A 144179-nucleotide genomic window follows, 5' to 3' on the forward strand; every position below is an offset into this window, starting at 1 on the left:
TATAGTGTCCAGGCTTATATTTAGGCCTTTAATCCATATTAAGTTTATGTTTTTGTATGGTGTTAGGGAGTATTCTAATTTCATTCTTTTACATGTAGCTGTCCAGTTTTCCCAGAACCACTTATTGAAGAGACTGTATTTTCAACATTGTATATCCTTGCCTCCTTTTTCATAGATTAGTTGACTATAGGTGTGAGGGTTTATCTCTGGGCTTTCTACACTGTTCTATTGATCTACATTTCTGTTTTTGTGCCAGTACCATATCGTCTTGATAACTGGAGCTTTGTAGGATAGTCTGAAGTCAGGGAGTCTGATTCCTAGAGCTGTGTTCTTTCCCTCTAAATTGCTTTGGCTATTCGGGGTCTTTTCTGTGTCCATACAAATTTTAAGATTTTTGTACTAGTTCTATAAAAATTGCCATTGGTAATTTGATAGGGATTGCATTGAATCTGTAGATTGCTCTGGGTAATATAGTAATTTTCGCAATATTGATTCTTCCAATCCAAGAACATGGTATACCTCTCCATCTGTTTGTGTCATCTTTGATTTCTTTCATCAGTGTCTTATACTGATTACAGGCCTTTTACCTCCATAGGTAGGTTTATTCCTAGGTATTTTACTCTTCTTTTTGCAGTGGTGAATGGGATTGTTCTCTTAATTTCTCTTTCTGATCTTTCATTGTTAGTGTACAGGAATGCAAGAGATTTCTGTACATTGAATTTGTATCCTGCAACTTTACCAAATTCATTGATTAGCTCTAGTAGTTTTCTGGTGGCATTTTTAGGATTTTGTATGTATAATATCATGTCATCTGCAAACAGTGACAGTTTTACTTCTTCTTTTCCAATTTGTATTCTTTTTATTTCTTTTTCTTCTCTGATTGCCATAGCTAAGACTTCCAAAACTATGTTGAATAATAGTGGTAAGAGTGGACATCCTTGTCTCATTCCTGATCTTAGAGGAAATGCTTTCAGTTTTTCACCATTGAGAATGATGTTTGCTGTGGGTTTGTCATATACAGCCTTCATTATGTTGAGGTAGGTTCCCTCTATGCACACTTTCTGGAGAGTTTTTACCATAAATGGGAGTTGAATTTTGTCAAAAGCTTTTTCTGCATCTATTAAGTTGATCATATGGCTTTATTTTTCAGTTTGTTAATATGGTGTATCACACTGATTGATTTGCATATATTGAAGAATCCTTGCATCCCTGTGATAAATCCCACTTGATCATGGTGTATAAACTTTTTATTGTGTTGTTGAATTCTGTTTGCTAGTATTTTATTGAGGATATTTGAATCTATATTCATCAGTGATATTGGTCTGTCATTTTCTTTTTTCATAATATCTTTGTCTGGTTTTGGTATCAGGGTGTAGGTGGTCTGATAGAATGAGTTTGGAAGTGTTCCTTCCTCTGCAAATTTTTGGAAGATTTTGAGAAGGGTGGGTGTTAGCTCTTCTCCAAATATTTGATAGAATTCACCTGTAAAACCATCTGGTCCTGGACTTTTGTTTGTTGGAAGATATTTAATCACAGTTTCAATTTCATTACCTGTGATTGGTCTGTTCATATTTTCTCTTTCTTCCTGGTTCAGTCTTGGAAGGTAATACCTTTCTAATAATTTGTCCATTTCTTTCAGGTTGTCCATTTTATTGTCCTAGAGTTGTTTGTAGTAGTCTCTTAGGATGCTTTGTATTTCTGCAGTGTCTTTTGTAACTTCTCCTTTTTTATTTCTAATTTTATTGATTTGAGTCCGCTCCCTCTTTTTCTTGATAACTCTCACTAATGGTTTATCTATTTTGTTTATCTTCTCAAAGAAACAGCTTTTAGTTTTATTGATCTTTGCTATTGTTTTTTTGTTTCTATTTCATTTATTTCTGCTCTGATCTTTATGATTTCTTTCCTTCTGCTAACTTTGCCTCTTGTTTGTTCTTTCTCTAGTTCCTTCAGGTGTAAGGTTAGATTGTTTATTTGAGATGTTTATTGTTTCTTGAGTTAGGTTTGTATAGCTATAAACTTCCCTCTTAGAACTGCTTTTGGGGCTTCCCTGGTGGCGCAGTGGTTGAGAGTCCGCCTGCCGATGCAGGGGACATGGGTTCGTGCCCCGGTCTGGGGCACATCCCACATGCCGCGGAGCGGTTGGGCCCGTGAGCCATGGCCGTTGAGCCTGCGCGTCCGGAGCCTGTGCTCCGCAATGGGAGAGGCCACAACAGTGAGAGGCCCACGTACAGCAAAAAAAAAAACAAAAAAAAAAACAAAAAACAAAACAAAAAAAAAAAAACTGCTTTTGCTGTATCCCATAGGTTTTTGATTGTCTTGTTTTAATTGTCGTTTGTCTCTAGGTATTTTTTTTATTACTCTTTGATTTATTCAGTGATCTCTTGGTTATTTAATAACGTATTGTTTAGGCTCCATATGTTTGCATTTTTTACATTTTTTCCCCTGTAATTCATTTCTAATCTCATAGTGTTGTGGTCAGAAAAGATGCTTGATATGAATCCAGTTTTCTTAAATTTACTGAGACTTGATTTGTGACCTAAGATGTGATCTATCCTGGAGAGTGTCCCATGCACAGTTGAGAAGAAAGTGTAATCTGCAGTTTTTGGATGGAATGTCTTATAAATATCAATTAAATCTATCTTTTCTATTGTGTCATTTAAAGCTTCTCTTTCCTTATTTATTTTCTTTTTGGATGATCTGCCCATTGGTGTAAGTGAGGTGTTAAAGTCACCCACTATTATTGTGTTACTGTCAATTTCCTCTTTTATAGCTGTTAGTAGTTGCCTTATGTATTGAGGTGCTCTTGTGTTGGGTGCATATATATTTATAATTGTTGTATCTTCTTTTTGGATTGATTCCTTGATCATTAGGTAGTATCCTTCCTTGTCTCTTGTAACATTCTTTATTTTAAAGTCTATTTTATCTAATATGAGTATAGCTACCCCAGCTTTCTTTTGATTTCCATTTGCATAGAATATCATTTTCCATCCCCTCACTTTCAGTCTGTATGTGTCCCTAGGTCTGAAGTGGGTCTCTTGTAGACAGCATATATATGGGCCTTGTTTTTGTATCCGTTTAGCAAGCCTGTGTCTTTTGTTTGGAGTCTTTAATCCATTCACATTTTAGGTAATTTTCAATCTGTATGTTCCTATGACCATTTTCTTAATCGTTTTGTGTTTGTTTTTGTAGGTCCTTTTCTTCTCTTGTGTTTCCCACTTAGAGAAGTTCCTTTATCATTTGTTGTAGAGCTGGTTTGCTGCTGCTGAATTTTCTTAGCTTTTGCTTGTCTGTAAATCTTTTGATTTCTCCTTCGAACCTGAATGAGATCCTTGCTGGGTAGAATAATCTTGGTTGTAGGTTCTTCCCTTTCATTACTTTAAGTATATCATGCCACTCCCTTCTGGCTTGTAGAGTTTCTGCTGAGAAATCTGCTGTTAACCTTATGCAAGTTCCCGTGTGTGCTATTGTTCATTTTTCCCTTGCTGCTTTCAATAATTTTTCTATGTCTTTAATTTTTTCCAATTTGATTACTATGTGTCTCAGCATGTTTCTCCTTGGGTTTATCCTGTATGGGACTCCCTGCACTTCCTGGACTTGGGTGGCTATTTCCTTTCCCATGTTAGGGCAGTTTTCAACTATAATCTCTTCAAATATTTTCTCTTGTCCTTTCTCTCACTCTTCTCCTTTGGGGACCCTTATAATGCAGATGTTGTCGTGTTTAATGTCCCAGATGTCTCTTAGGATGTCTTCATTTCTTTTCATTGGTTTTTCTTTATTCTGTTCTTCAGCAGTGAGTTCCACCATTCTCTCTTCCAGGTCACTTATCCATTCTTCTGCCTCAGTTATTCTGCTATTGATTACTTCTAGTGTAGTTTTCGTTTCAGTTATTGTATTGTTCATGTCTGTTTGTTTGTTCTTTAATTCTTCTGTGTCTTTGTTAAACATTTTTTTCATCTTCTTGATCTTTGCTTCCATTCTTTTTCCAAGGTCCTGGATCATGTTCACTATCATTATTCTGAATTCTTTTTCTGGAAGATTGCCTATCTCCACTTCATTTAGTTGTTTTTCTGGGGTTTTATCTTGTTCCTTCATCTGGTACATAGCCCTCTGCCTTTTAATTTTGTCTGTCTTTCTGTGAATGTGTTTTTTGTTCCACAGGCTGCAGCTTGTAGTTCTTCTTCCCTCTGCTGCCTGCCCTCTGGTTGATAAGGCTATCTGAGAGACTTGATGAGAGGGACTTGTGGTGGGTAGAGCTGACTGTTGCTCTGGTGGGCAGAGCTCAGTAAAACTTTAATCCACTTGACTGTTGATGGGTGGTGCTGGGTTCCCTCCCTGTTCATTGTTTGGCCTGAGGCAACCCAACACTGGAGCCTACCTGGGCTGTGGCTAATGACAGACTCTGGGAGGGCTCACACCAAGGAGTACTTCCTACAACTTCTGCTGCCAGTGTCCTTGTCTGCATGGTGAGCCACAGCTCCCCCTCCAACCTTTGCAGGAGACCCTCCAACACTAGCAGTTTGGTCTGGTTCAGTCTCCCCTGGGGTCACTGCTCCTTCCCCTGGGTCCTGATGTGCACAATACTTTGTGTGTGCCCTCAAATAGTGGGGTCTCTGTTTCCCCCAGTCCTGTTGAATTCCTGCCATCGATTCCCACTAGACTTCAATGTCTGATTCTCTAGGAATTCCTCCTCCCATTGCCGGACCCCTAGGTTGGGAAGGCTGATGTGCAGCTCAGAACCTGCACTCCAGTGTGTGGACTTTTGTTGTATAAATGTTCTCCAGTCTGTGAGTCACCCACCCAGCAGTCATGGGGTTTGATTTTCCTGTGATTACACCCCTACTACCGTCTCATTGTGGCTTCTCCTTTGTCTTTGGATGTGGGGTATCTTTTTCGATGAGTTCCAGTGTCTTCCTGTCGATGATTTTCCAGCAGCTAGTTGTGATTCTTGTGTTCTTGCAAGAGGGATTGAGAGCATGTCCTTCTACTCTGCCATTTTGGTTCCTCCCTCCCTTATCTCATTTTGATATCAAGGTAATGTTGGCTTTGTAGAATGAGTTTGGAAGTCTTACCTCCTCCTCAATATTTTGGAAGAGTTTGAAGAGGGTTGTGTTTTTTAAATTAAATTTAATTAATTTATTTATTTTATACAGCTGGTTCTTATTAGTTATGTATTTTATACATATTAGCATATGTATGTCAGTCCCCAAAGAGGGTTGTGTTAATTTTCCTTTAAATATTTGGTAGAATTATCCAGGGAAGCCATCTGGTTCTGGAGTTCTCTGCTTTGGGACTTTTTTTTTTATTACAGATTCAATTTCTTTACTCCTTGTACTGTTAAGATTTTCTATTTCCTCTTGATTCAGGCTTGGTAGATGGCTATTTCGAGAAATGTGTTCATTTCTACAAAGTTATGTACTTTGCCATATAATTGTTCATAATAGTCTGTTGTGATTCTATGTATTCCTGTCATGTCATTCCTGTTGAAATGTCTCCTCTTTCTTTCATAATTTTATTTTTTGAATTTTCTCTCTTTTTTTCATAGTCTAGCTAAAGATTTTCCAAGTTTGTTTATCTTTTTGAAGAACTATCTCTTAGTTTCATTAATTCTTTCTATTATTTTTCTGGTCTATATTTCATTTATCTCTGCTTTGATCTTTATTATTTCCTTCCTTTTGTGAATTCAGCTTAATTTGTTCTTTTTCTAATTCCTTGAGGAGTAAATTTATGTCATTTATTTGAAATCTTTCTAATTTACTAATGTATCCATTTACTGCTATAAACTTTTCTCTCAGAACTGCTTTTGCTCTATCCCACAAGATTTGATACTTTCTATCTTCATTTTTATTTGTTTCTAGATAACATTTTATTTCCCTTTTGATTTCTCTGTTACCCAATTTTTGTTCACAAAGGTATTGCTTAATTTCCACATATTTTCAGGTCCTCCCTCTCACTTTCTCTTGTTGATTTCTTTTTTCATACCATTGTGGTCAGAAAAGATAGAGGGTATGATTAAATGTTCTTGAATTTGCTAAGATTTGTTTTATGGCCTGTCATATGATCTATGTATGAGAGTTAGTCCTGTGCCTTTGAGAGGAATATGTATTCTTCTGCTGTTGGATGGAATGTCTGTACATGCATAACTAGTTTTATTGTGCTTCAATTTATCATGATTTGCAGATATGGAAGTTTTTACAAATTGAATGTTTGTGGCAACCCTGTGTTGAGCATCTCTTGGCACCATTTTTCCAATAACATTTGCTTACTTTGTGTCTTTGTGTCACATTTTGATAATTCTCCCCATATTTCAAACCCTTCACCATCAAAAATACTATGACTTGCTAAAGGCTCAGATGATGGTTAGCATTTTTGATCAATTAAACTATTTTTTAATTAAGGTATGCACATTATTTTTTTAGACATAATTCTATTGCACACTTAATAGACTGCAGTATTGTATAAACGTAACTTCTATATGCACTGAGAAACAAAAAATTGTGTGACTTGCATTATTATGATATTTACTTTATTGTGGAGATATCTGGAGCCAAACCAACAATATTTCTGAGGTATGGCTGTATATCTCTGTTAAGTCCATTTGTTCTAAAGTATGTTTCAATATCAATGTTACAAGTGTGTTGATGTGCCCTACTATTATTGCAATTTTGTCTGTTTCTCACTTAAGATCTGTTAGTATTTGCTTAAAATATTTTGTTGCTGGCAGGTTGGGAGTATATATATAGCTGTTATATTTTCTTGGTGTAGTGACACTTTTATTATTATATAATGACCTTCTTTGTCTCTTGTTAACTTTTTCTGGCCTGACATCTATTTTGTCTGATATAAGTATGACTATGCTCACCGTCTTTTTGTTTCTGTTTTCTTGAAATGTCACCTTTCACTGTTTTAATTTTAGCCTATATGTGTTTTTAGAGCTGAAATGAGTCTCCTGTAGGCAACATATTGTTGTTGTTGTTGTTTTAATCCGTTTAGCCACTCAAAGCTTTTGGATTGGTGAGTTTAATCCATTTACATTAAAGGTCAGTATTTATGTGTATAGATTTACTACTGTCATTTTATCATTTACCTTCTGGTTATTCTGTCTCTCCATTGCTTCGTTTTCCTCTCTTTCTGTCCATTTCTGTAATTTTGTGATTTCTCCTGGTGATTTGCTCGATTCACCCTCCCCCTTTTTGTTTAATGTTTCTGTCCAAGATTTTTGCTTGTGGTTACCATACAGTTTACAGAAAACAACTCATAGATAAAATAGTCACTTTTGCTGATAGCAGTTTGTCTTTATTTACCTGTAAACTTTTCATCCTATTCCTCTTCCCATTTTAATTTTATTTTTGATATCACAAACTATCTTTTCATGATGTGATTTTATTACCAAACTGTAATAGCTATAGCTATTTTTAATGCTCCATTCCTTTAACATTTATGCTATTATTAAATGTGAAACATATTATTCTGAAAAAGAGTTACTATTTTCTAATTCTGTCTGTTTATCACCTCAGTCAGATTTTTGTGTACTTTTTAAAATTCAATTTGAAGAGCTTATTTCAGCATTTCTTATAAGATAGTTCTAGTGTTGATGAGCTCTATCAGTTTTTGTCTGGGAAAACCTTTATTTATCATTCATATCTGAAGGAAACCTTTTCTGGATAGAGTATTCCTGGCTGGCAATTTTTATCTTTCAGTATTTTGAATATGACATTCCACTCTTTGCTTGGCTGCAGAGTTTCTGCTGAAGAGTCTGATGATAGACTAACAAGAGTTCCTCTGTAGATTAGTATTTTTCCCCTGGCTGCATTTAAGTTCTTTTTTTATCATTGGATTTTGTCAGTTTTATATAATGTGTCTTTGAGAAGATCTTTTACATTGGGATAAGGTGTTCTGTTAGTTTTGTGGACTTGTATATCCAGTTCTTTCTCCAGGGTGTGGATGTTCTCAGCTATTAATTTCTTAAATAAGTTCTCTGGTCCCTTGTCTCCCTTTATCTATTGATATTATGTTGGTTCTTCTGAAGAAGTCTAAGAGTTCTCTTAGGGTTTATTCACTTAAAAAAAATAATTCTCTCTCCTCTTCCACCTGAATCATTTCTAAATTCCTAAACTTGAGATTGCTTATTCTACATTCTATAAGATCTGCTCTATTTCCAACAATTTCTAATTCATTCTTCACTTCATTTATTGAGTTATTGAGCTCTAGAATTTCTCTTTGGCTTTTTTTTTTTTTAGAATTTCAATCTTTTTGGTAACATACATTTTCTGTTCATTAATTTTATATCTGACATCATTGTGTTGCATTTCTGAGTATTCTTTTAGCTCACTGAATTTCTTCATTACAGGTTTGTTGAACCTTTATCAGACTGACTGCAACATCCCATGTCTTTTGATTGGTTTGTGGAAATTTTAAATTTTATTTTTGTGATACTATATTACTGTGATTTTTTTATAATGGTAATGAAAAGTGTCTCTGCTGCTGCATTTAAAGTGGTGAACACATTTCTTACTTAGTTAAGGCTTTGTTTATGTGGATTCTAACAATTTAATATGTTGGTAATTAGGAGCCTTCCTTTTGTTTTCCAGAAGGTAGCACTATAGCACAAGTTTTCCTTTTTGTACCAGAGCTGACTGGCCACTAATTTTGGGAGTTATCTGCATTAACAAAAAAGCTGGCAAAGAAACAAAACAAAACAGAAAAGGGTGGTGGCATAATGGAGGGAGGTGTGTGCTTAACATTTGGCGTCTTAGTGGTGCACATGGCCCAGTAGGTGGATCCTTGATTAGGGGGTGTACCAGAGATCTGTGGGTGGATCTCTTGCCTAAGTCCTGAGACAGAGAGCAAAAAACACATTCCTTTCACTTTCCTTGTCTACCTTATTAACCTTCCTTTTCTTCTCCACAGTAAGTGCAGTCCCTTCTTAAAGGGAGCAAAGAATCCTTCCCACTACAGTACACATGTTTGGACAGACCTCTAACTCCACCTTCACATTTTACCTCCTGTGCCAGAAAGGTTATGCTGGCACAGACCCACTTCAGGTTTTGCCAACACTCCCCTGCTTCTGCAGCCTCCTCCAAGGTCCATTCCACCCACTTTCAGATAGACAGATTGATGGGTCTCTCAGGTGTACTGTTGTGCTGTGCAGAGGCACTTTTGTTTGGTTATGTATGTCCAACTAGTTGTAATTAAAGGGGAGAAAATAAATAAGTGAATCACATCATCATGATGCTGATGTCACTCCCTCTTATTAATTTATTTTTGAATGTTGAAGTAGCCCTGAATAACTGGAATAAATCACACTTGGTTGTAGTGTGTAATTCTTTATATACACTTTAAAATTAATTTGGTCTTACTTTTAGGAGGATTTTTTCATCTGTGGTCATGAGAGATATTGGTATGTATTACCTTTTCTTGAAAAGTCTTTGTCTAATTTTGGTATTAGAAAAATGCTGCCCTCAGAGAATGATTTCAGAAATGCTCCCTCTGCTTCTGTATCCTTGAACAGATTGTAGAAAATTAATATAATTTATACTTTAAATGATTAATAGAATTTTCCACTGAACACATCTAGGATTGGAGTTTTCTGTTTTGGAATGTTATTATTTATTCAATTTATTTTATAGATACAAGATTATTCAGATTATCTTTTTCTTCTTGTAAGAATTTTGGCAGATCAAGTTTTTAAGGAATTTATTCAGTTTGCCTAGGCTATCAAAACTGTGGGCACAGAGTTGTTCAAAATATTTCTTTATTCTTTTAATGTCCATGAGATTTGTAATAATGTCCCCTCTTTTATCTCTGATATTAGTAATTTGTTTTCTCTATTATATTCTTAGTTATCCTGGGTAGAAGTTTATCAATTTTACTGTTTTCTTAAAAGAACCAGATTTTGGTATTTTTAATTTTCTCTATTGATTTCCAGTTTTTAGTTTAGGTGATTTCTGCTTTCATTTTTATTTTATTTTATTTTGTCCAGCTTTATTGAGATATAATTGACATAAATGTTGTATAAGTTTAAGGAGTACAATGTGATAATTTGATACACATATGTTTTGTGAAAATGATATCTGTTGTGAAAATGAATACTCTGGAATTAAGTACCTTTACTTTTCCTGTTTTTGAAGTGGAAGCTTAGATTATTGTTTTTAGACCTTTCTTCTTTTCTAATATATGCATTCAAAGCTATAAATTTTCCTCTAAGCAATGCTATGTCATCATATTACAAATTTTGATAATTTGTATTTTCCATTTTTCTAAGTTTAAAATACATTTTTAATTTATCTTAAGATATCTTCTGTATCCAAATTTAGAAATGTGTTTTGGTTTTTGAAATATAGTTGATTTTCAATATTATAATAGATTCAGATCTGTAGCATAGTGATTCAGTATTTTTACAGATTATGCTCCATTAAAAGTTATTACAAGAAAAAGTCTATATTTCCCTCTGCTATACAATATATATTTGTTGCTTATCTACTTTATACATAGTAGATTGTACTTCTTAATCCCATACCCCTATCTTGACTCTTCCCCCTCCACTCTCCATACTGGTCTCCACTAGTATGTTTTCTATATTTCTGAGACTTTTTCTGTTTTGTTTTATACATTCTTTTTATTTTTAGATTGCAAATATGAGTGATAACATACAACATTTGTCTTTCTCTGTCTGACTTATTTCACTCAGCATAATACCTTCTAGGTCCAAACATCGTTGCAAATGGCAGAATTTAATTCTTTTTTTATGGATGAGTAATATTTCATTGTAAGTATATACCACAATTTCTTTATCAATTCAGTTGTTGATGGACACTTAGGTTGCTTCCATATTATGGCCATTTTAATAATGCAGCTATGAACATTTGTATGCATGTAACTTTTCAAATTAGTGTTTTTGTTTTCTTCAGATATATACCCAGTAGTAGAATTGCTTAATCATATGCTACTCTATTTTTAGGTTTTCTTTTTTTTTTTTACAAACCTTCATACTGTTTTCTGTAGTGGCTGCACCAACGTACATCCTCAACAGAGAACACACCAATGTACATTCCTAACAACAATGTACAAGAGTTCACTTTTCTCCACATATTCACCAACATTTGTTACTTGTAGAATTTTTTGATGATAGCCATCTGACAAGTATGAGGTGATATTGTGGTTTTGATTTTCATTTCTCTGATGATTAGCAATGTTGAGAATCTTTCATGTGCCTGTTAGCCAAAAGTATGTCTTCTTTGGACAAAATGTCTACTCAGGTTTTCTGCCCATTTTTTAATCAAGTTGCTTTTCAATATTGAGCTGTAGGAACTGGTGATACATTTTGGATATTAATCTCTTATCAGTTATATAATTTGCAGTTATTTTTTCCCATTCTGTAGGTTGTCTTTTCATTTTTTCTATGGTTTACTTTGCTGTGCAAATTATTTTAAGTTTAATTACATCCCAATTATTTTATTTTATTTTATTTTATTTTATTTTATTTCTTTTGCCTTAGGGAAAAAACAAAAGTATATGGTTATGACTTATGTCAAAGAGTGTTCTGCCTATGTTCTCTTCTAGAAGTTTTACACTTTCAGGACTTACATTTAGGTCTTTAAGCCATTTTGAGTTTATTTTCGTATACACTGTGAATAAATCTTGTAGTCTCATTCTTTTGCATGTAGCTATCAAGTTTTCCCAGCACCAGTTATTAAATATATTGTCTTTTCTTCATTCTATATTCTTGCTACTTTGTTGTAGAATAATGGGCCATAGGTTGGTGGGTTTATTTCCTACCTCTCAATTCTGTTCCATTGCTCTGTTCTTGTCTGTTTTTATGCCAGTACTGTGCTGTTTTGTTTACTGTAGCTTTGTAGTATAGTATGAAGTCAGGGAGAATGATAACTCCGGCTGTGTTCTTTTTTCTCAAGATTGCTTTGGCAATTTGGATTCTTTGGAGTTTCATATAACTTTTAGGAATAATTGCTCTAGTTCTGTGAAAAATATCATGCATATTTTGATACAGATTGCATTAAATCTGTAGATTGCTTTGGTATGGACATTTTAATACATTTTAATAATATTTATTCTTCCAATGATAGAACATGGGACATCTTTCCTTTTCTGTGTATCAACTTTAATTTCCTTCATATTTTATAATTTTCAGAGTATAGGTCTTTCAGCTCCTTGGTGAAGTTTATTCCTAGGTATATTATTGTTTTATCCAATAGTAAATGGGAATATTTTCTTACTTTGATTTTCTGATAGTTCATTATTAGAGTATAGAAAAGTAACAGATTTCTGTATATTAATCTTGTATTCTGCAAATTTACTGAATTCATTTATTAGTTCTAATAGCTTTTGGGTAGAGACTTTTGGGTTTTCTACATATAGTATCATGTCATTTGCAAATAGGTATAGTTTCACTTATTCACTTCTGATTTGGATACTCTCAATATTTCTTTCTTTTCTTCTGGTCTAATTGATATGGCTAGGGCTTCTAATATTGTGTGAAATAAAAATTGTGAGACTAGGCATCCTTGTCCTGTCCCTGATTTTAGAGTAAAAGCTTTCAGCATTTTACCAATAAGTATGATGCTAGCTGTGGGTTTATAATAAATGGCCATAATTATGTTGAGATATTTTCCCTCTATACCAACTTTGATGAGGGATTTCCTCATGAGTAAATGTTGAATTTTCTCAAAAGCTTTTTCTGCATATCCTGAGATGATCATGTGATTTTCTCTTTCATTTGTTAATGTGTTGTATCATGTTGATTGATTTGTGAATGCTGAACCATCCTTGCATCCCTGTAAAAGAATCCCCTTAGATCATGATGTATGATTCTTGTTATATTCTGTAGGATTCAGGTATTTTTTTTTGGGGGGGGGGTTGGTGGTATGCGGGCCTCTCACTGTTGTGGCCTCTCCCACTGTGGAGCACAGGCTCTGGATGCGCAGGCTCAGTGGCCATGGCTCACGGGCCTAGCTGCTCTGCTGCATGTGGGATCTTCCCAGACCAGGGCACAAACCCATGTCCCCTGCATCGGCAGGCAGGCTCTCAACCACTGCACCACCAGGGAAGCCCTGTAGAATTCAGTTTGATGAAATTTTGTTAAGGATTTTTACATCTATATTTATCAGAGTTATTGGCCTGTAATTTCCTTTTTTTTTTTTGGTAATGTCTGTGTCTGATTTTGATATCAGGGTAATGGTGGCCTCCTAGAATGAATTTGGAAGTGTTAATGCCCTTAAATGTTTTAGAATACTTTGGGAAGGATAAGTGTTTGCTCTTCTTTATATGCTTGGTAGAATTCTACTTTGAAGTTGTCGATTTCTGGTTTGTTTGCTGGGAGATTTTTTATTAATCAGTTTTCAGTACTAATTACCTGCCTGTTCAAATTGTTTGTTTCCATTTTTAATTGAAGAACAGTTGATTTACAATATTGTGTTAGTTTCAGGTGTTCAGCAAAGTGACTTGGTTATGTATATATGTATATATATATATATATGTGTGTGTGTGTGTATGTGTGTGTGTGTGTGTGTGCATGTATACTATATATATACTATTTAAAAATTCCTTTCCATTATAGTTTATTACAAGATATTGAATACAGTTCCCTGTGCTATACAGTAAATCCTTTTTGTTTATCTATTTTATATATGGTACTGTGTATCTGTTAATCCCATATTCATAAATTATCCTCCCCCCCTTCCCCTTTGGTAGCTATAAGTTTTTCTATGTGAATCTGATTCTGTTTTGTAAATAAGTACATTTGTACTATTTTTTGTATTCCACGTATAAGTGATATTATATAATATTTGTCTTTTCACTTAATATGATAATGTCTAGGTCCATTGATGCTGCTATAAATAATATTCATACATAATTTTTTATGGCTGAGTGATATTTCATACCACATCTTCTTTATCCATTCATCAGTCGATGGACATTTAGGTTGGTTCCATGTTTTGGTTATTGTAAATAGTGCCTTTATGAATACTGGGGTACATGTATTTTTCAAATTAGAGCTTTTATCCTTTCCAGATACATGGCCAGGATTGGGATTACTGGATCATAAGTTGACTCTAATTTTAGTTTTTTTTAAGGAACCTCTAGACTGATCTCCATAGTGGCTGCATCAATTTACATTCCTTCCAACAATGTAGGAGTGTTCTCCTTTCTCCACACCCTCTCCAGCATTTGTTATTTGCAGACTTTTTGATGATGGCCATTCTGACCAGAGTGAGATGATACCTCACTGTAGTTTTATTTGCATTTCTCTAATAATTAGTGATATTGAGCATATTTTCTTATGCTTATTGTCCATCAGTATATCCTCACTGGAGAAATGTGTATTTGGATCTTCAGCCCATTATTTGATAGTTTTTTTTTATTGAATTTTATGAGCTGTTTGTATATTTTGGAAATTAAGCCCTTGTCCGTTCTATCATTTACAAATATTTTCTCCCAGTCTACAGGTTGCCTTTTCATTTTGTTTATAGTTTCCTTTGCTGTGCAAAAGCTTATAAATTTTATTAGGTCCCATTTGTTTATTTTTGCTTTTATTTCTATTGCCTTCAGAGACAAACCTAAGGAAACATTGCTATGGTTTATGTCAGATAATGTTTTGCCTGTGTTCTTTTCTAGGAGTTTTATGGTGTCCTGTGTTTTATATTTAAGTCTTTACGCCATTTTGATTTTATTTTTGTGTATGGTGTGAGGGAGTGTTCTAACTTCATTGATTTACATGTTGCAGTCCAGCTTTCCCAACACCACTTGCCAATTGACAATGATTAATTGATCTTAGATATGTGGGTTTATTTCTTAGCTATCTATTGTATTCCATTGATCTGTATATCTGTTTTTGTGCCAATACCACATTATTTTGATTACTGTAGCTTTGTAGTGTTGTCTGAAGTCTAGGAGGGTTATGACTACAGCTTTTTTTTTCCCCTCAGGATTTCTTTGGTAATTCTGGGTTTTTTTGTTGTTCCATATAAATTTTAGAATTGTTTGTTCTAGTTCTGTGAAAAATGTCATGGGTAACTTGATAGGGATTACATTAAATCTGTAGATTTATTCAGGTATTATGGCCATTTTAACAAGATTAATTATTCCAGTCCAAGAACATGGAATATCTTTCAATTCCTTTAAATCATCTTCAATTTCCTTTATCAGTGTTTTATAGTTCTCAGCATATAAATCTTTCACATCCTTGGCTAGTTTTATTCCTAGTTATTTTTTGATGCGATTTTAAATGTTTTTTTTTAACTTTCTCTTTCTGTTATTTCATTGTTAGTGTAAAGAAATGCAACAGATTTCTGTATATTAATCTTGTATCCTGCTACCTTGCTGAATTTATCCATAATTTCTAGTAGTTTTTGTGTGGGTCTTAAGGTTTTCTATATAGAGTATCATGTCACCTTCATATAATGATAATTTTACCCCTCCCATTCCTAGTTTGATTTCTTTTATTTATTTTTCTGGTCTGATTGCTGTAGCTAGGCCTTCCAATACTATGTTGAATAGAATTAGTGAGCATGGGCATCCTTGTCTTGTTCCAGAATTTCACCATTTAGTAATAAATCATATTGGCTCTGGGTTTGTCAAAAATTACTTTTATTATGTTGAGATATGTTACTTCTATACACACTTTGGCAAGTGTTTTTATCATTAATGAATGTTGAATTTTATCAAATGCTTTTTCTGCATCTGTTGAGATGATCATGTTGTTTTTGTCTTTTCTTTTGTTAATGTGTTGTATCATATTCATTGATTTGTCATCCTTTTGACACTTGAATGCATCCAACTTGATTGATCCTTTTTATGTGTTGTTGGATTTGGTTTGCTAATATTTTGCTGAGAGCTGTTACATCAATAATCATCAAAGATATTGGCCTGTAATTTTCTTTTTTTGGTAGTATCTATGTCTGCTTTTGGTATCAGGGTGATGGTGGTTTCATAGAATGACTTTGGGAGAGTTCCTTCCTTTTCAGTCTTTTAGAAGATTTTGAGATTTGTTATAAGTCTTCTTTGTATGTTTGGTAGAATTCCCCAGTGAAGCCATCCAGCCTGGACTTTTGTTTGCAGGGAGTTTTTTAAAATGACAGATTCTTTTTCACTTCTAGTGATCAGTCTGTTCAAATTATGTATTTCTTTTGGTTTCAGTTTCAGTGGGCTGTATGTTTCTAGAAACATGCCCATTTCTTCTAAGTTGTCCAATTTGTTGACATATAACTGTTCATAGTATTATGGTATTTTGTATTTCTGCTATATTCATTGCTATTTATCCTCTTTCATTTCTTATTTTGTTTATTTTGGTCCTGTCTCTTTTCTTCTTGGTGGATCTGGCCAGAAGTTTGTTAATTTCATTTACCCTTTCAAAAAACCCACTCTTGGTTTTATTGATTTTTTTCTGTTGCTTTTAAAACTTTCTTTTATTTATTTCCTCTATTATCTTTATTATTTCTTTCCTTCTGCTGACTTTATGTTTTGTTTGTTCTAGTTCTTTTAGGTGGTAGATTAAGTTGTTTAATTGAGGTTTTTTCTTGTTTTTTGATGAAGGCCTGTATCACAATGAACTTCCTTCTTAGAACTGTTTTTGCTGCATCCCATAGATTTTGTATGGTTGTGTTTTCATTGTCTTTTGTCTCAAGGTATTTAAAAATTTCCTCTTTGATTTTATTGTTGACCCATTTGTTATTTAGTAGCATGTTGTTTACTCTCCATGTAATCTTTTTTTTCCCTCTCATTTCTCTTTCTAAGGTTGGTTTCTAGTTTCATGCCATTGTGGTCAGAAAAAATGATTAAAATAAGTTCTATCCTCTTAAATTTGTTGAGGCTTGTTTTGTGTCATAGTATGTGATCAATCCTAGAGAATATTCCATGTGCCCTTGAAAACAATGTGTATTCTGGGTTTTTGGATGTAATGCCCTGAAAATATCAATTAAGTCCAACTGTTCTAGCCTGTCATTTAGAATCTCTTTCGCCTTATGAGTTTTCCATCTGGAAGGTCTGTCCATTGAGGTCAGTGGGGTGTTAATATCTCCTACTATTATTGTATTCCTCTAAATTTCTCTTTGTATGTGTGTTAGTATTTGTTTTATGTATTTATGTGCACTTATATTGGGTGCCTATATGTTAACAGTTGTAATATAATTCTTTTGTATTGAGCCTTTTATTATTATATACTGTCCTTCTTTGTCTTTCTTTATGGCCTTTGTTTTCAATCTATTTTTTCTTATGTCAGTATTGCTACCTCCACTTTCTTTTCATTTCTGTTTTCATGAAATATATTTTTCCATCACTTCACTTTCAATCTATGTGTGTCCTTCACTCTAAAGTGGGTCTCTTGTAGCAACATACTGTAGACTCTTGTTTTATTATCCAATCTGCCACTGTCTGTCTTTTGATTGGAGCATTTATTCCATTGACATTTAAGGTAATTCTTGATAAATATGTATTTATTGCTGTTTTAAACTTTGTATTCCAGTTGATTTTTTATTTCTTCTTGCTTCTTTCTTTTTCTTTTTGTTTTTTCTTTTTGTGGCTTGATGTTTTTCTTGTGTATTATGCTTTTGTTCTCTTCTTTTTGGTTTTTGTGAGTCTATTGTATGTTTTTGGTTTGTGGTTGCCCTGGTTTTCAAGTATGTTAACCCATAACTATATCTACTTGCTTTAGACTGGTAGTCATGTAAGCTCAAACACATTCTAAAAGATCTATATTTTCTTACTCTCCTCCCTCACATTTTGTGGTTTGGGGTCCTACTTTACAAACTCATGTTCATACTATTTCTGTTCATTGTAATTATAATCACTTTCACAGAATTTTTATTGTATTTTAATCTATGTACTGGCTTGTTTAAGTGATCCTCAATTCTTTTATACCTTTGCCTTTCCTATTGTGATTTTCCCTTTCCTATAGATTCTAGCTTCTTTTGTATTTAGAGAAGAACTTTCAATATTTATTTTAAGATGAGTTTAGTATTGCTGTATTCTTTTAGTTTATGCTTATCTGAGAAATTCTTTGACTTTCCTTCTATTCTAAATGATATTCTTGTTGGGTAGAGTATCCTATTTTGCAGGTTTTTCTCCCTCAGGACTTTGAATATATCATGCTACTCCTTCTGGCCTGCAACGTTTCTGTAAAGTAATCAGCTGACAGCCTTATGGCAGCTCCCTTGTAGCTGACTGTTTTTCTCTTGCTACCTTTAGCAACCTCTCTTTATCTTTAACTTTTGCCATTTTAATAATGATATGTCTTGGAGTAGGTCTGTTTGGATTCATATTGTTTGGAACCTCTGTACTTCCTGTATTTGGATATCTATTTCCTTCTTTAGGTTTGTGAAGTTTTCAGCCTTAATTTCTTCAAATATATTTTCAATCCCCTTTTTCTTTCTTCTCCTTCTGAGATTCTTATAATGCATAGATTGGCATGCTTTATATTATCCCATAGATCTCATATGTTGCTTTCATTTTCTTTTATTTGTCTTTCTGTCTGCTGTTCTGATTGGGTGATTACCATTATTCTATCTTCCATATCTCTCATTTTTTCTTCTGAATTAATTAGTTTGCTATTTATGACCTTTAGCTCAGTGTTCATCTCAGCTATTGAGTTGTTTAATTTTGATTGGCTCCTCTTCATTGCTTCTAGCCCCTTGTTATAGTGATACACATTTCTATCAATAATATTTCTTAATTCCTTCAACATTTTTATTACCTCCTTTTTAAACTTGGTTTCTTGTAGATTGGAGAGGTCTGTTTCATTGTTTGTTCTTTGAGGGGATTTCTCTTGTTCTGTTATTTGGGAGTAGTTCCTCTGCTCTTCTTTTTTTCCTTATATTTCTCTGATTCTATTAATGCAGGGGAAATAGTTACCTACTGTGATTGTGAAGTGTTGTTTTTATGTGGGAGGTCACCTGTGTAGCTCACTTGAGTCTAATGTTTTTAGTGCAAGGGCTATTTTTGGTATGATATTTGCCATATCTTTCCTCCATGTATGCTGGTCCTTGTTTCCTTGATAGGGGGTGTGTTTCCTGTTGTGGTGACCAGTGCCTGTAGTGCATATTGGGTGAGGCTTCCTTTCTCTGTGGTTCTCACACTGTTGTCAGGGACAGGGTATTCTTCCCAGTTTTTGGAGTAGAAACCTCCAGATCCAAATCTAAGCTGTAGTGTGAGGTAAATGGGACTGGAGTGCTCCCTCTTGGAAAACAGCTGCTGCATGTTCTTCCCCAGGAGTTGTCTGCCTAGATGTGCAATTCTCTGACATCACCTGCCACCCAGTGAAGTGTGCATCTCCACAAAGATTATTGATGCTGACACTGTCCTCAGGAATCACCTGCACTTGGGAGCTCCAGTAGTCAGCTCAGAGGTCCCTTAGTTGTACATGTGCACTCACAAAGTCATCAGTGTGAACACCCAGTCCCCTGAGCCCATAGATGAGATGGTCCTCAGGCATGCATGTGTGATCCCATTCCCAAAATTTGCTAGATCAAGAACCTGCTGGAGCTGCCTCCCATTGTCCACAGTAGGATTTCTGGTAATTGGCTCAGATATCAGCCCTGCCTCCCCATATGCACTCTTACAGAGTTCCAGGACCTGGAGTGTCCAGAGCCATACCCCACTGTGAGCATGCTGACAATGAGGATGCTATGGCAGACCCACATCCCTACTGTCCTGTGTTGACAATGGCACTTCTTTTCTGAAATTAAATTCTGATTTCATACCAATGTGGTTGGAAAAAATGCTTGATATAATTTCTATCTTCTCAAATTTGTTGAGACTTGTTTTATGACCTAGATTGTTAGCTATCTTTGATAAGGTTCCGTGTGCACTGGCATAGAATTTGTATGCTGCTGTTATTGGATGTAATGTCCTGTGGACATCTATAAAGTCCAACTGGTCTATTGGGTAATTTGAGACCAGTATTGCCTTACTGATTTTCTGTCTGGATGATCTGCCCATCGAAGTCAGTGGGTTGTTAAGGTTCTCTACTATTGTTGTATTGTTTTTATTTTCTCTCTTTTTGTCTGTTAACATTTGCTTTATATATTTAGGTGTTCTTGTATTGGGTATTTATAAGTTAATGTGTGTAATATGCTCTTTCAGTATTGTTCCATTTATCATTATAGAATGCCTTTCTATGTCTTAGTTATAAACTTGTTTTATAGTCCATTTTTCTGATGAGTAGTGCTCCCCTCACTTGCTTGTATCCTTTTTCATGAAATGTCTTCTTCCACCACCTGTCTTCACTTTCTCTTTGTCACTGTGTTTCTTTAGTTCTGAAGTGATTCTCTTGTAAGCAATATATAGTTTTTTTTTTCCTTCAATCAGCCACCTTATCTCTCTTGATCTGAGCATTTTGTCCATTGACAGTTAAATAAATTATTGATAGATATGTACTTATTTTCTTTTTATTACTATTTGTCCAATAGTTTTTGTAGTTCCTCTTTTCATTTCTTCTTGTTTTTGTTTCTTCCCTTGTGGGTTGAAGATTTTATTCAGTGGTATGCTTTTGTTCCTTTCTCTCTATTTCTTGTGTCTTTCTTGTAAGTTTTTGATTTGTGGTTTCTATATGGTTCATACATGTTGACATATAACTATATCTATTTCTTTAAGCTGGTAGTCATTTAAGGTCAAATACATTCTAAAAGATCTTACATTTTTATACCCTCCCTCACATTTTATGTTTTTGACGTGTTTTTGGTATTTTACATTTTGATATTTTCCCCTTCACTTATTATTGTAGCTATAGTCACTTTCACAAGTTTTTTGCATTTTAATCTTCATAGTAGCTTAAGTGATATATCCTCACCCTTACTCTATATTTCCCTTTTCTGGCAGGACTTTTTCTTTCCTGTAGATTCTTACTTCTTGTTATAGCCTTTTCCACTTAGAGAAAAGCCTTTAACATTTCTTTTAAGGTAAGTTTAGTATAGATGGACTATTAGTTTTTGCTTGTCTAATGTGCTCTTTATCTCTCCTTCAATTCCAAATGATAATCTTGCTGGGTAGACTTCCTTGGTTTCAAGGGTTTCACTTTCAGCACTTTGAACATACCACACCACTCCCTTCTTTCCTGCAAAATCTCTGCAGAAAAATAAGTGAATAGTCTTATGGGTGTTTCTTTGTACTTGACTCTTTGTTTTTTTCTTGCTGCCTTTAGAATTGTCTCTTTATCTTTAGCACTTGACATTTTAATTATTATATGTGTTGGTATGGGTTTGTTTGGGTTCATCTTGTTTGTGACCCTCTGTGCTTTATGTACGTGGAGATCTGTTTCTTCCTTTAAGTTTGGGAAATTTTCAGCCAAAATTTAATTGAATACATCTTCCACCCCCCTTTCTCCTTCTGTGATCCTTATAATATGAATGTTGGTACACTTCATGTTATCCCAAAGATCTCTTAAACTGCTCTCATTTTTAAACTTGTTTTTCTTTTTGCTGTTTATATTGGATGATTTCGATTATTCAGTCTTCCAGATTATGTATATGTTCTGTATTGGTTGGCTATTCATTCCTTCTAGTGTATTTTTCATTTCACTTATTTTTTTCTTCAGCTCTGAATGGTTCTTTTATATATTTCCTAGTTCATTATTAAAATTCTCATTGTGTTCACTTATTATTTTCCCTAATTGTTGTTACTAATGCTTTAATTCTTTATCTTAATGATCACCTCTATAGGATCCTCTTTTAACTTCAATTAAAGAGGTTTGGATGGTTACATATCATCCTGGTAAAAAAAAAAATGGTACAGTAGAAAATTTGGAGCTCTTGATCAATAGGGACTTTTTGTCTTACTTCAGTGGTTGTAAAGTTTATAGAGATAATCTATTCCTGCATTAACAGAAAAATTACAATTAATAAAATGTATTTTAAGTTACTGAATGTTTTTAGCACCTATATGGTGTAGAATAATGTTGGATTATGCTGTATGTCTGTGCTATCATATTGAATTTTATTACCTTTGCAGTACATAGCAGTGAGAAAAGGTTTGTGACAGCTATAGTTATCCATGGTGTACCTTTCCATTAAATTCCTTTTTTGTGTGTGAAGATTTGGGAGATGTATTAAGTTATTTAACTTTTTAAAATTTTTAGTTATATTATAATGCATAGAGATATATTATGGAGTGAGCATTTGATAAATGTAAACATTGATTGAATAAATTATGGACATTTGGACAGCTGGGAAAGAGTGTAAGTACAAAAGAGAGATATTATATATTTTACCATTTTACTGCTTGTGCCTTTGATAGGGCTTAAGTCTAGTTCATTTGGGGTTGTAATGGTCATTAAAATGCCATTGCATGAGGTGAGGCAAACTCTTTTCTATTTCAAAGTGAAACTCGATTATGTCCAAAACGCCAATATTTAGGTGATGCTGTTAAATTTGTAGGTTTTAGAGGTGTTCATAAGAGATATTTTCTTTAATTATGAAATTAATAGCCAGGTTATCATTCTGTCAAAATTATTTTCTGTTTTTCTGGAAATGAGGTTACTTTAATATTCTACCATTGTACGGGGAATAAATGTTTTTTATGCCTTTCTTTTACAGGGGCCCTGTTTAGCCTGATCCTCAGGCTGTTTGTACTATGGAAGGCATATGCAGTTCACTTCCCAAAATACATATCTATAGAAAGAAGCAACAGGTGTGTCCCAGAGAATGTCTTCATTGATGTGCAGTATGCATGGTCATTCATGTGTGCTTCTTTTGGGGCTCCCTTTGCATGCAAGTCAGGGATTATGTTTCATGTCATTGGCGGGGACATATATGAGTTTCATAAGTGAGAAAAAAACAAAATGCCAAATCTTCAGGGCAGATTCCTTATGGACACTTGAGTGAAAGTAAAGCAAATATGAGGCTTTGACTTTTGCTAAGTGCTCAGAACATTACTTACCATTAGTAGATATGGATTACATGCCATTGCCAAATGAATGGAATTTGGAGTGTGATGAAATAAAAATCAAAGAAGATTTAGAACAAATCAATTCAAAGAAGACTAGAATGAAACCAAATTTAGTCTCATTTCACAGAGACAAAAAGACTGACACTGATCTCCTTAATGTATTTATAAATAGTCATTAAGAAGGTAACCTGGGCTTCCCTGGTGGCGCAGTGGTTGGGGGTCCACCTGCCAATGCGGGGGCACGGGTTTGTGCCCAGTCCGGGAGGATCCCACGTGCCACAGAGTGGCTGGGCCTGTGAGCCATGGCTGCTGGGCCTGTGCATCTGGAGCCTGTGCTCTTCTGCAGCAGGAGAGGCCGCAGCAGTGAGAGGCCTGCATACCACAAAAAAAAAAAAGAAAAGAAAAATAAGGTAACCTTAGAGCCCCTCCCATCAGGAAACTTACACGAGCCTCTTGGATAGCCTCATCCACCAGAGGGCAGACAGCAGAAGGAAAAAGAACTACAATCCTGCAGCCTGTAGAAAAAAAAACCCACATTCACAGAAAGATAGACAAAATGAAAAGGCAGAGGGCTATGTACCAGATGAAGGAACAAGTTAAAACCCCAGATAAACAACTAAATGAAGTGGAGATAGGCAACCGTCCAGAAAAAGAATTCAGAATAATGATAGTGAACATGACCCAGGACCACAGAAAAAGAATGGAGGCAAAGATCAAGAAGATGAAAGAAATGTTTAAAAAAGACCTAGAAGAATTAAAGAACAAACAAACAGAGATGAACAATACAATAACTGAAATGAAAAATGCACTAGAAGGAATCAATAGCAGAATAAATGAGGCAGAAGAACGAATAAGTGACCGGGAAGACAGAATGTTTGAATTCACTGCTGCAGAACACAATAAAGAAAAAAGAATGAAAAGAAATAAAAACAGCCAAGAGACTTCTGGGACAAAATTAAACACAGCAACATTTGCATTATAGGGGTCCCAGAAGGAGAAGAGAGAGAGAAAGGACACAAGAAAATATTTGAAGAGATTACAGTTGATAAATTCCCTAACATAGGAAAGGAAATACCAACCCAACTTCAGGAAGCACAGCGAGTCCCATACAGGATAAACCCAAGGAAAGAAACGCCAAGACACATAGTAATCAAATTGGCAAAAATTAAAGACAATATATATATATATATATATTGAAAGCAGCAAGGGAAAAGCGAAAAACAGCATACAAGTGAACTCCCATAAGGTTAACAGCTGATTTCTCAGAAGAAACTCTACAAACCAGAAGGGAGTGGCATAATATACGTAAAGTGGTGAAAGGGAAGAACCTACAACAAAGATTATTCTACCTGGCAAGGATCTCATTCAGATTCAATGGAGAAATCAAAACCTTACAGACAAGCAAAAGCTAAGAGAATTCAGCACCACCAAACCAACTCTACAACAAATGCTAAAAGAACTTCTTTAAGTGTAAAACACAAGAGAAGAAAAGGACCTACAAAACAAATTCAAAACAATTAAGAAAATGGTCATAGGAACATACATAACGATAATTACCTTAAACGTGAATGGATTAAATGCTCCAAGCAAAAGACACAGGCTTGCTGAATGGATACAAAAACAAGATGGATATAAATGCTGTCTACAAGAGACCCACTTCAAACCTAGGGACACATACAGACTGAAAGTGAGGGGATGGAAAAAGATATTCCATGCAAATGGAAATCAAAAGAAAGCCGGAGTAGCTATACTCATATGAGATAAAATAGACTTTAAAATAATGAATGTTATAAGAGACAATGAAGGACACTACCTAATGATCAAGGGATCAACCCAAGAAGAAGATATAACAAATATAAATATATAGGCACCCAACATAGGAGCACCTCAGTACCTAAGGTAACTGCTAACAGCTATAAAAGAGGTAACACAATAATAGTGGGGGATTTTAACACCTCATACACCAATGGACAGATCATCCAAAATGGAAATAAATAAGGAAACAGAAGCTTTAAATGACACAATAGGCCAGATAGATTTAATTGATATTTATAGGACATTCCATGCAAAAACAGCAGATTACACATTCTTCTCAAGTGCACAGGGAACATTCTGCAGGATAGGTCATATCCTGGGTCACAAATCAAGCACCAGTAAATTTAAGCTAATTGAAATCATATCAAGCATCTTTTCTGAACACAACACTATGAGATTAGAAATGAATTACAGGAAAAAAATGTAAAAAAACACAAATACATGGAGGCTAAATAATATGTTACTAAACAACCAAGAGATCACTGAAGAAATCAAAGAGGAGATCAAAAAATACTGAGAGACAAATGACAATAAAACAGGACAACCCAGAACATATGGGATGCAACAAAAGCAGTTCTAAGAGGGAAGTTTATAGCTATACAAGCCTACCTCAAGAAACAAGAAAAATCTCAAGTAAACAATCTAACCTTACACCTAAAGGAACTAAAGATTAAAGAACAAACAAAAGGCAAAGTTAGCAGAAGGAAAGAAATCATAAAGATCAGAGCAGAAATAAATGAAATAGAAACAAAGAAAACAAAAGCAAATATCAATAAAACTAAAAGCTGGTGCTTTGAGAAGATAAACAAAATTGATAAACCATTAGCCAGACTCATCAAGAAAAAAAGGGAGAAGACTCAAATCAATAGAATTAGAAATGAAAAAGGAGAAGTAACAACTGACACTGCAGAAATACAAAAGACCATGAGAGATTACTACAGGCAACACTTTGCCAATAAAATGGACAACCTGGAAGAAATTGACTAATTCTGAGGAATGCCCAACATGCCAAGACTGAACCAGGAAGAAACAGAAAATACGAATAGACCAATCACAAGCACTGAAATTGAGACTGCGATTAAATTCTTCCAACAAACAAAAGCCCAGGACCAGATGGCATCACATGCAAATTCTATCAAACATTAAGAGATGAGCTAACACCTATCCTTCTCAAATTCTTCCAAAATATAGCAGAGGGAGGAACACTCCCAAACTCATTCTACGAGGCCAACATCACCCTGATATCAAAACCAGACAAATATGTCACAAAAAAAGAAAATTTCAGGCCAATATTACTGATGAACATAGATGCAAAAATCCTCAACAAAATACTAGCAAACAGAATCCAATAGCACATTAAAAGGATCATACACCACGATCAAGTGGGGTTTATTCCAGGAATGCAAGGATTTTTCAATATATGCAAATCAATCAATGTGATAAACCATAATAACAAATTGAAGGAGAATAACAATATGATCATCTCAATAGATGCAGAGAAAGCTTTTGACAAAATTCAATACCCATTTATGAGAAAAACCCTGCAGAAAGTAGGCATAGAGGGAACTTTCCTCAACATAATAAAGGCCATATATGACAAACCCACAGCCAACATTGTCCTCAATGGTGAAAAACTGAAACCATTTCCACTAAGATCAGGAACAAGACAAGGTTGCCTACTCTCACCACTCTTATTCAACATAGTTTTGGAAGTTTTAGCCACAGCAATCAGAGAAGAAAAGGAAATAAAATGAATCCAAATTGGAAAAGAAGAAGTAAAGCTGTCAGTTTACAGATGACATGATAGTATACATAGAAAATCCCAAAGATGCTACCAGAAAACTACTAGAGCTAATCAATGAATTTGGTTAAGTAACAGGATACAAAATTAATACACATAAATCTCTGGCATTCCTATACACTAATGATGAAAAATCTGAAAGTGAAATTAAGAAAACACTCCAATTTATGACTGCAACAAAAAGAATAAAATATCTAGGAATAAACCTACCTAAGGAGACAAAAGACCTGTATGCAGAAAATTATAAGAGACTAATGAAAGAAATTAAGGATGATAGAAATAGCTGGAGATATATACCATGTTCTTGGATTGGAAGAATCAACATTGTGAAAATGACTCTACTACCCAAAGCAATCTACAGATTCAATGCAATCCCTATTAAACAACCACTGTCATTTTTCACAGAACTAGAACAAAAAAAATCACAATTTGTATGGAAATACAAAAGACTCCAAATAGCCAAAACAATCTTGAGAACAAAAGATGGAGCTGGAGGAATCAGGCTCCCTGACTTCAGATTACCCTGCAAAGCTATAGTAATCAAGACAGTATGGTACTGGCACCAAAACAGAAATATAGATCAATGGAACAGGATAGAAAGCCCAGAGATAAATCCACGCACATATGGTCACGTTATCTTTGATAAAGGAGGCAAGAATATACAGTGGAGAAAAGACAGCCTCTTCAGTAAGTGGTGCTGGGAAAACTGGACAGGTACATGTAAAAGTATGAGATTAGAACACTTCCTAACACCATACACAAAAATAAGTCAAAATGGGTTAAAGATCTAAAATAAGGCCAGAAACTATCAAACTCCTAGAGGAAAACATAGGCATAATACTCTATGACATAATTCACATCAAGATTCTTTATGACCCACCTCCTAGAGAAATGTAAATAAAAGCTAATATAAACAAATGGGACCTAATGAAACTTAAAAGCTTCTGCACAGCAAAGAAAACCATAAAAAAAGACCAAAAGACAACCCTCAGAATGGGAGAAAATATTTGCAAATGAGGCAACTGGCAAAGGATTAATCTCCAAAATTTACAAGCAGCTCATGCAGCTCAATAACAAAATAAAAAACAACCCAATCCAAAAATGGGCAGAAGACCTAAATAGACATTTCTCCAAAGAAGATATACAGATTGCCAACAAACACATGAAAGAATGCTCAACATCATTAATCATTAGAGAAATGCAACTCAAAACTACAATGAGGTATCATCCCACACTGCTCAGAATGGCCATCATTAAAAACTCTAGAATCAATAAATACTGGAGAGGGTGTGGTGAATAGGGAACACTCTTACACTGCTGGTGGGAATGTAAATTGATACAGCCACTATGGAAAACAGTATGGATGTTCCTTAAAAAAACTACAAATATAACTACCATATAACCCAGCAATCCCACTACTGGGCATATACCCTGATAAAACCATAGTTCAAAAAGAGTCATGTACCAAAATGTTCATTGCAGCTCTGTTTACAATAGCCACAAGTTGGAAGCAACCTAAGTGTCCATCATCGGATGAATGGATAAAGAACATGTGACACGTATATACAATGGAATATTACTAAGTCATAAAAATAAATGAAATTGAGTTGTTTGTAGTTAGTTGGATGGACCTAGAGTCTATTATACAGAGTGAAGTAAGTCAGAAAGAGAAAAAAAAATACTGTATGCTAACACATATATATGGAATCTAAGGGGAAAAAAAAACAGGTCATGAAGAACCTAGGGGTAAGACGGGAATAAAGAAACAGACCTACTAGAGAATGGAGTTGAGGATATGGGGAGGGGGAAAGGTAAGGTGTGACAAAGTGAGAGAGTGGCATTGACATATATACACTACCAAACGTAAAATAGCTAGCCGGTGGGAAGCAGCCACATAGCACAAGGATGTCAGCTCGGTGATTTGTGACCACCTAGAGTGGTGGGATGGGATGGTGGGAGGGAGGGAGATGCATGAGGGAAGAGATTTGGGAACATATGTCTATGTATAACAGTTTCTCTTTTTATAAAGCAGAAACTAACACACCCTTGTAAAGCAATTATACTCCAATAAAGATGTTAAAAAAATCTACCCTCTTAGTAAATTTCAAGCATACAATACAATAAAGTATTATTAACTACAGTCACCATGTTTTACATTAGATCCACAGAACTTATTCACCTTACTACCAAAATTGTGTACCCTTTGACCAATATCTCCCCATACCCACCCCCATATAACCAGCATTCAATTCTGTTTCTATGAGTTCAATATTTTTAGATTCCATATACAAGTGATATCATATCATATTTATCTTTTTAAAATAATTTCTATATTTTTAATTGACATTCTTTTTATTCTTTGTCATGCTTTTCCTTTATTCTTTAAACATGGTTTACTTTAGTTTTTGGAACATATTTGTAAATATCTGATTTGTAGTTGGTGCCTGTCTCATAGCCACTTTATATTGGATACCTTTTCACATTCCTGTTTCTTTACCATTATCGTAATGTCTTGTTGAAAATTGAAAATTTTAGATAATATATTGTAACAACTCTGGGTTCTTATTTCCCTCACTCTGGATCTTATTATTGCTGCTGTTTATTTTTGTCATTGTTTGCTTCTTCATTTGTTAATGTTTTGTCTTTACTCATTCTGTTGAGTCTGTTTCTCCTACTGTGTGGCCTCTGATGTCACTGCTCAGTTTTTCTTTGTATTTAGGTGTAGACTGGCTTCCTATGGACAAACCCTGGTTCAGCATCTCTTAGTTGTTAGCCACTGATTGGACAGAGATTATACTTTTTTTTTTTTAATAAATCTAGCTCCCACAGAGAGAGCACAGCTGAGATCAGTAGCTAAGACAGGTGTTTTTTTGGTTTGTTTGTTTGTTTTTTAACTTATTTATTTATTTATTTTTTGGCTGTGTTGGGACTTCATTTCTGTGTGAGGGCTTTCTCTAGTTGCAGCAAGTGAGGGCCACTCTTCATCACGGTGCACAGGCCTCTCACTGTCACGGCCTCTCTTGTTGCAGAGCACAGGCTTCAGATGCGCAGGCTCAGTAGTTGTGGCTCACAGTCCCAGCCGCTCCACGGCATGTGGAATCTTCCCAGACCAGGGCTCGAACCCGTGTCCCATGCATTGGCAGGCAGATTCTCAACCACAGCACCACCAGGGAATCACCAGAGATTATTCTTAAACACATTGAGCCAATCAGTTTCCTGCTGCTGTATCTGTTTCTGGTTTGGGGAATTATTTCAAATTTCATGGAATTTCCAAATCTACTCTTCATTCATCTAAGAGCCAGTTGCTTGCAAGGGCTCCATAAAGTATCTCTGGAGGAGACACAGCCTTGCACATTGGCGTAGCCTTCCAGATGACCAGAGATAAGTGTGATCTTACCAGACCCATCTTTGTCTGTCACTTTCCCTGAATCTCTCTGTTAAATTTTTGACTACTCTGTTTTTTGTTGTTGTTGTTGATTGTCTCAGTTATTATTGCTTTGATATTAGCATTCTCTGAGTCTGTGCATGGGAGACCTTGGTTGTTTTCAACAATATCCCTAAGCATATATTTTCCCTGATTTGATCCAGTCCATTCCCTCTGGTTTGTCAGTGGTACTTGCCCTGACTCAGAAGAGTACTTCTACAGTACAGAGTTTGGAAGAGGTATTGGAGCATCCCTTGCTAAAATGTTACAAACTCTTGCTGTTCTTACTGACGTGCAACAGAAATCTTTAATAAATACTTCGCAATTTGTTGTATGCCCTTTGGTCAATATCCAGGGACTTTAAATATTAATTTTCACTTTTTTGTCCAGTTTTATTATTGCTTGTTGGGAGAGGACTTGCCAACCTCAGAAAGCTATTATGGATGTACTGCTCCCCAGATGTATACTTGTATATTTTTTATGAATATGTAACAACATAACTTGACAGATCCAAGAAACTTCAACATGTTAATAGTACATAAAAATGGCTGTTGATATTTTTTAAATACATATTAAATGTTTTGCTGACCAATTAAGTTCATTCAAACAACATTGGCAATCACCATGATAGTTTCTAGGTGAGATACATACATTGATGTCTAATTTTCATTTCTTAAAATACGTAACAACACCTAATAGCAGATATGAGTATTAAAAGACTCAATATAGTAATTTCACAAGATAAATAAAAATATATCACTATTAAAGCACAAAAGAAAGAACAAAAATGCTTAACTGGGGGCTTCCCTGGTGGCGTAGTGGTTGTGGGTTCGCCTGCCGATGCAGGGGACACGGGTTCATGCCCCGGTCAACAAAGATCCTGCATGCCACGGAGTGGCTGGGCCCATTAGCCATGGCCACTGAGCCTGTGTGTCTGGAGCCTGTGCTCCACAGTGGGAGAGACCACAACAGTGAGAGGCCTGCATACAGCCAAAAAAAAATGCTTAACTGAATGTATCATATTTGCACTGAACTATGAAGGGTTTGTAACATTTCACCTAACAAATATGAGGTAGAAAGTCTTTACAGAAGATTATCACTAAAAGATCAGGGAAAGAAAGTACATGGCAAATTTTAAAAATGGAGCGAAATGTTATTGCTGGAAAGTAAATTGAATAGAAAGGTGAAATATGAGTTGCAAGGTAAATTTGGAAAAATGGTTTGGGATCAAAACATAGAGAGCTTTCAATGCTAAAGATTTTGAATTTAGTTCTTTAGGAAATAATGAGTCATTCAAGCTTTCTGAGCAGAGGAGTTAATAAGCTCAGATCTCTTTTTAGAATGATTGTTATTTTTATAATAATCATTATAAGATTATTTAATCTGTACCCCAGATGATAATTATATCATTATATATATATATATATGTAATCATATGTCTCAGATATATTGATATAGACATAGATATTTTATAAAGGTTATGAATTGTGAACTCATTTCCTTGTTTATGGTGGATCTCTTTGGTGCTATAAAAGAAGGAAAATGCAACTCTGTTTCTGAAGTCATTTCCCAAACTCTAAGTAAGACAAAAATTTAAAGCTAATTAGATGCTAACATGCCTATGTGTGAATCGGTGGTAAAATTTCATTTTAATGTGTGCTATTTTATGGGTATTTTACATTCACGAGAGACCCAGGGTTTATGGATAGTACTTTTAAACATAATACTATTAGGACTCTGTAACTTCATTTTAAAGTATTATTTAAGGATTCTTTATATTGTACTTCACTAAAAAGAAAACAAACAAAAAAAACCCCTGAAGTTTTGATATTCAAGCCTTATGGTACGGCAAAGTCTTCATGAATAAAGGCTCTATATTTAAACATACATATCCTGTATGTTTTTAAAAGCTTATTTTCTTGCTTCCTTGTTATTTCTTTGAGCTAAGAACAGATTCCAGAAAGCAGAATATTGTTCTGTTCCAACTGAGTTGTTGCTCATAGTAGATAAAAAAGCAGGAGTAATAGCCAAGCAAAGTTCACATTTGTTTTCTTTTATTTTTTTTCCCTCTGGTGTAGTTGAATAAACAGTTGCAGGCATTCAAGACATTGTAAGTATCAATTAGGACGAAGCGCACCTTAGAGGAGTTCATTGTAGGGGAGTGGGAACCAACAAATAATGTGTCTGGCCTCACACTTTTAATGCATGTATTTAACCTTGAACTACTTATTCACCTGTTCTGAATTTCAAGTACCCTTTATTTGCAATAAGATGCTTGGATATAGAGATATCTGAGTTCCATTCTACATCTGATCTTCTATCCTTTGAATTAAGGCCATTATTTACACATGATTCTTCCCAAAATATTTCAGAGTAAATTTTAAGAAACTCTGCTTAGGTTATTTCTTAAAGCTTCCCCTTTTCTTTGGGTGCAGATGACAATCACACAGAACCAGAATATTTTTTTCTCCCAGTCATAGGCAATTTATTGAATTTTAGAAATAAATAATGATTATAGATTTATGATTCATTGGACCATTTCAGAAATATTCCATGTAAACATCTAGTGGCTCTTACAGATTTTGTTTACTCACTATTTTTAACATAAAAATATTTGTTTTTTAATATTGTGTTTTTAGAATTTCCCATCATCATGATTACTACCTCTATAATTTTATCTTTGTTTCATGTTACAAGTCAGATATGGTACATGTGAACTGTTTTCATGTTGTCCACTACTCTTCATTCCCTCATCACATTCTCAACACAAATATGAGCAAATATTCTAGTTTTTCAGAAGATTTTTTGGACTTGGAAAATGTGTAATGGATAAACATAGATAGAAAATACCTTTTATTCTTCTTAATTAGTTAGACTAATGTAATCCACTTGTTTGAATATACTAAATAACACAACACTGGTTTCCACATATAGGTGTTGTTTAATATTGATAGAAATAAAACATGGAAGAGAGATTATCTGTGTAATGGTAGAGTATGTTTCAGGTATGACTCAGTTTCAAAGGTTTTTCAATTTTCTCTTTAAAGAGTTTATTCAGTTTTTTAAAATCATGCAAAAACGAACTGAAATAGAAATGACCAGAGACACAGAATCACATGAACACCTCTGTATTGGGGAAGTCACCAAATCTCTGACTTTTTTTTTATCTTTTAGTGGATGCAGACAAAAAAATATGAGCAATCTCTGCAATTATTACCTTAACACTAACATAGGGCACTAACTAATTTAATGTGAACCAACATGAAGTCTAATCCAATGTAGGACACAGGAATGGAGAGGAAATCTGCAGTTTGAACAGAGGCCTTAGTCTAGTAATAACTAAGGGTTTCACCAATATCTTAGTGAAAGACATTCAGCATATACCAGAGTCCACTCTAGTTATAGTTGCAAATAAATGGTAGTTTTTTGTTTGGTAAATCATTTGGTATTGATTAAATATTTTTTTCCAAATAAGCTTTTGGCCGTTTTTTAAAATAAATTTAACATTAAAATATTTCTAAAATCCCAAAATATTGTCTTTGAAATCTTAAGGATTTGGTTTTTATTATAAGAGATGATACTACATTACACTTTCTATCAGTGATAATGAGTGATTTATTTTTGACACTCAAGACATTTTTCGATACCCACTTCATTCTTCCTGTTGAGTCTACACTGATTTCAATTAGCTTTCTTCTCTTTTGCTGATAATTCATTCATTTACTCATTCACTCATTCTTTCATTTATTTAGCTTATGTGTAATAAGTGATTACCATGTAACAGGCACCCATTCAGGGCAAGAGAAACGTAACATTGCAGGTCATAAGAACAGCATGTAAGAAATCTCTACAAAAAGGAAGAACTTTGTGTGTGTTAGAAACAAAAAGAAGACCAATGTGACTGGAGCATAATGAGTGAAGGGAAGAGGAGTGAAGTAGTGTCTCTCAAAATAGATGCATTTGTAATGTTTATCACGTCAGAAACCTAAAATTCTTATATACAGAGAATATTGTGTTTCATGCTTCTAGTCCTGAAATGTCCTTCAGAGAGAAGTATCAAAAGGTAGTAGTGACTTTGTTTTTTCTTTCTTTTTCCAGAGGTGGGGGTGAGGGGTGGGTGAAATAGGTGAAAGGAGTCAAAAGGCACAATCATCCAATTATCCCCATGTAAGTCATGGGGATAAAATGTACAGCCTGGTGACTATAGTTAATAATATTGTATCACATATTTGAAACTTGTTAAGATAACAGATTTTAAAAGTTCTTACCACAAGGGATAAAAAGCTTTTTATTTGTAACTATGAAAAAAAGTAGTGTGTATGAGTATTTCTTCTACACAAGTAGAGTAACACTGAATTCATCAGCTTTATATCTGCAGAATTCACTACACATAAATTTCTGTTTCTGCAACTTGTTTATCCTGTACATTGCTCATGACTATCTTTAAAATATAACCTCACAATGAATTTTCTTGGGGTCTCTTAACTTCTTGACCCTTTGATGTTTGGATTATAGAGCAAAAATCAAGCTACATTTAATTTTAGAGTGCTTTATAGCAAAATGGTTATTTGGCCAAAATAAATTTTTTTTTGAGAGACACACTGACCTTAAATAATGTGAAAAATCAGGGCTTCCCTGGTGGCGCAGTGGTTGAGAATCTGCCTGCTAATGCAGGGGACACGGGTTCGAGCCCTGGGCTGGGAGGATCCCACATGCCACGGAGCAACTAGGCCCGTGAGCCACAACTACTGAGCCTGCGCGTCTGGAGCCTGTGCTCTGCAACAAGAGGCCGCGGTAGTGAGAGGCCCGCGCACTGCGATGAAGAGTGGCCCCCACTTGCCACAGCTAGAGAAAGCCCTCGCACAGAAACGAAGACCCAACACAGCAAAAATAAATAAATAAACTCCTACCCCCAACATCTTCTTTAAAAAAAATAATAATAATAATGTGAAAAATCATGTCATGTGTCCCTTTCCTTGCTGAATATTTTTGAGAAATTTATTATGGATTACTGTTTTGGTTTCTTAACATAATGCCAGATTACAAACATATTTAAGTATTTCAAATGATCTATAAGAAGTCAAATAAATTTAGCTTTGTCCTTAAAAGAATAATTATTAAGGTACTAAAATGGACTATTCTCAATTAATTCTTTAAATTTTTTTTTTTATTAAAGTGATGTTGATTTACAATGTTACAGCAAAGTGACATATATATTTATATATATATATATATATATATATATATATATATATATATATATATATATATATTCTTCAGATTATTTTCCATTATAGGTTATTACAAGATACTGAATGTAGTTCCTTGTACTATAAGTAGGTCCATGTTGATATCTATTTTATATATAGTAGTGTGGACCTGTTAATCCCAAATTCCCAATTTATCTCTCCCCCTTTTCCCCTTTGATAATCATAAGTTCTTTCTCTAAGTCTGTGAGTCTCTTTCTGTTTTGTAAAGAAGTTTATTTGTATCATATTTTATATTTTTAGATAATATGATAGTTTTCTTTTGCTGTCTGCCTTACTTTTCTTTGTGTACGATAATCTCTAAGTCCATCCATGTAACTGCACATGGCATTATTTCATTCTTTTTTATGACTGAGTAATATTCCATTGTGTACGTGTGTGTGTGTGTGTGTGTGTATACACACACACACACACATATACTGCATCTTTATCCATTCATTGGTCTAAGGACATTTATTTTGCTTCCACATATTGGCTATTGTAAATAGGGCTGCTGTGAACACTGGGGTACATGTATCTTTTCAAATTATGATTTTCTCCAAAAATATGCCCAGGAGTGGGATTGCAGGATCATAGGGTGGCACTAATTTTGTTTTTTAAGAAACATACATACTGTTATCCATAGTGGCTTTACCAAACTTACATTCCCACAAAGAGTGTAGGAGGGTTCCTTTTTATCCACACCCTGTCCAACATTTATTATTTTTAGACATTTTGAAGATGGCCATTCTGACCTATGTGAGGTGGTACCTCACTGTAGTTTTGATTAGCATTTCTCTGATAATTAACAATGTTGATAATACTTTCATGTGTCTACTGGTCATCTCTATGACTTCGTTTGAACAATTTCTATTTAAGTTTTCTGCCTATTTGTAAATTGGGTTGTTTGATATTAATGTGTATAAGCTGTATATTTTTGGAAATTAAGACCTCATTAGTTTTATTGTTTGCAAATATTTTGTCCGATTCCATAGGTTGTCTTTTGGCTTTATTTATGGTTTCCTGTGCTGTGCAAAAGTTTTTAAGTTTAATTATATCCCATTTAAAAATTTTTTGCTTTTGAAGGAAGAAACAAGATGATGGTGGAGAAGAAGGACGTGCTCTTACTTCCTCTTGAGAGAACACCAGAATCACAACTAGCTGCTGGACATTGACAGGAAGACACTGGAACTCACCAAAAAGATACCCCACATACAAAGACAAAGGAGAAGCCACAGTGAGATGGTAGGAGAGGTGCAATCACAGTAAAATCAAATCCCATAACTGGTGGGTGGGTGACTCACAGACTGGTGAACACTTATACCACAGAAGTCCATGCACTGGAGTGAAGGTTCTGAGCCCCATGTCAGGCTTCCAACCTGGGGGTCTGGCAACGGGAGGAGGAATTCCTAGAGAATCAGACTTTGAAACCTAGTGGGAATTGATTGCAGCACTTCAACAAGACTTGGGGAAACAGAGACTCCACTCTTGGAGGACACACACAAAGTAGTGTGCACATCAGGACACAGGTGAAGGAGCAGTGACCGAGGGGGTGACTGAACCAGACATACTTGTTAGTGTTGAAGTGTCTCCTGCAGAGACGGGGGTGGCTCACTTTCACCGTGGGGACAAGGACATTGGCAGCAGAAGTTCTGGGAAGTACTCCTTGGTGTGAGCCCTCCCAGAGTCTGTCATTAGCCCCACCAAAGAGCCCAGGTAGGCTCCAGTGTTGGGTTGCCTCAGGCCAAACAACCAACAAGGAGGGAACCCAGCACAACCCATCAACAGTCAAGTGGGTTAAACTTTTACTGAGCTCTGCCCACCAGAACAACAGTCAGCTCAACCCACCACAAGTCCCACCCATCAAGTCTCTCAGATAGCCTCGTCCACAAGAGGGCAGACAGCAGAAGCAAGAAGAACTACACTCCTGCAGCCTGTGGAACAAGAGCCACATTCATAGAAAGATAGACAAGATGTAAACACAGAGGGAAATATACCAGATGAAGGAACAAGATAAAACCCCAGATAAACAACTAAATGAAGTGGAGATAGGCAAACTTCCAGAAAAAGAATTCAAAGTAATGATAGTGAAGATGATCCAGGACCTCAGATAAAGAATGGAGGAAAAGATCGAGAAGATGCAAGAAATGTTTAACAAAGACATAGAAGAATTAAAGAATAAACAAACAGCGATGAACAATACAATAACTGAGAAGCAAACTACCCTAGAAGGAATCAATAGCAGAATAATTGAGGCAGAAGAACGGATAAGTGATGTGAAACACAGAATGGTGGGATTCACTGCTGCAGAACAGACTAAAGAAAAAAGAATGAAAAGAAGTGAAGACAGCCTGAGACTTCTAGAACAATATTAAACGCAGCAACATTCTCATTATAAGAGTCCCAGAAGGAGAAGAGAGAGAGAAAGGACAAGAGAAAATATTTGAAGAGGTTATAGTCGAAAATTTCCCTAACATGGGAAAGGAAATACCACCCAACTCCAGGAAGTGCAGCAAGTCCCATACAGGATAAACCCAAGGAGAAACACTCCAAGACCCATAGTAATCAAATTGGCAAAATTTAAAGACAAATAAAAATTATTGAAAGCAGCAAGGGAAAAATGAAAAATAACATACAAGGGATCTCCCATAAGGTTAACAGCTGATTCCTCAGCAGAAACTCTACAAGCCAGAAGGGAGTGGATTGAAATATTTAAAGTGATGAAAGGGAAGAACCTACAACAAAGATTACCCTACCTGGCAAAGATCTCATTCAGATTCGATGGAGAAATCAAAAGCTTTACAGAGAAGCAAAAGCTAAGAGAATTCAGCATCACCAAACCAGCTCTACAACAAATGCTAAAGGAACTTTTCTAAGTGGGAAACACAGAGAAGAAAAGCACCTACATAAGCAAACCCAAAACAATTAAGAAATAGTCATAGGAACATACATATTGATAATTACCTAAAATGTGAATGGATTAAAGACTCCAACCAAAAGACAGAGGCTTGCTGAATGGATACAAAAACAAGATCCATATATATGCTGTCTACAAGAGACCCACATCAGGCCTAGGAACACATACAGACTGAAAGTGAGGGGATGGAAAAGATAGTCCATGCAAATGGAAATCAAAAGAAAGCCAGAGTAGCTATACTCATGTCAGATAAAATAGACTTTAAAATATAGAATGTTACAAGAGACAGGGAAGGACACTACATAATAATCAAGGGATCAATCCAAGAAGAACAATTATAAATATACATGCACCCAACATAGGAGCACCTCAATACATAAGGCAACTACTGACAGCTATAAAAGAGGAAATCGACAGTAACACAATAATGGTGGGGGACTTTAACACCTCACTTACACCAATGGGCAGACCATCCAAAATGAAAATAAATAAGGAAACAGAAGCTTTAAATGACACAATAGAAAAGATAGATTTAATTGATATTTATAGGATATTCCATCCAAAAACAGCAGATTACACCTTCTTCTCAAGTGTGCATGGAATGTTCTCCAGGATAGTTCACATCTTAGGTCACAAATCAAGCTTCAGTAAATTGAAGAAAATTGAACTCATATCAAGTATCTTTTCTGAACACAATGGTATGAGATTAGAAATTAATTACAGGGGTAAAAACGTAAAAAAACACAAACATATGGAGGCTAAACAATACGTTATTCAATAACCAAGAGACCACTGAAGAAATCAAAGAGGAAATCATAAAATACCTAGAGAAAAATGACAATGAAAACATGACAATCCAAAACCTATGGGATGCAGCAAAAGCACTTCTAAGAGGGAAGTTTATAGCTACACAAGCCTACCTCAAGAAACAAGAAACATCTCAAGTAAACAATCTAACCTTACACATAAAGGAACTAGAGAAAGAAGAACAAACAAAACCCAAAGTGAGCAGAAAGAGAGAAGTCATAAAGATCGGAGAAGGAGTAATGACATAGAAACAAATAAAACAATAGCAAAGATCAATAAAAGTAAAAGCTGGTTCTTTGAGAAAATAAACAAAATTGATAAACCATTTGCCAGACTCACCAAGCAAAAGAGGGAGATGACTCAAGGCAATAAAATTAGAAATGAGTGCTTCCCTGGTGGCGCAGTTGTTGGGGGTCTGCCTGCCTTTGGGGGGGACGTGGGTTCATGCCCCAGTCCCGGAGGATCCCGCATGCCATGGGGCGGCTGGTCCCGTGGGCCATGGCCACTGAGCCTATGTGTCTGGAGCCTGTGCTCTGTAGTGGGAGGGGCCACGGCAGTGAGGGGCCCTCATACCGCAAAAAATATAAACAACAAAAACAACCAAAAAAAAAAAAGAAATGTAAAAGGAGAAGTTACAACAGACATCACAGAAACACAAAGCATACTAAGAGACTACTACAAGCAACTCTACGCCAATAAAATGGACAACCTAGAAGAAGTGGACAAATTCTTAGAAAGGTATAACCTTCCAAGTTTCAACCAGGAAGCAATAGAAAATGTGAACAGACCAATCACAAGTAATGAAATTGAAACTGTTATTAAAAATCTTCCAACAAACAAATGTCCAGGAGCAGAGGGCTTCACAGGTGAATTCTATCAAACACTAAGAGAAGAGCTAACACCCATCTTTCTCAACCTTCCAAAAAATTACAGATGAACACCCCCAAACTCATTTAATGAGGCCACCATCACACTGATACCCAAACCAGACAAAGATACTACAAAAAAAGAAAATTACAGACCAATATCACTGATGAATATAGATGCAAAAATCCTCAACAAAGTACTAGGAAACAGAATCCAACAACACATTAAAAGGATCATACACCATGATCAAGTGGAATTTATCCCAGGGATGCAAGGATTCTTCAATATATGCAAATCAATCAATGTGATACACCATATTATCAAATGGAGGAATACAAACAATATGATCTTCTCAATAGATGCAGGAAAAATTTTAGACAAAATTCAAAACCCACTTCTGATAAAAAACTCTCCAGGAAGTGGGCATAGAGGGAACCTACCCCAACATAATAAAGGCCAAATACGACAAACCGACAGCAAACATCATTCTCAATGGTGAAAAACTGAAAGCATTTTCTCTAAGATTAGGAATGAGACAAGGATGTCCACTCTCACCAGTATTATGCAACATAGCTTTGGAAGTCCTAGCCACGACAATCAGAGAAGAAAAAGAAACAAAAGGAATACAAGTTGGAAAAGAAGAAGTAAAATGATCACTGTTTGCAGATGACATTATACTATACATAGAGAATCCTAAAAATGCCACCAGAAAACTACTAGAGCTAATCAATGAATTTGATAAAGTTGCAGGATACAAAATTAAGGCACAGAAATCTCTTGCATTCCTATACACTAATAATGAAAATGTTAAAGAGAAATTATGGAGACACTCCCATTTACCACTGCAACAAAAAGAATAAAATACCTAGGAATAAACCCACCTAGGGAAACAAAAGGTGTGCATGCAGAAAACTATAAGATACTGATGAAAGAAATTAAAGATGATACAAACAGATGGACAGATATACCATGTTCTTGGATTGGAAGAATCAATATTGTGAAAGTGACTATAGTACACAAAGCAATCTACAGATTTACTGCAATCTCTATCAAATTACCAATGGAAATTTTTATAGAACTAGAAAAAATCATTTAAAATTTGTTTGGAGACACAAAAGACCCCGAATAGCCAAAGCAGACTTGAGGGACAAAAATAGAGATGGAGGAATCAGACTCCCTGACTTCAGACTATACTACAAAGCTACAGTAATCAAGACAATATGGTACTGGCACAGAAACCAAAACATAGATCAACGGAACAAGATAGAAAGGCCAGAGATAAACCAACGCACCTATGGTCAATTAATCAATGACAAAAGTGGCAAAGATATACAATGCAGAAAATACAGTCTCTTAAATAAGTGGTGCTGGGAAAACTGGACAGCTACATGTAAAAGAATGAAATTAGAACAATCCCAAAAACCATACACAAAATAAGCTCAAAACTGATTTGAGACCTAAACGTAAGCTCGGACACCATAAAACTCTTCGAGGAAAACATAGGAAGAACACTCTTTGACATAAATCACAGCAAGATCTTTTTTGATCCCCCTCCTAGAGTAATGGAAATAAAATCAAAAATAAAGAAAAGAGACCTAATGAAACTTCACAGCTTTTGCATAGCAAAGAAAACCATAAACAAGATGAAAAGGAAACCATCAGAATGGGTGAAAATATTTGCAAATGAATCAATGGACAAAGGATTAATCTCCAAACTATATAAACAGCTCATGCAGCTCAATATTAAAGAAACAAACATCACAATCCAAAAAAGGGGAGAAGACCTAAATAGACATTTCTCCAAAGAAAATGTACAGATGGCCAAGAAGCACATGAAAAGCTGCTCCACATCACTAATTATTAGAGAAATGCAAATCAAAACTATAATGAGGTATCACGTCACACCAGTTAGAAGGGGCATCATCAGAAAATCTACAGATAACAAATGCTGGAGAGGCTGTGGAGAAAAGGGAACCCTCTTGCAGTGTTGGTGGGAAAGTAACTTGATACAGCCACTATGGAGAACAGTATGGAAGTTCCTTAAAAAAACTAAAAATAGAATTAACATATGATCCAGCAATCCCACTACTGGGCATATACCCAGGGAAAACCATAATTCAAAAACAAACATGCACCCCAATGTTCATTGCAGCACTATTTACAATAGCCAGGTCATGGAAGCAACGTAAATGCCCATCGACAGATGAATGGATAAAGGAGATGTGGTACACATATACAATGGAATATTACTCATCCCTAAAAAGGAGTGAAATTGAGTCATTTGATGAGAAGTGTGTGGATCTAGAGACTGTCATACAGAGTGAGGTAAGTCAGAAAGAGAAAAACAAATATCGTATATTAACACAAGCATGTGGAACCTACAAAAATGGTACAGATGAACCGGTTTGGAAGGCAGAAGTTGAGACACACATGTAGAGAACAAACATATGGACACCAGGGGGAAAACCACGGTGAGGTGGGTATGGTGGTGTGCTGAATTGGGCAATTGGGATTGACATGTATACACTGATGTGTATAAAATTGATGACTAATAAGAACCTGCAGTATAAAAAAAAGAAACAAACAAATAAAACAACTAATACTAAACTTTCTTTGGGTTATTTGTATGGAAATATGTAAACATAAATGTTTCAGACATTACATGAAATTTCTAAAAATCTTATATGTTCCGGCATAATGATATAAGTGATAATTCTTGTTATTACTTTAAAATGTATATCTCAAAAATAACTAAACTTCCTTGTCAATTTCATTATTATGAACTTTCTTTGAATCTTTAATGGTGGCCATTTTTTTTTAGCAAAAAATTTAGCAGAATTTTATTAAAATGCCCCTAAAAATACTCAAATCCACTCATGATTAGTGAAACTTAAAACTCTTCTTAAAAGCCATTTCTCATTTATCAGATTGGGAAAAACTCAAACCTTTGACCACAAGTTTTTTTTTTTTAAATTTTATGAGTTTATTTTTTTAGCATCTTTATTGGAGTATAATTGCTTTACAATGGTGTGTTAGTTTCTGCTTTATAACAAAGTGAATCAGTTATACATATACATATGTTCCCATATCTCTTCCCTCTTGCATCTCCCTCCCTCCCACCCTCCCTATCCCACCCCAGTAGGTGGTCTCAAACTACCTAGCTGATCTCCCTGTGCTATGTGACTGCTTCCCACTAGCTACGTGTTTTACTTTTGATAGTGTATATATGTCCATGACACTCTCTCACTTTGTCACAGCTTACCTTTCCCCCTCCCCATATCCTCAAGTCCATTTTCAAGTAGGACTGTGTGTTTATTCCCATCTTACACCTAGGTTCTTCATGACCTAGTTTTTCCTTTTTTTCCCCTTAGATTCCAGATATATGTGTTAGCACACGGTATTTGTTTTTTTCTTTCTGACAACTTCACTCGGTACGATAGATTCTAGGTCCAACCACTTCACTACAAATAACTCAATTTTGTTTCTTTTTATGACTGAGTAATATTCCATTGTATATATGTGCCACATCTTCTTTATCCATTCATCCGATGATGGACACTTATGTTGCTTCCATGTCCTGAATATTGTAAACAGAGTTGCAATGAATATTTGGTACATGACTCTTTTTGAATTATGGTTTTCTCAGGGTATATGCCCAGTAGTGGGATTTCTGCATCGTATGGTAGCTCTATTTGTAGTTTTTAAAGGAACATCCATACTGTTCTCCATAGTGGCTGTATGAATTCATATTCCCATCAACAGTGCAAGAGTGTTCCCTTTTCTCCACACCCTCTCCAGCATTTATTGTTTCTAGATTTTTTGATGACGGACATTCTGACTCATGTGAGATGATATCTCACTGTGGTTTTGACTTGCATTTCTGTAATGATTAGTGATGTTGAGCATTCTTTCATATGTTTGTTGGCAATCTGTATATCTTCTTTGGAGAAATGTCTATGTAGGTCTTCTGCCCATTTTTGGATTGGGTTGTTTGTTTTTTTGTTATTGAGCTGCATGAGCTGCTTGTAAATTTTGGAGATTAATTCTTTGTCTGTTGTTTCATTTGCAAATATTTTCTCCCATTCTGAGAGTTGTCTTTTGGTCTTGTTTATGGTTTCCTTCGCTGTGCAAAAGCTTTGAAGTTTCATTAGGTCCCATTTGTTTATTTTTGTTTTTATTTCCATTTCTCTAGGAGGTGGGTCAAAAAGGATCTTGCTGTGATTTATGTCATAGTGCATTCTCCCTATGTTTTCCTCTAAGTGTTTGATAGAGTCTGGCCTACATTTAGGTCTTTAATCCATTTTCAGTTTATTTTTGTGTATGATATTAGGGAGTGTTCTTTTTTTTTTTTTTTTATTAGTTTCTGCTTTATAACAAAGTGAATCAGTCATACATATACATCTGTTCCCACATCCCTTCCCTCATGCATCTCCCTCCCTCCCACCCTCCCCATCCCACCCCTCCAGGCGGTCACAAAGCACCGAGCTGATCTCCCTGTGCTCTGCGGCTTCTTCCCACTATCTATCTACCTTACGTTTGGTAGTGTATATATGTCCATGCCTCTCTTTCCCTTTGTCACAGCTTACCCTTCCCCTTCCCCATATCCTCAAGTCCATTCTCAAGTAGGTCTGTGTCTTTATTCCCGTTTTACCCCTAGGTTCTTCATGACATTTTTTTTTTTAATTCCATATATATGTGTTAGCATACGGTATTTGTCTTTCTCTTTCTGACTTACTTCACTCTGTATGACAGACTCTAGGTCTATCCACCTCATTACAAATAGCTCAGTTTCGTTTCTTTTTATGGCTGAGTAATATTCCATTGTATATATGTGCCACATCTTCTTTATCCATTCATCTGATGATGGACACTTAGGTTGTTTCCAGCTCCGGGCTATTGTGAATAGAGCTGCAATGAACATTTTGGTACATGTCTCTTTTTGAATTATGGTTTTCTCAGGGTATATGCCTAGTAGTGGGATTGCTGGGTCATATGGTAGTTCTATTTTTAGTTTTTTAAGGAACCTCCATACTGTTCTCCATAGTGGCTGTACCAATTCACATTCCCACCAGCAGTGCAAGAGTGTTCCCTTTTCTCCACACCCTCTCCAGCATTTATTGTTTCTAGATTTCTTGATGATGGCCATTCTGACTGGTGTGAGATGATATCTCATTGTAGTTTTGATTTGCATTTCTCTAATGATTAATGATGTTGAGCATTCTTTCATGTGTTTGTTGGCAGTCTGTATATCTTCTTTGGAGAAATGCCTATTTAAGTCTTCTGCCCATTTTTGGATTGGGTTGTTTGTTTTTTTGCTATTGAGCTGCATGAGCTGTTTATAAATTTTGGAGATTAATCCTTTGTCAGTTGCTTCATTTGCAAATATTTTCTCCCATTCTGAGGGTTGTCTTTTGGTCTTGTTTATGGTTTCCTTTGCTGTGCAAAAGCTTTGAAGTTTCATTAGGTCCCATTTGTTTATCTTTGTTTTTATTTCCATTTCTCTAGGAGGTGGGTCCAAAAGGATCTTGCTGTGATTTATGTCATAGAGTGTTCTACCTATGTTTTCCTCTAAGAGTTTGATAGTTTCTGGCCTTACATTTAGGTCTTTAATCCATTTTGAGCTTATTTTTGTGTATGGTGTTAGGGAATGATCTAATCTCATACTTTTACATGTCCCTGTCCAGTTTTCCCAGCACCACTTATTGAAGAGGCTGTCCTTTCTCCACTGTACATTCCTGCCTCCTTTATCAAAGATAAGTTGGCCATATGTGCGTGGGTTTATCTCTGGGCTTTCTATCCTGATCCACTGATCTATCTTTCTGTTTTTATGCCAGTACCACACTGTCTTAATTACTGTAGCTTTGTAGTATAGTCTGAAGTCAGGCAGCCTGATTCCTCCAGCTCCGTTTTTCGTTCTCAAGATTGCTTTGGCTATTCGGGGAATTTTGTTTTTCCAAACAAATTTTGAAATTTTTTGTTCTACTTCTGTGAAAAATGCCAGTGGTAGTTTGACAGGGATTGCATTGAATCTGTAGATTGCTTTGGGTAGTAGAGTCATTTTCACAATATTGATTCTTCCAATCCAGGAGCATGGTATATCTCTCCATCTATTTATATCATCTTTAATTTCTTTCATCAGTGTCTTATAATTTTCTGCATACAGGTCTTTTGTCTCCTTAGGTAGGTTTATTCCTAGATATTTTATTCTTTTTGTTGCAATGGTAAATGGGAGTGTTTTCTTGATTTCATTTTCAGATTTTTCATCATTAGTGTACAGGAATGCCAGAGATTTCTGTGCATTAATTTTGTATCCTGCTACTTTACCAAATTCATTGATTAGCTCTAGTAGTTTTTCGGTAGCATCTTTAGGATTCTCTATGTATAGTATCATGTCATCTGCAAACAGTGACAGCTTTACTTCTTCTTTTCCAATTTGGATTCCTTTTATTTCCTTTTCTTCTCTGATTGCTGTGGCTAAAACTTCCAAAACTATGTTGAATAAGAGTGGTGAGAGTGGGCAGCCTTGTCTTGTTCCTGATCTTAGTGGAAATGGTTTCAGTTTTTCACCATTGAGGACAATGTTGGCTGTGGGTTTGTCATATATGGCCTTTATTATGTTGAGGAAAGTTCCCTCTATGCCTACTTTCTGCAGGGTTTTTATAATAAATGGGTGTTGAATTTTGTCAAAAGCTTTCTCTGCATCTATTGAGATGATCATATGCTTTTTCTCCTTCAACTTGTTAATATGGTGTATCACATTGATTGATTTGCGTATATTGAAGAATCCTTGCATTCCTGGAATAAACCCCACTTGATCATGGTGTATGATCCTTTTAATGTGCTGTTGGATTCTGTTTGCTAGTATTTTGTTGAGGATTTTTGCATCTATGTTCATCAGTGATATTGGCCTGTAGTTTTCTTTCTTTGTGACATCCTTGCCTGGTTTTGGTATCAAGGTGATGGTGGCCTCGTAGAATGAGTTTGGGAGTGTTCCTTCCTCTGATATTGTTTGGAAGAGTTTGAGAAGGATGGGTGTTAGCTCTTCTCTAAATGTTTGATAGAATTCGCCTGTGAAGCCATCTGGTCCTGGGCTTTTGTTTGATGGAAGATTTTTAATCACAGTTTCAATTTCAGTGCTTGTGATTGGTCTATTCATATTTTCTATTTCTTCCTGATTCAGTCTTGGCAGGTTGTGCATTTCTAAGAATTTGTCCATTTCTTCCAGGTTGTCCATTTTATTGGCATAGAGTTGCTTATAGTAATCTCTCATGATCTTTTGTATTTCTGCAGTGTCAGTTGTTACTTCTCCTTTTTCATTTCTAATTCTACTGATTTGAGTCTTCTCCCTTCTTTTCTTGATGAGTCTGGCTAATGGTTTGTCAATTTTGTTTATCTTCTCAAAGAACCAGCTTTTAGTTTGGTTGATCTTTGCTATCGTTTCCTTCATTTCTTTTTCATTTATTTCTGATCTGATCTTTATGATTTCTTTCCTTCTGCTAACTTTGGGGGTTTTTTGTTCTTCTTTCTCTAATTGCTTTAGGTGCAGGGTCAGGTTGTTTACTCGAAATGTTTCCTGTTTCTTAAGGTGGGATTGTATTGCTATAAACTTCCCCCTTAGAACTGCTTTTGCTGCGTCCCATAGGTTTTGGGTCGTCGTGTCTCCATTGTCATTTGTTTCTAAGTATTTCTTAATTTCCTCTTTGATTTCTTCAGCGATCACTTCATTATTGAGTAGTGTATTGTTTAGCCTCCATGTGTTTGTATTTTTTACAGATCTTTTCCTTTAATTGATGTCTAGTCTCATAGCATTGTGGTCGGAAAAGATACTTGATACAATTTCAATTTTCTTAAATTTACCAAGGCTTGATTTGTGACCCAAGATATGATCTATCCTGGAGAATGTTCCATGAGCACTTGAGAAAAATGTGTATTCTGTTGTTTTTGGGTGGAATGTCCTATAAATATCAATTAAGTCCATCTTGTTTAATGTATCATTTAAAGCTTGTGTTTCCTTATTTATTTTCATTTTGGATGATCTGTCCATTGGTGAAAGTGGGGTGTTAAAGTCCCCTACTATGATTGTGTTACTGTCGATTTCCCCTTTTATGGCTGTTAGTATTTGCCTTATGTATTGAGGTGCTCCTATGTTGGGTGCATAAATATTTACAATTGTTATATCTTCTTCTTGGATCGATCCCTTTATCGTTATGTAGTGTCCTTCTTTGTCTCTTCTAATAGTCTTTCATTTAAAGTCTATTTTGTCTGATATAAGAATTGCTACTCCAGCTTTCTTTTGATTTCCATTTGCATGGAATATCTTTTTCCATCCCCTTACTTTCAATCTGTATGTGTCTCTAGGTCTGAAGTGGGTCTCTTGTAGACAGCATATATATGGGTCTTGTTTTTGTATCCATTCAGCCACTCTGTGTCTTTTGGTGGGAGCATTTAGTCCATTTACATTTAAGGTAATTATTGATATGTATGTTCCTATTCCCATTTCCTTAATGGCTTTGGGTTCGTTATTGTAGGTATAGTCCTTCTGTTGTGTTTCTTGCCTAGAGAAGTTCCTTTAGCATTTGTTGTAAAGCTGGTTTGGTGGTGCTGAACTCTCTCAGCTTTTGCTTGTCTGTAAACGTTTTAATTTCTCCATCAAATCTGAATGAGATCCTTGCTGGGTAGAGTAATCTTGGTTGCAGGTTTCTCTCCTTCATCACTTTAATTATGTCCTGCCACTCCCTTCTGGCTTGTAGAGTTTCTGCTGAGAGATCAGCTGTTAACCTGATGGGGATTCCCTTGTGTGTTATTTGTTGTTTTTCCCTTGCTGCTTTTAATATGATTTCTTTGTGTTTAATTTTTGACAGTTTGATTAATATGTGTCTTGGCGTATTTCTCCTTGGATTTATTCTGTATGGGACTCTCTGTGCCTCCTGGACTTGATTAACTATTTCCTTTCCCATATTAGGGAAGTTTTCAACTATAATCTCTTCAAATATTTTCTCAGTCCCTTTCTTTTTCTCTTCTTCTTCTGGAACCCCTATAATTCGAATGTTGGTGCGTTTAATGTTGTCCCAGAGGTCTCTGAGACTGTCCTCTGTTCTTTTCATTCTTTTTTCTTTATTTTTCTCTGCATCAGTTATTTCCACTATTTTATCTTCCACCTCACTTATCCGTTCTTCTGCCTCAGTTATTCTGCTATTGATCCCATCTAGAGTATTTTTCATTTCATTTATTGTGTTTTTAATCGATGCTTGATTCATCTTTAGTTCTTCTAGGTCCTTGTTAACTGTTTCTTGCATATTGTCTATTCTATTTCCAAGATTTTGGATCTGGGAAATAGAATCTTGGATCAGCTTTACTATCATTATTCTGAATTCTTTTTCAGGTAGACTGCCTATTACCTCTTCATTTGTTAGGTCTGGTAGGTTTTTATCTTGCTCCTTCACCTGCTGTGTGTTTTTCTGCTTTCTCATTTTGCTTATGTTACTGTGTTTGGGGTCTCCTTTTTGCAGGCTGCAGATTCGTAGTTCCCGTTGTTTTTGGTGTCTGTCCCCCGTGGCTAAGGTTGTTTCAGTAGGTTGTGTAGGCTTCCTGGTGGGGGGGACTAATGCCTGTGTTCTGGTGGTTGAAGCTCGATCTTGTCTTTCTGGTGGACAGGTCCACGTCTGGTGGTGTGTTTTGGGGTGCCTGTGGCCTTATTATGTTTTTAGGTATCCTCTCTGCTAATGGGTGGGGTTGTGTTCCTGCCTTGCTAGTTGCTTGGCATAGGGTGACCAGCACTGTAGCTTGCTGGTCGTTGACTGAAGCTGGGTGCTGGTGTTGAGATGGAGATCCCTGGGAGATTTTCGCTGCTTGATATTATGTGGAGCTGGGAGGTCTCTTGTGGACCCGTGTCCTGAAGTTGGCTCTCCCACTTCAGAGGCACAGCACTAACTCCTGGCTGCAGCACCAAGAGCCTTTCATCCACCCGGCTCAGAATAACAGTGAGAAAAAGTAGAAAGAAATAATTAGTAGAAGAAAGAAAGAGAGATTGAAAGAAAGGAAGAAGGGAAGTAAGGAAGGAAGGAAGAAAGAAAGAAAGGAGGGAGGGAGGAAGGATGGAAAGAAAGGAAAGAAAGGAGGGAGGGAGGAATGAAAGCAAAAGGAAGAGTGAATGGAAGAAGAGAGGGAGGGAGGGAGGAAGGAAAGAAAGAAAGAAAGACAGGAGGGAGGGAGGGAGGGAGGAAGGAAAGAAAAAGAAAGTGGAAAGAAGAAGGGTGGGAGGGAGGGAGGGATGGAGGAAAGAAAATGAAAGAAGGAAAGGAGGAGCGGAGGGAGGGAGGGAGGAAGGGAAGGGAGGAAAAAAAGAAAGAGAAGGTAAAGTAAAATAGAATAATGTATGAAATATAGTAGCGTTATTAAAATTAAAAAGTAATTATTGAAAAAAAACACGGACCGAAAGAACCCTGGGACATATGGTGGAAGCAAAGCTATACAGAGAGAATCTTACACAGAAGATTACACATACACATTCACAAAAAGAGAGCAGGGGGAAAAATCAAAAATCTTGCTCTCCAAGTCCACCTCCTCGATTTGGGATAATTCGTTGTAAAAAGAGGAAAAGGGCGAAAAGTCTGAAATCTTGCTAAGTCCACCTCCTTAATTTGAGATAATTCGTTGTAAAAAGAGGAAAAAAAAAGGGGGGAAAGTCTTAAATCTTGTCCTCAAGGTCCACTTCCTCAATTTGGGATGATTCGCTGTCCATTCATGCACTCCACAGACGCAGGGCACATCAAATGGACCGTGGAGCTTTAATCCGCTGCCTCGGAGGCTGCACAGAGAGATTTCCCTGTCTCTGCTCTCACAGCTCCCGGGTCTCAGCCTTGGACCTGGCCCCGCCTCTGCGCGTAGGTCGCCGGAGGGCGTCCGTTCTTCGCTCAGACAGGACGGGTTTAAAGGAGCCGCTGATTCGGGGGCTCTGGCTCACTCAGGCAGAGGGGAGGGAGGGGAATGCCCTCTCCTCGCGCACCAGGCAACAAAAGGGAAAAAAGTCTCTTGCCTCTCCGGTAGCTCCAGACCCTTTCCCCGGACTCCCTCCGGGCTAGCACTAACCCCTTCAGGGTCTCTTCCTGCCGCCAGCCCCAGACCTCTCCCTGCGCTCCGACTGAAAGCCGATACCCGAGCCTCAGCTCCCAGCCCCGCCCGCCCTGGCGGCCGAGCAGACAAGTCTCTCGGGCTGGTGTGTGCCTGAGGGCACCGATCCTCTGTGCCAAAATCTCTCTGCTTTGCCCTCCACACCCCTGTTGCTGTGCTGTCCTCCGCTACTCCGAAGCTTTCCCCCTCCGCCACCTGCAGTCTCCGCCCTCGAAGGGGCTTGTAGTGTGTAGAAACCTTCCCTCCTTCACGGCTCCCTCCCACTGGTGCAGGTCCCGTCCATATCCTATTGTCTCTGTTTATTCTTTTTTTCTTTTGACCTACCCAGGTATGTGGGGAGTTTCTTGCCTTTTGGGGGGTCTGAGGTCTTCTGTCAGCGTTCAGTAGGTGTTCTGTTGGAGTTGTTCCACGTGTAGATGAATTTCTGATGTATCTGTGGGGAGGAAGGTGATCTCCGCGTCTTACTCTTCCGCCATCTTCCTCCGGCTCCCGGGAGTGTTCTAATTTCATACTTTTACATGTACCTGTCCAGTTTTCCCAGCACCACATATTGAAGAGGCTGTCTTTTATCCACTGTATATTCTTGCCTCCTTCATCAAAAAAAAGGTGACCATATGTGCATCTTTTTATCTCTGGGCTTTCTATCCTGTTCCATTGATCTATCTTTCTGTTTTTGTGCCAGTACCACACTGTCTTGATTACTGTAGCTTTGTTGTATAGTCTGAATTCAGGGAGCCTGATTCCTCCAGCTCCATTTTTCGTTCTCAAGATTGCTTTGGCTATTCGGGGTCTCTTGTTTTTCCATACAAATTGTGAAATTTTTGGTTCTAGTTCTGTGAAAAATGCCAGTGGTAGTTTGATAAGGATTGCATTGAATCTGTAGAATGTTTTGGGTAGTGGAGTCATTTCCGCAATGTTGATTCCTCTAATCCAAGAACATGATATATCTCTCTATCTATTTGTATCATCTTTAATTTCTTTCATCAGTGTCATAATTTTCTGCATACCGGTCTTTTGTCTCCTTAAGTAGGTTTATTCTTAGATATTTTATTCTTTTTTTTGCAGTGGTAAATGGGAGTGCTTTCTTGATTTCACTTTCAGAGTTTTCCTCATTAGTGTATAAGGATGCCAGAGATTTCTGTGCATTAATTTTTTATCCTGCTACTTTACCAAATTCATTGATTAGCTCTAGTTGTTTTCTGATAGCATCCTTAGGATTCTCTAGGTATAGTATCATGTAATCCACAAACAGTTACAGCTTTACTTCTTCTTTTCCAATTTGGATTCATTTTATTTTATTTTTCCTCTCTGTTTGATGTGGCTAAATCTTCCAAAACTATGTTGAATTGGAGTGGTTAGAGTAGGCAACCTTGTCTTGTTCCTGATTTTATTGGAAAAGGTTTCAATTTTTCACCACTGAGGGTGATGTTGGCTGTGGGTTTGTCATATTTGGCGTTTATTATGTTGAGGAAAGTTCCCTCTATGCCTACTTTCTGCAGGGTTTTTCTTATAAATGTGTGTTGAATTTTGTTGAAAGATTTCTCTGCAACTATTGAGATGATCATACGGGTTTTCTCCTTCAATTTGTTAATATGGTGTATCATGTTGATTGATTTGCGTGTATTGAAGAACCCTTGCATTCCTGGAATAAACCCCTCCTGATCATGGAGTATGATCCTTTTAATGTGCTGTTGGATTCTGTTTACTAGTATTTTGTTGAGGAGTTTTGCATCTATGTTCATCAGAGATAGTGGACTGTAGTTTTCTTTCTTTGAGACATCTTTGTCTGGTTTTGGTATCAGAGTGATGGTGGCTTCATAGAATGAGTTTGGGAGTGTTTTTCCCTTTGCTATATTTTGGAAGAGTTTGCGAAAGGTAGGTGTTAGCTCTTCTCTAAATGTTTGATCGAATTCGCCTGTGAAGCCATCTCGTCCTTGGCTTTTGTTTTTTGGACACTTTTTTAAATTACGTTTTAATTTCAGTGCTTGTGATTGGTCTGTTCATACTCACTATTTCTTCCTGGTTCAGTCTCGGCATGTTCTGCATTTCTAAGAATGTGTCCATTTCTTCCAGGTTTTCCATTTAATTGGCATAGCGTTGCTTGTAGTAATCTCTCATGATCTTTTGTATTTCTGCATTGTCAGTTGTTACTTCTCCTTTTTCATTTCTAATTCTATTGATTTGAGTCTTGTCCCTTCTTTTCTTGATGGGTCTGTCTAAAGGTTTATCAATTTTGTTTATCTGCTCAAAGAACCAGCTTTTAGTTTTATTGATCTTTGCTATCATTTTCTTCCTTTCTTTTTCATTTATTTCTGATCTGATCTTTATGATTTCTTTCCTTCTTTTAAGTTTGGGGTTTTTTGTTCTTCTTTATCTAATTGCTTTAGCTGCAAAGTTAGGTTGTTTATTTGAGATGTTTCCTGTTTCTTAGCATTGTATTGCTATAAACTTCCCTCTTAGAACTGCTTTTGCTGCATCCCAAAGATTTTGGGTCATCGTGTCTCCATTGTCATTTGTTTCTAGGTATTTTTTGATTTCTTCTTTCATTTCTTCAGTGATCACTTCGTTATTAAGTAGTGTATTGTTTAGCCCCCACGTGTTTGTATTTTTTAAAGATCTTTTCCTGTAATTGATATCTAGCCTCATAGCGTTGTGGTCAGAAAAGATTCTTGATATGATTTCAATTTTCTTAAATATAGCAAGGCTTGATTTGTGACCCAAGATATGATCTATCCTGGAGAATGTTTCATGAGCATTTGAGGTAAATGTGTATTCTGTTGTTTTTGGATGGAATGTCCTATAAATATCAAATAAATCCATCTTGTTTAATGTATCATTTAAAGCTTGTGTTTTGGGCTTCCCTGGTGGCACATTAGCTGGGGGTCAGCCTGTTGATGCAACGGACTCGGGTTCATGCCCCAGTCCGGGAAGATCCCACATGCCGCGGAGTGGCTGGGCCCATGAGCCATGGCCGCTGAGCCTGTGCATCCAGGCCCTGTGCTCTGCAACAAGAGAGGTTACAACAGTGAGAGGCCCACATATCGCAAAAATAAATAAATAAAATATATAAATACAACCTTGTGCTTCCTTATTTATTTTCATTTCAGATGATCTGTCCATTTGTAAAAGTGGGGTGTTAATGTCCACTACTGTGATTGTGTTACTGTGGAGTACACCTTTTATGGCCCTTAGTATTTGCCTTATGTATTGAGATGCTCCTATGTTGGGTGCATAAATATTTATAATTTTTGTATCTTCTTCTTGGATCGATCCCTTGATTATTATGTTGTGTCCTTCTTTGACTCCTGTAATAGTCTTTATTTTAAAGTCTATTTTGTCTGATATGATAATTGCTACTCCAGCTTTCTTTTGATTTCCATTTGCATGGAATAACTTTTTCCATCCCCTCACTTTCAGTCTGTATGTATCCATAGCTCTGAAGTGGGTCTTTTGTAGGCAGCATATGTATGTGTGCTTTTTTTGTATCAATTCAGCTAGTCTGTGTCTTTTGGTGGGAGCATTTAATCCATTTACATTTTAGGTAATTATCAATATGTATGTTCCTGTTCTAATTTTCTTAATTGTTTTCGGTTTGCTCTTGTAGTTCTTTTCATTCTCTTGTGTTTCTTGCCTAGATCAGTTCCTTTAGCATTTATTGTAAAGCTAGTTTGTTGGTGTTGAACTCTCTCAGCTTTTGCTTGTCTGTAAAGGTTTTAATTTCTCCATCAAATCTGAATGAGATCCTTGCTGGGTAGAGTCATCTTGTTTGTAGGTTTTTCTCCTTCATCACTTTAAATATGTCCTGCCACTCCCTTCTGATTGGCAGTGTTTCTGCTGAAAGATCAGATGTTAACCTTATGGGGATTCCCTTGTGTGTTATTTGTTGTTTTTCCCTTGCTGCTTTTAATATGTTTTCTTTGTATTTAATTTTTATTAGTTTGATTAATATGTGTCTTGGCATGTTTCTCCTTGGATTTATCCTGTATGGGGCTCTCTGTGCTTCCTGGACTTGATTAACTATTTCCTTTCCCATATTAGGGAAGTTTTCAACTATAATCTCTTCAAATATTTTCTCAGTCCCTCTCTTTTTCTCTTCTTCTTCTGGAACCCCTATAATTCGAATGTTGGTGCATTTAATGTTGTCCCAGATGTCTCTGAGACTGTCCTCAGTTCTTTTCATTCTTTTTCTTTCATTCTGCTCTGCAGTAGTTATTTCCACTATTTTATCTTCCAGGTCACTTATCCATTCTTCTGCCTCAGTTATTCTGCTATTGATCCCTTCTAGAGTATTTTTAATTTCATTTATTGTGTTGTTCATCATTGCTTGTTTCAACTTTAGTTCTTCTAGGTCCTTGTTAACTGTTTCTTGCATTTTGTCTATTCTATTTCCAAGATTTTGGATCATCTTTACTCTCATTATTCTGAATTCTTTTTCAGGTACACTGCTTATTTCCTCTTCATTTGTTATGTCTGGTGGTTTTTTACTTTGATCCTTCATCTGCTGTGTGATTTTCTGTCTTCTCATTTTGCATATCTTACTGTGTTAGGGGTCTACTTTGTGCAGGCTGCAGGTTCATAGTTCCCGTTTTTTTTGGTGTCTGTCTCCAGTGGCTAAAGTTTGTTCAGTGTGTTTTGTAGGCTTCATGGTGGAGGCAACTAGTGCCTGTGTTCTCGTAGATTAGGCTGGATCTTGTGTTTCTGGTGGGCAGTTCCACGTCTAGTGGTGTGTTTTGGGGTGTGTGTGGCCTTATTATGATTTTAGGCAGCCTCTCTTCTAATGTGTATGTTTGTGTTCCATTCTTGGCCGTTGTTTGGCATAGGGTGTCTAGCACTGTAACTTGATGGTCATTGAGTGAAGCTGGGTGTTGCTGTTGAGACGGAGAGCTTGGGGAGATTTTTGGCATTTGATATTACATGGAGCTGGGAGGTCTGTTGTAGACCAGTGTCCTGAAGTTGGCTCTCTGACCTGAGAGGCACAGCACTGAGTCCAGGCTGGAGCACACACAGTTGTTCTCCACACAGTTCAGAATAAAAGCGAGAAAAAGTAGAGAGAAAGAAAGAGGATAAAGTAAAATAAAGTTATTAAAATACTAAATAAAACAACTATTAAGGGGAAATTTTAAAGAAAAAAACAAAAACAAAACAAAACAAACCAAGCAACAACAGCAACAAAAAAAAAAAACAGGCGGACAGAACCCTAGGACAAATGGTGAAATCAAAGCTTTACAAACAAAATCTCACACAGAATCATACATATACACACTCACAAAAAGCGGAAAACGGGAGAAAATAATATATCTTGCTCTCAATGTCCACCTCCTCCGTTTGGGCTGATTCATTGTCTATTCAGGTATTCCACAGATGCAGGGTACATCAAGATGATTATGGAGATTTAATCCACTGGTCCTGAGGCTGATGGGAGAGATTTCCCTTTCTCTTTGTTCACACAGCTCCCAGGTTTCAGTTTTGGATTTGGCCCTGCCTCTGCATGTAGGTTGCCTGAGGGCGTCTGTTCTTTGCTCATACAGGACGGGGTCAACGGAGCAGCTGATTTGAGGGCTCTGGCTCACACAGTCCGGAGGGAGGGAGGGGTAAGGGTGAGGGGCGCACCTGTGGTGACAGAGGCTGGCGTGACGTTGCACCAGCCTGAGGCTCAGTGTGTGTTCTCCTGGGGAAGTTGTCCATGGATCACGGGACGCTGGCAGTGGCTGGCTGCACAGGCTGCTTGGAGGGGAGGTGTGGGTAGTGACCTGTGCTCGCACACAGGCTTCATGGTGGCGGCAGCAGCAGCCTTAGCATCTCATGCCCATCTCTGGGATCTGTGCTGTTAGCCGTGGCTCACGCCCATCTCTGGAGATCTTTTAAGCAGTGCTCGTAACCACTTCTCCTCACACACCAGGAAACAAAGAGGGAAGAATAAGTCTCTTGCTTCTTCGGCAGTTCCAGACTTTTTCCTGGACTCCCTCCTGGCTAGTCGTAGGGCACTAACCCCTCCAGGCTGTGTTCACACCACCGACTTCAGTCCTCTCCCTGCAATCTGACCAAAGCCGAGCCTCAGCTCCCATCCCCCACCTGCCCCAGAGGGCGAGCAGAGAAGCCTCTCAGGCTAGTGAGTGCAGGTCGCACCGATTCTCTGTGAGGGAATCTCTCTTCTTTGCCCTCCGCCCCCCTGTTGCTGCACTCTCCTCCGTGGCTCCAAAGTTTTCTCCTCCACCTCCCACAGTCTCTTCCCACCAAGGTGCTTCCTAGTGTGTGGAAACCTTTCCTCCTTCACAGCTCCCTCCCACTGGTGCAGGTCCCGTCCTTATTCTTTTGTCTCTGTGTTTTCTTTTTTATTTTGCCCTACCCAGGTACGTGGGCAGTTTCTTGTCTTTTGGGAGGTCTGAGGTCTTCTGCCAGCATTCAGTGGGTGTTCTATAGGAGCAGTTCCATGTGTAGATGTATTTCTGATGTATCTGTGGGGAGGAAGATGATCTGCACGTCTTACTCTACCACCGTCTTCCTCAACCCTCAACCATGGTATTTTTAACTCTTTTGTCATTTACAGACAGTTCTGGGTGTACTCTGATGCTTTTGCAAAAATGTTCCTATAAAAGGGTTTCATCTTCAAGGAATTCATGGGAAAGTCTCTGACAAGTACAGGTTTCTGGTAACTGACTATACTGTTGAACTGAATGAATTAGCATTTTCAGAACTCTAATGGAAAACTTATGAATTCATAAAAGTGCTAACAAAAGATCAAGATTTAAAAAATAATAATAATTACATGGGACTGAGTGAACTGATGAGGATCATTATAATTTTTGTGAATTTCTGTTTGAATAAAAAAGAAAAATCCCACAAGGACTCAGAGGCAAAAATGTACAAATCAATTTTCATTGCAAAGTAAAGGAGCTGTTACAGTGGAGGATTACTGGACTGAATGTCAATATTATGACATAGTGTAAGTGTGTTTCGTGTTTGGTAATTGCAATCACTGTTGCTTTTGTTGTGGTCATCCATTTACAATGCTTGGTGTCAGTTTATTTATCTCTTGTAAAAATAAAATACAGTGTGTGTGTGTGTGAAAAAAAATTCTTTTGTTTCCATTATTCTATGTGACATATCAATAAAAAAAAATGCTGCAATTTATGTAAAGAGTGTTCTGTCTATGTTTTCCTCTAGGAATGTTATAGTACCTAGATTTACATTTAGGTCTTTAAACCATTTTTAGTTTTTTTTTAATTTTTAATATATCATGCTAGAGAATATCCTAATTTTATTTTTTTTACATGTAGCTCCCCAGTTTTCCCAGCACCACTTATTGGAGAGAATGTGTTTTGTCCATTGTATGTTCCTGCTTCCTTTGTTATGGATTAGGTGATCTTAAGTGCATGCATTTATTTCTGTGCTCTCGATCCCGTTCTATTGATGTGACAATTTTTGTGCCAGTATCATACTGTTTTGATCACTGTAGCTTTGTAGTATAGTCTGACATCAGGGAGCCTGATTTCTCCAATTCAGTTTTTGTTTCTCAAGAATGTTTTTACTATTCAGGGTCATTTGTGTCTAGATCCACATTTAATTTTTTTTATTGTTGTTCCAGGTCTGTGAAAAATGTCATTCGTAATTTTATAGGGATTGCACTGAATCTGTAAGTTGCCTTCGATAGTATGGTCATTTTAACAATATTGATTCTTCCAATCTAAGAACATGGTATATCTTTCCATCTGTTCATGTGGTCTTCAATTTCTTTCAACACGGTCTTATAATTTTCAGAGTACAGATCTTTTACCTCATTAGGTAGGTTTATTCCTCGGTATTTTATTCTTTTTCATGTGATAGTAAATAAAAAGAATCCAAATTGCAAAGGAAGAAGTAAAACTGTTACTCTTTGCAGAGGACATGATATTATACATAGAAAATCCTAAAGATCCTACCATAAAACTAGTCGAGATTATCAATGAATTTGATAAAGTTTCATGATAAAAAATTAATATACATAAATCTGTTGCATTTCTATATGCTAACAACAAAATATCAGAAAGAAAAATTAAGGAAAGAATCTCACTTAATTCTTATCACCTATGATTAGAGATTGTTATTCACCTGTGTGCAACCTATCTTAGCTAATGCTTATTAGCATGAGAAAGGCTCTTAAATTATGAAAATGGCTGCAGGATAATTATGGACAGGTTGGATACACTGCTGGCTTAGAATGTTGTTTGTGAGAAATATTATTTTCTCTTCTGCATTTAACTTAATATCTATTCCAAACTCTTCTGTTTTTATACTTCTCACTGCTCCAACTCCTGGACAGTCATCCTGATTTACCCAAGAACTAAGAGGTTTCAAAAGAAATGGGACATTGAGTCTAAAATGAGGGCAGTCTTGGGCAAACCTACACCAATTTTACTGTTATTCTCACCTTGCCACTTATGTGTGTGAATTCTTCCTATAGAGTTTGAAAATCTAGGGATAAAATTCCTCTATCAATCACTATCCTTAATTCCTTTAATGCAGCTACTGCTTCATGGGAGTCATTCTGGGGACTATGTTTGGCAGACTTCTTCTTCAGGTTAGTCTCCGGGCCCTTTAGAAACAAGACAAGATGTGATCTTTGAAGAATAGAGAAGGAAATATCTTCATTTAAAGTTAAAGATTTGTGAAGAGCCTACTGTGTATAATGCAAAGTGCTAGTGTAAATTTAGCCAATTTTATGAGATTAGTAAGCTAATGGTCACACAAAAAATCAAATTTATGATTTCATTCAGACAACTTATGGAGCCAAAAGCCTTGGTTGAGTAATATTAGCAGATATTAAGTTGTATATTAGGCAACCTGATAAAAAAGACACTTATTTGGAATAAATTATAATCAGTGATGGGCATACTGCATTATTTGAAAATCTATACTTTCTATTATGAAAAAAAAGGGTCATACTATTATTTTATCCACATAAGTTTATGTTAAGATTTATAGGAGTTTGATCTGAATGTTAACTGACCTAAAAATACTCTGGAAAGTAACAAAATGGAATTTTGACTAAATTTCTGATATTAACCTATCATCTTCTAAAAAACAATTCCTTCTAAAAACCAATTTAACCTACATAATTCAGGTTCATTAAGAATGCTAATTAAATGAGGTCATCTGGATCATTACCTAAATTATAAGATATAAATAATATGCATTTATTTTACTTGTTTCTGTTTTGTATTCAGAGAGACATGAAAGTGAAGGTGCTTTGAATTAAAAGTCCTATAGAAATCTAAAGTATCATTTTGCTAGAAAGTATGAAAATAATCTAGTGACATAAGCATAACTTCATTGGAGTTCCAATAGTGATTAGGAAACTCAAGATTACTCTTTCTCTTTTAACAATATCCTTTCCTCCACTTACTTTAAAGTTTATATTCTACAAATTCATGTGCCCTTGAAATTCTATATCCCAGGCCTTGGTAAGTATCATCATTTTTAACTTGTTTTGGCAATGCTGTCATTTCCTACCCTGCAAACAAAAACTGTATGCTTAGACTCAGCCTACTTTTTGCTATGGTAATTTTAAAAACAATTTTATTTTATATGCTTTCCTGTGTTACAGTAATTATGTCAAAAGTATGGCTTTGACATACTGCCATTACCAGTTTTAAAGCCCAGGTTATAGGTAAAGAAAGACTTTGATTATAATCATAGGCTGTTTAAAAAAAGTGCACTGTGACAAAAGCAAAGTCAATATATATTGGTTCTAGGATAGAGCAAGTTTTATAATTTTTTTCTGAAACATTCAAGGCAAACTTTTTTTCTGCTGCTGCTTTTTACAAAATTGAGGTATAATTGACTTATAGCATTTTGTAAGTTTAAGGTGTACAAAGTGATAATTTGATACATTTATAAATTTCAATATGATTACCACCAGATAATTAGTTAACACCACCATTATATCATATTATTTCTTTCTTTGTGGTGAAAACAATTAGCATGTAGTCTCTTAACAACTTTGAATTAGGTAATACCATATTGTCAACTACCATAAGAATGTTGTCCATTAGAACTCCAAAACTTATTCTTTTTCTGGTTGAAAATTTGTACCCTCTGACCAACATCTCCCCAGTTGTTCCACACATAAGCCCCTGGCAACTACCTTTCTACTCTCTATCTCTACAAATTCAGTCTATTTTTAGATTCCACATACAATGATATTGCACAGTATTCATTTCTCTCTGACTTATCTCACTGTGTTTTCACAAATGACACAATTTTCCTCATTCCATGGCTGAATAATATATAATGTATACATTATATAATATCTTCTTTATCCATTAATTCACTGACAGACATTAAGGTGCTTTTCATATCTTGGCTATTGTAAATAAATCTGCAATAAACATGGAGGTGTGGCCATCTTTTTAATATTATTTCCCTTAGATATACACCCAGAAATGGAATTGCTGGATCATATGGTGGTTCTATTTTTAATTGTTTGAGGACTTCCATGCTGTTTTCCATCATGGCTGGACCAATTTACATTTCCATAAACAGTGCACAGTTTCCCTTTTCTTTACATTCTAACCAACACTTATTAACCCTTGTCTTTTTGAAGACAGCCATTCTACCACGTTTTGTAAAATAGTATCACATTGTAACTTTGATTTGCATTTTTCTGATGTTTGGTGATGTTGAGCATCTTTTTATGTACCTGTTGTCCATTTGGATGTCTTTGGAAAAATTTCTATTCAATGTGTCTGCCCATTTTAAATCCGTTTCTTGGTTTTGTTATTGAGTTGCATTAGTTTTAATATATTTTAGATATTAACCCCTCATCTGATATATGGTTTAGAAATATTTTCTCCAATTCTGCCTTTTCATTTTGTTGATTGTTTATTTTGTTGTGTAAAGACTTTTAAATTAGATGCAGTCTCACTTAATGATTTTTGCTTTTATTGTTTGTACTTTTGGTGTCATATCCAAAAATAGATTGCCAAGACTATTTTCAGGGGGCTTTATCCTTATGTTTATTTTGAGTAGTTTAACAGTTTCAGGGCATATGCTTAAGTCTTTAACCCATTTTGACTTAATTTTTGTGAGTGGTGTGAAATAGGGGTCTCTTTGTGGTTATCTAGTTTTCTTAACACCATTTATTAAAGAGACTATCTGTTTCCACTGAATATTCTTGGTTCTCTTTTCAAATATTATTTGACTGTCTATACTTAAGTTTATTTTTGGACCTTCTATCCTGTTCCATTGGTTTAAATGTCTATTTCTATGCTAGTACCATGCTGTTTTGATTACTGTGGCTTTGTTTGAAATCAAGAACTGTAATGTCTCCAGGCTTGTTTATCATTCTCAGGATAGCTTTGACTATTCAGGTTCTTTTGTGGTTCATAAAAATTTTAGGATTTTTTTCGATTTATTTGAAAATTGCCATTGGGATTTTCATAAGGACTTCATTGGATCTATAGATGGCTTTGGCTTTGTATAGATGGTTTCAGGTAGTATGGCAGTATTAATTCTCCTGATCCATAAACACAGAAAAGTATTTTCAATTGTTTTTTTTCTCCCTCAATTTCCTTCATCAAAGTCTTGTTTTTTATAGTGTAGATCTTTTACTTCCTTGGTTAAATTTAACAAAGTATTTTATTGTTTTTGATAGTATTGTTAATTGGATTGTTTTCTATATTATTTTTCTGATACTACATTGTTCATTATAAAAACACAATTGATTTATGTATGTTGATTTATATCCTGCAACTTTACTGAATTTGTCAATTAGTTCCAGCATTTTTTGATTGAGTCTTTGGAATTTTATAAATAAAATATTACATCATCTGCAAACAAAGATATTTGTACTTCTTACTTTCTAATTTGGATGCCTTTTATTTTTTTGCCTACCTGATTTCTCTATCGAAGACTTTCAGAAGATTGAAATAATGTCAAGTATCTTTTCTGACCACCATGGTACGCAACTAGAAACCAAAAAGAAGAAAGCTTAGACATTTACAAACATGTGAAAGGTAATCAACACACTCTTGAACAAACAATGGGTAGAAGAAGAAATCAAGAAGGAAATATAAAAATCTTGAAAAATTAAAAGTGAAAATACACCATACCAAAACTTATGTGATGCAGCAAAAACAGGTTTTAGAAGGAAGGTTATAGTGATAAATATAGTAATAAGAAAAAAGAAACCTTAAATAAACAGCCTAACTTTACACCTCAAGGAACTAGAAAACAAACAAACAAACAAAAAACACCCAAAGTTTAACAGAAGGAAGGAAATAACAAAGATCAGAGCAGAAATAAATGAAACAGAAACCAGAAAAAAAAAGAAAATATCAATGAGACTAAGAGCTGGTTTTTTGAAAAGATAAACAAACTTGACAAACGGTTAACTAGACTACCAAAGAAAGAGAGAACATTTAAATAAATAAATAAATTCAGAAATGAAAAAGGAGGCGAATACAGCTGATGCCAGAGAAATACACAGAATTATGAGACTACTATGAACAATTATATGCCAACAAATTGTATAGCTTAGAAGAAATGGAATAAATTCCTAGAAGCATAAAACTTGCCAAGTCTGAGTGATAATGAAATAGAGAATCTGAACAGACCAATAATGAGTAAAAAGATTGAATCAGTATTTTAAAACTTCTCAACATATAAAAGTGCAGGACCAGATAATTTCACTAGTGAATTCTACCAACCATTTAAAGAAGAATTTATGTCAATACTCAAAATCTTCCAAAAATTTTAAGAAGAGTCATTTTGTAAGGCCAGTATTACCCTGATACCAAAGCCAGATAAGATTACTGCAAGGCAAGAAAATTATAGACCAACATCCCTGATGAATATGGTAAAATTCTCAACAAAATTTTAGCAAGATGAATTTAATACCACTTTAAAAGTTCATCCTTGGAATTAATCCCAGGATTCATCCCCGATATGCAAGTATGTTTCATCATATGCATGTCAGCCAATTTGATACCCCACATTAAAAAAATGAAGAATAAAAATCATATCCCCACTCTCATTTAGCATAGTATTAGAAATCTTAACAAGTTTCATCTTTCTATATACACAAAAATCAGGTGATCTTGCTTTACATATATGCTTCTTAAACTCTTTAGGTTCCAACAAAGTCACTGAGACCAACTTAAGAAATTGTGAATTTGTTATCAGAATTCATATGAGTCTGATTGGAAGCAAAAAGCTTTCAGATTCCAAGCTTTCAGCATGACTATGGATGACCGCTTGCTTCATATCTCTCTCTCTCCCTCCCTTCCTCTTTCCCTCCATTCCTTCATTTTCTTCTCCTCTCCTCCCTTTTCTCCTTCTTCCTTCTGATTTTCTCTCTCATCTCTCTCTCTCTCTCCATTTTGTGGTCTCTGTCATGGAATTATTTCTTTTCTTTTTGTGTCGGTTACATTTTTTTTCACTTGGAACTCAACAATACTTATATAATCCAGTCTAAATTCAGTAATCTGCTACGTTTAATATAATTGGCTTAGTTCAATAACATTAATTCTTTTGGGTTACATCATGAGTTATTAAACATTTTATGTTCCCTTGAGTCATGTTACCACACTTGGTTCTTTCTGTGGTCATCCTTATATAACCAAACACCATACAAAACAACAGCCTAGCATTGCTTCTTTTTGCAGAAAATTTGGGTAGGACAATTTCAGGCAGATGAATTTGGGGGAGTATGCCAAATACTATAACTGACATGTTCTGTACATCATCTCTCTTCAAGCCATTAATGAGCTGTGCTGCTTGTCTTTATTGGCTTCTGTTACTTCACCTGTAAAACTCTAAATGAGTTGAAATTGATATTTATGATCACTTTCTACTCAAATATTCTAGGGGATCCAAATGTACAATGAAAATTGGGAGAGGTTTTGAGGGGAGGAAGACTCTCAAATACCATTCCATTAGTCAGGTACCTGTGCATGCAGATGACCTTAATATTAAACAATCCTGTGGCTTAATTCTTTGGTTTCTCTCCTTAGCAATATATGAATTATCCTTAAAGCTGGTGGTATTTGAGAAAACAAAGACAAAGAGATAAAATTAAATCCAAATTTTTATGACAGTATCCTGCCCTGGCAGAGCAAACTGAGAAACTATAACGTAATTGTTTTTAACTGAATATAAACTTTTGTATAGTAATGGTTACCTCCGAGGAGGTTCAGTAAAGAAGACTTCAGTCTGTTGAATACTATTTTTATTGCAAATATAAATTTCAAGAAATTTATATTGGGAATCAGGTATAGTTTCAATAAATATGTGTATCCTACATACAAGAGTATGTAGGAATACTGTGTGATAACCCATGTGGGCAGGATTCAAGGGGGTAAATTTCAAAGGGTCATCTCAAGTTTGGGTTTTATAAGGAAGGCTGAAAATAGAATCATTTTGCTGAGGAGAAATATAGAGCGATGAGATACAGTTAAGCCTGGGAACAGGGAGTAAATGAATTTTGTAATCATATAGAGAACTAGGCAAAGGTAGAAATAAGGGACTCCTGGAGAGAGGTAAGTGACAAGAACCGCCATCATTTATCTATTCATTAAATCAATATTCATTGTAGAAATGTTATCATCTAGTGATTAAGAGAATAGACCTCAGAAGCAAAATAGAACTAAAAATTAAACTTTCATTTGGTAACTACAAGATGTGTTCTTGGACAAATTAATAAATATTTCTGAGTCTCTTTCCTTGTCTGTAAGTTTGGGAGAATAATAAGCATCTCATAGGGTTGTTGTGAAGATGGAATAAATTAATATCTTGGCTTATATAACAAAATACATGATAGTTGTAAATAATAATATTGTTACTATTTTTATTTTTCATATTATTGGCATTACTGAGCTCTTTCTGTATATAAAAAAAATCGCCAAGCTGTTGGCACTATTAAGAGACAAAAGCAAATATTAAGTAAATGAAGCCAGGGCTCTATATAAGTCAGATTAGCTGAGACATTCTTTTCTGAGGGTCCTGGGAAATTTTTATGGGCCAGTAGAGACTCTGTAAACAAGCCAAACTGAAGTGTACACTAAAGAAACCCCCCAAACCTTCATGGTTTACCCATAGGACACATGGTTTGATTATATATAGGGTCCTGAAAAGTTCCACATTTATAGTGCGATCACAATCATGTATATATATTAACTAGAAAGTCTATAATATTTATGGCATGCTGGAAAATTAAAGGAAATTTTAATTGTTTAATGTGACAGTTTGATCATCATGTTTTTCAGAAACAATTTCTCAATAAGTGGTAATCACCAGCCTTTTAAGCAACCTTTTTGCCACATTTTCTTAGTGATTCGTGGAAATTAATGTGCAGGGCCCATGATAAGAAGCTGCTCTGTAGCAGGCCATCACTGTTACCTAAAAGCAAACTGAACTGGCATAAATAATTGTGCTGTTAGAAAGCCTTTCTCTTGCACCTTGCCGATCATTGACAATTTACATATCTTAGAAAAACCTTTGTTGGCTTCTGTCATTTCTGCCCTATTATGTGCCTCTCTGGATAATTACCAGTTAATGTGAAAAAGCAGATGGAAAAAAAAAAAACCTTGAAATTTCTGATACAGAATCCTCAGACCTCTCTTCTTATCTGTACATAGCAGCTTCCTGATTTCAAAAGAATGTTCAAAACCTTTGTTAAAATGTCCCTGATTCCCAGTTTGAAAGAACCAAATGACATTCAGTTAAAATTATTTTGCTTTTTTCACAATTAAATTCCATTATCATGAACTGTCAAAGAAAAGTAGAAGACCTCTTAACTAATGTGTCCGTTGTTTATTTTGTATATTTTGTAGTGTGGGCTATATAAATCTGTGTGAATTGTTTATGTGTGTTAGGGAAACAATAACTGAACTTTGCAACAATGTGTGGGCAGTATCAGACAGTCTCCTTCTCCCTATTTCCCTCCCCTGTTCAAAAAGTATACCTTTAGAGAAAGGCTAACTGACCTTTTCACAAAACTTAAGAGGTGATGAGCAGCTTGTATATGTAGGCCCTCTAAGTAACTTGTTTTCCCTAAATTTGTCAATCATTTGTATTAGACATTAAGCAACCTCCAATGTCACTCCTTATATTAATCAAACTATGTTTACAGAATAATCCATGAAAGTTATTACAAGATTATAGCCCAATTTCCTTCAAGAATAGGACATTAGAATGTGTTTATATGCGAGCGAAGAGGTAAATACATTACTATACACTGGTAGTGATGGAATTAATTTCCTGACATCATTTTCTGTGAGCTTGTATTTCACTCAAATAGCTGCATCTCTTCTATCATCACATTTTTCAGTATGTGGACTATTTAGTACTTTGAGAGTCCTCTTTACTTAATATTTTTGGAAATTTGATATTCATGTTGGAGTGAGCTCATATATTTATTGTCAAGTAATTATCAACTTTATGGAACATGCATGGACAAATTTAGGGTCCTATTGCAGCTTTCCTTCTGATTGCCTTTGTACTTTTCCCAGCCTTCTGAGTATTCACAGTATGTAAACAGAGAAAATCTTATATAAAAATTTATTCAAGTATTGCATATGCTAGATTTTTATCTCTTAATTATAAATGGCTTCCACAAATCCTGGGATGCCATTGTAAAAGAGTGATAGTAATAACAATAACAGTAACCATTATCATCATTATAACATCATCATCATCATTATCATCATCATGGCTAACGTTTATTGTTTATTCTGTGCCAGGTTCTGTATAAATTATTTGTGTTCATTATCTCATTTAATCCTGCCAATAATCTGATGTTGTTGGTATTATTAACTTCTATATCTTACAGAAGAGAAAATTGGATTTGGAGAAATGAAGTAATTTCCCCAAGGTCATACAACCAAAAAGTGACAAATCAAAGTCTAAAACTCAGCCTGATTCCAAAGTACTTGTAATTAAATACTATACTATCTTCTAGGATCTCTCATTCCTCTTTTTGTTTTCAGAAGTTGGAGTTTGGAGGTGTCCTCTAGTTCTCTTTTCTTCTTTTTCCTTGTGAGCTGAACATGCAATCCTATGCATCACCCCTTACCCTTGGACAAATTTTTCCATGGCAAGGTAGCTTTTGGTAATTAAAATCATGGAGGAAAACCCCAAAACTCTCTCTTCCTTTTCTACCATTGTTACTAACTTGTTTTATACCAATCCAAGCATCTGCCACAGAAATTTACTATGTTTCTACTTAAGAAATCCTTGTCCTCACCCTTAAGTTCATGCCATACTCTTTGGTATAAAATGTCAAGAGTGGATAGTTAACTATAAGTATGGACTTTGTTTCTGGATGGTAAATTGATCTTTATTAATTTAGGCATACAAAGATTCATGATTATCACCTATGAACATGTCAATGTATGTAGTAGAAAGAGCATGAGGCTTTACAATCTGCGAAACTTAGGTTAAACCTAGATGCTGCCACAATCACTCTGACATTGAAAAAGTTTCTAAATTGCTTTGATAATCAGATCCCTTTTCTGTAAAATTGAGTTAATGATATTTCTATTTTAAGAATTGTGGTGTAGATTAAATTAGATTATGGGTGCAAATTGCCTGGCACCAGGCTGATATATGGTAGTCTCTCCATAAATAGTAGTTGTTATTATTTTCTTATTTTGTTACAGATTACATGATAAAAGAGAGGGGTGGATATCTAAAGGAGCGTTCTCTCCTTTAAATGCAAGCTGTGAGAACAAAATACATGTTATGCAGCAGGGACAGACAACTGCCTGGTGTCCTTGAGTGAAATCTGCAGAGAGTTTCACATAAAATATTCAAGGCATTTGATTAAATTAAAGAAATACATAATACATGTATTAATTGTATATATACTATATAAATATATATGAATATATACGATATAAGTATATATAAATTTATGTATACAGTTAATATTTATTAATGACTTACAGTGTGCCACATACTGTGCTAAAAATTTTTGCTAAAGGGCCTTCATTAATCCATATATTACTCTCACTTCTAAATGTAAGAAAACCAAAGTCCAGAAGTGTGGAAGAACTTGAAGAACCTGCTGGCTATCACTCAAAATATTCTAACACTGAGATTCAAGGTCAGATATGTCTGACTCCAAAGCTCACTGAACAATGATGCCTTAGAGCTGAGAAAGTAAAACAATTTTCTCCAGGCTCTACTGGCCAATTCAACAAAATTGAATGGAATTTATGTGTAAAGAACTATTCTAGATACAATCAGAAAAAGAGATATGATAAAAGATGGTTTCTGTTTTCAGATGTAATCATAACTATAAGGGAGGATGATGTTAAATAACATATAACTGGCATAAACAAAATATTTGGAGATTTGAATTAAAAAGAGGTTGCAGTGGTTAGATTTTTTAAAAAAATTCTTTAGTTCAGCTACATGTTGTTTAAAGAGGCTTTCTGGGCTAGCCTAGGGATCTAACTGTCAGTCACAATACAGTGTGAATGGTAAGATGCATTGTGAGTCCTAGTTCAATCAGCCTACAAATGAAATGTTGGAAGACATCCATTTGTAAACATGGGAGGTGTTGTGGCTGGACTGGAGATGGCTGCCTGCCTGATGCTTCCAAAGAAACTAGAGGGGAAAAAAGGTGTGTGCTGCTTGTAAATTTTGGAGATTAATCCTTTTTCAGTTGCTTCATTTGAAAATATTTTCTCCCATTCTGAGAGTTGTCTTTTGGTCTTGTTTATGGTTTCCTTTTTTGTGCAAAAACTTTTAAGTTTCATTAGGTCCTATTTGTTTATTTTTGCTTTTATTTCCATTTCTCTAGGAGGTGGGTCAAAAAGGATCTTGCTGTGATTTATGTCATAGAGTGTTCTGCCTATGTTTTCCTCTAAGAGTTTGATAGTGTCTGGCCTTACATTTAGGTCTTTAATCCATTTTGAGCTTATTTTTGTGTATGGTGTTAGGGAGTGTTCTAATCTCATACTTTTACTTGTACCTGTCCAGTTTTCCCAGCACAACTTACTGAAGAGGCTGTCTTTTCTCCACTGTATATTCTTGCCTCCTTCATCAAAAAAAAGGTGACCATATGTGCATCGTTTTATCTCTGGGCTTTCTATCCTGTTCCATTGATCTATCTTTCTGTTTTTGTGCCAGTACCACACTGTCTTGATTACTGTAGCTTTGTAGTATAGTCTGAAGTCAGGGAGCCTGATTCCTCCAGCTCCATTTTTCGTTCTCAAGATTGCTTTGGCTATTTGTGGTCTTTCCTGTTTCCATACAAATTGTGAAAATTTTTGTTCTAGTTCTGTGAAAAATGTCAGTGGTAATTTGATAGAGATTGCATTGAATCTGTAGATTGCTTTGGGTAGTAGAGTCATTTTCACAATGCTGATTCTTCCACCCAAGAACATGGTATATCTCTCCATCTATTTGTATCATCTTTAATTTCTTTCATCAGTGTCTTATAATTTTTTTCATACAGGTCTTTTGTCTCCTTAAGTAAGTTTATTCCTAGATATTTTATTCTTTTTGTTGCAATGGTAAATGGGAGTGTTTTCTTAATTTCATATTCAGATTTTCTATCATTAGTGTGTAGGAATGCTAGAGATTTCTCTGCATTAATTTTGTATCCTGCTACTTTACCAAATTCATTGATTAGCTCTAGTAGTTTTTTGGTAGCATCTTTGAGATTTTCTATGTATTGTATCATGTCATCTGCAAACAGTGACAGCTAGAGGGGTGGGATAGGGAGGGTGGGAGGGAGGGAGATACAAGAGGGAAGAGATATGGGAACATATGTATATGTATAACTGATACACTTTGTTATAAAGCAGAAACTAACATGCCATTGTCAAGCAATTATAGTCCAATAAAGATGTTAAAAAAAAGAGCTGTGTGTTTTATATTCTGGAAGATTAGGTTTGAATTCTGCCTTTGTTACTTTTTAGATGAATGGCCTTCAGTGAATCGCCTAAACTGCCTAAGATTTAGTTTGCCCAGCTATATAGTGGGGTGATCATATTTGACTGTTGAATGAACAGAAGATGTGGCACAGGGCAATGTTAAAAAACATAAGGATCAAATTAAGTAAAGGATGTGAAAATACTTTTGAAAGCTTATAAATTTGGCAATATGTTAGTTAATATAGTTATTGATTTTAATAGAGTTTTATGTGGAATCTTCCCCCTTTAATTTGAAGAAATATACATTCAGTATGAGTCTGAAACCAGGTCTTTCATGCTGTTGACCAGGGCACAACATTTCAAGGAGTCTGCTTCTTCCTAACTGGCTAATTAAAAAAAAAAAAGAAAAGAGGTCATCTTTATTAAATGGTCACAAGAAAGGAAGGGATTGGAATATATCCTCCCTATTTATGCCAGCATTATCATCTCTCTAGTTTACTGGACAAGAGACAAGAAGTAGATACAAGTTCTCATGATAGAGTCTTCTTAATCTCTAAATTTCACTTGCACTTTAAATAATCCAATGTACAGCATACTGATTTGTCTCATTTTTTAATAATATTTTTTGATTCTAGAATAATTTCAAATATAAACTTTTAAAATGCTGTACCACTAGAGTACTTATGTAGCATACATTTTTTTCCTGAGACTATATTCCCAAAGCTGGCTTATACTCTATAAAAGGAAACACTTTGGCATGTAATGACATAATATCAGAGTAGGAAGAAATCATCTAGAAAAAGTTCAGCCTCTGATCTTTCAGAGAGAGATGTTTTGGCACAGAAATAGGAAATAATTTGACCATGGAAGTAATGGGAATAGTGGTTCAGAGTGCCAGATTTAGAATCAAAGAAATCATGTATTTGAAGCCCAATACTGCATTTTTCTATCTGTGTGGTCTCACACACATTAATTTCTCAAGGCCTCTTTTCTGTATAATAGGGTCAATAGTGATAGCACCTACCTAATCAGAGAATTGTGAGAATTAAATGAGTTAATACATGAAAACACTTAACACAGTGCCTGGCAGATAAAAAAAGTATTCAATAATTGTTGCTATGATGATGATGACGACAATGATAATAACAATGAATACAAAGAGAGTCACAGTTCTGAGCCTACATTTTCTGATTACCAGTTTACTTTTTTGTGTTCAGATTCAAATACTGGAATATTTGGGGGCCACTGATGAATGAAAAGGTAGAATTTCACCCCACATATTTGCACCTCTGCTCAAGTCTTATTCAGATCTATTTTCTCAGTTTATATTCTATATTTATTAAAGTCATTCATCATTAAATGATTCTTTAGATTACCTTCTGTTTCAAATTCCATGGGTACAGTGGAAAATAAGATTGATGTCATCCTGGAGCTTGCATTCTAGTTGGTTGTTTATATTCATCTCAATTTATAATATTTCCAGGAATCATGAAAAATGGATAAGGTTAACAAAAGAAACTAAATTTTCTGGAATCAGCCAAGAAGAATACAAATAATTGACTTTTCAAATATACTTTGTATTATGTTATGCTAAGGAGATGTGTAGTAATAAAAATTTTTCAGAAATGTATTTTATTTAAAATTTTTATTTTATGTTGGAGTATAGTTGATTAACAATGTGTTAGTTTAAGGTGTACAGAAAAGTGATTCAGTTATACATATATAATACATGCAGAGTAAGTCCCCTACATATGAACGAGTTCCATTCCAAGAGTGTGTTCATAAGCCCAATTTGTTTGTAACTCCAACAAAGTTAACCTATGTACCCAACTAACACAATCGGCTATATAGTACTCTACTGTAATATCTTTATAGTACTTTTCACACAAATAATACATAAAAAACAAACACATAAAATAAAGAATACATGTTTAGTCTTACTGTACAGTACCTTGACAAGTACAGTAGTACAGTACAACAGCTGGCATACAGGGGTTGACATCAAGTGAACAGACAAGAAGAGTTACTGACTGGAGGAGGGAGAGGAGGTGGGAGATGGTAGAGCTGAAGGATCATCAGCAGTAGGAGACGGAGGAAAAGCTACAATTTCACTCATTCCTGCCGTCGATGACACAGGTTCTGGTTCCTTGCTGGATTCAATTCTATCTATTCTCTTGAAAAAACGATCCAGTGATGTCTGGGTAGTACTGTACCAGCTACACCACCACTGTTTTTATGCTTGCTTCCAGACATCCTGGGCTTGAAATAAAGACAGTACTGTACAGTAAAGTACACAAAAGCATAACCGCTTGTAGAGGATGCATGCACGTGACAATGTACATCAGGTACATGAACTAACATGTGATTGGACATGCGAATGCACATTTGCATATATGAAAGTTCGCAACTTGAATGTTCATATGTAGGGGACTTACTGTATCTATTATTTTTCAAGTTCTTTTTCCATTTAGATTATTACAGGATATTGAGCAGAGTTCCCTGTGTTATACAGTAGGTCCCTGTTGGTTATCTATTTTAAATATAGCAGTGTATACATGTCAATCTCACACTCCCAATCTATCCCTGCCCCCAACAAATGTATTTTAAAAATCTTTTTCTGGTGTAACATTCAGTCCATATAGATTTGGCTTGCTTACCTCCATAATAATAGCTCATACTTATTGAGTGTTCACTTTGTCAATTGTATTTTTTTTGTGTGTGTGTGGGTGTTTATACTATAAAACTTATTTAATTTTCAGACCAACCATGAAAACATCATTTCAGTTTATAAATATGTGACTTAAATAGCATTTTTAATTACTTATTTCAACATCTTTAGTTTTTTTATTATTATTTCTTTTCTTTTTTTGTCTGTATCAAGTCTTCGTTGTAGTACATGGGCTTCTCTCTAGTTGTGGTGTGTGGATTTTCTCTTCTAGTTGTGGCATGCAGGCTCCAGGGCATGTGGGCTCTGTAGTTTGCTGCACGTGGGCTTTCTTGTTAAGGTGTGTGAGCTCAGTAGTTTTGGGGCATGGGCTTAGTTGTCCCCCAACATGTGGGATCTAAGTTCCCTGACCAGGGATCAAACCCACATTCCCTGCATTGGAAGGCGGATTCTTTACCACTGGGCCACCAGGGAAGACCCATCAACAATTTTAGTTTTATAAAGTAAGAACTAGTGTTAAATATATAATTGAATTTTACAACAATTAGTTTAACAAGTTAGTGAAGTAGTGAGCTTCCTTTTCCTAAAGATTTTGAAGTAGAGGCTGGACTTCTATAGAGGGGATTGTTATATTGAGAGGAGATTTGAATAAGATAACCCCTGTAGTCCCTTTCTAAGTTAATACACATCTCCCCACATTCACATCCTCACTTACCACCACATAAAAATCTTTTCATCTTTTAGGTTTTAGTTTTAGCAAGATATTACCCAACTGCTATTTTGCTGTCTATTTTATTTGCTTTTCATACTTCGTTATTAGCCATGACAGTAATAGAGTTTATTACTCTTCCTGATGCATATAAAGCAGTCAGTCAATATGTATTGAATGGATAAAATATATACTATATATGAAAGAGTAAATCAATAAATGAAATTCTGAATGAAATTAAGTATCTTCTTAATCATCAAAGAAATAGATTATGCACATATCTTTGATGAACTTTGAGTCCTAGCTCTGGCACTAATGAGCTGTATGGCTTATTTTGGGCAAATCATTTACTCTTTCTGAGCCTCAGATTCCTCCATCTAAATACTAAGTGAGGGAAATACTAAGTAAGACGGTGGTTGACAAATTGAGCTATAAAATTCAGAGTGCCTTTTAAATGGATAGAATTTTCCATTGCAATTAGAACTTCACATTTTACAATTTACAGTTAAAAAAATACTGAGAATCTATGACTGATGTAAGTAGAGATGGTCTAGAAAACAAATATTTGATTAACTAAGCTCCCTAGTTTCCTAAACATGTTGGATAAAGTGATGCTTATGTTTTAATGGTGATGAATGCAAATAGTAGTATCATCACACATAAAGCACTTCTTTGCAGAAATTATGCTTTCATTATTAGAAAATGAGTAGATTTCAGAAATGACATCATAGATTCTAAGATGTCATATAAGGGCTAATGACCATTCCTTGCTCTTAGCCTGGAAACCATCCAGTTTTATCGTGAAGTGAAAGAGAAGTATCTCATGTCTAATTTACATTTTCACAGTTATTTGTTTCTTCTCAATAACCTTATAGAACAATATTTTGGTTACTGATTAAAGTGAATAGTTTTTTACCACATTAAAAAAAATAATCCTTTACAGATATAGAAAATAAACTTATGGTTACCAGGGGAGTAAGAGGAAGGAGGGATAAATTGGAAGACTGGAATTGACACATACACAGTACTATATATAAAATAGATAACTAATAAGGACATACTGTATAGCACAGAGAACTACACTCAGTACTCTGTAACGGCTATATGGGAAAATAATCTAAAAAGTGTGGATATATATATATATATATATAACACATTTTTACACCTGAAACCAACACAACATTGTAAATCAACTATATCCTAATAAAAATAATAAAAAGAAAACTCTTCAAAATAAAGTTGATTTTTCTAAAATATGCTGAAAACTTTGATTAGATGCATGTTGATACAAAGTGGGGGGAAATAATTTAATTACAATATATTGTTATTGTTCTTGATTCTGTGCTAGGTAGTGAATTCTCAGATATTTACTTCATATATGAAAAACTAACAAATAAAAGAGAGCCATGCATGGAACAATAATAAAGATGTGCTACAAAGCAAGAATTATAAATTGAAATCTGCAATAGGGGTCCAAAACTTATGTTAAAATTGCCTATTCTTTTTTTCTTAATATTTATTTATTTATTTAGGCTGCACCAGATCTTCGTTGTGGCACACTGGATCTTTGCTGCGGCGTGCAGGATCTTTAGTTGCGGCATGCATTCGGGATCTAGTTCCCTGACCACAGATTGAACCTGGGCCCCCTGCATTGGGAGTGCAGAGTCTTACCTACTGGACAAACAAGGAAGTCCCTAAATTGCTTAACTCTTAACTAAGGCTAAATGTTGATTTAAGCTCATTATTGTTGCAGGTAAAATTATGTGTTAACAACTTGATAATATTTAATTATTCAGCAAATATCTATTGAATAGTTATCATATTCAATATATACTGCTGGTTACATTCTGGTAAATAAGGTAACTTACATAATACGGCTGGGGAAAAAAGCCTTCAAAGATGGTGAGTGATAAGCCTGGAAAAATAATCAGAATCCAGAAAATGTGAGCTTTTTATGAGCCAAGCTAAGGATTTAGACTTTAGATTTTGATATTAGAGAGCTATTGGATTTTATAAAGCTGAGGAATAATATTATTAGATTTAATTTTTTAGAACATCAATTATAAAAATAGTATAAAAATGAATTGCTGAGGAACTAAGTCTAAGGATAGGAGACCAGTTTTAAAAAATAAAATATTCCAATAATTTCAATTGAGGCAGAGTGAAGATCAGATGAAAATGGAATTAACAATAACATTGAAATAAGGTGTGTGTATAAGTCCCTGTATATAATATTGCTAGCAATAATAATGTAGTGCAGAAGACAGATTCAAGAAATTACAAGTAGAACCTAATGAAATTAATAAGAAACTGAATGTGGATATTGAGGAAGCATGAGGAGTCATTTTCATATTTCTCGTATGAGGACTGAGTTGTTGTTGACAGTGTTATGTGCTTTGAAGAAGAAATGTGACAGAGGAGGAGTGAATTTGATGGAAAAGACAGATTTTGATATGTTGCATTTGAAATTCCTTTAGGTGACCAGGAAGATATTATATATATATATTCAGTAGGCAGTTGAACATAAGTCTGGTGCTCAAGAAGCAGGGTTATGCTGTAGATATTTAGAAATTATCAAAATGTAAAGCGTGACTGAAATCATGAAAGTCAATGAGCTCCCCAAGACAAGCATATGGAATGAGGAGATAATACAATAAAATACTGAACATGGGAAAATTTAAGCATTTAATAAGTGGACAAAAAAGATAAATCAGTAAATAAGGAATGGGAAAATAGCAGGAGAAACAGTAGTGATTTTTCTCATGGAGTAAATGAAAAAAGGAGTTTCATATAAAGAACACATTAAATAACAGTAGGAGCTGAAAAATACTATAACTAAATAATTGGATGTATCAATTTGGAGGACATTTACATTTGCAGGAAATGTCTTATTGGGGTGGTAGGCAAGTAAATCAAAATCATTTTTTAGTGAATGAAGGTAGTAGCTAAAAAAAACTAAACAGGATTTCTCATCATCTTTTGTAGGAACCATATTCTTCTACTACATCACAGCCACTGGAGCTCTTAAAATATCAAATGAATATTGTTCTGTTATAAATTTTGGAAGAAACCTTGCTCCCATTTTTTGATTAAGTTTATCAAAGAAGTACCCAAAAGTGTTATTTTAGTAAGATATCAGATAATGTTTAGGGCACTGTTGTATGATTTTCTCCAGCAGTACTTAGAGGTCTATGCCTATGACTGAAAACTATGGGTAAATTTAAAGCTGCAATGTTGAGATTCTGAAGGATGGATGGGGCAAAGAAACAAAAGGGGCACTTGCCGAAAGTATTACCAGAAGCTTCCCATGAAAAATGTAGCTGGTTGATTAACATGCTATATACATGTAAATAGCTTCTAAGGGAAAACAACATTAGGCATATGGTCTTTTTACTAACACCGAAAATAAAATCAGATAGATGTGAGAGCCTATGAAAATCCAACATGAGTACTCGGATTGTGCCCATAATAAGCCAACTAACTGCACTATCACTCCCATCTATAATTATGTAATAAATGGCAAAGTAACAATAAGGTCTATATGTTTTTGAAACTGACATATGAATTTGAAGCAATTAGACTGCATTATTTTGCTTTGTTTGTGCACCCCAGAAACCAATTTGCTTTCTTTTTTTTAAATTTATTTATTTTATTTATTTATTTTTCACTGTGTTGGGTCTTTGTTGCTGTGCGGGTTTTTCTCTAGTTGCAGCACGCGGGGGGCTACTTTTTGTTGCGGTGTGTGGACTTCTCATTGTGGTGGCTTGTCTTGTTGCATATCACGGGCTCTAGGCACATGTGCTTCAGTAGTTGTGACATGTGGGCTCTAGAGAGCAGACTTAGTAGTTGAGGCACATGGGTTTAGTTGCTCCACGGCATGTGGGATCTTCCAGGACAAGGGCTTAAAACCGTGTCCCCTGCATTGGTGGGCGGATTCTTAACCACTGCACCACCAGGGAAACCCCACTCTTTGCTTTCTTGAGATATTTTGATTTTAGTCTCAGACTATGAGCAACAGGTGATACTGATTCCAATATAAGTTCTAAGGATGCAACTTGTGAAGTAAGCCTACAACAGTAATTACTTTCCATCCCCCTGCCTATGGTGCTTGGTTCAGATTGACTCCATGAACTATGTCAGGCCAATTAGAAACACTGAGACTTAATTCCTGGACTTTTGTTGGCACAATTAGGAAATCAGGTATTCTCTTCACACTGGAATTTGTTTAGAGTTAACATAGTCACCTTATGACTATGAGTAAAGAACCTGTATGATATTGAAACCAACCCAGAGAAAGTGGAGCAAAAATTATATAGAAACTGAATTGAGAGGCATCAGCATCACTGTGACCTGAGTCATTACTTCTTTCTCTCACAACTGACCAGAAGCTCCTTTACATAGCACACTAAGACACCCAGAGATACATTCATCTGTGCATCTGAAAGTGGGTAGCTTTGACTTCAGAGGAGGCTATGGAGCCAAGGGAATCACAGTGACAGCAGCAGCAGAACTGATGGCACTTAAGGCAGTGACACTGGCAACAGTGACACTAGAGGCAACAGCAACCTCTCTAGCAGAAGGGATAGAAAATGAAAGGGGTGAGTGAAGTTCTTCATGGCTGTGTGGGCTGCAGCTGGAGGGTTCCAATTTTTTTCAGCAAAATCTGTATATCTGAGGAGAAATCTCCGTGGCTTGGGGGTGCAAAAGAAAATAGAAAGTAGACAAAGAGAACTGAAGGGATGCATTTCTTAACGTCTGCCCAAAGTTTCCAACAATAGGCTTGCCCACGGACCTCTGCAACTCCCCAACACAAGAATCCTCCTAGCAGGCCATGGGTACACACAAAGACCCATGTGCTAAGCAAACACCTCCCTCCACTCGGCTGCCAGCGTTTTTTTTTTTTTTTTTAACTAGCTTTTTAATATATGTGTTCCCAAATTTAGCAATCAGCACTGGTAAAAGAAATTAAAAACTTGTCCTATAATGTCACCTTCTGGAAAACAAAATAAAGGTTCCTAATTATTAACCTGTTGAATTGTTAGAATCAAAGTAAACAGAGCCTTGCCTAAATAAGAAAGGTGTTTTCTACTTCAGATGTGGTTGCAGAGAGCACATTTCATGAAACACTACGAAAAGTTATGGTAATACAATATAACAAAAAGAAAATAATTATCCTTCAGCAACTTAACCTAAAGACATGAAATCTAGCTGACCAAGAATTCAAAACAGAATTTATGAAGAAATTCAATGATCTACAGGAAAACTCAGAAAGACAATTCCATCAACTCAGGAATAAAATTAATGGACAAAAACAGTACCTTACCAAAGAAACTGTATTCTAAAAAACAAAACAAAACAAACAAACAAACAAACAAAAACACCAATCAGAAATTCTGGATCTGAAGAACTTAATAAGTGAAATGATGAATGCATTGTAAAATAAGAAAGCCTCAGAAATAGAGCAGATCAGATGGAAGAGGAAATAAGCCAGCTCGAGGATAGGAATTTAGAACTGATTCAGGTGGAAGAAGAAAGAGAACAAAGATTTTTCAAAAGTGAAAAAACCTACGAGAATTATCAGACTCCAAGAGAAAAGCCACCATAAGATTAATTCCTATACAAGAAGAGAAAGATAAGGAGAAGAAAACAGAGAAATTCTCAAATCTGGGGAAGAAACTGCATATACAAGTCCATGAATTTAATAAAACACCTTATTATCTCAATGCAAAAAGACCTTTTCCAAGACACACTAAAATGAAACGGTTAAAAATTGATAATAAAGAAAGAATTTTAAAGGTAGCTGGGGAAAAAAGACAGTAGCCTACCAAGAAACCCCCATTAGGTTATCAGCAAATGTCTCAGCAAAAACTCCACAGGCTAGGAAAGAGTAGACTGATATATTCAAAATATTGAAAGATAAAAAATTGCCAGCCAAGAATACTTTATCTGGCAAAGTTATCTTTTAAATATGAAAGAGAAGTAAAGACTTTCCCAGACAAACAAAATCTGAGGGAGTTCATGACCACTAAACCTGTCTTACAAGAAATGCTTTAGTGCTTCAAGCTGAATTGCATCAGAATTAGAAAATTGCATCTCTGTTTTAGAATGTTATATTAAACAATTATAGCCTAAAACTTAAACAAAAGAACATTGAGAATAATTATAGCTACTACAATTTGATAATTAATTCACAAGGTAAAAAGATAGTTTAGGAATTAAAAATATAAATGGAGAGGAGTAAAAGAACAGAACTTTTACAGGTGAATGAAGAAAAACTGCTATCATCAGAGAAAATACTATTTTATTTATGAGATATTTTATGTAAAGTTTATGTTAACCACAAAACAAAAGTCCAGAACAGAGACACTAAACTTAAAAAGAGGAGACTAGCAATTCACCATGGAAAACCACCAACTTACAAAGGTAGACAGAAACAGAAGAAAAAAATGGAGAGACAAAATAACTAGAAGACAAAAGGTTAAAAAGTCAATGCACATTTAGGGTAAATTTTAATATGTAATATTAATGTAAATGTAAGTTGACTGAACTCACCAATCAGAAGGCATAGAATGGCTGGATGGATTTTTAAAAAGACCCAATTACATGCTGTCTGAAGGAGACACATTTCACCTCTAAAGACACACAGGCTCAAAGTGAAGGAAGATGACATTCATATGCAAGTGGGAACCAAAAGAAAGTGGGCAAAGCCATACTGATACCAGACAAAATAGACTGCAAACCAAAAGTTGTAACAAGAGACAAAGAAGGTGATTACATAAAGATAAATGAGTAAATACATAAAAGATATAAAAATTGTAAATATATATGGTTCCAAAACTTAAGTACTGAAATATATGAAGCAAATACTGACAGATCTTAAGGGAAATAGACAATAACACAATATTAATAGGAGATTTCAATACCAGCCTATCAGAATGGATAGATCAGACAAAATGTCAACAGGGAAACATTGGAATTGAGCCATGCTTTAGACTAAGTGGACTTAACAGTCATAGATAGAATGCTCCACACAATAGAAACAGAATACACATTCTTCTCAAGTGAATACGGAAACTTTTTCTGGATAGAGCACATGATAAGCCACAAAACAAATTTGAGCAAATTTAAGAGTGAAATCATAACAACTAGCTTTTATGACCTCAGTGATGCAAAACTAGAAATCAAGAACAAGAGAAAATTGAGATCAACAAATATGTAGAGACTAAACAATACACTTCTAAATAACAAATCGGTCAAAGAAGAAATCAAAAGACGAATAAAAATGACTTCAAAATAAATGAAAATAAAAATACAACATATCAAACCTTGTAGGATGCAGCAAAAACAGTTCTGAAAGATTATAGCCATGAAGGTTTATAAGAAATTAGAGAAATCTCAAATAAACATCATATCTCTATACCTCAGGAAACTAGAAAAAGAACAAACTAAGCCCAAAATTAGCAGAAGGGGAGGAGATTAAGACGGCAGAGTAGGAGAATGCAGAACTCACCTCCCCCCATGAACACATCAAAAATACATTAACATGTGGAGCAACTCTCACTGTAAACTAACAGGAGACTGGCAGAAAGACTCCTGAACAATGAAGGGTGTAAGAAAGATCCACATAGAAATGGATAGGAAGGGAAGAGAAGAGAACAGGTCAGTACCTGTGCCCCTGGGAGGGGAGTAAGAAGAGGAAGGGAATTACATGAGTGGAGATCCTCCCTGGGGAGTTAGCAGTTTGAGTCACATATGGGGAACCCCAGGCTTGGTGTCCAGCACTGGGAAGAGGAGGTCCCTTGGCTGCTTCCAGGGGCCATGGGACTAACAGGAGGGCTGTGAGACTCCTGGACTCTGATCATAAGGAGAGTGCACATGCTTACTTACACCTGGATAAGGGCAGAAAGGGCGGATTGAAACTAAATGGGTCACTGGCTGATTTCCTGTGGCCTCCCTGGCACAAACTCCAGCCTGAGCCAAGAGATCTTTCTGGCCTTCCTTGCTTCACAATATAGCTGTACACTGGGGTGAGGGATGCTATGGTAAAGGGAAGGGCTTGGCTATAAGGCACAAAGTTGGCTCTGATCCTGAGCAGGGCAAGGGCAGCCATTACTTGCACTTAGACAGGCAGCACACCAGAAGTCATCTGGGTCTCTCACTGCAACTGGAGAGTAACAGGTGGCACCCTGACCTATGTCAAGTGCCTGCACCAGCCCTGTTTGCTCTGCAGGGAAGCTAAAAACTAGGGTAAGGCCTGCAGTGGTCGTGGGGAGAGCTCTGCTGTAAGGACAAAGGTGGCTCAGACCTGGAGTGCCTTCTGAGCAAGGCAGGGGAAGCCACTACTGTTGCTTAAACAGGTAGTGCAGCAGAAGTGGACCAGATCACTGACTGAGGCTGGGACCAACACAGCCTGTTCCCAGACCCAGGCTGAACACATTCAGCAGCCCCTGAGCTCCAGCACTGCTCCACTTTAGGATGAGGCTGCCAGTGCTGGGAGGAGGAGAGCACACACTTAAAGGGAACTGAGCCAACTCATACCTGACACTCTGGGCTTCTGCTCCAGCAAATTGGGACCTGGCCTGACCGCCAAGAGATAACAAATGAAAACAGAGAGGTTTAAAATAATCATAAGATGATAACATGAACAGTTATTTGCCAACAAATTGGATGACCTAGAAGAAACAGGCAAATTTCTAGAAATATACAACATGCCTAGACTGAATCAGGTTGAAATAGACAGCCTGAGCAGATCAATCACTAGCAATGAAATTGAATTTGTATAAAGGAAAAACAAAAACAAACCCCCCCCAAAACTCCCAGCAGTCAAAAGTTCAGAACTGAATGGCTTCAAAAGGGAATTCTACCAAAGAGGAGAATAGCTAATAATTGGCTTCCCTGGTGGCGCAGTGGTTAAGAATCCGCCTGCCAATGCAGGGGACACTAGTTTGAGCCCTGGTACAGGAAGATCTTACATGCCGCAGAATACTAAGCCCATGCACCACAACTACTGACCCTGCGCTATAGAGCCCGCGAGCCACAACTACTGAGCCCATGTGCTGCAACTACTGAAGTCTGCATGCCTAGAGCCTGTCCTCCACAAAAAGAGAAGCCACCGCAATGAGAAGCCCGCGCACCACAGCAAAGAGTAGGCCTCACCCACCACAACTACAGAAAGCCTGTTCACAGCAACGAAGACCCAATGCAGACAAAATTAATAACTAACTAACTAACTAACTAAATAAATAAATTTATTTAAAATAAAGAAAAGTATAGCTACTAACCATACTTCTCAAACTACTCCAAAAAATTGAAGAGAAGGGAGAACTCCTAAATTCATTCTACAAAGCCACTATAATGCTGATACCAAAACCAGATACAGTACAGAAAAAGAAAATTAAAGGCCAATATTAGATATCACATATAAGTGAAGGTTTACAGTATTTGTCTTTCTCTGACATTTCATGTAGCATATTATCCTAAGTGTTCTTTTAATGGAGTTTTTAGTGTTTTCTATATATAATATATTATCTGCAATGTGACAGTTTTACTTCTTTCTTTCCAATTTGAATGACTTTTATTTATTTTTCGTGCCTAATTGCTGTGGTTAGGACTTCTATTGTGTAGGAACTAACATATATTCCAGCAATTCCACTTCTAGCTCTTTATCTGAAGATAAAAAAACACACTAATTCAAAAAGATATATGCACTTCCATGTTCATTGCAGAATTATTTCAATAGCCAAGATGTGAAAACAACTTAAGTGTTCATTATAGCTAAAAGAATAAAGAAATTTTGGTGTGTATGTGTACCAGTAAATATTATTCAGACACTAAAAAATGCTATCTCATTGTGACAATATGAATGGGCCTCAAGGGCATTATGAAATAAGTCCAACAGAGAATGAGAAATACCGTAAGATCTCTCTTATATGTGAAATCTACCTACCTATCTATCTATCTCTCTGTCTATCATCTATCTATCTATGACTATCTATCATCTATCAATCATCTATCTATTTATAAACTGAGCTCATAGTTACAGAGAACAGATTGGTTTTGCCAGATGCAAGGAGTGGGGGAGTGGTGAGAAAAATGGGTGAACTGTTTTTGGTTTTGGTTTATTTTAAATAAATTGAATTTAAAAAATGAAAACCATACACCAAGTATGGATTATGAATATAGTTGGAAAAACCTTTAACAAAATATTAGCTAAAATAAAATCCGACAAGATATTAGAAAAGAATTATACACCATAATCAAGTGAGATTTACTCATGGGATGCAAGGTTGTTTTACCTCTTGAAAATCAATTAATGTGTAACATTATAATAATAGAGTAAAACAAAACCACATTACTTTCACAATATATATATATATATAGAGAGAAAAAAACATTTTACAAAATCTAATATCTATTTGTAATAAAAACACTCAGCAAGCTAGTACTAAGAGTGAATTTCCTTAACCTGATGAAGGTCATCTATAAAAAACCTTGATCTAACATCATAATGAATTGTGAAAGACTGAAAACTTCCCACTTATGATCAGAAGCAAGAATAGGATTTCTGCTCTCACCTCCTATTCAACACTGTACTTGAGGTAAAGAAAGTGAATAAAATAAAGAAGTAAAGCTATTTTTATTTATAGATAACATGATCTTGTACACAGAAAAAATATAATACATAAACACACAATAGAATAAATGAGCTCAGGAAGTTTACAGAGTGTAGCATCAGTATACAAAAATCTATTGTCTAAACAATAGCAAAAAATGTAAAACTGAAATTAAGAAAGCAATTCTATTTAAAATAGCATAAAAGAGACAAATTAAAAATATAAATGTGACACTTATACTCTGAAGACTAAAAAAAAATTGTTTAAAGCAATTACAGAGGACTTAAATAAGTGGAAATACATCCCATATATATGGACTTAAAGATTTAATATTAAGATGGCAATACTCTCCAAATGACTTCTACATTTTATGCAATTCTTATCAAAATTCTCCCTGTCTTTCTGTAGAAATTGACAAGCTAAACTTAAAATTCATATGGAAAAGCAACAGACCCAGGATAGACAAAACAAATTTGTAAAAGAAGAACAAAGTTGGAGGATTAATACTTCCTGATCTTAAAATTTATTTCAAAGCTGCAGACATCAAGACAGTGTGGTTCCAGCATAATGACAGACATATAGATCAATGTACTAGAATTAAGAGTCCCAAAATTAACCCTCATATTTATGGTTAATTGATTTTTAACAAAAATAGATTTACAACAAATGGTTTTAGAACAACTGTATATCAATTTGCATGAGTGAGATTGAACTTTTTCCATACTTAGTGTACACAAATTAATTCAAAATAGATCAGACCTCAATATGGTAACTAAAACTATTAAAGTCCTAGAAGATTACATAGGTGTTAATTTTTGTAACATTGCATTAGACAGTGGTTCTTAGATGTGACTCCAAAAGCACAAACATCAGAAGAAAGATAGAAAGTTTACTTTATCAAAATTAAAAATTTTTGTTCTTCAAATGACACCATCAAAAAGTGTAAAGCAACTCACAGAATGGGAGAAAATATTTGCAAGCTATTTATCTGATAAGTGTCCAGTATTCAGAATGTATAAAGAATCCATACAACTCAAAAATTTAAAAAGCCAACCCAACCCTAGAGGGGTGGGATAGGGAGGGTAGGAGGGAGGGAGAAGTTAAGAGGGAAGAGATATGAGAATATATGTATATGTATAACTGATTCACTTTGTTATAAAGCAGAAACTAACACACCATTGTAATTGTAAAGCAATTATACTCCAATAAAGATGTAAATAAATAAATATAAATAAATAAATAAATAAAAAGATGCTCAATATAACTAGCCATTAGGGAAAGACAAATTAAAACCGTGAGACCCTGTAACTGTCATAGTTATGTAGCTTAACTCAGTGGTTGCTCTAGAAGTAAAACAGAATAGGAAAAAAACAAAACAACACAACAACATAACAATTTTATAAAAACAGAAAATCTCCAGAACTCAGTGCCAAATGTCAAACATACATGTGAAGTGCTTTTTGCTTGTTTGTTTTTTGTTTTGCTTTGGTTTTGTTTTTAAAGAGTTAATTCTTTTTATGTTTTCATAATTCAAAAGTATTTTTTATTAAAAATTATTTTTAAAACACTGTTTATATTCTCTTTGTTGTAAATAGGGGAAAAAAGCCCACAGTAGCTTTATCCTTTAGCAAAATGGTGCAAAGGGAACAAAACTACTGTTTTGCCAAATTTGAATACAGATATCCTTGAGAGTCTGACTGTGATCATTAAGATGTGGTAAGGGCTATTTAGGTTAAAATAATATAAGAGACTATTTTCAAGATAAGAGTGGTTTTCATAATTTTACAGCTGGTCTTTTTGGGTCAGTCTGTTATAATATTTTTCTTCATTTTTAACCTTTTTATGTACCAGTTCCTGATGTATCAAATGTCCTGAGAAACCCAACCATCTGTTTCCTCATTGGTGTTATACCCAACAACAGCTCAGCAAGTTTCTGGATCCTAGAGTCACTATCATCACTGTTCATACACAACCATCTCTTCCTGATTGTTTATGAAGATTGCTGAGGGTCAATATTGAACTTTGTATGTACATTATATGTTGTTTTGATTCAGCCTGATTGATTGTCCTCCAAAATGGTTTTAATATTTATATCTCCATCATATCTCTGTATTATACCAACACTGGTTGTTAATATTTATAAAAGTCACTGCCAATTTTATAATTGTGAAATGTTATAATTGTTTTGAGTTGCATTGAGAATGACTTATTCTTCACTTACTTGTATTCTTTTGTGACATACCTAATTGTGTCATTTGTCTATTTTTCTGTTAAAACATTTTAATTGGTTTGTGAGTATTCTTATCAAATCTAATATATTAATTCTTTGCCTTTCAAATAAGTTGCAGATATTTTCCCACATCACTTACTGTGTACTGTCTCTGTCTCCAGGGCACAGGTTCTGGAGTTAAACTGCCTGGGTTCAATTCCCAGATCTTCTATTAATAAGCTGCATAACTTTGGGCAAGGTAAATATTTTCTCTGTGCATCAATTTCCTCCTCTGTAAAAATAGGAAAATGATAGTAACACATCTGCAACGTTTTTGTGAATCTAAGGATAATTACTGATGCAGTAAAGGTGCAACATAGATAGTGTCTGTCATTACATTCATATCTCTTATCTATTTCTGCTAATACAAATAAAAAGAATAGAGCTTGATCGTTGGTGATCACACTTCCAAGAACTCAAACCACAGAAGCATATGTAAGTAACAAGAACTAGTACTAAACAGAGAAACAATAGAGGAGTGATGTCAGCAAGATGGTGGAACAGGATGCCCCAGACCCTTCTTCCTCTCACAGAAACACTGATTCAACAACACACAGAGTAATTCCCTTTATTTTTTAATTTTTCGAAATTTAAATGTTTTTGTTTTATTTTAGAGTGTAGTTGATTAACAATGTTGTGTTAGTTTTAGGTGTACAGCAAAGTGATTCACTTATACATATACAAGTATCTATTCTTTTTCAATTTCTTTTCCCATTTAGGTTGTTACAGAATATTGAACAGAGTTCTCTGTGCTATACAGTAGTTCCTTGTTTATTATCTATTTTGTATTTAGTAGTGTGTATATGTTAATCCCAACCTCCTAATTTATCTCTCCCCACCACTTTTCCTCCTTGGGAAACATAAGTTGGTTTTCTAAATCTATGAGTCTGTTTCTGTTTTATACCTAAGTTCATGTGTATCTTTTTTTTTAGATTCCATATATAAGTGATATCATATGATATTTGTCTTTCTCAGTCTGACTTAACTTCACTTAGTATGAAAATCTCCAGGTCCATCCAAGTTGCTGCAAATGGTATTATTTCCTTCTTTTTATGGCTGAGTAATATTCCATTGTATATATGTACCACATATTCTTTATCCATTCATCTGTGGATGGACATTTAGGTAGGTTGCTTCCATGTCTTGGCTATTGTAAAGAGTGCTGCAATAAATATTGGGGTGTATGTATCCTTTTGAACCATGTTTTACTCCAGGTATATGCCCAGAAGTGGGATTTCTGGATCATAAGGTAGCTCTATTTTTATTTTTTTAAGGAAATGACTATACCACCCAAGTCAATCTACAGATTCAGTGAAATCCCTATCAAATTGCCAATAGCGTTTTTCAAAGAACCAGAAAAAAAAGCTTAAATTTTTTTATGGAGACAAAAAAGACCCTGAATAGCCAAAGCAATCTTGAGAAAAACATAATGGAGCTGGAGGAATCAGGCTCCCTGACTTCAGACTTTATTAAAAAGCTACTGTAATCAAAACAGTATGGTACTGGAACAAAAATAGAAATATAGAACAATGGGACAGGATAGAATGCCCAAAACTATATCCACACACCTATGGTAAATTAATCTATGAAAAAGGAGGCAAGACTATACAATGGAGGAAAGAGAGTCAATTCAATAAATGGTGCTAGGAAAACTGGACAGCTACAAGTCAAAAAATGAAATTAAAATGTTCTTTAACAGCATATACAAAAATAAGTTCAAAATGGATTAAAGACCTGAATGCAAGACCAGACACTATAAAACACTTAGAGGAAACCATAGGAAGAACACTCTTTGACATAAATCACAGCAAAATCTTTTGTGACCCACCTCCTAGAGTAATGGAAATAAAAACAAAAATAAACAAATGGGGCCTAATTAAACTCAAAAGCATTTGCACAGCAAAAGCAACCATAAACAAAATGAAAAGACAACCCACAGAATGGGATAAAATATTTGCAAACAGTGTGACTGACAAGGGATTAGTCTTCAAAATTTGCAAGCAGTTTCTGTGGCTGAATATCAAAAAAACAAATAATCCAATAAAAAAATGGGCAAAAGACCAAAATAAACATTTATCCAAAGAAGACATACAGATGGCCAAGAGACACTTGAAAAGATTATCAACATCTCCAATTATTAGAGAAGTGCAAATCAAAACTACAGTGGGATATCACTTCATACCAGTCAAAATGGACATAATCAAAAAGTCTACAAACAATAAATGCTGGAGAGGGTGTGGAGAAAAGGGAACCCTCCTACACTCCTGGTGGGAATATAAATTGGTACAGCCACTATGGACCAATTCCCTTTATGAGAAATCCAGACACAGTTAAGAGGTTCCTATATCCTAGAAGAGCACAGAATTGGCCACATTGAAGCCAGTAGGAAAATTCTTGGTACTCTCTTGTCATAATCCTTCTCCCTGGCACAGCAGCACACAATTGGGAGGAAACTCCCATCTCCTGGCTTCTCCCTGGGAAGGAAAACAGAAAACTTGACCATATACCTAACATTCTGACTTTTCAGAGGGCCTTCCCAAGGAATTGGCTTCTGTCTCACCTGTCTTGGAGTGTTAATGGAAACCCTGCTACTCTGAGAACAAAAAAGCTGGTGTCACATTGATGCTCCAAACGACCCACAGTACAGCAGACAGAGGCTAATACAGCTCAGCGACCTCTCTCTCAGTGGATTATATGACTGGTTTTCCAGTTTTTTGAGAGCTGACTAAGGCACTGGTTTCTGCATAGCCCAACTCAGGGCTCTGACAGGACCCAACATAGTATGGATGATACTATAATAGAAGAAACATAAGCCAATATCCCTAATGAATATAGATGCATAATATTGAACTCTTCCACAAAATACTAGCCAACCAAATTCAATAGCACGTTAAAAGAATCATTCACTATGATTAAGTAGAATTTGTAGAACTTGTAGAACTTGTCCTAGGGTTCAATATATAAAAATCAATTGGTGTGATACACCACATTAACAGAACAAAGCATAAAAATCACATCTCAATAGATGCAGAAAAAGCATCTGACAAAATTCAACACCATTTCATGTTAAAAAAACACTCCACAAACTAAGAATAGAAGGAAATTACTTCAACATTTAAAAAAAAAAACAAATATGAAAAACCCACAACTAACATCATACTCAGAGGTAGAATACTGAAAGCACTTTCTCTAAGATCAGGAACAAATCAAGAATGTCCACTCTTGCCAGTTGTATTCAACATAATACTGGAAGTCTTAGCCAGAGAAATTAGGCAAGAAAAAGAAATAAAAGGAATCCAAATCAGAAAGAAAGAATAAAGTTTCTCTGTATGCAAATGATAAGTAGAAAACACTAAAGATTCCATTAGAAAAAAAAAACTGTTAGAACTAATAAATGAATTAAAAAAAAAACAGGATACAAAATCAACATACAAAATCACCTTCCTTTCTCTACACTAACAATGAATAATCTGAAAAGGAAATTAAGAAAATAAACCCATTTACAATAGCATTTGACTGAATAAAATATTTTTATATAAACCAAGGAAGCAAAAGACTTGTACAATAAAAACTATAAAACTTTGTTGAAAGAAATCTGTTAGCTGCAAATAAATGGAAACACATCTGTGTTCATAAGAAAAAAGATAACTCGTTTCACACCAAGCTATAATAGCTATATATATATAATATATATTTATTACATTTTATAAATATATATAATATCTAGATAATAGATATAGATATAATGGCTATAATAACAAGTGTTAGCACAGGTGTGGAGAAACTGGAATCCTTGTACACTAGTGATGAGAATACAAACTGTTGTACCCCCCTTGGAAAGAAATCTGGCAGTTTCTTAAAATGTTTAGTATAGTGTTACCATATGACAAAGTAATTCCCCTCTAAATGTATACCCAAGATAAATAAAAGTATGTGCTCATACAAAAATTTGTAAGTGAATGTTCATAGCATAGCTATTTTTCCTAATAACCTAAAAGTCCATGAAGAGATTAATGGATTAAAAAATGTAGTATGTCCGTACAAAACAGTATTATTTGGTGCTAAAAAGAAATAAATCAATGATGCATGCTACAACATAAATAAATCTTAAAAAAACATTGTGCGAAGCAAAAAGACCCATACACAAAACCCCACATATTGTATGATTCCATTTATACAAAATGTACATAATAGTTAAATTCATAGAGTCAGGAAGTAGATCATTGATTTTCAGGGGCTGGGGGATGAGGCAGATGGAAAGTGACTGCTAATGGGTATGGAATTTATTTTGGGGGTGAGGAAAATGTTCTTGAATTAAATAATCATGATGGTTGTATAAAAATATAAGTATACTAATATCCACTGAACTGTATACTTTATAAGGATAAATTTTAAGATATGTGAATTATAGCTTATTATACTTTAAAATAAAAAATATGGGATGTTTGGAATAATGTATATGAAACCCAATTTTATAACTTTAAGCATTATAAATACACAAATGCTTGCTATTATTATAGTTAAATAAAGTACAAAAAATAAGTTGTTAATTTGAGCATAAGCAATTTAGCCTGGGTATCATTACTGACTTATGTTTGAGATGTGGGTTTAATATGGAAAATCGTTGTGGTCAAGATTCTAACTTCAAGTCAAGCATTAGGTAATGAATATGGTGATGAAAGACATAAAATATTCTAACTATGATACTCACAGTAGTGCAGTAAATTTTCATAGGAATATTAAATCTGAGATTTGTAAAATTCCGACAGATGGCACAGAAAAATGCAATTTATCTCCCAACGTATAGATTTGGTAACTACTGTAGTGTTAACAATGGGTATCTATTAGTAACACTGTACACTGTGACATTTGTTTAGTTCTCATTTACCAAACCCCCTTTTCTTCATGACCTTCTAATTTACAGTTTACTATCTGAAGTAAAGGTGTGTTTACATAAGCTATGAAAGTCATCAATCAAATTTAAACTTAGAATGCTTGTTTTCTAGGGTAGAATTTCATGCTTCCTTAATGATTGAAAATGGACGCCAGTCATTCAAGAGTTTGCTGGGGTACTGTGGAATCGGGTTAGAATATTAGAGGTCACTTTTACAAATTGCCTTAGTGTCAGGGCTATATCTATCAAAAACGCCTTAAAACTTATGGAGTTGGACAGTTGGACTGAAAAGGTAGTGTAGTCCACTGCCACAGAGAACATTGGGAATGGGAATAATGGTAAATTGAAAGTGACAGGTTTGAAAATTTTATCAGGGAGATGCTGCATGGAGTAGTAAGAAAGCCAAATAGATTAGGATTTAAAACTCCTTGATTGTTGTCTGGGTTCTGTCAATTGCTAATTGTGTGAATTTTGATGCTTCCTTTTCTCTAAGGCTGTAAAAGAAGGGTTTTGGACTAAATGGTTTCTGAATTCTTTCACAACTCATATATAAAACATTTTACAAAAGTCTGGAAGCAGCAATTCTCTACGATTCTTAGTGCAACTTTCTAAGAGAAGAGGAAATTGGGGAAGAGAAATGTTCTTCTTGGCCTTCCTTGAAACACTGTGATATGCCTAAAGGAGGACTGGGCAAAATATGAATTTTCAGGGAGTATTATGCTTATATCACCATCTCCTTCCCCCTCCATTTCTCATTTTTTAAGCTTTAGGTACTCTTGAAGGAAAGAAATGAGCAAGACCTCCCTCTGGTGAAATTGTAACTGAGTAGAAATATATGTCTTTGCTCCCTACATCTCCCCTTTCTGGGCCTCTTTTATCACATCTAATGTTCTTTTATTTTCTAGTGCCTCATCCTCTCCCAAAACTCCTCCCATGAAAAGCTCTAAGTTAATTTCCTCCCCCTCAATGTCTAAGTCACTTTTCTTGCCATTCTAAGCCTAGATTCTCATAATGAAATGGGAAACTCTACCTTATGCAATAGAGAGAGATAATATTCAGCCAGTATACATCAGTACAGCTATATCAATAGCTAAAATAATTTGAAATACTTCTGTACTAGTTGGTAATACACACTTCTTCAGACTACTAATGCTGTCCAGGTCAACTAGGCACTTCTCCTGGGTCACTGGAACTTCTCAGGATCCAGCAACAAAAGGATAATTGTGTGATAGGCTGGCAGTGTTCCAGGATCCAGTTCCAGATCTACAGCCTATGTCAAATTCTCTCTCTCTTTTTTTTTTTTTTGGTAAGTGTCTGCATATCATCTGTTGCAAATATTTTTTAATATTACTTCTGAAGATAGACATATGGAGTGAGACAGAGGGGAGATTTCTTAGCAATTATCTTTTGAGAGTTCCAAATTACACTCTATGTAACTGTTACCTCACCCTGTATATATCTTTGGCCTTGTGTAAGAATAAGAGAAAAGTAAGCTTCATCTCCTCTCTGAATCCATTAGTAACTGAATCAATCACACAATCAACAATATACAAATTTATGGACATTTATTAAATACAACAACTACAGACACATTTTCTGTCTATCCTCCCATCCATCAATCCTTCCTTCCATCCATCCATTCATTCACCTATCTATCCATCTAATTAATATTACTAAGCCTTAATTAGAAAGAGTTTGTAACCTCTACATTTTTTGTAGGCTCTTAGGTAAGTTATTTAATATCTATGAGACCAAATTTCCTTCTCTAATTAGTTGGAATAAAAATAGTATCTGCCTCATTGGGATTTTGTGGGAATTAAATGAGGTCATTCATTAAAATTAGTTGCATAGCGCCTAGGACAAAAAAGGCTCAATAAGTGGTTTATTACTATAATTAGTAGTAGTAGTTGTAGTATCCATAGACTTTACAATTTATAAAACACTTGTATATGCCTTTTCTTGTCTTGAGGTGATATCGCTGCCAAATTATCCAATAAAATGATTTTCCAGCAAAGATACAACAATCAGCAGAGCATTTTTCTAGCCTAGGACTAAACCAAGATATAAAACATGGTTTCCTTTCTAGTGGTAAAAAGCCTTAGATTAAAGCAATTCTAACACACTGAGCAGATCTTACTGTCTTGAATGGGCTTATTATAGAATGTCAAGGGATATGCATTTTGGTCCCAACTCTAAGAAAAATTTGACATGAGAAAGCCATTCAATATTTCTAGGCCTCAGTTTTTCCACCTGGAAAATAAGTGCTAAATAACATGATATATAAGGTTTATTTATTCCAGTATAGAAACCACATGAAGCACATATAGGGTGCATCTGCCTGTTATAGGGTGAAAATTGATGTCTGTTTTCTACTGAATATATGATGTACCAGACATAGGAAGTATCTACATGGTGTTTTTGGATGTAAGTAATATTTTTTTAGTGCTTTGAAGTGATAGTTACTTTGGATCTGACACCATATTCTCATTCTCATTTCTTTTAGGTTCAGAGCTAAATATTCATAATTGGAATTCTGGGAATGGAATGAGTCACTCTCAGAACTGGTCTCTGGGTATCAAGAAAAACACTGCCTCTTTGGAGGGCTTGTTTAAAAAAAAAAAAAAAACCTTAGGATAGAAAAGGCCCTGTGTAGGGACAAATGAATGACAATAACTGGCTCACACAATGATATTTGTTTACAAAAATATTTTCATATATATTATCTCATTTTTACAACAATTCAGCAAGGTTAGTCTTATGATTACATTTTACACAGAAGGAAGTTAATGCTCTTGTGGTAAAGAAACATGTCCAAGATTACCCAGCTAAGAGGTAGTGGAACTGAAATTGAAACTTTTTTTTTCTAACTTCAATTTTGCTTTTGTTTATATTTTATTTTTAGTGACTATGCTGTGTTTTTTTAGGGAATCAAAGAAGGGTTTCTGAGGCCAGGCACTTTTGATGAAGACATTTCTTACATCTTGTGACTGGAGCTTCTGTACATTAAAATTTCTTGAATTTCCCTAAAGGCTCTTGTTTCTGGAGAACAGCAGCTGTGGATCAATTATGTTCCTTCTAAGCAGCGTGTAGAATCAAGGAGAAGGTCCATTTGAATACTCTATTCTCTAATGCAAGGGAGATTAGAAGAAAGGTGAAGTCCCATCTGAAGGCGCCATTCTTTAATGCAAAGTAAATTAGAGTGATGGCATTGAGGTCTTAACTGAGCCCAATTTTTTCTCTTTTTATGTCTTCAATTAGTTTTGTAGGCAGTTAATTGCACCTTAAAAATAAGGTACAAGTGTGCAATTTTGCCCTCAAAGCCCCTAGCAGATGCTATTAATCACTTGTGGGTGCACTTACTCTTATACACCATTAATTATAGCTATAAACATGACGTGCATTAAAAAAAAATTGTTCCAAAATTTGACAGTGAAATGGGCTTCTCTATCACTAAACTGGAGAAAACTGCAGATTGACAAGAATAATAGGCAGCATTTACATAGCACTTACCACTTTACAGAGTGCTTTTAAACACATTGACATTTGATTTTCATTAAATAACTTGTGAGGTGGGTTGTTTTATCATCACCATTTTTTAAACGAAGAAATAAAAGATTAGAGTTGACACAATTTCCTCAACTAACACGGATAAAGAATGGATATGGAATGCAAAGTCAGAGTGTCTTTCTCCAAATCCTGATATTTTTACTATAAAATACTTCTCTCAGTTTCCTTTAAAAATATCTCCAGTAAACCTTTTGAAATATATTCATTTATTTATTAATTTATTTATTTACTTAAGATATCTTATTAAATTTGAAACCCAGATAAAATTTCTGGACTGAACATAGAAATTTGCCCAAGGGAAACACGAAGAATTATAACATCAGTAGGTAGAAGATAAAATATTGGAGAATTACTCTTTCATTGTTTAGGTTTTCAAATATTATGTAATCATAATATATTTATCAAAACTAAGAAATTAATATTTGTACAATACCAGTAAAATAAACAAAAACAAAATACAGACTTGATATGAAATTTACTTTTTTTTGTTTTGCTTTTTTTTTCTGTTCTAGGATACAATCTAGAATGTTTCCCATGTTGCTTCTATTTTTTATATATATATTTGATACTTAGTCTCCTTTAATCTGTGATAGATTCTCTGTATTTACTTATTTATAATGATCTTGACAAATTTGATGGACTAGCACATTTCTATGAACTAGAATATTTCAAATGGGGAAAGGGATATATAAAGCAAGTTAGCATTCCACCAGAACTCCCAATTCACTAGGACAGGCCATTTGTCACTTTGGGCAGTCAGGTATAATAAAGAGGAAGTGCTTCTTATCCATCTGAAGGGCTCCATCTGAAACAAGTATCAGATGGAGAGTGCAGTGGTGTCTGGTAATTGACTTTGAACTCATTGAGCTGTTTAGGTAAAGGAGAGAAAGAAAACCAGCACTGTTAGAAGGATTCATTTCTGAGGTGTGACTGTGATGGTTGATTTGATGTGTCCCAGATATTTGGCTAAGCATTATTTTTGGATGTGTCTGTAAGGGTGTTTCTAGATGATATTAACATTTGAATCAGCAGACTGTGCAAAGCAAATTGTTCTCCCCAATGTGAGTGGGCATTATCCAATCCATTGAAAGACGGAATAGAACAAAAAGACTGAGTATGAAAGAATTCTCTCTTTTCCTGATTGTCTTGATGCTGAGCCATCAATCTTCTCTTGCCTTCAGACTCTGACTCAGACTGGAACTTATACCATTAGCTCTCCTAGTTCTCAGGACTTTAGACTCAGACTGGAACTCTACCATTGGCACCCCCAGTCTCCAGCTGCAGACCTCAGCCTCCATAATTGCATAAGCCAATTTATATATATATATATATATATATATATATATATATATATATATATATGTGTGTGTGTGTGTGTGTGTGTGTGTGTGTGTGTGATTTATATATACACGCATTGTTTTCAATCTTTTTCTCTGGAGAACACCGACTGATACAGATTCTGGTGCAGGAGTGAGGCCCATAGCATTTGAGTAACTTCAAATAACTTACTTGTGCCTTCAGGGCTTGCTCAGGCCTGATCATGTATATATCACTTCCATTTGTTAATAGATTGCTGCTGTGCACATCAAAGTTTATGTCTTGGTGAGTCAGCTAAAACCCAGTTCATGATGAGCAGCTCAGGTCACATGGTAAGTAGATGGCCCATGTTTAATTGTTCAGTCTCTACTAAAGCCCAGTAGCCAGGTAAGAGCTATCTCTCAAAATGAAAAAGTAATCCACAAAAGATGGCATGATTTTGCTCTAAAAATCTATGGATCTGCACTACAATTTACCTATTGGGTCTGCCAGATGCTCTGAACAGCATCCCTACCTGCCACTGACACTTCAAGCAACATTCAATCTATATGGCCCAAGTGGCAAAACAGCTTGCAAAGCAACATGAACCTGTTGCAGAGTCTTCTCTTATTTTGTGCCCCACTCAAAGGTAGCAGATTTTTGAGTCACTTGGTAAATGGACCAGAGTTCAATGTCATAAAAAATGGTTGCCTAAATCTCCTAAGTATGGACCACTTCCTGGCCTTGGAAATTCAAGCAAACGGATCACAGTAGCCTCCTGACTTTAAGAAGATTTATGTTATCTTTCTACATCTATTCCTGGAGAGGAGATATTCTCCCAAGAAATGTGAAATGAGCCCTCAGTTTTGTTTTTAAATTAATTTTTATTACCTTCTCTTCTTACTTTTATCAGTAGTAAAATAGTGTAAGTACATTGAGTCAAGACTACTAAGAAGCAGAAGTTTGCCATTTAAGGACACATCTAAAGGTAATTTCAGGCCATCACACCTTTTGTATCTGTCCTACTAGAGTTTTGTGTTTCTCTACAATAAAATAAATAAATTTTATTTCACATTTTTCTCAATTCTGAAATAAATAAATGTTTTCTTTATAAATAAAGAAAATTAGCAAAGTAGAAGAGCAGAAGCAACACAAATTTTTATTATCCAGTTTCCAACTTAATTTTTCATTCTTCTCTCAGGCTATCTATCTTCTATCATCTTTATTTTTGATTGTGTTAAAATCAAAGATACAGTTATTGAAGGTATTCTCTGAGAAAAAAATCACCTATCCAAGTACAGCTGTTAGTCTTATGTATCCAGAGCTCTTAGAATCAAATGAAGGGCATGTGTTAATATTTTAAATATCTCACATCTAATGACAGGATGGTGGGTTGCATATTTATGTTCTTCTGAGACTCAGTTTGGAATACGATGACTTTTTCCCATTTTTTTAAAGTTAATTTTTAAAGGGAATATAAGTTTTAATCTTTGGTCCACAAAAACTATCAAAGCACTTTATTTAAGAACACAGCTATGTATTAAATGTGTCCCTAGACACTCTATAATTTGGAGACTGCCATTTGACTAGTGAAACTTTAGGCAAAAGTATTATAAATAAAATGATGATTTTTTTATTGTAAAGGGGCTGCTCAGAGGTAAGTCCAAAAGGAACATATATTTTACATCTGGAGTTTTTGGCTAAGATATTAGCACAAACTCATGGGTGGAATTTGGTGAGATAATTTGTATTTAAGTAATTAAGTTGTAAAGAAGGGGAATGGACTAAATAAACAATGTAGGGACTTCCATGGTGGCGCAGTGGTTAAGAATCCGCCTGCCAATGCAGGGGACACGAGTTCAACCCCTGGTCCAGGAAGATCTCACATGTTGCAGAGCAACTGAGCCTGAACCACAACTACTGAGCCCATATGCCACAACTACTGAAGCCTGTGCTCCTAGAGCCCGTGCTTCACAACAAGAGAAAGCTGTGCACTGTTCACCACAATGAGAAAACTGTGCACTGCAATGAAGAGTAGCCACCCTTTGCCTCAATTAGAGAAAGGCTGCGCTCAACAATGAAGAGACAATGCAGCCAAAATTAAGTTAAAAAAAATATATATATACAATGTAATGTGTGCTGCAGGAGTGCTTCAGGTAAGGATGGGTAGTTACTACAGTTAACTTCAGACTTCTCCAGATTGGTTCCAAAATATGGACCCACAAGATAGATATCATTTCAAATCATCCCAGGCTAACTAAAATGAAATTCTTTTTTAGGCTGGTGAGTTATTTGGCTAAATTCCTGCAAGCAACACCTGAGCTTCTGACTGCCTTAGGAATTCAGTGCTCTAAGCTGTTGGCTAGCCTCTGGAAAGGAAAGATGTCTTGCTTGATCTGCTACTTTCCAAAATTTTCTAACAATTCTGGAAAAGGAGACTATGTAACCGGGCAGTAAACAAGTTAGCATATGAAAACAATGTGCTTTGTGTACCACAAATAATGAGAGGTGACTTTTAGTTGTAAACATCTTAAATGCTGGATTTAATCTCAGAATAATTACTGAAGCCAATCTTTGTACCTCTCATATTCCAAAATTTTAGGTGTATGATATTCCCTTGCTTTCTGTAATATTCTTTGGTTCCATTTGTTTCCACATATACTATGTATATGTCATCAATGGTGGTAGTTGCAAAAGTAAAAGTAATGAGAAACATTTCTTACTAAAACACATTGGAAACATCACTCTCCAACTTCCTTTTACCCCTATACAAAATAATGTCTTTTTAGAGAGGGTGCTTCTTTATGGAATACCATCCTTCCAGGTTTCATCTGTTGGAATTCTATCCATATCTCAAAGCCAAGATGAAATCTTAATTACTCCATGAAACTCTACCTGATCATCTTTACTACATGGGATCATTGCTTTCTCTGAATCCCTCCTACAATGTATCTTTTAACTGATGCTTATGAATCCTTTCTGCAATGTACCTTTTCACTTAGAGATTTTGTGTACTAGATTAGCCCACTAGCAGATATTACTAATTGCTACCTTTACTGAACACATACTGTATGCTGTTCACTTTAAATGCATTAAGCTTATATTTAAATACATTAGACATAAGTGTAATATTATTCAAATTTCAAAAATGAGAAAACAGAAATCCATAGAGATTAAGAAAGCTTAGGCAATGTCACAGAGCTTGTAAACCATGGCACTCAGATTTAAATCTGCGGCTTAAAAAACATGGCAGCTGGATTAAAATATGGCACTGCTCATGTCCTTTCTACTACTCCATATTTATCAAATTATGTGTGTACAAATAGGAGGAACATGTATCCCAGTAGAGCAGGGGTCCCCAACCCCAAGACCATGGGCTGGTACCAGTCCACAGCCTGTTAGGAACTGGGCTGCACAGCAGGAGGTGAGTGGTGGGCAAGCAAGAGAAGCTTCACCTGCCACTACCCATCGCTCCCCATTGCTCACATAACCTGCTGAACCATCCCCCCATCACTCGTATTACTGCCTGAACCACCCCCCCATCTGTGGAAAAATTGTCTTCCACGAAACCAGTCCCTAGTGCCAAAAAGTTTGGGGACCGCTGCAATAGAGTGAAGAAAAGAAGTTTACCAAGCAAGACTTCCTAGAAGAAGAAAAATGTATAGACTTCTTAAGAGGCCAGAATTGTTTCATAGTCAGTCATCCTTGAATTTTCTTCAGTGCCTCACACAATATCTTGTGGATAGCAGGTGATTAAAAATACTTTTTTGAGTTAGATAGGTCAAATGGTATGTTTTTCACTGTGGTTTTTAAACTTTGATTTTAATTTGAGCAATATTACTCTGTATATATGGATTAGTATTAGTACCAGCTTTGTAAAAACTGTTGAATGAGGTAAATAGCTTTCCCTCTTTCTCTCTTTGTAGCCTCAGTCAACTCAAGATACCTCCTGTAAATGTAGTAGATTGACACTAAGAATCCATTCCACCTTCTTTCTAGTGTGTATTTCTATACTGTAGAGGTTAGAAAGCTAGGGAAAAAAAGTCTCCAACAAATAAGGAGACACCACTGCATACCAATTAGACTGATGAAGTTCAAAAAATTGACAATATCAAGTGCTATCAATATGTGGACCCTCAGGAACCCTAATTTATTGTGGGTGGCAATGTAAATGACACAGATAGTTTGGAAGATAGTTTAGCAGTTTCTTATAAAGATAAAACCTCATGTTACCATATGACCCAAGAACCTCATTCCTAGGTATTTACCCAAGGACATTGAAAACATATGTTCACACAAAAACCGGAACACAAAAAGTTTATGTTAGCAGCTTTGTGGTTACCCCAAACTGGAAACAACCAGGAGTCCTTCAATAGGTGAATGGATAAACAAACTATGATACATCCATACAATGGAATGCTATTTACAAATAAAAAGAGTAAACTATAAATCTACATAAAATATAGATTACTCTTGAAAGATATTTCTAAGAAAAAGAACATAGAAAATGCTACATCCTCTATAATTCTATTTATATAACTTCTGGAAATGGCAAAAGTGTAAGGAGGGAAAACAAATCAGTAGTTGCCAGGGGTTCAAGGAGGAAGTAATGTGTGATAAAGGGAAGAGCAGAGGATTTGTTTCAGGGAAGGAGAACTAATATTAGTGGTACAGTAATGGTGTATACATGATACTATGCATTTGTCAAAACCCATGGACCTCTATAGCACAATGCTGTGAACCTTAATATAAGTAAATTAAAAAATATATATAATAATTAGGAGGTCAGGGGATTCTGGGATGAAATATGGATTGTGAAAAAGGCATCTACATATATTACAAAGGTATGAAATAAACTCATGGAATAAATGCAGGTAAAGAGGTGCTGAATAAGTCATTTTGGAAATGAATGAAGACTGAAAGATCAAAAAATAAAAGGAACTATAGATAAGCACTATATCTAGGTGGTAAAGTTGTTTTTCAAATAAGTACAGATTAACAATTCTGAAACCACTATACATGAATAATATAAATTAACAAAAAATACATAGGTGACAGATAGGGGAAGCCTGCTTTTACTTTTATTCTACTTTTGGACTTTTAAGTTACATACAAACAAGGGAATATACACTCTAAGTGGTATTGGATTAGAGATGAAGACATCAATATGTTTAGCTTAATATGGATACAAATGGTTACATATATAAATATTTATAGATACATTTATAAACACAGACATGTTTATATACACACATATTTCCCTTCTCTGTCAGCTGAGAGGGCCTAGAAGCAATTACATACCAGCAGCAAGTAACACTCTCCTAGTATACAGATTTTGGTTTCTAATACCATTCTTCAATTAAAAAAAAATTTGGGACTCTGTGGAGAAATGCTGATTCTAGCATGGAGGCAGGAAATAAATAAAATGATCCTGGAGCATCTTGTAAAGTTAGGAATTGCTTCAAATAAACAAAAAAACTCACACAATGATGGGAATACATCAAAGGGACAGAGGAACCTAAAATCCAAATACTGTCTAAGAGCCAAAGCTGAAAATATTTGAGAAGCAAAATAAAGTATTGAAATATTATTGGTTTATAATCCAATATATTATTATAAAAATAATAGTATGAAATACCACCAATATAAATCAATATATGATTAATATTAAAAATGCAAGAGAAGATATAAACCCCCCATTCAGAAGAATACACAAAAAATTCTGTATATACTTTACTCTCATGAAATTGGAAAATAACTCCCCTTTCATTAAGTGTGAGTTTTGCATAGTAATTTCTTTCCAAAAAGTACAACATTGAAAGTGGGAAAAGGGTAACTTTACAGCTGACAACCCTGACAAACATTACCTGAACCAAGTGATCAAGGTCAATATCAACAGTCATAAGTTATGTTGATATAAGTTACCATTGATATGATGTGTTGAGAACAACACTTCATCTCTTTGGTATTCATCTTCAAAACCTGTCTAATCATGAGAAAAAAAAAACAAGACAAACAGGCATTGAAGAACAATCTACAACACAACTGACCAATACTTAGAACTCTTAAGGTCATCAAAAACAACAAAGCTTGAGAAATCATCACAGACTGGAGAAGCTTAAGGAGATATGACCACTAAATGAAATGTGATGCCCTGGATGGGACTCCAGAATAGGAAAAAGACATTATTAAAAATAATAGATATCATTGACCAGACTCTTTTCTATCTAAGAATCTAGATAGAAACTAGTTTCTGCCAATTACATGTATTCATGTGAGATTCAGAAAGTTGAAGGTAGAAGCCATTTTACCATTTCTGCTGGCAAGCACAGTTGTGGAGATATTAGGTTTTTCATTGAAGCAGCATTCCTGTGTTAGGTCATTAGATTAATGGTTGTCAGGAGGCAGTTATGATGGTAAACCTGTTGGTGGTGGCCAACTAATTGTGGATCTCTGTTCCCTGGATTATAGCAACAGCAATGTACTCATCAAACCAACAAGTTCACTGGAGACTAACAGGATCCCCACCTTTCTGATTATGATAGAAGTAGGAGTTCCTCTGGTAATTTCGTGTTTTTACATTGCTCTGAGTCCAGCTGTTCTAGTGAAAAGGCAAACATCAGGTCTTTCCAAAAATGTATTAAGTGCCCAGTTTCTTGAATTAAATCTCTTTCTGATTAAAATATCTGAAGTTGTTTCTTTTTTCTTCATCTGCAACTTTAGTCATACAGAGTGTATTACAATTGACAAAGCAATTGGTGCTTTCCTCTGATTAATAAGGCTTCAGTGGAGAATAGGTAGCTTCTTTTAGAATAATTGTGGAAATTCATTAAGAGAAATTGTAAGCAATGGAGATGGGCAGAGATAAGATGGCAGAGAAGGAAGTGAGCTCACTCCCCTCACAAAAACACAAAAATCACAACTAATAGCTGAGAAACCATTGATCAAGAAATGCTTGAACCTACATAAAAAAGATATCCTACATCGAAAGACAAAAAAATAAAAGCCACAATGAGATGGTAGGAGGGGTGCAATCATGATAAAATCAAATCCCATACCTGTTGGAGGGTGACCCACAAAGTGGAAAATTATTTTATAACAGAGATTCTCCCACAGGAGTGAAAGTTCTGAGCCTCACGTGAGAATTCCCAGACTAGGGGTCTGGCAGTGGGATAAGGAGCACCAGAACATCTGGCTTTGAAGGCCAGAGAAGGGTGGGAAATCCACAAGACTGTGGGAAACAGAAACTCCACCCTTGAAGGGTGCACACAAAGTCTCATGCACACCAGGACCCAGGTGAAAAAGCAGTGACCTCGAGAGAGCCTGGGCCAGACTTACCTGCTGATATTGGAGGGTCTCCTTCAGAGGCAGGGGACAGCTGTGGCTCACTGCAGGAAGAAAGAAAAGGGTGGATGTAGTACTGGGGAATACTCATTGGTGTGAGCCCGCCTGGAGGCAGCCATTTTCTCACCAAGACCTGGCCACACCCAACAGCCTGTAGGTTCCAGTGCTGGAATGCCTCAGGCCAAACAACCAACAGGGTGAGAACACAGCTCCAACCATCAGCAGACAGGCTGAATAAAGTCTTCCTGAGCCTAGAGCTGCCTGCTAAACACACCAATTCACATGGCCTTGCCCAACAGAGAGAAAAGACACAGCTCCTCTCACCAGTGGGCAGAAACCAATCCCTCCTACCAGGAAGCCTGCACAAGCCCCTTAGACCAGCCTCAACAACCAGGGGGAAGACAGCAGAAGCATGAAGACCTACACCCCTGCAGCCTGTGGAACAGAAACCAAAATCACAGAAAGTTAGAAACAATGAGATGGCAGAAAAATACTTCCTAGATGAAGGAAAAATATAAAACCCCAGAAGAACAAAGGAAGTGGAGATTAGCAATCTATCCAAAAAAGAATCCAAGGTAATGATAGAAAGATGATCCAAGATCTCAGAAAAAGAATGGAGGCATAGATTGAGAGGATAAAAAATATATTTAAGAAAGAACTAGAAGGTATATAGAAAAACCAGAGTTGAACAATACAATAACCAAAATGAAAAATACACTAGAAGGAAACAATAACATAATACATGAGACAGAAGAACGGAAAAGTGACCTGCACTACAGAATGGTGGAAATCACTGCTGCAAAAAAATGAATAAAGAAAAAAGAATGAAAAGAAATGAGGACAGTCTGAGAGATACCTGGGACAACATTAAGCACATCAACATTCACATTATAGGGGTGACAGAAAGACAAAAGAAAGAGAAAGGGACTAAGAAAATATTTGAAGAGATAATAGCAAACATGTCCCTAACATGGGAAAGGAAAGTCATCCAAGTCCAGGAAGCACAGAGTCCCAGGCAGGATAAACCCAAGGAGGAACATGCTGAGACACATAGTATTCAAATTGACAAAAATTAAAGACAAAGAAAAAATATTAATAGCAACAAGGGAAAAGCAGCAAATAACATGCAAGGGAACCCCCATAAGTTTATCAGCTGATTTTTAAGCAGAAACTCCGCAAACCAGAAGGTATTTGCACAATATACTTAGAGTGATAAAAGGGAGGAAGCTTCAACCAAGATTACTCCATGCAGCAAGACTGTCATTCAGATTCCATGGAGAAATCAAAAGCTTTACAGAGGGGCAAAAGCTAAGAGAATTCAGCACCACCAGACCAGCTATGCAACAAATGCTAAAGGAACTTCTCTAGGCAGAAACGAAAAGGACACAACTAGAGACAAAAATATTATGAAAGGGAAAACTCACTGGTAAAGGCAAACATAGAGTAAAGGTAGGAAATCATTTGCACACAAATATGATATCAAAACTAGCAATCATGAGAAGAGGAGAGTACAAAAGCAAGATATTGGAAACACATTTTTTTACATCTTTATTGGAGTATAATTGCTTAACAATGGTGTGTTAGTTTCTGCTGTACAACAAAGTAAATCAGCTATATGTATACATATATCCCCATATCCCCTCCCAGCTGAGCCTCCCTTCCACCCTCCTTATCCCACTCCTCTAGATCATCACAAAGCATCGGGCTGATCTCCCTGTGCTATGCAGCAGCTTCCCATTTATACATTTGGTAGTGAATATATGTCAGTGCTACTCTCTCACTTCATCCCAGCTTCCCCTTTCCACTGTGTCCTCAAGTCCATTCTCTACATCTGTGTTTTTATTCCTGCCCTGCCACTACATTCATCAGTACCATTTTTTTTAGATTCCATATATGTGCATTAGCATATGATATTTGTTTTTCTGATTCTGACTTACTTCACTCTCTATGACAGACTCTAGGCCCATCCAACTCATTACAAATAACTCAAATTCATTCCTTTTTATGGCAAAGTAATATTCCATTGTATATATGTGCCACATCTTCTTTATCCATTCATCTGTTGATGGACATTTAGGTTGCTTCCATGTCCTGGTTGTTGTAAGTAGTGCTGCAATGAATATTGTGGTACATGTATCTTTTTGAATTATGGTTTTCTCAGGGTATACGTCCAGTAATGGGAGTGGTGGGTCATTGGAAATGCATTTGAAATTAAGACAGCAGCAAGTTAAAGCAATCTTGTTTACATATGGGTTGCTATATAAAAATCTCATGGTAACTGCAAACCCAAATTCTACAAGATATACAAAACCAAAAGGAACAAGTAATCCAAACACAGCACTAAATTTAGTCATCAAATCACAAAGGAAGAGAACAAGAGAGGAAGGGAAGAAAACAGAACTCCAAAAAATTTTTTCAAAATGGCAATAAGAACATACATATCAATAATTACCTTAAATGTAAATAGATTAAATGCTCCAACCAAAAGACATAGACTGGCTGAATGGATACAAACACAAGACCCGTATATATGCAGTTTACAAGAGACCCACTTCAGATCTAGGGACACATACAGACTGAAAGTTAGGGAATGGAAAAAGGTATTCCATGTAAATGGAAATCAAAAGAAAGCTGGAGTAGCACTACTCATATCAGACAAAATAAACTTTAAAATAAAGACTAGTACAAGAGACAAAGAAGGACACTATATAAAGATCAAGGGATCAAACCAAGAAGAAGATATAACAATTGTAAATATATAGGCACCCAACATAGGAGCACCTAATAACATGAGGCAAATACTAAGAGCCATAAATGGAGAAATTGACAGTAATAAAATAATAGTGAGGGTCTTTTTTTTATTTATTTTGCTTTATAACAAACTTAATCAGTTATACATATACATATGTTCCCATATCCCCTCCCTTTTGCGTCTCCCTCCCACCCTCCCTATCCCACCCCTCCAGGCGGTCACAAAGCACCGAGGTGATCTCCCTGTGCTATGCGGCTGCTTCCCACTAGCTATCTACCTTACGTTTGGTAGTGTATATATGTCCATGCCGCTCTTTCACTTTGTCACAGCTTACCCTTCCCCCTCCCCATATCCTCAAGTCCATTCTCTAGTAGGTCTGTATCTTTATTCCTGTCTTACCCCTATGTTCTTCATGACATTTTTTTTCTTAAATTCCATATATATGTGTCAGCATACAGTGTTTGTCTTTCTCTTTCTGACTTACTTCACTTTGTATGACAGACTCTAGGCACTGCTGGTGGGAATGTGAATTGGTACAGCCACTATGGAGAACGGTATGGAGGTTCCTTAAAAAACTACAAATAGAATAGTGAGGGTCTTTAACACCCCACATTCATCAACGGAGAGATTCTACAGGCAGAAAATCAATAAGGAAACCCAGGCCTTAAATGACACATTAAGCCAGAGGGACTTAATTGATATTTATAGAACATTCCATCAAAAAGCAGCGGAATACACATTCTTTTCAAGTGCACATGGAAAATTCTCCAGGATTGGTCACATGCTGGGCCACAAATTAAGTAAGACTCAGTCAATTTTAGAAAATTGAAATCATATCAAGCATCTTTTCTGACCACAAATCTATGAGATTAGAAATCAACTACAAGAAAATCAACGGGAAAAACACAAACACATGGAGGCTAGACAATATACTACTAAACACCAATGGATCACTGAAAAAATAAAAGAGGAAATCACAAAATACTACAATCTTACATCAGGAAACAAGGAAAATCCCAAAGAAACAACCTAACCTTACACCTAAATCAACTAGAGAAAGAAAAACAAATAAAGCCCAAAGCTGGTAGAAGGAAAGAAATCATAAAAATCAGACCAGAGATAGATGAAGTAGAGACAAAGAAAACAATATAAAAGATCAGTGAAACTAAAATGTGGTCCTTTAAAAAGATAAACAAAATCGATAAACCTATAAACAGGCTCATCAAGAAAAACAGGGAGAGGGCTCAAATCAAAGAAATTAGAAATGGAAAAGGAGAAGCTATAACGGACACCACAGAAATAAAAAGGATCACAAGAGACACTACATACTGCAAGCAACTATATGCCAATAAAATGGAAATCCTAGAAGAAATGGACAAATTCTTAGAAAGATACAATTTCCCCAGACTGAACAAGGAAGAAATAGAAAATAAAAAGAGACCAATCACAAGTACTAAAATTGAAACTGTGATTTAAAATCTCCCAACAAACAAAAGTCTAGGACCAGATGGCTTCACTGGCAATTTCTATCAAACATTTAGAAAACAGTTAACACTTATATTTCAGAAACTATTCCAAAAACTCTCAGAGGAAAGAACACTCCCAAATTCATTCTATGAGGCCACCATCACGCTGTACCAAAACCAGACAAAGTTACCACAAAAAAAAAAAAAAAGAAAATTACAGGTCAGTATCACTGATGAACATAGACAAAACCCTCAACAAAATACTAGCAATCCGAATCCAAAAATACATTAAAAGGATCATAAACCACACTGTTTATGATTTATCCTAGGGATGCAAGTCTTTATCCCAGGGATGCAAGGATTTTCAATATCCATAAATCAATCAGTGTGATACACCACATGAACAAATTGAAGAATAAAAATAATATGATCTCCCTGTGCTATGCAGCTGCTTCCCACTAGCTATCTATTTTACATTTGGTAGTATATATATATATATATATATATATATATATATATATATATATATACACACACATATATATATATATATATATATATATATATATATATATATATATATATATTAATGTTACTCTCTCACTTTGTCTCAGCTTACACTTCCCACTCCCTGGCTTGGTGCTTTTTGACCACCTAAATGTGTGGGATAGGGACGGTGGGAGAGACATGCCAGAGGGAGGGGATATGGGGATATACATATACATATAGCTGATGCACTTTCTTATACAGCAGAAACTACCACAACATTGCAAAGCAATTATACTCCAATAAAGATGTGAGATAATTAAAACAAACAAACAAAAAACATATGATCATCTCAATAGTGATAAAAACTCTCCAGAAAGTGAGCATGGAAGGAGCATAACTGAACATAATAAAGGGCATATATGACAAACCTACAGCGAACATCATACTCAATGGTGAAAAGATGAAATCATTTACTCTAAAATCAGGAAGAAGACAAGGATGTCCACTCTTGCCACTTTTATTCAACATCGTTTTGGAAGTCCTAGCCACAGCAATCAGAGAAGAAAAAGAACTAAAAGAGTCCAATTTGGACAAGAAGTAAAACTGTCACTGAAAATGACATGATACTATAGATTGAGAATCCTAAAATTGTTACCACAAAACAACTAGAGCTCATCTAAGAATTCAGTAAATTTGAGGGATACAAAATTAATACACAGAAATCTGTCGCATTTATATACACTAATAATGAAAGATCAGAAAGATAAATTAAAGAAAGAATCCCATGTATCATCACATGAAAAATAATAACTACCTAGTAATAAACCTACCTACAGAAGCAAAAGACCTGTACTCGAAAACTATAAGATGCTCATGAGAGAAATTAGCAATCACATAAAGAGATGGAAAGGCATACCATGTTCTTGGATTAGAAGAATCAATATTGTCTAAATGATTATACTACCTACAGCAGCCTACAGAGTCAATGTAATCTCTATCAAATTACCAATGGTGTTTTTCTCAGAAGTAGATCAAAAATTTTTAATTTGTATGGAGACACAAAAGACCCCAAATAGCCAAACCAATTTGAGAAAGAAAAACAGAGCTGGAGGAATCAGGCTTCCTGACTTCAGACTATACTACAAAGCTACAGTCATGAAAAAAGGATGGTACTGGCACAAAAACAGAAATATAGATCAATGGAACAGGATACAGAGCCCAGAAATAAGCTGACACACCTATGGTCAATTAATGTATGATAAAGGAGGCAAAACTATACAATGGAGAAAAGACAGTTTTTTCAGTAAATGGTGCTGGGAAAACTGCATAGCTACATGTAAAAAAAAACAGTTAGATCATTATATAATACCATACACAAAAATAAACTCAAAATGGATTAAAGATCTAAATATAAGATTGGATACTATAAAACTCTTAGAGGAAAACATAGGCAGTACACACTTTGACATAAATTGCAGCGATATCTTTTTTGATCTGTCTCCTAAAGCAATGGAAATAAAAACAAAATAAACAAATGTAACCTAATTAGACTCAAAAGCTTTTGCACAGCAAAGGAAACCATAAACAAGGTGAAAAGACAACCCACAGAATGGGAGAAAATATTTGCAAACAATGTGACCAACAAGTGTTAATCTCTAAAATTTACAAACAGCTCATGCAGCTGAATATCAAGGAAACAAACAAACCAATCAAAAATAGGCAGAAGACCTAAATAGATATTTCTTCACAGAGTACATACAGATGGCCAAGAGGCACATGAAAAGAATGCTAAACATTACTAATTATTAGAGAAATGCAAATGAAAACCGCAATGAGATATCATCTTACACCAGTCAGAATGGCCATTATCAAAATGTCTATAAATAATAAATGCTGGAGGGTGTGGAGGAAAGGGAAGCTTCCTACACTGTTGGTGGGAATATAAATTGGTACAACAACCACTATAAAAAAACAGTATGGACGTTTCTCAAAAAACTAAAAATAGAGCTACCATATGATCCAGCAATCCAACTCCTGGGCATATGCACAGAGAAAACCATGGTTTGAAAGGATACATGCCCCCTAATGTTCACTGCGATGCTGTTTACAATAGCCAAGGTAAAAGCAACCTAAATGTCCATCAACAGAAAAATGGATAAAAAAGATGTGGCACATATAAAAAACAGAATATTACTGTCATTATAAGAATGAAATAATGCCATTTGCAGCAACATGGATGGACCTAGCGATTATCATACTAAGTGAAGTATGTCAAAGACAAATATCATATGATATCACTTATGTGCACAATCTAAAAAATGATACAAATGAAGTTATTTACAAAACAGAAACAGACTCACAGACTAGACTTAGAAATCAAACTTATGGTTACCAAACGGGAAAATTGGGGGAGTGATAAATTGGGAGTCTGGGATTGACATATACACACTCCTATATTTAAAGTAGATAACCAACATGGACCTAGTATATAGCACAGGGAACTCTGCTCAATATTTTCTAATAACCTAAATGGAAAAAGAATTTTAAAAAGAGTAGATACATGTATATGTATAACTGAATTTCTTTGCTGTACACCTGATAATAACACATTTATTTAAATCACCTATATTTCAATATAAAATAAAAATTAAAAAAGAAAAAAAATTAACTCTAAAGTACTAGCCTGTTAGCTAGGATTTGTTAACAGTATGCTGAGAATGAGGCCATTGATGAGTACCTTCCAAGTCAGAGTGTAAGATGGATAATGCAGAGCAAAGCTGAATGCTATCAGGACAAACCCCCACCTTGCAACTTCATTGAGGTGTAGTACAACTGCTGATCTTTAAATTGTGAAACAAGATCCAAGTGTGTTCCCCATATATCTGCATGATTCAGTGTTGTGGCCCCCTGCACGTACCATTGCAATAAAGGGATAGAAGGGACACGTGGAATGGAGTTGCATAAGATAGTTGCCCAAAATATGTTAGTGATAATTTTAGAAAAACACATTTTTCAAAGCCCTCCTATGCTTCTTAGGCTTATTATGATGGTTAAGTAAGAAACTAATCTTTGGTGAGGGGTGGGATGAATTGGGAGATTGGGATTGGCATATATACACTAATATGTAAAAATAGATAACTAATAAGAACCTGCTGTATAGCACAGAGACCTCCACTTTTCTGTACAGTAGAAACTAACACAACATTGTAAGACAGCTATACCCCAATAAAAAGAAAGAAACTAATCTTTAAATGATTTAATTAACACAATATGACTCATTGACAAGTTACTTCTTCAAAATATTTTTTATGGTTTGTTTAATTCAGTATATATTTATTGGGTGACTACCAAATGCCGGTGTTAAGTGTTAGGAATACAAAGATGAGTTAGACATGAGTCTTGCCCTTGAACACACATCCTAGTAGAGCAGTCAGACATATGAACAAATAAATTAGACTAACAAGCAAACAAACAATCAGTTTGTGAACAGCTCTTTCTCATAACCACAAGGCCCTGTATAACCTAGCTTCTTTATATTTCTCTTATTTATTCTATGACTATACACCCTTTAAGATACAGCTTCACTGCAACTTTTTAAGTTCCTTGAATATGCCAAGTTTATTCTCACATCAAAACTTTTGAATTTGTTGTATCCTATGCCTTGAATGTTCTTTCTTTTTTTTTTTTTTTCTTATGGCTGGCTCACCAAATTTCACTTCCTCAAAGAATCCTTCCCTGACAACCAACTCCAAATTAAATATTTTATTTTTACTTTGGTTTCTTAATCTTTAAAATGGAGCTAATATACCTCATAACTAAATAGGTTGTGAGGATAAAATGAGTCATTGTATATAAAAGGTATAGTATGCCTGATTGCTCTAGCTAGGACTTCCAGTACTATGCTGAATAAGAGTACTGAGAGTCAGCATTATTGTCTTTCTCCTGATCTTACAAAAGAAAAAGCTTTCAATATTTCACCATTGAGTATGAGGTTTGTTGTGGAAATCCTAGCTAGAATAAACAGACAAGATAAAGAAATAAAAGACATCCGAATCATAAGGGAAGAAGTAAGTTTGTCTTTACTGCAAATGGTATGATCTTATATGTAGAAAATCCTAAAGACTCAACCAAAAACAGTTGGAAATAATCAAATTTCGTAAGGCTGCAGGATATAAAATTAACATTCAGAAATCAGTTGCATTTTAAAATACTAAGTGAAATATCTGGAAAAGAAATAAAATAATCTCATTTAGTTGTTTCCGTTCAAGATGGTGATATAGGGAGATATTAAACTCATATCTTAGCATGGACTCACCAAATCTACAGCTACATATGGATTAATTTCCTATAAAAAACCCTAAAAACTATCTAAGCAACTCCTTCACATTGGTCATACAAAGAAAACCCCTACATTTTAACAGTGAAGAGAGGCTGAGAGAATCTTACCATAAACCCCATCCCCAACACAGTGACCCACCATTAAAAGAAAACTCAAAACCCAGTTCTACCTCCTAAGGAGAAAATAGTTTTTATTCCTACATTAGTCACCCTAACTTTTAAGTCCTACATCTTAGACATAAGTCCCCAAAACATAGCTTTGAAAACCGATAGGTCTTGTATCCACAAGACCCACAGGGTTATAGAAAAATGAGACATGGATTTTAAAGGACTCACAGACTCTGACTTACTCATCCCAGGCCCAGCACAGAGGCAGCCAATTAAAAAACTCCCAAGTTTTATGTAAGAGAGATTTATTTGCTTATCTTAAAGAAGTGGCCTGTAGGGCAGGCATCTATTATAACACACGCCTAGGGGTCTGTTGGGGTACTTTCCAGGTATGGAGGCTGGTGGGTGCTATCTTTGTGCTATCCTTTTGTTTTGCTCCTGAAAAGGAGATTGTACTCTCCCCTGGCTCCCTGATTTTTGCAGCTGCTACTCAGGGATCACCTCTAGATTGCCTGGCTCTGGTGGCTAGTGGGACTTATATGATCGAGTGTCCCATAGAACTGTAACCAGTGGAAAGTAGCTCATAAAGAGTTACTACCATGAGGGCACTGAAAAAAAAAAAGCAACAGACTGAGGAGCCCAGCTTTTCTGTGAAAAAGGACAAATTGCTTCTCTTTATAGCTGTGGCTTGAAGGGCAACTTACAATTAAACACATATCTAAAGAACTACTGTAATACTTTCCAGAGCCCTCAGAGTATGGGCTCTATCTTTGCACTTTCCTTCTGTCATGCTTCAGAATGCCAGTATCTCCCAGAGGGGAAATATTACATATACCCGGTGCCCTGCTTTTTATATCTTGTTCCAGAGTTTTGTGGCTGCTGACCAGGGGACTTCCTTAATTGCATAATTCTGCTAGCCAGAGATGCTTGTATTTCTCGGTCCCATGCAACTGTAACAGTTAAAGAGATAGTCCTAGACAGGCTACCATTCACAAAGCACTGCACAGACAGCACACTAAAACACACCCTGGTCTTTCTGTGAAAGGTGTCTATTTGTTTGTCCAGGAGCTTTGGGCTGAGGGTCAGGCTTCTGGTTTGGCACTTTTGGCCAACAAAAGTACTCTCAAGAAACAGAGACTAGAGTATGTCATCTTTGTGCTTTTTCTCTGACTCACAGATATCTCCCAGAAAGAAGTTTTGCCCTCCTCTGGTTCCCCAATTATTGTAGTTGCCACCCATGAGACACCTCTAGGCCAGCTGGCTCTGGTAGCCATCCGGGTTTATGCTTCAGGTCCCACAGAACAGTAACCAAAGGAGAAAGAGTTCTTAACTGGCTACCACCTCAAGGGTACAACAAGAGACAACAGACCAAGATGTCCAGTCATTCTGCAAAAGAGGCTTATTAGCTTATCTTTTATAGCTTATATTCTATTACATTATCTTCTAAAGATACAGTTGAAGCCAAAGAGTAAGCTTCTAATTAAACCCACATGTAAGGGCTCATTTTAATCCTCTCCAGAGACCTCATAGGTCAGGTACTATCTTCATGCTCTCCCTATGCCACATTCCAGAGAGCCAGTATCTACTGGAGAGGGATTTACTCACGTGTTTGCTGCACCAGTTTTTTGCAACTGCTGCCCAGGACATTCCCCTTGATCACCTAGCTCTGGGGGCCATGCGGACTTGTATTCCTTGGTGCATGGAACTGAAACAAATGGAGACAGTTATTTGCTCTCTACCAACCCCAAGGTACTGTGTAGACAACAGACTGAAATAAACAACCAGTCTTAATGTGAAAGAGGCTTATTTGCTTATCTTGTAGCTTTGGCCTGAGGGGCAGGCTTCTGGTTTGGCATACATCTAGAAGTCTGCTAAGGTGAATTCTGAAGACAGACACCAGTGCATGTCACCTTTGTGCTCTACCTCTGCCTTGCTCCAGGTCACCAGTATCTCCTGGAAAAGAACTTGTAAACTTGCCTGGTGCCCTGGTTTTTGTGACTGCCATGCAATGGACATTTCTAGATCTCCTATTTCTGGTGGAAAATGAACTTACACTTGTGATCCCACAGGACTGTATATATTTGCATTCTTTAAAAGATGCTGTCTGAGAATCTGGCTTCCAATTAGCTTAAATCTAGGTGCTGACTGAGATCTACTCCTTGGTGTACTGACAGGACTTGGTGCATCTTCAACAACTGGGAACCAGTAAAAATAATATAAGTTACTTGAACTATTACAAAGATTTGAAAGTCAACAAAGAACAAGGGAAGTGTTGAAAGATAAGGTTCATGTCCTGCCTGAGGCCATTCCTTCAAGACTGGGCAAGGTGGCTGTTTTAAATAATGCATAGAAACCAATACAGAGATTAAAAAGGAAAAGTAAGAAATAGAGGAATATATTCCAATTGAAAAGACAAGATAAAACCTCAGAAAAGTCCTTAATGAAATGAAGAATAGAATTGATGGGAATAGAATTGATGAACACAGTAAGAATATCAATAAAGAGATAAAGAATATTAAAAAAATATCAAATAAAAGTTGCAGAATTCAGGACTTCCCTGGTGGCACAGTGGTTAAGAATCCACATGCCAATGCAGGGGACATGGGTTTGAATCCTGGTCTGGGAAGATCCCACATGCCACAGAGCAACTAAGCCTGTGCACCACAACTACTATGCCTGCATGTCACAACTACTGAAACCTGCATGCCTAGATGCTGTGCTCCACAACAAGAGAAGCCACCACAATGAGAAGGCTGCTCACTGTAACTAGAGAAAGCCAGCCTGAAGCAACGAAGACACAATGCAGCCAAAAATATATAAATAAATAAATTGGGCTTCCCTAGTGGTGCAGTGGTTGAGAGTCCGCCTGCCGATGCAGGGGACGTGGGTTCATTCCCTGGTCTGGGAAGATCCCACATGCTGCAGAGTGGCTGGGCCTGTGAGCCATGGCCGCTGAGCCTGTGCATCCGGAGCCTGTGCTCGGCAACAGGAGAGGCCACAACAGTGAGAGGCCTGTGTACCACACACACACACACACACACACACACACACACACAAATATATATATATATATATATATATATATATATATATATATATATATATATATATATATAATAAATTTATTTTAAAAGTTGCAGAGCTGAAGAATCCAATAATTTATTTTTTTAAAAATATCCCTGAGAGGGCTTCCCTGGTGGCGCAGTGGTTGAGAGTCCGCCTGCCGATGCAGGGGACGCGGGTTCATGCCCCGGTCTGGGAGGATCCCACATGCCGCGGAGCGGCTGGGCCCGTGAGCCATGGCCATTGAGCCTGCGCGTCCGGAGCCTGTGCTCCGCAACGGGAGAGGCCACAACAGTGAGAGGCCCATGTAACGCAAAAAAAAAAAAAATATCCCTGAGAGGTGTTCATAAACAGCATATATGAAGCAGAAGAAATGATCAGTGTACTTGAAGAAGGACAGTGGAACTGGCTCAATCAGAGCACAAAAAAAAAAGTGAAGGAAACTTAAGAGACTTATGAAACAACATCAACCAAAATTTGAATTGTAGGAGGTACCAAGAGAAGACAAGAGAAAGAAATGGAAAAAAAAAATATTTGGAGAAATAATGGCTGAAAAAATCCTTAATCTCGGGAAGAAAACAGACAACCAGATCCAGGAAGCCCAAACAGTTCCTCAGAAGATAAAGTCAAAGAGACTCATACCAAGATACATTATAATGAAACTGTCAAAAGTTAAAGAAAATGAGAGAATATTAAATCAACAAGAGAAAAACAACTTGTTACATACTAGGAATCCCCATAAGACTAATCAGCAGAAACTTTCAGGGCCAAAAATGCATTGTATTCAAAGCACTAAGAGAAAAAAAGCTTCAACCAAGAATACTCTAATTTGAAAATTTTTATTCAGAATTGAAGGAGACATAGAGTTTTCCAGACAAGCAAATGTGCAAAGAGTGCATCACCACTAAACCAGCCTTATAAAAAATGTCAAAGGAAATTCTGTAAATTGAAAATAATAGCTCTAATTAGTAACAGGAAAACATATGAAAGAATAAATTTCATTGGTAAGGGTAAATATATAGTACACATAGGATAATCTATTGAAAACGTGGTGGATTAATCACACAGAAAACTAGTATGAAGATTAAAAGACAAAAGTAGCAAAAAAAACTGTTACTATAATAATTTGATATGGGATAAACAAGATAAGTTGTAAAATGTGATATCAAAAGCATAAAACGTTGTGGGGAAAGTAAAAATGTAGAGCTTTAGAATGTGCTAAAATGTATGTTGATATCAATTGAACTGATTATTTTAAATATAAGTTGTTATATATAAACTTTATGATGACCACAGAGCAAAAACTTATAGTAAGTATGCAAATGATAAAGTGAATTAAATCTAACCATACTACTTCAGAAAGTCATGAAATCACCCAAAAAAAGTGAGTAAGAGAAAAAGAAAGGAACACAGGAACTAACAAAACAGCTGGGAACAATTAACAAAATAACAGGATCAAAATAGACTACTATGAAAAATTAAATGCCTAAACATTTAACAACTTAGAAGAAATGGATAAATTCCTAGAAGCATACAACCTACCAAGAATGAATCATAAAGAAATAGAGAATCTGAACAGAACAATCACTACTAAGGAGATTGAATCAGTAATCAAAAACCTCCAGCAAACAAAAGCCTACAACAATTGGCATCACTGGTGAATTCTACCATAAATTTAAATTAAAAATTACTAAAAGTCCATGCCAAAATTTTCCAAAAAGTATAAGAGGAAGGAACACTTTCAAAGTCATTACATGAGATCAACATTACTCCCAAACTAAAACCATAGAAGGTTGCCAAAAGAGAACATTACAGGCCAATATTTCTGATGAACATGGATGCAAAAATCCTCAATAAAACATTGAACAAATTACAACAATCCCTAAAATGGTTTTTCACCATGAACAAGTGGGGATTCAAGAATGGTTCAACATCAACAAATATATCAATGTGATACACCACGTTAAAAAAATAAAGGATGAAATGCATATGACCATCTCAATAGATACAGAAAAAACATTTGACAAAATTCAACATCCATTTCTGAAAAAAACTTTCAGATATTTTTCCATTATAGGTTATTACAAGATAATGAATGTAGTTCCCTGTAATATACAGTAGGCCCTTGTTGTTTATTTTATATATAGTAGTGTATATACGTTGATCCCATACTACTAGTTTATCCATCCCACTATCCCCTTTGGTAGCCATAACTTTGTTTTCTATGTCTTTGAGTCTATTTCTGTTTTGAAAATAAGTTCATATATATCATTTTCTTAATTCCATATATAGGTGCTATCATATGCTATTTGTCTTTCTCCATCTGACTTACTTCACTTAATATGATAATCTCTAGGTCCATTCATGTTGTTGCAAATGACATTATTTGCTAGTGTTTTGTTGAGGATTCTTGCATCTAGATTCATCAGTGATATTGACCTGTGATTTTCTTTTCTTGTGATATCCTTGATTTTGGTATCAGTGTGATGCTGGCCTTAGAGAACGAGTTTGGAAGTGTCCCTTCCTCTGAAATTTTTTGGGGATAATTTTAGCAGGATGGGTGTTAACTGTTGTCTAAATGTTTGGTAGAATTCTACTCTGAAGCCACCTGGTCCTGGACTTTTGTTTGTTGGGAGTTTTTAGTTACTGATTCAATTTCATTACTGGTAATTGGTCTGTTCATGTTTTCTACTTCTTCCTGGTTCAGTCTTGGGAGATTGTACCTTTCTAAGAATTTGTTCATTTCTTCTAGGTTTTCCATTTTATTTGTGTATAATTGTTCATAATAGTCTTGTGACCCTTTGTATTTCTGTGGTATTTGTTTAAATTTATTTTTCATTTCTGATTTTATTGATTTGGACCCACTACCTTTTTTTCTTGATGAGTCTGGATAAAGGTTTATCAATTTTGTGTATATTTTCAAAGGATCAGCTTTTAGCTTCATTTGTCTTTTCTATTTTTTTTAGTCTCTATTTAATTTATTTCTTCTCTAATCTGTATGATTTGTTTCCTTCACTAACTTGGGTTTTGTTAGTTATTGTTTCCTACTTCCTTTAGATATAAGGTTATGATGTTTATTTCAGATTTTTCTTGTTTTCTGAGGTAAGTTCATATCACTATTAACTGTAAGTCACTGATGAAAGAAATGAAAGATGACACAAACATATGGAAAAATATACCATGTTTTTAGATTGTAAGAATCAATATTGTTAAAATGACCATACTGCCCAAGGCAATCTACAGATTCAACAGAATTCCTATCAAAATACTAATGGCAGCCACATGACCCACCACCATGGTGACGCTCAGATCTGTATTGTGTAAACAGTCAACAATATGTCATAAAATGTACAGCTCTCTTGTCTCAAAAATCTCATATACCTGTGTCTTGATTTCTAACAGGCAAAATTTTTCTCAGAGCTTTCTGAGATGCTCTTCCCAGGTTTTATAAAATCCTCAAATTTGGCTTGAATAAAATTTTCCATTTTCTTTCTTAAAAAAAACAAAACAAAACAATGGCATTCATCACGGAACTAAAACAATTTAAAGTTTGTATGGAAACACAAAAGATCCCCAAATAACCAAAACACTGTTGAGAAAGAAGAACAGAGCTGAAAGAATCATGCTCTCTGACTACAGGTTATATTACAAAGCTACAATAATCAAAATATTATGGTAGTTGCACAAAAACAGACATATAGATTAATGGAACAGGATAGAGATCCCATAAATAAACCCACACACTTACAGTCAATTAATCTACAACAAAGAAGGCAAGAATATACAATGGAGAAAAGACAGTCTCTTCAATAAATGGTGCTGGGAAAACTGGAGAGCTACATATAAAATAATGAAATTAGAACATAACACCATATAAAAAAATAAACACAAAACGGATTAAAGAGCTAAGTATAAGACCAAATACTATAAAACTCCTAAAGGAAAACATAGGCAGAACACTCTGACGTAAATTGCAGCAATATTTTTTTGGATCTGTCTCCTAAAGTAAAGGACATTAAAGCAAAAATATACTAATGTGACCTAATTAAGCTTAAAAGTTTTGCACAACAAAGGAAAACATCAACAAAGCAACAAATAACATACTGAATGGGAGAAAATATTTGTAAATGCTATGACAGATAAGGGGTTAATATTGAAAATATATAAACAGCTCATACAACTCAACATCAAAAAACAAACAACCCAATTTAAAAAAAAATGGGCAGAAGAACTGAATAGACAGTTTTCCAAAGAGGAAATGCTGATAACAAATGAAAAGATGCTCAACATCATTAATAATCAGGGAAATGCAAATCAAAACCAGAATGATGTAGCACCTCACACTTGTCAGAATGGCTATCATCAAAAAGGACACAAGTAACAAATGTTGGTGAGGATGTGGAGAAAAGGGAACACTTGCACACTGTTGGTGGAAATGTAAATTGTGTCAGACACTATGGAAAACATTATGGAGGTTTCTCAAAAAACTAAAAATAGAATGACCATATCACTCAGCAATTCCACTCCTTGATACATTTCTGTAAAAAACAAAAACATCAATTCAAAAAGATACATGCACTCTAATGTTCATGGCAGCATCATTTACAAATGCAAATGTATGGAAACAACATAAACACCCATCAACAGATGAATTGATAAAGAATATGTGGCACATATATATATATAACAGAATACTATTTAGCTATGAAAAAGAAAATTTTTGCCATTTGCCACAACATGGATGGACTTGTAGGGCATTATGTTAAGTGAAATAAGTCAGACAGAGAAAGACAAATACTGTATGATATCACTTATGTGTAGAATATAAAAAAATACAACAAACTAGTGAATATAACAAAAAAGAAGCAGACTCATAGATATAGAGAACAAACAAGTGATTACCAGTTGGGAGGGGGGAGGGGAAATATTGGGGTGGGAGAGTGGGAGGTAGAAGCTGTTGGGTGTAAGATAGGCTTAAGGATGTATTGTATGACAAAGAAAATATAGCCACTATTTTGTAATAACTTTAAAGAAAAAATAAGTTAAAAATTGTATAAATTTTTTTAAAAGAAAAGGTGACTGGGATAGGTGCCTGTGAAATTTGTGCTTAGAGTTAAAATTAAGCTGACTTAACACAAGAAGTGAGTAACAGGAAGGCAAGTTTGATTGTAAATAAAATGTAAAGCTTAATTCTTCAGGTGAATGTTTGAGGGGAAAGGTCAATTGTTTGGGGGAGAAATGCAATACAGGTTTTGTTGCAGTAAGAATATTTTAGCTAGTCAGAAACCTATTGTATGAAAAGGGAAGCATTTTAAGTGTAGGTATTGTCACCCAGTCATCAGGACTTGTGATGTGGAGTTAGTGGAGTGTGATTATAATGTAGTATACAATCAGAAAATATTATTTGTAGCATGATTGTTGGCATTTAATTTTTGTACCCTATTGTAATGTTGTTTGGTTAATCTCATGACTTATGGGTTTGAAAGTGTTTTATTAACCTTGCTTGGGACTCACTACAATTTCATGAAAGACAGGAGAAAGTGTAGGCTTCAGTGATAAAACATCATTATCTCTGTACTAATTTGCTTAAGGGAGTTATCTATGGCTGTAGCTTTTCAGGAGTTGAAGAAAGTATTCTCTGAATACTTGAGTGAGAAATATCTACACATACCATCGTTATGGCCTTGGTAATCTAAGCATTACTGAAGCTGAAGTAAAGCATAATTTCTGTAATAGATAGACTATACATTCTTCGAGTATGATAACTGCCAACATACAGATTATAAATTATTTCAGGACCAGAACAGATAAAAATATATTTATATTAACATAAGGCTCAATCTTATATATATATATATATATATATATATATATATATATATATATATATATAGTCTGCTTTCTCACAGTAGTAGTGTTACTGACATGCTTGACCTTATATTGAAAGTTGCATGGCAGATGGGATACATCACATCTGCTAGATCTTATCCTCACTATTCTAGATATCAAAGTCCAATAATTCTCTAATTTGTACTCATGTTTCATCTCCTCTATTAAGTGAACTGTTCAGGGACTATACCAGGTTTATCTTTCTCTCTTTTATGCACAGTGTCTAAGTGCATAGTGATATCCCAGTAAATATGCATTTTTGATGTAATATATTACCTTTGTAAACAATCTGGTGCTTTTCAACATTTGCCCAACTTCTTGTTTCAAATAATTTGAGCTTTATTAATCAATCATCATTACATAATAAGTGGGAGTATATTTTTTAAGAAAAATAAACTATTGTATTATTATTAGTCAATTCTAGATATACAACCATTTTTGAAAGAGACATTTTTCTCATTATCCCACCATTTCATAATTTAATATTCCTTCCTATCAATCTTATATGAGTAAAACTTTTTGCCAAAACAAGAATGAACCAATATAGCATTTTATTTATGTGTAGATGTATTTTCCTAAGCAATGCCCATTCCTACAAGTTCCATGCTGTGGTCAAAACTAGTATATATTTTATTTCTGAGGATTTTGCCTTCAGATAATTTCAGGAATTCTTCCAGACTTATTTTCTTTATCACAGGAGTTTCTTATACACTTCTGAGCTGCTGAGTGTCCAAGAAGAGAATAATATTCATGTGTGATTTTGAGGATTAAATGAAATAGTCTGAAATTTTTTACAAAGCAGCCCATTCTGACAGTTTACTAATCACTAATACATTTTATAAAGGTGATTTTTGTTTTAATATGGAAGATTTATATTGATCTTTTAGAACAATGAAACATTATTGTAAAAATTATTGATTTTTAACATCCCACAGGGAGTGTTACATAAAATTATATTAATATTTTGAAATGTCTTTTCTTAATAAATTATAATGATATTTTAATAGTTCTATTTCCATAACTAGTAGTCTTATATAAATATACGGAAACCTTTCTGCCTTCCAGAGCTCTGTAGTAATAAAATGCAATTATTTTTTTATTTTAATATTTAAAACCTGCCCAATGGTATAAACAAATACATAGTTACTCAATAAAAAGCTAAAATGTTTAATATATATTTGTGAGTATCTGCTTGCTTGTGTATATAAGATAAATATAAGGAAATTTAATGGCATAAGTTAATATTAAATAATAGTATTACTCATATAACTTACTGCATTTTAAGTAGGTGTATTTTCAATTAGGAATCCACACAGCATAGCATTTTGTTTTCTTAACAATGGAAACCTTTGTGGTAATAGAATAATGGCTCCTGCTGCTGTTTCTTTTCAGATTCTAAAAATAATTTCACATGTAACCTCATTTGATCATCATGAAAATCTGGGGCATTGACTGATACAGTTTCCATGGCACATGTTTGTTGTTACAGGCAAATAAGCAAATCTAGGAAGTCACAAAGCACACTACATGCAAGGTAAGGAATGTTAATCTTAGCCATTCCATCATTACTATGCCCACTAATTTTGCTATTAATAATACATTTATTACTTTCATTAGAAGTAGGTTCTTTGATTACCCCTAAACATGAAAGAAATCCTTGGTCCTAATAATTGACATAATCTCTCATAGCAACTTAGTTAAATATATAAATAGTGTTCTATTTAACTTTCATCTCAAATGTAGTAATTTTTCAGTGTTATTCACAAAATATTCAGTAAAATTCCTTATGGATTTTTATTTCACAACTTATTCAAAAGCTTCAGTTTAATTTAAAAAATATATTTTTATGTGCACAGGAACATATTTATACACATATTTTAACAATTTTATTGAGGTATAATTGACATACATCCTTATATTAGTTTCTGATGTACAAAATGATTTAATATTTGTATATACTGTGAAATGATCACTATAATAAGACATATGTCAAAATGCATAGTTAGATTTTTTTTCCTTGTGATGAGAACTTTTAAGATCTACTCTCAAGACCTGAAATCATAAAATTCCTCAAAGAGAACATAGGCAGAACTCTCTTTGAAATAAATTGTAGTAATATTTTTTTTTGGATTTGCCTCATAAGGTGAAATAAATAAAAGCAAAAATAAAAAAATAGGACCTAATTAAGTGTAAAAGCTTTTGCATAGCAAATGAAACCATCAACAAAACCAAAAGACAACCTACGGAATGGAAGAAAATATTTGCAAATGACATGATCCATAAGGAGTTAATATCCAAAATATATTAACAGTGCATTCGACTCAATACAAAAAAAATGTATTTAGAAAATGGACAGAAAACCTGAAAAAACATTTTTCCAACTAAGATATACAGGTGGCCAAGAAGCACATGAAAAGAAGCCCAACATCACTAATTATTAGGGAACTGCAAATGGAAACCACACTGAAATATCACCTCACATATGTCAGAATGGCTATCATTAAAATGATACAAATAACAGGAAAGAGGCAAGGCATAAGGAGGGAAGATAAGTCCCAGCTCCACCCACCAGTGGGCAGAAACCAGCCCCTCCCACCAGGAAGCCTATACAAGACTCTTATACAGCCTCATCTACGAGGGGGCAGACAGGAGAAGCTAGAAATAATACAACCCTATAGCCTGCAGAACAGAAACCACAAACACAGAAAGTTAGACAAAATGAGATGGCAGAGGAATATGTCACAGAGGAAGAAACAAGATAAAACCCCAGAAGAACAACTAAGTGAAGTGGAGATAAGCAATCTACCTGAAAAATAATTCAGAGTAATGTTAGTAAAGATGATCCAAGATCTCGAAAAAAGAACGGAGGCACAGATCAAGAGGATGCAAGAAATGTTTAACAAAGAGCTAGAAGATCTAAATAAAAAAAACAAAGATGAACAGGATAATAACTGAAATGAAAAATACACTAGAAGGAAACAATAGCAGAATGCATGAGGCAGAAGAATGGTAAAGTGAGCTGGAAGACAGAATTGTGGAAATCATAGCCACAGACCAGAATAAAGAAATAAGAATGAAAATAAATGAGGAGAGTGTGAGACATCTGGGACAACATTAAACACATCAACGTTCACATTATAGAGGTTCTAGAAGGAGAAGAGAAAGAGAAAGGACCTAAGAAAATATGTGAAGAAATAATAGCCAAAAACATCCATAATGTGGGAAAGGAAACAGTCATCCAAGTCCAGGAAGCTCAGAGAGTCCCAGGGAGGATAAACCCGATGAGAAACATGCCGAGACACATAGTATTCAAAATGACAAAAATTAAAGACAAAGAAAAATATTAAAAACAAGGGATAAACAACAAATAATGTACAAGGGAATTCCCATAAACTTATCATCAGATTGCTCAGTAGAACCTGGGCAGGCCAGAAGACAGTGGCACAATATATTTAGAGTGATAAAAGGGAAGAGCATACAATCAAGAATACTCTACCCAATAAGGCTCTGATTCAGATTCAACAGAGAAATCAAAAACTTTACAGATAAGCAAAAGCTAAGAAAATATAGCACAAACAGACCAGCTACACATGAAATGCTAAAGGAACTTCTTTAGGTGGAAAAGAAAAGGCCATAACTAGAAACAAGAATATTACAAATGGGAAAGCTCACAGGTAAAGGGAAACATACAGTAAAGGTAGGAAATCATCTGCACACAATATGATATCAAAACTAACAATGGTGAGAAAAGGAGAGCACCAAAGAAGGATGTTGGAAATGTACTTGAAATTAAGACACCAGCAAGTTAAAACAATCTTGTTTATATGTAGACTGCTATATCAAAACCTCATGATAACCAAAAACCAAAAATCAACAAGGGATAGACACACTAAAAAGAAAAAGGAATCCAAACACAGCACTAAAGTTAGTTATGGAATCACAAGAGAGAAGAACAAAAGAATAAGGGAAGAAAATAGACCTACCAAAAAAAATAAATGGCAGTAAGAACATACATATCAATAAATAATTTAAGTGTAAATTGATTAAACACTCCAACCAAAAGACATAGACTGGCTGAATGGATACAAACACAAGACCCGTATATATGCTGTCTACAAGAGACCCACTTCAGATCTAGAGACACATACAGACTGAAAGTTAGGGGATGGAAAAAGGTATTCCATGTAAATGGAAATCAAAAGAAAGCTGGAGTAGCATTAGTCATATCACACAAAATACACTTTAAAGACTGTTACAAGAGACAAAGGACACTACATACTGATCAAGGGATCAATCCAAGAAGAAGATATAACAATTGTAAAAATATATGCACCCAACATAGAAGCACCTTAATTTATAAGTCAAATACTAACAGTCATGTAAGGAGAAATCAGCAGCAACTAAAAACAGATGGGGACATTAACACCTCACTTTCATCAATGGACAGATCATCCAGACAGAAAATCAATAAAGAATCAAAGTGCTTAAATGACACATTAGACCAGTGGAACTTAATTGGTATTTATAGAACACTGCATCCAAAAGCAGAAGAATACATATTCTCAGGTGCACATGGAATGTTCTTCATGATTGGTCACATGCTGGGCCACAATGTGAGCCTTGGTAAATTTAAGAAAACTGAAATTATATCAAGCACCTTTTCTGACCACAACACTATGAGATTAGAAAGCAACTACAAAAAAAAAAAAAACTGTAAAAAACACAAACAAGTGGAGGCTAAACATTATGCTACTAAACAATGAGTGGATCACTGGGGAAATCAAATAGGAAATAAAAAAAAATACCTGAGACAAATGACAAGTAAACCACAATGATCCAAAACCAATGGGACACAGCAAAAGCAACTCTAAGAGGAAATTTTACAGCAGTACAATCTTACCTCAGGAAAAAGAAAAATCTCAAATAAGCAACATAACCTTACACCTAAAGTAACTACAGAAAGGAGAACAAACAAAACCTAAAGTTAGTAGAAGGAAAGAAATCATAAAGATCAGGGTAGAAATAAATGAAGTAAAGACAAAAAAAAAGTAGCAAAAAACAATGAAACTAAAAGCTGCTTTTATGAGAAGATACACAAAAATGATAAACCTTTATCCAGACTCATCAAGAAAAAAAGGGACAGGACACAAATCAATAATATTAGAAATGAAAAAGGAGAAGGTACAACAGACACCACAGAAACAGAGAGGATCCTAAGAGACCACTATAAGAAACTATATGTCAATAAAATGGACAACCTAGAAGAAACGGACATATTCTTAGAAGGGTACAACCTTCCAAGACAGAACCAGGAAGAAATATAAAATATGAACAGACTAATCACAAGAAATGAAATTGAAACTGTGATTAATAAAGTCCCAACAAACAAAAGTCTGGGAATACATGGATTTACAGGCAAATTCTACCAAATATTTCAAAGAGTTAACACCTATCCTTATGAAACTATTCCAAAAATTCGCAGGAGGAACACTCTCAAGCTCATTCTATGAGGCCACCATCACCCTGACACAAAACCAGACAAAGATATTATAATAAAATATAAAATTAAAGGCCAATATCATTGATGAACCTACACGCAAAAATCCTAAACAAAATACTAGCAAACCGAATCCAACAGCATATTAAATGCATCATACACCATGATCAAGTGGGACTTATCCCAGTGATGCAAGGTTTCTTCAATATACACAAATCAATCAATGTGATACACCACATCAACTAACTGAAAAACAAAAACCATATGATCATCTCATTAGTTTCAGAAAAAGCTTCTGACAAAATTCAACACCCATTTATGATAAAAACTCTCCAGAGTGTGGACATGGAGAAAACCTACCTCAACATGATAAATGCCATATATGACAAACCCAAAGAAAATACCATTCTTAATGGTGAAAATTTGAAAGCACTTCCTCTAAGATCAAGAACAAGACAAGGATGACCACTCTCACCACTTTTATTCCACATAGTTTTAGAAGTCCTTGCCCAGGCAATCAGAGAAGAAAAAGAAATAAAAGGAATACGCATTGGAAAAGAAAAAGTAAAAATGTTACTGTTTGCAGAAGACATGATACCATACATAGAACATCCTAAAGATGCTACCAGAAAACTGTTAGAGCTCATCAATGAAGCTGGTAAAATTGCAGGATACAAAATCAAATCTCATGCATTCCTATACACTAACAATGAAAGATCAGAAAGAAAAATTAAGGAAACAAACCCATTTAACATTACATCAAAAAGAATAAAATACCTAGAAATAAACCTAACTAAGAGGCAAAACATGTACTCAGAAAACATAAGACACTGATGAAAGAAATCAAAACATCACAAACAGATGGAAAGATATACTGTGTTCTTGGATTGGAAGAATCAATATTATCAAAATGACAATACTACCCAAATCAATCTACAGATTCAGTGCAATCCCTGTCAAATTACCAATGGCATTTCTCAAAGAATTATAGCAAAACATTTTACAATTTGTTTGGAAATACACAAGACCCTGAACAACCAAAGAAATGATGAGAAAGAAAATTGGGTCTGGAGGAATCAGGCTCCCTGTCTTCATATTATACTAGAAAGCTACGGTCATCACAACAGTGTGGTACTGGCACAAGAACAGAAATATAGATAAATGGGACAGGCTTAAAAATCCATAGATAAACCCACACACCTATGGTCACCTAATTTATGACAAAGGAGGGAGAATATACATTGGAGAAAAGACAGTGTCTTCAATAATTGGTGTTGGGAAAATTGAACATCTACATGTAAAAGAAGGATAGAACACTTTCTCTGATGCCATACACACAAAAAAAGCTCAAAATGGATTAAATACCTAAATGTGAGGCCAGATACTTTAAATGTCTTAGAAGAAAACAATGGCAGAACACTCTTTGACATACATTGCAGCAAGATCATTTTCAATCCACCTCCTAAAGTAATAACAAAAACAAGAATGGAAAAGACCTATTTAAACTTAAAACCTTGTGCACAGCAAAGGACACCATTAACAAAAAAAAAAGACAGCCCTCAAAATGGGAGAAAATATTTGCAATGAAGCAGTTGACAAGGGATTAATCTCCAAAATATGGTAACATGTCATGCAGCTCAATATCAAAAAAAGAAACAATCCAATCAAAAAATGGGCAGAGATCTAAATAGACATTTCTCCAAAGAAGACATACCAATGGCCAAAAAGCACATGAAAATTTTCTCCACATCATTAATTATTAGAGAAATGCAAATCAAAGCTACAAAGAGGTATCACGTCACACCAGTCAGAATGGCCATCATCAAAAATTCTACAAATGATAAATGCTGGAGAGGATGTGAAGAAAAGGGAACCTTCCTACACTGTTGGCGGGAATGTAAACTGTTACAGCCACTGTTGATAACAGTATGGACGTTTCTTAAAAAACTAAAAATAGAGCTATCATATGATCCAGCAATCCAACTCCTGGGCATATATCTGGAGAAAAACATAATTTGAAAATAAGCATGCACAACAATATTTATTGCAGCACTCTTTACAATAGCCAGGACATGGAAGCAACATAAATGTCCACCAAGATAGGAGTGGATAAAGAAAATGTGGTACATATATACAATGGAATATTACTCATCTATAACAAAGAATGAAATAATGCCATTTGCAGTAACATGGGTGGACCTAGAGATTGTCATAAAGTCCAACACAGATAGATAAATATCATATGATATCACTTATATGTGGAATCTAAAAAAAAGTAGATGTATAAAATAGATAACTAATAAGAACCTGCTGTATAAAAACTAAATAAATAAATTAAAATTCAAAAGTTCAAAAAAAGTAAGTGTTAAATCTTGAAATGATGGACTTATCTAAGAGAAAATAAAAACTTATGAAGAAAAAAAAAAGAAAACCTCAATTTAAAATGTCCTTGAGAATATATTTCTGACTGGAGATATTATCCTTCTTAACCAGTGTTTTCCAAGTTGGTGCAAAAACCACAGTTTCATATTCTCCTGGGATGGGGACTTCCCTGGTGGCACAGTGGTTAAGAATCTTCCTGCCAAAAACAAAAACAAACAAACAAAACAAAACAAAACAAAAATGGTACAAATCAACTTACCTACAAAACAACAGAAATAGAATTACAGTTATAGGAAACAAACTTATGGTTACCAGGGATTGGGGGGAGAGGGATAAATTGGGAGACTGGGATTGACATATACACTCGGTTATATATAAAACAGATAAATAATAAGGACCTACTGTGTAGCATAAGGAACTCTACTGAATATTCTGTAATGGTATATATGAGAAAAGAAAAGAAAAGGAGTATATATATATATATATATATAAATATAAATAAATATATATATATAACTGATTCACTTTGCTGTACACTTGAAACTAACACAACACTGTAGATCAAATATACTCTAGGAAAATTTTTTTAAAATATTTGAATAGCAAAAACGGTGAAGAAATGTTGGTCACCAAGCAGGGATCATCAAAGCTTTGAAAAATATGAAGGTAATTCTGTGATTATATGACGTTCCATGTCAAATACCTATAAATCTAACACTTAACTCTGTAACTGTGTAACCAACTGTACACATATTTACTTATGATTGACTATAACTACATCTAACCAAAATTATAATAAACAATAAGTAATCATGACTAGTTACTAGTACTAACCTGATAACCACGACTATTTACTTGCCACAACCAGCAATCTTGACTATTTATCAGCACAGTCTACTTACTAGTTAGGAATCAAAACCTGATAATGCTGACTAGTTGTCAGTCATAAACTAGTTACCAAAACTAGTTAACAGTCACAGCTATCAAATACAACTTTTTAGTATTATACTTACTAATAGTTAACAATAACAGCTTAGTAGTCATGACTACTTAGTACCCATACTCGTGATTACAAATGGTTAGTAGTAACACCCAGAAACCACAACCAGTTAGTAATTAAGAGTGTTACCAAAGGCTAGACAGTAGTTACAAATCTTTATTAGAACTCTTTAGCACTTATAAGTAATAAACAGAACTAGTTAATAGCCATAACTAGTAACACAGTTACTTAGTAGCTACTAATTTTATATCCAAAACCATAACTAACCATATCTATAATTAGTAATGTAAAAAAGTTAGTAAATATAACTGTAACTTATCACAATTCACCATAACTACATATTAGCAACCATAGGTATAACTAACCATAGCCATAACTTTCATTAACAAGACCCATAACTAACTGTAACTTGTCATAACCATAGCCCTATCCACATTCATAACTATATTTGAAGCACAGAAATAGATGATATACAAATTTACTACCAAAATACTTCATAAATTATCCTTAAATGAATTTGGGGTTGGAAGGTAGGAATGCAGAAATGTGGGGAAGAAGATAATATTGAAACTTTGGGAAGGGTGGGATGTGAATAGTGTGCATGTTCTTCTTTTAAATTAATTAAAGGGAAGACCTTATTTTTTTTAATTTATTTTTTTACATTTTAATTTTTATAAAATTTTAAATGATCCCACTCCATTTACAGTTATTACAAAATATTGGCTATATTCCCAGTGTTGTACAATCCATTCTTGAGCTTATCTTACATACAATAGTTTGTACCCACAACTCCTGCCCACCTATCTTGCCCCTTCCCAAGCACAGGTAACCACTAGTTTGCTCTCTATATCTGTGAGGCTGCTTCTTTCTTGTTACATTCTCTAGTTTGTTGTATTTTTTAGATTCCACATACAAGTGATATCATACAGTATTTGCATCTCTCTGTCTGACTTATTTCACTTAGGATAACACCCTCCAAGTCCATCTATGTTGATGCAAATAGCAGATTTTCATTCATTTTTATGGCTGAGTAGTATTCCATTGTGTGTATATATATATATATATATATATATATATATATATATATATACACACACACATATATATATGTATATATATATGTATATATATATATACACATATATATATATATGTATATATGACTTTTTTTTTTTTTTTTTTTTTGCAGTACACGGGCCTCTCACTGTTGTGGCCTCTCCCATCGTGGAGCACAGGCTCCGGACATGCAGGCTCAGCAGCCAATGCTCACGGGCCCAGCCCCTCCGTGGCATATGGGATCTTCCTGGACTGGGGAACGAACCCGTGTCCCCTGCATCAGCAGGCGGACTCTTAACCACTGCGTCACCAGGGAAGACCCTATATATATGACTTTTTTTAATCCATTCATCAGTTGATGGACACTTACATGGCTTCCATATTTTGGCAATTTCTCATATTGCTACTATAAACATTGGGGTGAATGTATCTTTTCTAATTATTGTATTTGTGGTTTTTTTGATATATACCAAGGAGTGGAATTGCTGGGTTATATGGTCATTCTATTTTTAGCTTTTTCAGAAACCTCCATTTTGTTTTCACAATGACTGCACCAATTTATGTTCCCACCAACAGTTTACAAGGGTTCCCTTTTCTCCACATCCTTGCCAATATTTATTTGTGTTCTTTTTGATGATAGCCATTCTGATAGGTGTGAGGTAAAATCTCATTGTGTTTTTTATTTGTATTTCCTTGATGATTAGTGATGTTGAACATCTTTTCATGTGCCTGTTGGATAGTTGCACTTCCTTTTTGGAAAAATGTCTATTCAGTTCTTCTGCTCATTTTTTAATCAGGTTGTTTCTTCTTTCGATGTTGAGTTGTATGAGCTGTTTATATATGTTGGATGTTAATCCCTTTTCACTCATATCATTTGCAAATATTTTCTCCCATTCAGTAGGCTTTCTTTTTCATTTTGTAGATGGTTTCCTTTGTTGTGAAAAAGCTTTTCAGTTTAATTAGGTCCCATTTGTTGACTTTTGCTTTTATTTCTTTTACTTTAGGAAATGGATCCAAAGAAACATTCCTGTGATTTATGTCAGAGTGTTCTACCTATATCTTCCTCTAGGAGTTTTATAATATCTGCTCTTACATTTAGATGTTTAATCCATTTTGAATTTATTTTTGTATATGGTGTTAGAGAATGTTCTAACTTCATTCTTTTACATTTAGCTGTACAGTTTTCCTAGCATCACTTATTGAAGAGACTGTCTTTTATCAATTATTATTATTGCCTCCTTTGTCATAGATTAATTTATCATAAGTGTGTGGGTTTATTTCTGGGTTCTCTACCTTGTTCCATTGATTTATGTGTCTGTTTTTGTGCCAGTGCCATACTCTTTTGATTACTGTAGCTTTGTAATATAGCCTGATGTCAGGGAGCCTGATTCCTCCAACTCAGTTCTTGATTCTCAAGAATCTTTTGTCTATCAGGGTCTTTTTGTGTTTCATACAAATTTTTTTAATTATTTGTTTTATTTCTGTGAAAAATGCCACTGGTATTTTGATAGAGATTGCATTGAATCTGTAGATTTCCTTGGGTAGTATGGTCATTTTAACAATATTGATTATTCCAATCCAACAATATGGCCTATCATTCCATCTGTGTGTGTCATCTTCAGTCTCTTTCATTACTGTCATAGTTTTCCAAATACAGTTTCTTTGCCTCCCTAAGTCAGTTTATTCCTAGGTATTTTATTCTTTTGATGCAATCATAAATGGGGTCATTTTCTTAATTTTTCATTGTATTGTTTGCTGTTAGTGTATAGAAATACAGTAGAATTTTGTATATTAATTTTGAATACTGCAACTTTATCAAATTAATTGATAAGCTCTAACAGTCTTCTGGAGTAGTTTTTAGGATTTTCTATGTATAGTATCAGGGATGCAAGGATTTTTCAATATCCACAAATTAATCAATGTTATACATCACTAACAAATTAAAGTATAAAAGCTATATGATCATATCTATAGATGCAGCAAAAACTTTTTATAAAATGCAACATCCATTTAATATAAAAACTCTCCAGAAAGCAGGCATAGAGGGAGAATACCTCAATATAATAAGGGTCATATATGACAAATCCACAGCTAACATCATACTCAATGGTGAAAAGGTGAGAGCATTTCCTCTAAAATCAGAACCAAGGCAAGAATGCCCACTCTTGCCACATTTATTCAACATATTTTTGGATGTCCTAGCCACAGCAATCAGAGAAGAGAAAGAAATAAAATCCAAATTGTAAAGGAAGAAGTAAAACTGTCACTATTTGCAGAGTGTATGTTCTTGTATTAGTTTCCTATTACTGTTGTAATAAATTCCCTCAAACTTAGTGTCTTAAAATTACACAATTTTATTATCTTACAGTTATGAATGTTAGAAGTCTTAAAATCAATACATTAGCAGGGTGGCATTCCTTCTGGATATTCTAGACGAAAATCTGTGCTCCTTGACTTTACTGGTGTCTAGAGGTTCTCTGTATTCCATGGTTGGAATATTCCTTCCTCTTATCACTCCATCCTCTTGCTTCTATTGTCACATTTACTACTACTAATTCTGATACTCCTCACCCCCTCTTATGAGATCAGTTGTGTACATTTGGTCCATCTGGATTATCCAGGATAGTATTCCCATCTCAAGTTCCTTAATCATATCTGCAAAATCCCTTTTACCATGTAAGGTAACATTTTCACAGTTTCTAAGGACATCTTTTTGTAGTCATTAATCAGCCTACCGCATTCCTGAGCTGAGGTTATGCCTTTTGGGTAGGGGCTTCTGCTCTGAGGTTTACTGTCTGGGTAAACCAAAAATAAGGCAGCCAACATGTATTGCCTGCTTTGTTCAAAGCTGCAAATACCAACTATTTAGCAACAGATGGGGTTAGGGTAAGATGAGTGACTGTTAGTTCTAGGAATTGGGCTTAGTTAAGAGGGTACAACATGAATGCTGACTGGTCAAGTGACTAAATCTAAGACTTGTAAGGAGTGTAGTTGAGGAAGTAATAATATGGACTGAAAAGCATTTCCCACCCCAGGAAGGCGGAAAAGACAAACATACACATAATTGAGTGTGGTGTTGAAAGAGTTATTTTTCTCCAACAGTTCCATTTCTGGGTATATACTTAAAGAGGTTAAAATAGGATATCAAAGAGCTACATGAACTTAAATATTTATTGCAGCATTATTAACAATAGCCAAGATATGGAAACGACCTAAGTGCTCATCAACAGATGAATGGATAAAGAAGGTAATAAATATCATTCAGCTACGAGAAAGAAGGACATCCTGTCATTTGTGACAACTTGGTTGGATCTTGAGCACATTATGATAAATGAGATAGGGCAGACAGAGAAAGACGTGTACTGTATGATACTACTTATACGCAGATTCTTAACAAAGCCAAACTCATAAAAACAGAGAGTAATAGTCGTTACCAGGGAATGAGGGGTGGGAGGATAAGACAGACATTGTTTAAGGGTATAAACTTACGAGTATTAAATAAGCTCTAGAAATATAATGCACAGTATAGTGAACATATACAACAGTATTGTTTTATAATCATCAAACTTGCTAAAAGAGTAGAATTTAATTATCCCAATCACTAAAAAGAAAGGATAATTATGTAACTGATAGAAGTGCTACAGAAATGAAACCTTGTTAAAATGGTAATTATATCACAATATATAAATGTATCAAGTTAACGTGTTGTACACCTTAAATTTACACATTATATGTCAAATATATTTCCATAATTATTTAAATGAAAGAGATTCTTTTAGTAGCTAATAATGGGAGATGGGCAGTAGATAAGAGCAAATAATTGATTCTCTACAAGCATGATTTTTCTGTTCATAGAACCACTTCAGATTGCATTGGCTGTCCCTCTATCCTGAGACTAGTTAAGAAAGCAATACAACTGGTTTATGACATTTTAATTACGCTGGAACAGAAATGATAAAAGGAACTGTTGCCTACTGGTGTAGGAGTGACCTTGTTTTTCTGGATGTGTGGGAAGTCAAACAGCCAGTGACTTTTATCTACTCAACTTGTGTTGACCCTCTCTCCGTACCTATTTTTTCATTCTGCAATATTGTCTCACCTATGGGTGGCAGGAAGTCTTAGTACCTGTAATGAAATCATAATTCTGCCCCTTAGAGTGAGCTTGAAGCAACATTATTTTAGAGTGGGGTGGACACATTTTATGACCTCATGTTAGGGTGATCTGGTGTTGATATGGAATTGTATTTGAGACTACATCAATTATAGGGGAAACTGGTAGGCATACCCAGAAAATGTCTAGATTGTTCCAATTGTACGCTTGGGTTAAGAGCTTCAGATCAGGTAAGTTAATCACAAAGTTTTAAACATCAGGCTTATGATAGGATCAAAGCAGGGACTTCCAACTGCTTGATAATAGATAGAGCATAGAAAGGATGAGTGACAGACAGCTAATGACCGAAGTGTGGCCTGGAGGTGGAAGTGGAGAATAATGTTCAGTGATCATGTGCACTTGAGAGTATATTCATGGGGATAGGGTAGTGAGATAAGGGCAAAATGTGATCCTCCTGAACCTGAAACTTCTTGTGGGAGGGTAGCCATTCTTGAGGTTGTCACCCTTGAGAAGGCTTGGATCTGTTGAGAGTTAAAGAAATCATATATTTAAATATACATATCAGGAGTACCTTCTGAACACCTGGCTAAATGTCTTTATATTCTCTGAGTGCAAAAGAAGAACTGTGAATAACGGGTAGGAATTATATTAAATACATATACAACACAAGGAACAATTAGAATTATTTCAAAAAGGAAATGACTACACAGTTGTGAGTTAACTGCCACTGAAAATGCTTAATCAAATACCAGATAATCATTAGGGATCCTATAAATTGGTTTAATGATTTGGTGGGCATGACATTTATATTCTGCTAATTCTGAAGACAATGTAGTTCTTAAGATGTACATTTGATGAAAGAAACAAAATAATGAATTAACTAAGGGAGCATGTAGAGACCACTAAAGAGCATCCATGTTTCTGTGTCCCAGAGTCCATTCTCAATCCTCTTTTTATTTGATCTTTCAGCATCAACGGGCACAGTTAATCGCTCTACTTCCTGAAATATTATCTCCATATGACTTCTGGTAAACTACTTTCTCTTGAGTTTCCTCTTACCTTTATGATTGTTCCTGCTCAGAATCCTTTTCTGGATCCCTCATCTCTCCAATTTCTAAGCATTGGAGTGTTTTGGCTTATATCCTTGAATATCTTCTCTTTTCTATTCACAGTCACATCCTAAGTAATCTCATCCAGGATCATGGCATTAAATACTATTTATATCTTAATGCCACTTAGATATACTTCCTGTTTAGACTTTTCCCTGAACTTCTGATTCATATATCCAACTACTTACTGAGCACATCCAACTGCATATCTTAGATGTCTCAAAAGTAGCATACCCTTATGCTTCCAAGAATATGGACTATGCATACTTTTCCTTATTTATCACAATAGGTGCAGCTAAAAACCCTGGATATTATATATAAAACAAACATAAGAAGACTCTAAATGGTGAACAAAAGAATGCAAACCTGCTAGGAGTCTAAAGATTTGAGGAAATCACATGGTAGTCAGTTCCTAGATATTTTTTTCTTTTTTTGGCTTCATGTAGCGTAGATTTGGAACTGAAAAAGGCAGTAGTCTGGAAACACCAACAGGAGCAGAAAAAAAAAAATCCCCAACAAAAGCCTGTTCTCTTTAGCCAAATGACTAGGAAAGTGGCAGCCTCGCAAAAAAGAAAATTTTTAGATAATAGTCACTCTACTCCAGCAACTGGCAGATAAAAATATCCTGTGGCCCCAACCTATCCACTGAAGCCAAATCCAGGCGGGAAGCCTGGACTTCCACTTTCAGGAGGTTATACTGTGGATCCTTATTCACCAGTGGTTAAGGGGCAGGAATGTGCCTAATAATGGCTTGAATCACTAGAGATACAAGGTCAACCACCCATGCTTGTTTTGGTTTAACTCCCAGGCCCTAATTTGAGGTTCTACAATATATTTCCTTATCTGTGACAAAAAAGAAGCATGAATGATTTTTTTTAAAAAATTCAGACATCTAGTTCCCATTCCTTTCAAAAAGGTCAATGTGGATGGCTCCTCCACTTTTTTCCATGTTTCAGGAAATGCTTTAGACATACTTGGAGCTTTGTCCTCTTTTAAAATTATCTTTTGAGTGGGTAATAAGTCCTTGTGAATATCCTTAGTTTTGATAAATCCTTCTCCTAGGAAAACAAATTTGAATTTTTGGAAACTGCTAAATTGGATTTAAAGTTTAGCATGCTAAATCATATGGAAGCTCAAGCTGAGTAATACAGCGATAGGTAAAATATAAATTGTAAGGAGAAAGTAATGTTAATGCATTTTTGGCTCTGGCTGTAATTTCCCAAGTGAAATTTGCAAAAGTTTCACAGCATATGTGTGTAGCCTTTCAAAACAACTATGAAAAGAATAGTAAGAAATTTGACTTTTGTGTGTGTGTGTATGAGTGTGTGTTTTAAATTCCTTTATACACATCCACAATTCCCTTATAGAGTTCTCTCTTGCACTGCAGCATTTTATCTGCACATACAAAACAGGTACTGTGCATGGAATAAAATAACTCTGTTATGAAGATACTTCTTTAAAGCAGATTTGCACAATTTATAATAACCTTTTCTTGAAAAAAATTCTCCATATAAGCACATAAAAATGACATGAACACTTTAATATACATATAATTTTTAATATCTCTATTTGGACAATTTTTCAATGCTAAATATACTTATGCAATCTTTGAAAAGAAATATATAATTTGTATGTGTCTAGAAATTTCAGATACTAGTAGTATCTGCTTATCAGATAGTATTGCTTTTCATTTCATGATAATTCTGTTTCCTGTCATTGTTCCTGTATACGAGATTTATTTTTTGAGAGGAAGTAATAAAAATATTTGATTATTTTCTGTTGAAGGCCCCCTGTAACAAGATAGGATGAACTTTGTCTCTTATGACCGGAAGAGGGCACTAGTGGTTCTTAAGTCATGAGCCCCAAGGTAGCGAGCTGAAGGGAATTTAGAGGCTTTTTTTTTCATTTCCTGCACTCTCTCACTACTTTTATCTGAAACTTACATTTATTTTACATATGAATAACTTAACATGATAACTTGGCAGGAGCTAGGAATCCATTAACAAATACTTCTGTGTGTCAATTATAAGAAAGACCTTTTGCCTGACTCATTAAGAGCTCAGTCATCCACACATTTGCTAGAGTGGAAATCATGTTAGATCTCAGAGGCTCCCTGAGGTTGTACCTTGTTTTGGAGGGATTGATAAAAGCAGCTGGGGAACATCATTTCATCAGCTAGACCAAATTTCAAGAGAATTTAGAATATTTTAGAAATAAAATAAATCATATGCACCATATTTATTATACATGCTCTGAATATTCAACTACGGTGATTTTTTAAAAAAAATTGTTGTTATTTGGAATTATTGGTCTAGATTTAGATAACCGCTTTTTAGACTCTACAGGGAACTTATTGGGCAAGAAAGAACTGGGATTTTGTTTTAGAAAGCAAACCCTGTTTCAGATGTTCCATTTATTGTTCAGCACCACATTTCTAAATGGGCGCCAAAATCAGGGTGCTCTTTATTTGACTGACTCTATTAACACAGGGAAGATTCTTCCATCTCAGCCAACACAGAATTATTAGGGTCAACACAGGGCAGAAGTAAAGCAGACAAATGGCCAGATGGTTGAATTCACAGGGCAAACATCCTCCTGAACCTAAATTTCTCCTCATCATTACAATCACCACTTTAGGGAACTCCTTATCTAAAATATTTGTGTTTAAATGCAAATATTTTACCAAGAAAATGTGTTAACAGCTTAGGTAACCACACAGTCTGACAAGCTCTAGAAAGAATGAACTATAATACAGGTAAGTTTTTATGTGGGAAAATCAGAAAAGGGATGGGTTTGGAGAAGAGAACACTTCATGGAATCATACATTCTTAGGGTCTGAGTGGACTCAGGGCATCCTGATGTAACAGGAACACATTTGGTTTCTAGTAAAGACCTGAGTCTGTGGCTGTGGGAGAATTCAAGATAAATTTTGTTTACTTCATTGTTGTCCTGACCTCTCTCCCAACAATCATCCCTGCACACCACCACCCCTTGGATACTATATAATGCCATTTTTCATCTGTCACATTTACTAACTTTTCATTATGATATAAATTTGCAGTTTGATTTAATTTTCACAATTGTACCATACTGTAAAAGTTGTTTACCTAGTTGGAATCTGTGTCGCATGTCCTACCAATAGAACTTCCTGTTTTGGTTAATTTGTGATGTGAAAGGCAAAAATGTATATTTTCTATTTATTCTACTTATTCTAACTTACTGAGACTGTTTTTCTGTATCCTATAGTACTTTAGAAGCATTTGATAAGTCCCTTGATGAATGTTTACATAAGTCTAAAGATACTTAAACTTAAATGATCATTTTTAACATTTAAATTTTAAATTATATCGAACCTTTTAGGAAAAGCAATTTGAGCATCTTAAGAATTATTAATGAAGTTTATTCACTCACAGGTATTAAAACTTTTTTTTCTAGGGTCTCTCTTACATATCTCTAAACTGTAGATTTCATGGAAATTGTTCACCAACACTGATTACAATTATGATTCACTTCTGAGGAAAAGACCTTAACCTCAACTAGTCAATTCTGATTTTAACAAGGCTCTTAAATATCCTTGAAATGAATAAATATCACACAAGCAATATTATATAGATAGTAAATGACCATCACAATCAGAATATTATATGACTTGCTATATTATTAATTAGGCTATTACCATTTGTTGTTAAACTATACTACCTTCCCTGCCTACTTCACTGGGATGTTCTGAGGTCACATGAAAGAATGGATTTAAAGGCACTGGCAAGTAAAAAAAAAATATTGTACCATATAAAAAGACTGTTGTTTTTGTTTAGGCCTGAAATAGTCTGTCCACAAGCCAAGGGTTACAAATAGTAGCCAACTTTAAGGGAAAAAAGGCACAAGAAATACTTACATTTGGATCCACAATTGTATGACTGACACCTTTGAGACTATGATTAGTAAGAATATAACCTGGGATGAGTGTGAGTTCTACAAATAACATTCTTGCTAGATTTGGTTCTACAACACACAAAAAAAAGTATTGCTATAACAACAAAATAATTTATGAAGACATGTATAACAAAGGAAGGACAACTGAAATTGGAAGAGAAGGAGCTTTATATACTTTAAAAAAACCCATGTTTCTCTTTGTGAATCTTAGCAAGCAGAAAGAAACAAGTATACATTCACTGTAAGATTTTTCTTTCAAATTAGCTTCATCACTAATCTTTGGAAGTTTTCAGTCATTGAGAAATATTATACTCATTCTGGTGCCATAGAAGAGGGGTTGTAATTAACCATCTCTATTGCATACTTTTCTGATTGATAACCTGAGGTTGCATGAGTTTATGTTGACAATTTACAAATAGCTCTGTTAAGACCTATGTGCAATAGCTGTAGATGCATAGCCATTAATCACAGCCATCCTAGAGTGGTTTACAGCCGCTTTTAATGTATGTTTTGCTAATTGGAAGTTACAGTGGTGCTGTGAATTCCCAGATGAATACTACTTTGGTAGTGACTGCCTAGGAGAAAAAGCCCTCTAAATATTCCTCTGGAAGATCAGCTTAAAAATTATGATAAATACCAATTCATCTTCTTCTAAAACCCACAAAATAAAAATTATTTCATTTTTTTAAAAAACACAAAGTAAGATGTCCTGGAATGCTGTAAAATTATATTTTTATTCTTATTTTCCCAAACCTATTTTAAAATGTTGCACTTTCTCTATTGAGAGCTATTGTTTAATGCATTTCTATGTGTAGCTTCTTGACAGAAACCATTTTTCTTGCCTCTCAGGTGACTCATGTAGAGAGATTTATGTCCATTATGCAAAAATTCTTTGTAGTATAACAGAAGCATAATCAGTAGAAAGTCTGAGAAAGCACCCACCATAACCCACGAATCAAGTCTTGTATTTGGGCCACCTTCATTAAGTTTCAAGAATCTTGCTTTCATTGAGATTTTTTTTTGGCTCTGATTCACACACTTATAAGGACTGATGTTATTTTCAGTATGACATCATTAAGAAGTAGTACCTAGTCAAAAGGCAATATTCTCAAACTATTAACACCAGAATAATCTTTATATTAATTCAGACCTTGTGAATAATGCATAAAGTTTCATTAATGTTAAAACCAAAGATTGCAGCAAATTGAATGAAAAAATAACAATCTGCATTTTCTGCATAGTAAATGGTACTGCTCTTATGGTGATTTAGGGGATTCAACCATCAATCAAGGGGAAAATTATCTAGAGCTTAAAATATGAACCCATCCCAAAGTGTTTTTGTTTCAGATTGTTATAAATTAATACCACTTTAGTAGATTTAGTTGTACCAAATAATAAATATATAAAGACACAATTTATTATATTCCTCATATCACCAGATTCTAAAGTACTACTTTCCAATATATAATTCACAGAAAATTTAGAGTAGTACATACATGATAATTTTAGGTATGCTTCAGCACAATCAGTTATTTATCAGTGATTGAATCACTTTACCAGAAACGAATATCTTTCCTACCTGTATACTTTCTATATATTTTTTATTCTGTACATAGGATCACATAATTATATGCAAAATCTCCAGTTTGGTTAGGACCCTAGTGAAAATTAGTTGCCAAAGTTATAATTTAATTACCTCCTTGAAAAATGATTGAGATTTACAATTGATATTGTAAGTTGTGGTACAAATATTCAAAAAAAATCTCCTTCCTATATGTGATTTATTGGTTTAGTTGATGTTCAAGATGTTTCAAGTGATATTCAGTGATTGGTGAGTGAAAGTAATATCATTTATTCATCTTACTAACTGCAAAGCTTAGGGAAAGGAGGCAGGTTGTATCATGATAATAAAATAACATATGAGACAGGACCTAGGGCAGCAAAAGCAATAGTCTACTGTATGAGACCACACAATGGGTGACAGGAGACACCACAGAGCACACTGTCAGGTGGAAACCTCTGGCAGAGTAATACTCAGTGGCTTCTCTCTCATCAGGAGCACTCCAATCCCATCTACCTCACATTCAGTTTATAAATGGATTGGGGGGTTTCTACTCCAACAACTAGCGAGCAGACCTGGCTCCCTGACAGGGCAGTGACAACCATAGAGAACATAGGAGGCCCTGCTCAATAGACAGTGCAGGCTTCGGTCATCACAACACCAGTCACAAGTCCTAACAAGGGCATCATGGCCAGCACATACTGAGGAAGGACATGTCAGGCATCCATACTAAAAACAGCCCTCACACCAAAAATACTAGACTCATGCAGGCTACATAGGGGTGCTCCCACATAAAAACAGCCCTTCAAGACCACAATAGATAACTGTTTCTCCTAAACTCATAGAGTCTGAAAAATATAAGTAAAATGAAGAAACAGAGTAACCACTCTCAATTAAAAGATCAAAAGAATTCTCCTGAAAGAACAAGCAATGAAAAGGCAAATTTAGGCTAACAGACACTGAGTTCAAAAAGGAGATAATGAAAATACTGAAGGAATTAAGAAAGGCTATCCATAGAAATGCATATTACTGTAAAAAAAGAACTAGAAACTATAAAGAGGAAGCAAGAAAAATTAGAAAACTCATTTGCTGAGATGAAAGCTGAGCTAAAGGAAATGAACAGCAGATTGAATAATGCAGAAGAATTAATAAGTGATCTGGAAGATAGAACAATGGAAATTAACCAATCAGAACAGGAGAAAGAAAGGCAAATAAAAAAAATTAAAGAAATATAAGAAAGTTATGGGATAATATAAAGCATGCCAATCTACAAATAAAAGTGATCCCAGAAGGGAGAAAGAGAAAAGGGAAT

Source organism: Hyperoodon ampullatus (genome assembly GCF_949752795.1).
Source record: "Hyperoodon ampullatus genome assembly, chromosome: X".
Lineage (NCBI taxonomy): Eukaryota > Metazoa > Chordata > Mammalia > Artiodactyla > Ziphiidae > Hyperoodon > Hyperoodon ampullatus.